Raw genomic sequence first — 144,179 nt, 5'->3', positions numbered from 1 at the left:
ATGGCTCAATCAAATGCCTAGAAATTTGGCACACATATGTACAGACATATGTTAAAAGCACAATAACGTTTTCAACATCGACCTTCACTGATGACGTCATCTAGGCGCCATTTTGTAAAATTTTACGAAAATCAACTCATGATCATATCTTCATAACCAAAAGGTATTTCTCGTTCATATTTATCATGATCAAGGTCAATATCCGTCCGGTCAATAAAAGGTCAAATAACGCGCGCGTGCGCGTACGTCCGCGCGTCAATGCGCGCGCAAAATTTTGAAATGCTCAAAATCGTCTGAACATCATTTTGCATACGTTTTAGGCCATTCTAAGCATTTTATAAAAAATCGCGCGTACGAGCATGCGCGCGCGTTTTCGCGCGTAAAACTTTTGCACAACATTGAATTGCCTTTTTTTTTCTTTCATAATATACCACATATATTTACAAACATATTGATACCATGTTTGTCTCTTTATGACTATTAATAACGGAATGATCGACCGTTTAACATAAATCTCCATGCGCGCGAGCTCTTGTAATACATAGCATATATGGGCAAAAACACGCCTATACAAAATCCATTGTAGCTCTTTAGGATGCAAGGTGACCCCAATTTGTTTTCATATTTTAAAAGAGTATGATTCGGAAATATTGTTTCATGTCTCATTTGACCCTCAATTAACTCATGACGTCATCATAATGGCCTCCGAACTCAAAATTCCAATTTGCATATTATGACGTCAGCATATTTATGGAAAATTGATTGTATCTCTGTAAATATTGATCAATTTTCTTCCAAATTTTAATATGTTCTAGCTGAGACAAATTTCTACAAATGCAGTCAGTACTATTCTTCATTTTGACAAAAGGTATCATGGCGTATTTTTGCGATTAAAGGAGGCATGTCAATTTTTCACATTTTGCGTGTATTCTCTATGGGACATGACTTTTTCTCAAAACTCGATTCTACATTCCCGTCTTTCGCGGGCAACATCTACGTCATTTTAGCTTCATTTACGCTGAACTTCGAGTATGATGTAGCTGAGACAATTAGCTATCTCAAATGTGCCCTTCATTTTGTCTAAAATGTTAGCTGGACCAGCCCACCTATACTTGTACCAAACAAGTATTACAAATCTAGTTTATTCTTTATTATTTATTTTTCTTAATTCTACCCACTTTTTTGTTAACAAGATAACTTGAAAATGGCTCAATTAAATGCCTTGAAATTTGGCACACATATGTATAGGCATATGAACAAAACAAAGTAATGTTTTCAACCTTGACCTTGACTGATGACGTCATCTAGGCGCCATTTTGTGAAATTTTCTGAAAATCAACTCTTGTTCATATCTTCATAACCAAAAGTAATTTCTCATTCATATTTATCATGATCAAGGTCAATATCCGTCCGGTCAATTTCAGGTCAAAAAACGCGCGCGTGCGCGTACGTCCGCGCGTCAGTGCGCGCGCAAAATGTTTAAATGCTCAAAATCGTCTCAAATTTATTTTGCATACGTTTCAGGTCATTTTAAGCATTTTATAAAAAATCGCGCGTACGAGCATGCGCGCGCGTTTTCGCGCGTAACACCATTACAAAACATAGAATCGCCATTTTTCTTTCTTTCATGATATTTCTCATATTTTTTCAAGGAATTTGATACCATGTTTATCTCTTTATGACCATTATGGACAAGATGAGCGTAAATTCAAGATAAATGTCAGTGCGCGCGAGCTCTTTTAATACATAGCATATATGGGCAAAAACATGCCTATACAAAATCCGTTATAGCTCTTTGGAATGCACCGGGATCCTCAATTTTTTTTCATATTTAGATAGAGTATGAGTCGGAAATATGATTTCATGTCTCACTTGGCCATTAAGTGTATCGTGACATCATCACAATGGCCTTGGAACTCAAAATACGAATTTGCATATTATGACGTCAGCATATTTATGTAAAATTGATTGTATCTCTGTAAATATTGATCATTTTTCTTCAAAATTTCGATATGTTGTAGCTAAGACAATTCTCTACAAGCGCAGTAATAATCATTTTTCATTTTGATGACGTCATCATAGTTAAAATTTTGATTAAAGGCCTCATGTCAAAAACTTCATAATTTGCGTGTTATGCCTATAGAAGGTGAACTTAGTTCACGTTATGAATCTACATGATATTGTTTTTTAAGAATTTGTAAGCAGTATGTCGCTTATTTTTGCTCTATTTTGTCTCAAATTTGAGTTGACCAGCCCACCTATACTTGTTCCAAACAAGTATTATATGTCTAGTCAGGTGGGCTGTATCTAATACAGACCACCTTATATTTTTGTTAAAATTGCCTTTATTATTTATTTATTTATTTATTATCAGGTGGGCTGTATAACGTACAGACCACCTTATAATTTCGTTAGAATTGCCTTTATTTATTTATTATTAAATATTTTTCTTATTTCTAACCACTTTTTTGTTAGCAAGATAACTTGAAAATGGCTTGATGAAATGCCTTGAAATTTGGCACACATATGTATAGGCATATGTACAAAGCATAGAATTTTTTTCAACCTTGACCTTGACTGATGACGTCATCTAGGTGCCATTTTGTAAAATTTTACGAAAATCAATTCATGATCATATCTTCATAACCAAAAAGTATTTCTCATTTATATTTATCATGATCAAGGTCAATATCCTTCCGGTCAATTGCAGGTCAAATAACGCGCGCGTGCGCGTACGTCCGCGCGTCAATGCGCGCGTAAAATTTTAAAATGCTCAAAATCGTCTCAAAATCATTTTGTATATGTTTTAGGCCATTCTAAGCATTTTATAAAAAATCGCAAACACACGCACATGCGTGCGCGTTTTCGCGCGTAAAACTATTGCACAACATAGAATCGCCATTTTTTTCTTTCATAATATACCACATATTTTTACAAACAAATTGATAGCATGTTTATCTCTTTATGACTATTAATGACGGAATGATCGACCGTTAAACATAAATTTCCGTGCGCGCGAGCTCTTGTAATACATAGCATATATGGGCAAAAACATGCCTATGCAAAATCCATTGTAGCTCTTTAGGATGCAAGGTGACCCCAAATATTTTTTCATATTTTGATTTAGTATGATCCGGAGATATGATTTCATGTCTCATTTGACCCTCAATTAACTCATGACGTCATCATAATGGCCTCCGAACTCAAAATTTCAATTTGCATATTATGACGTCAGCATATTTTTGGAAAGTTGATTGTATCTTTGTAAAAATTGATCGATTTTCTTCAAAATGTTGATATGTTCTAGCTGAGACAATTTTCTACAAATCCATTTCCCACAATTTTTCATTTTGACAAAGGCATCATGGCGTATTTTTGCGATTAAAGGAGGCATGTCAATTTTTCACATTTTGCGTGTATTCTCTATGGGACATGACTTTTTCTCAAAACTTGATTCTACATTCCCGTCTTTCGCGAGCAATCTCTACGTCGTTTTAGCTTCATTTACGCTGAACTTCGAGTATGTTGTAGCTGAGAAAAAAAGCTATCTCAAATGTACCCTTCATTTTGCCTCAATTTTTTGTTGGATCAGCCCACCTATACTTGTTCCAAACAAGTATTACAAATCTAGTTTATTTTTCTTATTTTGACCCACTTTTTTGTTAGCAAGATAACTTTGAAATGGTTCAATCAAATGCTTTGATATTTGGCACACATATGTATAGGCATATGGACAAGACACGGTAAGGTTTTCAACCTTGACCTTGACTGATGACGCCATCTAAGCGCCATTTTGTGAAATTTTCTTAAAATCATCTCATGATCATATCTTCATAACCAAAAGATATTTCTCATTCATATTAATTATGATCAAGGTCAATATCAGTCCGGTTAATTTCAGGTCAAAAAACGCGCGCGTGCGCGTACGTCCGCGCGTCAGTGCGCACGCAAAATTTTTAAATGCTCAAAATCGTCTAAAAATTATTTTGCATACGTTTCAGGTCATATTAAGCACTTTATAAAAAATCGCGCGTACGAGCATGCGCGCGCGTTTTCGCGCGTAACACCATTAAAAAACATAGAATCGCCATTTTTTTTTCTTTCATGATATTTCTCATATTTTTTCAAGGAATTTGATTCCATGTTTATCTCTTTATGACCATTATTAACAAGATGAGCGTAAATTCAAGATAAATGTCAGTGCGCGCGAGGTCTTTTAATACATAGCATATATAGGCAAAAACATGCCTATACAAAATCCGTTATAGCTCTTTGGAATGCACCGGGATCCTCAATTTTTTTTCATATTAAGATAGAGTATGAGTCGGAAATATGATTCCATGTCTCATTTGGCCATTAAGTGTATCGTGACATCATCACAATGGCCTTGGAACTCAAAATACGAATTTGCATATAATGACGCTAGCATATTTATGGAAAATTGATTGCATCTCTGTAAATATTGATCAATTTTCTTCAAAATTTTGATATGTTGTAGCTAAGACAATTCTCTACAAGCTCAGTAATAATCATTTTTCATTTTGATGACGTCATCATAGTGAAAATCTCGATTAAAGGCCTCATGTCAAAAGGCCTTCATAATTTGCGTGTTATGCCTATAGAAGGTGAATTTCGTTCACGTCATGAAACTACATGATATTGTTTTTCAAGAATTTTTAAGCAGTATCTCGCTTATTTTTGCTCTATTTTGTCTCAAATTTAAGTTGACCAGCCCACCTATACTTGTTCCAAACAAGTATTATGTCTAGTTTCTTTATCAGGTGGGCTGTATATAATACAGACCACCTTATGTTTTCGTTAAAATTGCCTTTATTTCTTTATCAGGTGGGCTGTATAACGTACAGACCACCTTATAATTTCGTTAGAATTGCCTTTATTTATTTATTTATTTATTATTTATTTTTCTTATTTCTAACCACTTTTTTGTTGGCAGGATAACTTGAAAATGGCTCAATCAAAAGCCTTGAAATTTAGCACACATATGTATAGGCATATGTACAAAGCACAATAACGTTTTCAACATTAAACATTACTGATGACGTCATCTAGGCGCCATTTTGTAAAATTTTACGAAAATGAACTTATGATCATATCTTCATAACCAAAAGTTATTTCTCATTCATATTTATCATGATCAAGGTCAATATCCGTCCGGTCAATTTCAGGTCAAAGAACGCGCGCGTGCGCGTACGTCCGCGCGTCAATGCGCGCGCAAAATTTTAAAATGCTCAAAATCGTCTCAAAATCATTTTGCATACGTTTGAGGCCATTTTAAGCATTTTATAAAAAATCGCGCACACGCACATGCGCGCGCGTTTTCGCGCGTAAAACTATTACACAACATAGAATCGCCATTTTTTTTTCTTCATAATATTCTACATATTTTTACAAACAAATAGATGCCATGGTTGTTTCTTTATGACTATTAAAAACGGAATGATCGACCGTTAAACAAAATTTCCGTGCGCGCGAGCTCTTGTAATACATAGCATATATGGGCAAAAACATGCCTATACAAAATACATTGTAGCTCTTTAGAATGCAAGGTGACGCCAATTTTTTTCATATTTTAATAGAGTATGATTCGGAGATATTTGTTCATGTCTCATTTGATCCTCAATTAACTCATGACGTCATCATAATGGCCTCCGAACTCAAAATTCCAATTTGCATATTATGACGTCAGCATATTTATAGAAAATTGATTGTATCTCTGTAAATATTGATCGATTTTCTTCCAAATTTTGATACGTTCTAGCTGAGACAATTTTCTACAGATGCAGTTCTAATTATTCTTTATTTTGACAAAGGCATCATGGCGTATTTTTGCGATTAAAGGAGGCATGTCAATTTTTCACATTTAGCGTGTATTCTCTATGGGACATGACTTTTTTTCAAAACTCGATTCTACATTCCCGTCTTTCGCGAGCAATATCTACGTCGTTTTAGCTTCGTTTACGCTGTACTTCGAGTTTGTTGTAGCTGAGACGATAAGATATCTCAAATGTGCCCTTCATTTTGTCTCAAATTTTAGTTGGACCAGCCCACCTATACTTGTTCCAAACAAGTATTACAAATCTAGTTTTATTTCTAACCACTTTTTTGTTAACAAGATAACTTGAAAATGGTTCTATCAAATGCCTTGAAATTTTGCACACATATGTATAGGCATATGGACAAAACACGGTAAGGTTTTTAATCTTGACCTTGACTGATGACGTCATCTAGGCGCCATTTTGTGAAATTTTCTGAAAATCAACTCATGATAGTATCTTCATAACCAAAAGTTTTTTCTCATTCATATTTATCATGATCAAGGTCAATATCAGTGCGGTCAATTTAAGGTAAAAGAACGCGCGCGTGCGCGTACGTCCGCGCGTCAGTACGCGCGCAAAATTTAAAAATGCTCAAAATCGTTTCAAATTTATTTTGCATACGTTTTAGGCCATTTTAAGCATTTTATAAAAAATCGCGCACACGTGCATGCGCGCGCGTTTTCGCGCGTTACACCATTACTTAACTTTGAATCGCCATTTTTTTTCTTTTATGATAATTCCCATATTTTTTCAAACAATTTGATACCATGTTTATCTCTTTATGACAATTAATAACAAGATGAGAATCCATTTAACATAAATTTCCGTGCGCGCGAGCTTATGTAATACATAGCATATATGGGCAAAAACATGATTATACAAAATCCATTATAGCTCTTTGAGATGCACCTGGACTCCCAATTTTTTTTTCATATTTTGATAGAGTATGAGTTGGAAATATGATTTCATGTCTCATTTGGCCATTAAAAATATTCTGACGTCATCATAATGGCCCTTAAACTCAAAATACAAATTTGCGTATTATGACGTCAGCATTTTTATGGAAAATTGATTGTATCTCTGTAAATATTGATCAATTTTCTTCCAAATTTCGATATGTTGTAGCTAAAACAATTCTCTACAAGCATTTCTCATTTTTCATTTTGATGACGTCATCATAGTGAAAATTTCTATTAAAGGCCTCATCTCCGAAATTTCATAATGTTCTTTTTATGCCTAGAGAAGCTGAATTACGTTCACGTCATGAATCTACATGATATTGTTCTTTTAGCATTTTAAAGCAGTGTCTCGCTTATTTTTGCTCTATTTTGTCTCAAATTTTAGTTGGACCAGCCCACCTATACTTGTTCCAAACAAGCATTAGATGTCTAGTTTTATTTCTAACCACTTTTTTGTTAACAAGATAAGTTGAAAATGGCTCAATAAAATAACTTGAAATTTGACACACATATGTATAGGCATATGGAGAAAACACGGTAAGGTTTTCAACTTTGACCTTGACTGATGACGTCATCTAGGCGCCATTTTGTGAAATTTTCTGAAAATTTACTCATGATCATATTTTCATAACGGTAAGTCATTTCTCATTCATATTTATCATGATTAAGGTCAATATCAGTCCGGTCAATTTCGGGTCAAAAAACGCGCGCGTGCGCGTACGTTCGCGCGTCAGTGCGCGCGCAAAATTTCAAAATGCTCAAAAAAGTCTCAAAACTATTTTGCATACGTTTTAGGCCATTTTAAGCATTTTATAAAAAAATCGCGCCGGGCGCATGCGTGCGCGTTTTCGCGCGTAAAACTATTACACAACATAAAATCGCCATTTTTTTTCTTTCATGATATTCCACATTTTTTTACAAACAGATTGATTCCATGTTTATCTCTTTTTTACTATTAAAAACGGAATGAGCGTCCGTTTAACATAAAGTTCCGTGCGCGCGAGCCTATGTAATACATAGCATATATGGGCAAAAACATGCCTATACATAATCCATTATAGCTCTTTAGGATGCAAGGTGACCCCAATTTTTTTTCATATTTGGATAGAGTATGAGTCGGAAATATGATTTTATGTCTCATTTGACCCTCAATTAACTCATGACGTCATCATAATGGCATCAGAACTCAAAATTTCAATTTGCCTATTATGACGTCAGCATTTTTTTGGAAAATTGATTGTATCTTTCTAAAAATTGATTAATTTTCTTTAAAATTTTGATATGTTCTAGCTGAGACAATTCTCTACAAATCCAGTTGTCACAATTTTTCATTTTGACAAAGGCATCATGGCGTATTTTTGCGATTAAAGGAGGCAAGCTAATTTTTTCACATTTTGCGTGTATTCTCTATGGGACATGACTTTTTCTCAAAACTTGATTCTACATTCCCGTCTTTCGCGAGCAATATCTACGTCGTTTTAGCTTCATTTACGCTGAACTCCGAATATGTTGTAGCTGAGACAAAAAGCTATTTCAAATGTACCCTTTATTTTGTCTCAATTTTTTGTTGGATCAGCCCACCTATACTTGTTCCAAACAAGTATTACAAATCTAGTTTTAACCGTGTTTTTTGTTCACTGGTCGCGTGATATAATTAACAAACTGATCACATGTCTTAACCGACGCTTCATTTCATGTTGCATTTCACAATCTTGACTCTTGTCTCATTCGAACTTAAAGCATCTTTGACTCAGCGCACGTTGCTTTGTGAGGATTAATTCCTGAAATAATACACACCCAGATGGTGGAACAGGAACAACGTTGATAAGGGTCATCAAGAAAAGTGGAATTAAACGATATTTGATGTGCTGAAGAAGCTTGAGAAAGGTCACTTTGATGAGAACAATCTTGAAACACGTCTGCTGATGAAGGATCTAATTTTAAGCAAGTCTACAAATGAACGAAAAGAACACAGGGACAGTCAAGAGCACAGTTGTGGGAACTACTGACTTTTCATATCTGCGGATATCTCTCTGAAGTAGTCCAGGACTTGACCTATCGACCTTTTTGGAAGCCAAAGAAGACCATCCAGTCAAACCTTGTAGCAGCTTGGTAGGCAAAGGTAGAAATGGTACCTTACTCCAACTATAATACATCAAGTTGTGATATATTCTAGGTATGTGATGCAAAAATACTTGTTAGCAGTCAACTAAAACAAACAAACGCATTTTGAGAAGGCGTCAAACACGATTTCTACAGCAGCCTCAAAGACTTCATCGTTCTACCGTTGATATTTCTCTTTACGATAGACCTGGGATTCATCGTAATCATTTTTAGGAACTGATTACTACTTGGATTTTCCTTCAGTTTTTCTCGCATCAATCCAGTATCAGCGACCTGTTGGTTAGAACTCACGATGGCTGTGTATGCTCATGCAATATGCTTCGTAGTACTGTGTGGAATCACTCTGCGATATGGTGTAGTGATGGATCACACCAGCATAACTCTCAATCATACGTGTTCGGAAAACTCGAGTGACCATAGCGCCAATTGCTCATATCGCGGTCTTACATCGGTTCCCCTGAATCTTTCACACGACGTGCGTTCCCTCAGCGTTTATAATAATAACATCTCTATGCTCCTCGACAAATCGTTCGTGAAGTATACACAGCTAGAAACTGTAGACGCTAGTTATAACTCCATCTACCTCATTGAGAATGAAACATTTCATGTTCTCCTGCTACTTAAGGTATTAATGCTCCATCACAACAATATCAGTGTCCTACCTATTTCCCTCCTGGAGAAGAATTGTCATCTATCCTCGTTAATCCTACATCATAATAGACTCAAGGGAATTCCTCGCATCTTTGGAAACAATCTGAAAACTAATCAATTTGCAGAAGATGGGGAGGATGCCTGCGGATGTAAGAATTTGTCACATTTTGATTTGGCTTCTAATAAAGTCAGATTACTAGAGAAGGGAGATTTTGTAGCTTTACGGAATTGCTCCTTTGATAGATTCAACTTGAATTATAACGATATAAGGAATCTATCTCGAGCCGTTTTTACGGATCTATCAGCGGTTCACTTGCTCATCAATTCTATATCATTGGCTGAATTCCACGCCGAGTCCTTTCTGGAGAACAAGGCAATAGTAAAGGCGACCATAACCAGGTCGGGCATAAGATCTCTTGTACCCATGAATACATCGGAAATACCAAGATATCTTTTTCCAGGTTTAACAAAACTTTATCTACGAAGCAACAAATTGATAACTATTCCAAAGTACGCCCTGGATGGTTTCGAAGACCTCCAGGTACTAGGAATTGGATCCAATTGTTTATCTAGTCTTCATAACGAGTCATTTTGTGGATTGAAGTCGCTGGTTAGATTGGAACTTTCTTATAACAAAATTAAGTCGCTTCCACGAGGAACATTTGCTTGCGCCGAAAAGCTTGAGAGCATTGATTTATCACACAACTACCTTTCTGTATTAGATCCTCAATGGTTCGATGGAAGCCACAGTCTCAGCACTTTGACATTCTATCAAAGCAAAATTGAAAAAATCAAAACTATACCATGGAATGTAACAAATCTTCAGACTCTTATCTTAGCCAATAATAACCTTAACTCCGTGAACAACAGTACGTTCGTTGGGTTAAAACATCTAAATTTACTTGATTTCACGTTGAATAAGTTTCTCGATATATCCGTTGATGCCTTTAATGAAACCGGTTCTTTAGAAAAGATCATTATGACAGATTTAGCCGAATTCACCATGACAGGTTCTTTCAGAAACATGCATCAATTAGTATTCCTCGATATGTCCTATCTTGGTAGTCGCTTAGAAATTACTTCCCGTGGCCAATTTAGTCATACGTCTGCGCTGAGAACTTTAAACTTATCCAGCACTAAAATCAACGCCGAAGATCTAGTCCAATTTACAAGCAGTACATCACTGTTTTCAGGATTGGTCTCGTTGCACACCCTTAAACTGCAAAAAAACTTATTCAATGATTTCCACCACGTTCCTAACGCATTTACCACACTTTGGAATCTTTGTGAGCTAGATCTGTTTAACTGTCGCATACAACAAATTGACTCAGGGATATTTAGGAATCTTACGTCACTAAAAGTTCTCTCGCTAGGCTTTAACTCGATTAGAATCATTCCCGAGAAAGCTTTTCAGGATTTACAGAATTTACGTACCCTGAAACTAAATCATAACTTTATTACAGTTATCGAGAAGCGATTGTTTTCCAGAACTCCCAGTCTCCAGGAGTTATTACTCCATGATAATCAAATCTCCACGATAGATCCTTTCACCCTAATACCAACAAGTCTTAATGTGTTAGTCATTGCGAACAATCCCTTCACATGTACCTGCCAACTTGCGTGGTTCAGGGAATGGCTGGACAAGGTGAATACAAAAATCTATCTAAGAAATGCGACTCGTTGCTCTAGTACTTCCTTCAAATCGCTAAGAAATCAAACTATCTGGTCGTTCCATCCTAAAGATTACTGCGGAGTCAATATTTACCTTATTGTAGGTGTATCTTTGGCAATCGTGACCGTTCTGTCGCTAAGTGTCCTCGTGTACCAAAAGCGATGGTGGCTAAACCACAAACTATTTCTCTTAAAGTTGGCCATCCTTGGGTATCAAGAAATCATTGAAAATCAAGGTCCTGAGGATTACGAATATCAGCTTAACCTCATGTTCCGTGAAGATGATGAGTGGTGGATCGACGATTGCATGAAGCCATTCCTGCAGGAGAGCATGCCACATCTGGAGCACATCGTTTTTGGGGATAGTGGCCTTCATCCAGGGTCTTTCTACTTAAACGCCATCTACGACGTCATCGAGAACAGCTACAAGACGGTCTTGTTGCTTAGCAACAAGTCAGTGGAGGATGCCTGGTTCATGACCAAACTCCGTATGGCCGTGGAGCATATGAATGACACCAAGTTGGAGAAGGTCATCGTCATATTCTTAGAGGACATCGATGATGACCACCTACCGTATCTTGTACGGCTGTTGCTGAGTCGGAACAAACCTTACTTGCTGTGGGTGGACGATGATGAAGATGGACAAGAACTCTTCTGGGCAAAGTTTGAGAAGAGCATGAGGGCTAACAGGGAAATGAATAATGTGATTCCAGTTTAGTATTGGTCTTACAAACGTGGCTTCTAATACATTTTAATAATAATAATAATAATACATATGATTTATAAGGCGCCAAATCCACTTGACAGTCAAATGCTCAAGGCGCAGCTTGTGCAAAAGATGAAATACATACATGATACATTTATACAAAGTGCGATAGGAAAGGTACAGACATGAAAGGTAATGGTAATCAATAATAAGCTAAATTAAACAGATATTTCTTAAGATTGCTTTTTAACACTACAGCAGAACTGCTATTCTTAACCCATTGAGGGAGAGTATTCCATAACGAAGGCCCAGCATGAGCGAAGGTTCGCTCCCCCACTTTGTTTTAACCCTAGGAGTAACAAGTAAGCCAGAGCGCGTGTCATGACTGGTACTTGCGTCGAAATTAGTATATATACATGTAGACGAATCCGACGTGCCATGTTTCTTTACAATTATGTTTGTCCCATTCTAATTCATTCTATGTCAAAACTTGAACACATATTGTTCCGGTTGTCTCATTTTAGCCAGCACAAACGTAGCTAGTTCGCGCATATAGCAGACGGCAATCGGCGGATCAGACGACACTTGATAGTGATTTTGTATGTGAGATTGCTTTGCTAAAAATAAAATACAAGAACCTTTTCCATATCTTTAAACTATCATTGATATCTGATAATTAAACAGTTAGTAAAATAAACAAAACAAATTACATAATACAATGAAATACTTGACTGAAAATAGGGGAGTTGATGTGTTGCACAATTGCACCCCTCTGTTAATAATCGAATAGTCCATGGTGTTCATGAATATTCATGTTTTTGCTTACCTCGGCAAAATGCTTGCCTATACTAAATAGAAAAAATTACAGTTATGGCAACTGCTGTTAAAGTAGTAACATTGCGAGACAAACGAATAACTACCGATATTATTTTCGATACTATATCCGACCGCAATGAGTAATATATTTAGCACAATAGGTGTTATTTACAGAAAACTTTACTCTCTTATAGTTTTATAATGATGCACTTGGTACTTTATCGCATAAAAAATGTTGTTATAGCCGTTGTTTTTAATAAAGATCTTCTTACATTGAATAATGCTCAAGTAATTATTTGTGACGCTTGTAAATTTGTAAATATGAACGCCTCGTCTGGGCTTCAAAATTTAATTTAAATCTCAACTCGAATTGCAGATAATAGCAAAAATATATTACTAATATGAAAGATAATTGGTACTACAAAATCGGAGAATAGCGTTGACAAGAGCCATACTAAAGCTTTTCGACTTGCACTTATCAGAGTAAAACGCAAGAATGAAACAAAAAGCCAAAATCAATCAATATAAACGGAAACTAAAAGAAACAAGTTTCCGTTTATATTGATCAATTTCGGCTTTCTGTTTCATTCTTGCGTTTTGCTCTGATGAGTGCAAGTCGAAAAGCTTTAGTATGGTTCCTTTCAATGCTATTCTCCGATTTACTAATATGACAATGCCCGAGTAGAACTATATGTACTGGCATTGCAGATCTATTATTTTTGTCGTTTCATTGCATATTTTTGTAATATAATCAAAAATTGTATTATGTTTTGCATGAGAAATAAAATCATTTGAATCATCGAATCATTATCGTTATTTGAGTTAGTTAAATACTTTAAGAATAGTAACCTAATAATCTCATGTTCGTAAAATCATCAATAAATCTGACAATGCATTGAGATGGGGGTTAAATAATATAGATTGGTCATGTTTGTATATGTATTACAATCCAGAACCAATATATAATGTTTTTAAATCTAGTGTTGAGTAGATTATAAAATAAATATTTACCTCTTGTACCTAATAAATATAAAAGAAGTGGATATTTATTATGGAGTATTAGGAAGAAAAATCAATTGTATGAAATATTTATTCGCAATAGATCTCATAGAAATGAATACAAGTTTAAATCATACCGAAATAAGGTGAATAATTTATTATAGCAAAACAGAGATATTATTGTGCTCAATTTGGGGAAATAGAAAGTAATGTAAAGAGTACATGGAAAATTATGAATATTTCATTGAACAAAAGAATCCCTCAATGCCTTTGTATTTTGTAAATAATGGGTTAATTGATACAGAATGAACAAACTATCGCAAATGAATTTATTTCTTATTCTATTTCTTGCTGTTCTACTTTCCATGTTAATAATGCTCGAATAGTTACGTTGTCCCATACTAATATTTGTGTGATCCTGTATCTAAAACATTATATTTTAATGCTATAACTGAAAGGAATTATTTGAAGTTTGTGAATTATCAAAAAACGCCTATTCGTGTGGATATGATAATATAAGTTGTAAAGTATTTAAACAAATAATTTAATCGATAACTAAACCTTTGTAATATCTTTAAAACAAAATCATCAAGTTCTATTTTTCCTAGTAAATTAAAGATTGCAATAATTATACCTGTCCATAAAAACGATGATTGTCTTTTATTCAAAAATTATCTACCGATATCTTTATTGCCTTGTTTATCAAAACTATTGGAAAAATGTGTTTATAATCGTTCAAATAATTGTCTTTCTGAAAATTATGTACTTTCTGATTGTCAATTTGATTTTAGAAAACAAAATTATACAACCCATGCTTTAATTGATTTACAAGATAAAATAAATTTAGCAATTGAATATAATATTGTTTTTATTAGAATATGTTCATGAATTTATCGAAAGCTTTCAATATTTTTGATCATTCAATTCTTTTGTAAAAATTGTATTCTTACGGAATACGTGGGATCCCATTAGAAATATAAAAAAATGTATTTACACAATCATCTCCAATAAACTATGTTTAAATATTCTATATTCGATTTCCGTTATGAAATGTGGAGTCCTCTAGGGTCTATCCTAGATACCTTGTCGTTCTTAATACATATTAATAATCTGGTTAAATCCTCTGAAAACCTAGAATGTTTTATGTACGCCGATGAAACACCTCTTATTTTGACTCAATTGGACACTAGTAATGTTGAAAGTAATGTTAATGAATAAGTGAATAACGTGGCTAAGTAGCTTAAAGCTAGTACATTAATTCTTATTTTGAACAAAACCAACTATTGTATATTTCATAATAAAAACCATACTACTTCAATTTTTTTAATAATAAGCCTATATCACTTAAAATTAATTATGTATGTATATCTAAGAAAATAGATGTTAATTTTCTTGGTAAATCTGTAGATATTTTGTTGGGATGCACATATTAATATTGTTATAAATAAAGAGACAAAATGTAAAGGTATACTGCATAAATTAAAGAAAAATTATGTAACTCTCTCGATATTAACTACACTATATAATTCAATCACATTGTCTTATTTCACATATTGTATAATTATTTGTGGAAATTCAAGTCAAATGAAAATGAACACTCTTTATAAGTTACAGAAAAATGCCCTTCGCATTGTTACAGAAGGTAGTTTAACATCTCATTCTGGTCCATTATTCTTCAGATTAAAGTGCTTGAATATTTTTTATTTGTTTATATATCACAAGGCATTAGTTGGCTTCATTTTTGTCTTTAATTGATTCTATGTATTAAATAGTTGCATTTTTTTCAATTAATAATGAAATTCAAGCTTATCATACTAGATTTTGTAATTTGTTTCATTTATGGATAGTAAAATCAACTTTTGCCCCAAAATCAGTTAGAAATGTTAAATATATAGTAATGTGAAGGCAGAGAAACTCGGGGAGTCGGAGGGTTAAGAAAAGGGTAGAAAGTGTCGCAAAGTAGAAGTGTTGTGTGGACATTGAAGAGAGAGAGAGAGAGGGGATCACTGAGAGCCCCTGAATATAGTGTTCTCGGACCGAGCCTACAATAAAGGTGCGCTGAATAATAGACTACGCTCACTTAGCGAATGATCGTCTTGATTGGGCATCAGTACATTTATGAGAGAAAAGGGTCTTAATTGTTTATTATTATAAATCAGAATAATGTTCTTGTAAAACTGTTTTACTCCTGGTTTCCTGTGCTTATTCTACCCTCTTATCAAACAAGGATATTAGATGACGCCGGACTGAACTATCTATAGTAAGTTGATAACAGCGATATGTTTTGGCTGATTTTCTAATAACGTGTGTTATAATTAGAGTATAAAGGTGTTTCTGATCTTACAAGTATAGTATAAACTACTATTCACATTGCATACACACAATGCATTCACAATGTTCCCATTCATACCGAAATATTGACACACACAAATCCATTTTTCTGTTCATTTGTTTAGAACACATTTTGTTAATCTAAAGTATTCAGTCACTGGTTTAATTTAATTAATATTTCCAATTTTTTTCTCAGCTTATTTTCACAAGGCAATAAATATTCTGCTTGGCATAAAGGAATTGAAAAGTAATGTTTATTTATGTCACATTTATACTACATCCATGTTATCTGTTCTTGTAATGTATCTGTCACGGGGGGTTGAGTGCAAGTATGAATCCTTTCTGTATTCTTCATTAAAATATTAGGAGATATTTATATTCAACAACCACACACCAACATGGAATGAGTTATTGAGAAAAGGAGAGGAGAGAGAGACAGAGAGGCAAAAATAAGAGGAATGTAAGTGGTGGAATGATGGAGAAAGACAGAGCATATGGGAGAGAGAGAAGGAGAGAGGAAAAACCAAGTCAATAATTATTTGATAATCAGGGGGGGGGGCCAAAGTTCAGATAGGGAAGTGCACTATTTTGTGTATCAGAGGTACAGTCATGTCACTTATTTGCACTTAATCAATCGAATCAGAGCAGTTTGGGTTTTCAAATCATGACCCTGCTTCCAAATGGTAGAACATATTCCTATACAATGTATGAACAAAGCAGTTTAGCTAGGACAGAGTCAAAGGAAGTTTTTAAAAGAAAAGATTAGCAAGTCGTGAGGAAGAATACAATAATCATATATTACGTAGTAATCGTCACAATATTTCTGTTATTAATAAGGAGACAATAGTAAAGCGATACACAGTGAATCAAATTTTCAATTGAACCACATATTTGTTAAATATAAGGAATAAACATTGGCAAGATATCAATTACATGTTTTAAAAAAAAAAAAAAAAATCTTCCATTTGCTAGAAGAAAAAAAGATACAAATGCAACTCAAAGGTTTGTAGGTAAAGTTTTTAGCTAATATTGAATTCGAACCTTCATTGATTCTTTCTTCTTTCTAAGGAACTATTAACTCACATTTTAGCCATTTTATGCCCACACCGAGTCCGACTCAATTTACTCCACTAGGAGTGTTAAGCCGTGTGTCTTCAGATGCAGATGTCTCCTCTAAGCATGGACCTATTACGGATGGACATTCAACGTGATTCCTTTTTTTGATCCAACGAGCCGTCTTCTGATTATGTGCATTTTAATGTGAATATTTAACTGTTTAAACAATAACGACTGCGTAAGCTCTTTCGGTCATTGACAAAAGAGCAGTTGCCCACTCTTGGGATTTGTTTAGATAGTTTGCTCTGTAAGAGTGTGTCTTAAATACAAACATTACCAATGGGGAGCAGCAAAGTGGAAAAGCAGACGATTGTGGTAATATGACATTTATTACTACTGATTCGCACACTTTCGCACGCACCAATGACATTATAAAACAATTATAAAGCCATGATCTTTAAAAGCTCTGTGCGTTGTAACTCTGGAATATTATGAGGAAATTTGGGGAAACGGGATTTAAAATCACAAACAACCCAAATATAAACTCTTTCTGGTAATATCAACAAGTTTTTCAAAATAAAACACATTACATGGAACAACAATTTTCTATTATAAACCAGAACTGCACATCGATTTCCCATGATTTAAAGACCGTCAATACTACTGGGCCAGAAGGGATAAGACCACACAGCGAGGTCACTGACATGTGGTTATCTCATTAACTCAGCTCTCAACTAACATAAGAAAAAGAGGATAATGGGGGACCAACAGGCACCGATTGGGAATTTTTCTATATAGAGGGAGCAAGTAGCTACAAGTAGGAAAGTTGGGCTTTAAAGGTATTACAAAGTTTTGGTATGGGGTCATGAATTTGGTTCAAATTAACACATAGGAAGCATGTGCGTTTTTACATTATTCATTGATCGTTGTCCCGGTTGAAATCGAGTCTAAAGTTATGAAATTATAAATAATAAACTATTTATGTTGTATAGCTCCCTCTCAAGGTCAAGATATCAATTTAGCTATGAAATAATGTTTCTTGACTATAAAAATCGACCGATTAGCTATTCCCGTTTGGAAATTATATATCACAACTACATATTCTGATATTTTCATGGTCGCAGCTACCATTGTACGGCCGTAGGCGCTATTTGAAATTTGTTTTAGTGTTTTAGGGGTTAATTTTTTGAGTGCTTATAATACATCCACAGGGGCATCCAAATATATAAAAATTGTAAAGATTCACTATCCACCCAATTTTCAAAATTTCCCAAAACTTTGTATTACCTTTATACGATTTTTTTTTTTAATAATTTTTTTTTTTAAAGAAAAAAACATGAAAAACAAACTGCTAAAATGATCTATTTCTGATATGAAAACAATTTTAAAAAACGCCGGCGGCCATCTTGAAAAATAGCCCGACTGTCAGGGAAAGTGTACCGGGCGGCCATTTTGAAAAAGGTTGTCAAGAACAACTGGAATGAAAGCGGATTGACAACTGTAAGTTTTAGTCCTTTGAAATTAATGATGTTATTCGTTGGTGATTCATCACATATTATTCTGCCATTTCCATCATAAAATTTTAAAGATGTTTTCTCTAAATATCACACAAAGTCTCTGCACTTGTGACAAATTGATTTTATGTATAAAATTTTGTTCCTTCAGCATTGACATAAAAAAAATCACTCAAGGTCCTCAAAGTCTATATTGAAATACCGCCACCTTGGGCCCGACTCATCCTACAGTCAAACAATGATAACATGGGACTTATTTGAGGTTATCCTGGAAACCTGGTATTTTAATTTAGGACATAAATGAAACAAAGAGTTTTCATGAGGTGAAATGAACGGAACAACTGATGCAAGAATTAATGTTCAACAATGGTCCCGTAGGCAGGGGCGGATCCAGCCGGCGGCAGGGGAGGGGGCCAATTCGTGGGAAAATATTTAGCGGCGAAACAGCCGGCCGATAATTCGCTCAGTGTGGGGGGGGGGGGTGGGTGGGGGGGGGGGGGGGGGGGGGGGGTAGTGAGCATTATTATTATTTTATTTATTTTGTTTTGCTCCCGAAAATTGGATAAATCGCGCTGGTCGATAATTTGTTCAGAAGGGGGGGGGGGGAGGGTTAGTGAGCACTAAAATTAACGTGTTTTTCGCCCTCGAAAATTTGAAAAATCGAACCCCCCCCCCCCTTGAGCGCCAAGGGAGGGGGCCCATCTCCAAAAAAAGGTAAAATTAACGTGTTTTTTGGCCTCGAAAATTTGAATAATTGAACCCCCCCCCCCTTGAGCGCCAGGGGAGGGGCCCATCTCCAAAAAAAGGTAAAAATTAACGTGTTTTTTGGCCTCGAAAATTTGAATAATTGAACCCCCCCCCCCCCCCTTGAGCGCCAGGGGAGGGGCCCATCTCCAAAAAAAGGTAAAAATTAACGTGTGTTTACAGGGTTTTTTTCAACAGGGGTGGGGGCACCCCTGGATCAGCCACTGCCCGTAGGGACCTTTGTGTATTGTTTATTTTGTTGGCTTAAATGCAGTCACAGTGTAAATTGCGGCGAATTCAAAGTCAGGAAAGATCTAGTTTCGTTTTCCTCTTGAAAACTCTGTCCATTCTTAAGAGTGAAACTCTCTTTACAACGCCGCGTAATACAATAGCATCTCAAACTATTGGCTCGCTACAAAGAGGACCTTTCTACTCAATCTGAAGGGTAAAACTTCCTCTAATCCAGAGTGAAATCTTTCATTGAATACATTTTTTAAAGGTCGAAAAGAGTCGTCAAATAAAGATTTCTAAAAGGAAAGAAGAAATCTGTTGTTAAAATGTTGAAATCGTAATATTCTCAATAAAAAATAATTCCCTGGTTTCCCTTACTTATTGCAACATAATATGGAGAAATTGTGAAAAATGTCTTCAAATCAATCTCCAAAAATACGAAATCCGGCAGCATGCAGAATCAATACCCCTTGTGATTCATCAGGAAGTCACAATCGTAAAAGCCTTGGACGGGATACACTTGAAAAGAAAAGAAAACAAAATACCATTAGAAAGATGTTCAAAATATGTTTAATTAATACTCAAGCAAAAAAAAAACTCGGCTATTAAAACATACCATTTTTATATAAAGGCGCTGTTTTGTGGAATTCTTTACCGTATGACACGGAGGTTGCATAGAATTTTGTTAAACGATTGGAAATTTGTAACTACTGTTGTACATGTATATTAATGAGTACTCGAATTCTTATTATTTATTACGGGGGTGTTTCATTCTGTGATGTTTGAGTTATAAATTGTTGTGTTATTGTTTAAAAGAAATCTTCTTCATTAACAATGTTTGATGTTTCCGTTTGGGTATTTTGAATTATTGTATCCTTCTGGTAGTTATTCGTGATGGAAAGCCTTATTCGTATCTGTGCTTTCTGATGTTGACTATGCAATCTCTTATTATATTTCGTTGCTATACAAGTTTTACAGGTTAGTGTATTTTCCCTCTCTTTACATTTGTTTTAATCTTTATACAATATTTCATACTTATTTTGAACTTTTACACTTTTAAACCTTTAAGCTTTTCGATTTGTCGAGGATTAATGTTTTGTATTTTATCGTTTGTTCTAAGATTGTATAATTTTTTTTTTTTTAGCCATCACTTGTTTTAATTTCTTTATTTTAACTACATGTATTAATATATCATTATTTATTATTAATTATTAAATGTTTTTCATTTTATCTACTTCTTTATGTTTGACACGACCCAACCAGAATCCAGTTTTGTCACCTTTTGGGCTTTTACCTTGTATGAATATATAAATTCAATTCAATTCAATTTAACAAACATACAGACGGTCAAAAGATAGCAATACAAAATAGAATTGTTACAAACCTAAGAAAACAAAGCAAAAAGTATTTTAAAAGAAAACAGAACATATCGTATTACACTCGACAAAAAATAGTACAGCAATATCATTCAAGACAGGATATCGGTCGTCGAAAGGCATTGATTATATCAAAACTTGAAATAAAAAATGGATCAAAGCCAAGAATATCAGCCACAAGCTGTAAAGTAACAGTTAAACATCGTTTCTTTAACTAATGAAATACATAAGCATAAAATCTATTTGATTAAATCAATGGGTGGTTTTTCTCCCCGAGATTTTCCTTTAAAGTGTCCTTCCTCTTGAAAACTAAGTATCACAGTTCCTTGTTTGCTCAATATTAAGCACCGTCATTTCCTTATCTATCACAGACCGCCCAATTAAAGTAATTGTATTGTATTTTTTTTTTAATGATCGTGTGATATAATTACCAAACTGATCACATGGCTTAACCAACGCTTCATTTCATGTTGCATCTCACGGTGTTTCACAATCTCGACTCTTGTCTCATTTTGAAATAATACCTGAACTTAAAGCATCTTTGACTCCGCTTTGACAGGATTTATTCCTAAAAAAATACACGCCAAGATGAGGGAAGAGGAAAAATGTTGATCAGGGTCATCAAAAAGAGAAAGGACGATTTGATGGGAACAATCATGAAACAATTCTGCTGATGAAGGATCTAATTTTAGACTAGCTTTAATTCTCTGCCGAGAACCGAGTCACTGGACTGTAATCTTACATAGGTGTATCATGTTCATAGATACTGCACATTTGGCGAAAGGAAATTAGATGCTTGTTTCAAAAGTCAAATAAAAATGACAAAGCTGGAAATGAGTCAATGAAATGGTATTACAGAGATTTGAGACTGAACAGCGCATATCCTATAGGACAAATACACGAAAAGAACACAGAGGGACAGTCAAGAGCACAGTTGTAGGAACTACTGACTTTTCATACCTGCGGATATCTCTCTGATGTAGTCCAGGACTTGGCCTATCGACCTTCTAGGGAAGCAAAAAAAAAGACCATCGAGTCGACTCTTGGATCAGCTTGGTAGGCCAAAGTTAGAAATGGTGCTTAAATCATTCTAATTTTTACATCAAGTTGTGATATTCTGGGTACGTGATACAAAAATACTTTCTTAGCGGTCCACTTAAAAAAACACATTTTGAGAAAGCATGAAACACGATTTATACAGCAATCAAAAAGACTTTATCGTTCTACCGTGGATGTTTTCTTGTAAGATAGGCCTAGGTTTCATTTTAAGAACAAAAAGGCTGACTTATCGTAATCATCTTTAGGGACCGAGTACTCCTTCGATTTTCCTTCTGTTTTTCTCGCATCAATTCAGTATCAGTATCAGCGACCTGTTGGTTGGAACTCATGATGGCTGTGTACGCTCACGCAATAAACTTCGTAGTACTGTGTGGATTCACTTTGCTTTATGGTGTTGTGATGGATCACACCAGCAAAAATCTTAATCATACGTGCTCGGAAAACCCGAGTGACCATAGCGCCAATTGCTCATATCGCGGTCTTACATCGGTTCCCCGGAATCTTTCACACGACGTGCGTTCCCTCAACGTTTCTGATAATAACATCTTTATGCTCCTGGACAAATCTTTCGTGAACTATACACAGCTAGAAACTTTAGACGCTAGTTACAACTCCATGTACCTCATTGAGAATGAAACATTTCATGCTCTCCTGCTACTTAAGGTATTGATGCTCGATCACAACAATATCAGTGTCCTACCCATTTCCCTCCTGGAGAAGAATTGCCATCTATACTTGCTAAGCCTGTATCATAATAAACTCAAGCGAATTCCTCTCATCTTTGGAAACAATCTGCAAACCACTTACTCTGCAAAAAATGGGGAGGACGCATGCGGATGTAAGAATTTGTCACGTTTTTATTTGGCTTTTAATGAAGTCAGATTACTAGAGAAGGGAGATTTTGTAGCTTTACGGAATTGCTCCTTTGATAGATTTGACCTGAATCATAACGATATTAAGAGCCTCCCTCGTGCCGTATTCACGGATCTACCAGCAGTACATTTACTCATCAATTATATATCATTGGTTCAATTCCAGGCCGATTCCTTTCTGGGTAATAAGGCAATAATACAAGTGACCATAACCGCGTCAGGTATAAGATCTATTGTACCCATGAATACATCAGAAATACCAAGAGATCTTTTTCCTGGTATAACAAAACTTTATTTATCACGCAACGAATTGATAACTATTCCAAAGTATGCCCTGGATGGTTTCGAAAAACTCCAGGTACTAGACATTGGAAGAAATCTTTTATCAAGTCTTTATAACGGTTCATTTTGTGGATTGAAGTCGCTGATTAATTTGAATCTATCTGTAAACAAAATTACGTCGCTTCCACGAGGATCTTTTGCTTGCGCCGAAAAGCTTGAGAGCATTAATTTATCACTTAACGACATTGCTGTATTAGATCCTCAATGGTTCGACGGAAGCCACAGTCTCAGCACTTTGAGATTATATGAAAGCAACATTCATGATATCAAAAATATACCATGGAACACAACAAATCTTCAAACTCTTATCTTAGCCTTTAACAACCTTAATTCCGTGAATAACAATACGTTTGTTGGTTTAAAAAATCTGAAATGTCTTGATCTTACCAGGAATCATAATCTTGTCGATATATCCGTTGATGCGTTTGAAGAAACTAGTTCTTTAGAAAAGATCATAATGACAGATTTAGTCAAATTCACCATGACTGGTTCTTTCAGTAACATGCATCAACTAGTATTCCTAGATATGTCCTACCTTTCTAGTCGCTTAGAAATTAATTCCCGTGGCCAATTTAGTCATACGTCAGCGCTGAGGACTCTAAACTTATCCAGTACTTACATCAAAGCCGAAGATCTAGTCCAATTTAAAAGCAATGGATCACTGTTTTCAGGATTGGTCTCATTGCACACTCTTAAACTGCAAAAGAACTTATTCTATGATTTCCACCACGTTCCTAACGCATTTACCCCACTTTGGAATCTTCATGAGCTAGATCTGACTGACTGTCGAATACCACAAATTGACTCGGGGATATTTAGGAATCTCACGTCACTAACAGATCTCTTGTTGGCCAAAAACTTGATAAAAATCATTCCCGCAAAAGCTTTTCAGGATCTACAGAATTTACGTAACCTGAATCTAACATCTAACTATATTACAGTTATCGAGAAGCAATTATTTTCCAGAACATCCAGTCTCCAGTATCTATATCTCCAGAATAATCAAATCTCCACGATAGATTCTTTCACACTATTACCAACAAGTCTAAAGGTGTTAATCATTGCGAACAATCCTTTTACATGTACCTGCCAACTTGCATGGTTCAGGGAATGGCTGGACAAGGTGAATACGACAATTGATAAAAGAAGTGAAATTCGTTGCTCTAGTACTTCCTTCAAATCGCTAAGGAATCAAACTATCTGGTCCTTCCATCCTAAAGATTACTGCGGAGTCAATATCTATCTTATTGTAGGTGTATCTTTGGCAATCGTGACTGTTCTGTCTCTAAGTATCCTCACGTACCAAAAGCGATGGTGGCTGAACCACAAACTATTTCTCTTAAAGTTGGCCATCATTGGGTATCAAGAAATCACTGAAAATCAAGTTCCTGAGGACTACGAATATCAGCTTAACCTTATGTTTCGTGAAGATGATGAGTGGTGGATTAACGATTGCATGAAGCCATTCCTGCAGGGGAGGATGCCACACCTCGAGCACATCGTGTTTGGGGATAGTGGTCTTCATCCAGGGTCTTTCTACTTAAACGCCATCTATGACGTCATCGAGAACAGCTATAAGACGGTATTGTTGCTTAGCAACCAGTCAGTGGAGGATACCTGGTTCATGACCAAACTCCGTATGGCCGTGGAGCATATGAATGACACCAAGTTGGAGAAGGTCATCCTCATATTCTTAGAGGACATCGATGATGACAATCTACCGTATCTTGTAAGGCTGTTGCTGAGTCGGAACAAACCTTACTTGCTGTGGGTGTTTGATGATGAAGATGGACAAGAACTCTTCTGGGCAAAGTTTGAGAAGAACATGAGAGCTAACAGAGAAATGAATAATGTAATTCCAGTTTAGCACAGATCAAACAAACTAGGCTTCTTACAATTGTATGGAAGATCGCGTGTCATGGCGTGTGGCTGTAACTGGACATGCGTTGTATATAAACATGTAGGCTAATCCGATGTGACATTCGTCTTGACAATTATGTTTGTCTCATTTAAATTTAGTTCAATTAAAAACTGTGAGAACGCATGTAAGTTTTTCTACAAGGAGGTATTGCAAAGAGCTTACACCTTAACCCCCTCCCCTCCAAGATGATATTTTATTTGTGGAAATAAAATAGTTTGTTCTTTGTCAAGAATACAAAAGGAACTAGTAGGCTACCACCTCTGAGATGAGAAAAAACTCCCCAGAGAGAGAGAGAGAGAGAAAGATTATTATTATTAAAAAGGAAACAAAGAAAGACTGATGGGATAGAGGGCTGGGTGGCTGCTTCTTTCAAGTGTATTTAGTTGAATATTGAATATTACACAAAACCTTCCAAAGCCTCCCATTTTGTAAAATAAATTGAATTGTATGTGGGGGAGTGGAATTTCGAAACACGTATTGCAATATTGAATTGTACATGGTTTGTGTGTGACCTCAAATTCGCAGTGGGTCAGGTATAATCACTTCATGTTTCTAAAAAGACAATGTATATTGATTCGTAATCGGGATATCAAAGAATTCTCTATTGTTAACAAAGTTTAAAAGAGAAGAAGAAAGATACTGGTTGCGTATTACCATGGACCTATTACGAATGGACATTCATCGTTTTTTTTTAAAGATTTCATTGTGGTTGTCTCCGTCAATGTCGTCTCAATAACATTCCGTACATGTTTCTTCCCTTTGATCTCATGATGGTCACCGCCAATAAGCCGGGACAGAATCAAGATAGCGATTTTAAACATATTAATATACATGCGCAGAAGATAATAAACCGCTTAAATCATGGGAAATCGATGTGCAGTTCTGGTTAATAATTGGAAATTGTTGTTCCGTGTTCTGTGTTCTATTTTTGAAAAACATGTTGATATTACCAGATAGGTTTTGTTTGGATTGTTTGTGATTTAAAATCCCGTTTTCCCCAATTTCCGCATAATATTCCAGAGTTACAACGCAGAGGGCTTTTAAAGATTATGGCCTTCTAATTGTTTGATAAGGTCATGGGGGTGTGCGAAAGTGTGCAAATCAGTAATAATACATTTCATATCATATCACCAAAATCGTCTGCTTTTCAACTTTGCTGCTCCCCTTTGTGGATGTTTTTATTTAAGACACACTCTTAGAGAGCACACCATCCAAACAAAACCCAAGAGAGGGAAACTGCTCCTTTGTCAAAGCCCGAAAATGCTCACGCAGTCGTTATTGTTAAAACAGTTGAATGTTCTCATTAAGATGCACATAATCAGAAGGCGGTAACTATCATAGGATCAAAGAAAGAATCACGTTGAATGTCCATCCCTAATAGGTCCATGGTATTACCAAGCATACACATGTCTACTTACAGTCAGTCCGCAGCCGGTGCGAAAACCCTCTATTATATTTATTCAGCACATATTGAAGAGTTTACATGTCTTTAATGCTACGTAATGAGTAGTGCAGACGGTCTTTCCGATGGGCAGTTTTTGCCTTTATAAATTGTTCATTTCTCATGAAATTGGTCTTATTTTACAGATAAGACGTTGCACTCTCTATATTCTTATATGACAATCATGTTAAATATATTTGGGAACAGATATTTCGCCTAGAAAATGGGGCCGATAAATCCATCTAAAGAGTAGGGCTGATTTTCACATTGGAATCATTCTTGCGTCACGAAGATGTTATAATCAGCATAAAGCATAAATATCTTTCTTTACAATGATATCAAATTATTATATTTTACCAAGAAAAATCACGCGAATGTTCATGAATAATTGATAGAAGTAGTCAACTTTGCCGATGTGACAATAGAGCGTTATGATTAGCAGTCAGGTAAAAACAAACCATCAAACCAACCACCTTTATGCGTTATTCGTATACTTTCATGTTGAAGATGACGATAAAGGCGTATTCAACATTATGAACTATGATAAAAGTGCAGTTCTTGATATATGTCTTGATATATTTCCGTTATGTTGATGTTAATAAACAAAATTTATGACCTATCGAAAGCTTTCGATGCCTTTCAACTCAAGTAAACATCTGATATTAATGTTGTCTTTGAATTATTATAATTTTTCATTTATGATAAATATGGTCGTTTATGCTATGGTCAGATTACCCAAAAGTTGCCTGCTCGGCGGCCGAGCGGCGAGTTTTTAACCAATTCTGCCCGGCGGCTGCCCGGGCACCGCTCGTTTTTAGGGCATCGCTCGGTCGCCGCTGAAGTTTTAGCGCGGAGTTAAAATTTGGGCGGCGCCTGCTCACTTTTCACTCGCCGCCCAAAATACGCTCGGTGCCTGGGCGGTCGCTGCCCGGGCACCGACCTAATCGCTGGGCGATGCCAGCAGCGACCGAGCAGGCTACTGATCGGTCGGTCGCTGCTCTGATTTGTGACCATAGCTTTAATACTGTAATCGAAAGTCATGCAAAATGCGCTCTCGTGGAACTTTCTTAATCTTTCGAAACCATCCTTTATTGTCACTGACTATGCTGATGGATGTTTATCTCATGAATTGTTTCGGAGCTATTCACATCGACTTGTAAATAATTCACATAAATTTCTTTATGAACCCAAACCCATACGTGGGGTGTGGGGGAAGGGCAGGGGCAAAGGTTTTACTCGTAATCGATGGATGAAGTGCAAGAGATCAAGGCCATCAAATGACCGAGTTTTTTAATGTTGCTATCTATCTCTCGCTCTCTCTCTCTCTCTCTTTCTCTCTATCTATCTCTCACTCTCTATTTCGCTCGTTCGACCCTACCTTCTCTCTCTCTCTCTCTCTCTCTCTCTCTCTCTCTGCTCACCACCACCCCTCGCCCCTCTCTCTCTATCATTCACCTTCCTCTTTCTGTCTCTCGCTCTCTATTACCCCATTATGATTTGTGATGGGAGGGGGCGGTGGCGTCCCATCGCAGCAACTCCACTGAAATCATATCAAAAGTTGTAGTATAGTTTATTTCAGGGAACTTGATCTGAGTGAAGCAAGTGCATCTTGCATAAACAATTCATTTGTATCATATGATATTAAGGAACAGATCAAATTGATCGACTTCACGGAGAAAGATTCTTGTCAAATGAAATTTCTTGCAATGTAGACACCCAAATGAAATTTCAGATTTATTCAGTTTATTTCGATGACAATATTTTGTTGTATACAAAATTATGTACTTTTCAATCTCTATCTTTTACAATAAGAAATTAAATCATGAATTTAACATTTTAACATAAAATGTCATCTGTACTTGTATTGCACTAATATTCGTCTTGTTGTATAAAATTCTATTCCGTGTTTGTTTGACAGCAGTACAATATGTTGAATATCTATTTGTTAATTGTTATTACTATTTTCCGGTAAAACGAACATAAAAAAATGTCATTACGAATGCTAACAGAGGATGTTTTTGGTAATATATAATTTGAACAAATGCATTGCATTACACTTTATACAAAGAGAAAGAGAGATTATATAGCAATGTGAAATGTTGACAGACTGGGAGAGTCGGAGGGAAAGAAGAAAGATAAAAAGCGACGCAAAGAGAAAGTGCTGTGTGGACATGAGATATATATATATATATATATATAGAGAGAGAGAGAGAGAGAGAGAGAGAGAGAGAGAGAGAGAGAGAAATAGAGAGAGAGAGAGAGAGAGAGAGAGAGGGGGGGGGGAGGGGATCACTGAGAGCCCCTGAATATACTGTACTTGGACCGAGACTACAATAAAGGTGCGTTAAATAATCGACTACAATCACTAGGCAAATGAGTGTCTTATGTGGGTATCAGTATGAAAGGGAACATTTACGAGAGAAAAGGGTGCTATTTTTTTCATAATTATAAATCAGAGTAATTCTCTTGTAAAATTGTTTTCTGTGGTTATTCTTCTAGAAGGATATTAGACGACGACTAAACTGTCTATATTAAGTTGATAACAGCGATGTGTTCTGGCCTCTTTTTTTAATAACGTGTTATTATTATTGAATAAAAATGCTTCTGAGCCTACAATTATAATATTAAATACTATTTACATTGTAAACACACAATGCATTCACAATGTTCCCATTCATACCGAAACATTGCCTGCACACACACACATAAAAACACGTTTCATGTAGTATAGCACCCCCAAAACTGTTAGGATATTATTTTATATGCATTTCCTTTTAAAATGTGCCATGCAAATACACGTATGTTTATAAGTTTGTGTCTAGATGATGTAGGTATACCCTCTAACGTGTCAAACTTGATCATCACCTATTGCTAAAATTTGAACACACAACCAAATTATATAGTTCCCATTTTAGAAATGCAATTGGGTAGTGTTTGGGCATGAATACCGATCCATCTGAAAGATAATAACGATGATGTATTGATCTAATCGTTAAGATCGATTTTGGAAAACTCCTCGCCCATCTCCTGAAAGTCTGGATCTACGTCACTGGGTTCCAGTAGCTCCAGCCAATAGGAGAGCTTTTTAGGTTTGGTCCAGCTTTCATTGTCGAACTTTGCCGCATCTGCAAAAGACATTAAAAAAAGAGAAGCATATTAGCATGTTAAAACAATGGAAGGAGAGATACATTCTAAAATACATTAGTTTGACTTCGGCAGGGAGATGGGTGTTCGGTTAATTTTTAAATCATATTTCACATTTATCGTTACACAGTGTTATTTTTGTTCACGAAGAATCTGATAAAATTAATTATCCGGTAGGCCTACGTTACTCAATACCAGTTTTTAACAACATTGTCAGGAGAAGTTGTTGATGTTTAGACCGCCATCCGTCAACAAGTTTTATGCAATTGCATGTATTTGGTTCCTTTCAAATGGTTAACGTGTTTATCTCTCAATTACTTATCCTTAAGGACGAAAAAAGTTAACAATTATTAGTGTGCATATACTGCTTTATATGACTTTATATCTGGTGAAATAGTTTTTGGGCACTAGAAAAACTATTCAAGGGCATTGAAATTCTGTTTAACAAATTTGTTTTTCCAAACTTACATGTTCCAGGTTCAGTAATCATGATTTCACCGTTCTCAGGTACCATGTGACTGTTGTATTTCTCCAGTTTCAAAATGGCCGTCTTCTTACCCTTCGTGTCCACGCGATCGAAGCCGAATTTGATTTCACTGGATTCTGTCCGGAATTCGTACCTTCGATTGCAAACAAAAAGCGAGACTTCAACTTAATGTCCAGATTATTGTGCATTAACAGACTCTTTCTTTAAATGCAGATTACAACAGTACTATAGAAGATGGCTAATTAAGTATTCCTATTGGCTGATCATCTTTTCTTGAATTCGTCAGTCTTCTGTTTTCCTCGTTTTCTACAATTACTGTTTAAATCATTATCACTAATTTCGATATTTTCCCGCTTCTCCTTCCCGTGTTTTTCATTATTTTTCGCATTTCTTTTTTTCCCTTTTATCATGACTCTGATGTTATCTCAGGTATGTTCATCATCCTGCCTTTCAACCAGAGTTAGGGCTACATTCTGATTGTATAGGCTGTCACAAGTTGCAGTTCCACGGCCGGCCCCTGTTTTTAATCATCATATTAATATCATTTCTTTGAACTTGACATCTACTATCAAATAATAAATACATAACAGAAGTATAAAGAGTATTTGTATGCGATAACATAACAGCATAAAAGGAACCAGATAATAGCTTGCAAGCTAATCGATATTCGTACCTTTGAACTATAATTATGAAAACATCGACTGGTTAAACAGAATGAATAGAATTTTATCTTCCTGGAGGTGCTTATCCCACCATATTTCATAAAATGAGATCTGCTGATTGAATAATTTTTCTGAAGTAAAACGATCGAAGGATAAAATAACATTCAAATGAATACAGACCTGAATACACTGTCTGGTTTGGTGACGACGTACTCGAATTCCAGATTGCCTCCTCTTGATACCTCACGATCTGTGTGGGTATGGGGCGGCTTACGGTCCTTGAGGTAGAATAATTCGGGTACCTTACCTCCTGGCTTGATCTGGGCACAGATAGATGGGAAATTCCACGCATTAAAGCCCATCTGCACTACTTATATCTACTTGCGCCCTCTATATAGAAAACAATGCCTAATCGGTGCATGTTGGTTCCCCATGATCCCCTTTTTCTTATGTTAATTGAGAGCTGATTTGATGAGATAACCACCAGTGAAAATGAAATTGCAGGGTGGTCTAATCTCCCCTGACCAAATTAGTAATATACAGACGGGATTTAAGTTTTAACCTGTGATCGAATATCACCGAATCCATTGCTGTTTTTGTTTTAATTAATGATAGCGTATGACAGGAATAATCGTACGCCCTTCATATGCCATCCCACACCCACAAGCAAGAAAGAAAACGGGACCCTCCCTGAATAAGTTCTCCCACGAAGGAACGTATTGAACAAGAATTACATTCTGAGGCTAACAGCTTAACGCTCAACTGAAATGTGACCCGATAATGTTTCATTTGTTCACGAAGATGATGCTCTGTTCGTCTCACCTATTCCCCTTAACCTCCTCCATTTTTTCAAGCCCACAAACTCATCTTCCATCTCCCCAAGAAACCTTCGTGAGCACTTATTATTCATTTTCTTGTCATACCGTTTCTTCTCGCTCTTAACATAGCATTACGCTAAAACAGATTAGTTGATATAGGCTCTACATTATAACTTTAAATTCCTATTTTTAGTGATCCCAAAAGCAAAAGTAACCTACCAGCGTTTCACACTTAGTATCACCATCGGGATCTGTCTTAGTTCCTCCCCAGTGTGCCGGCAGCTGATCAAGATCTATCTGCTTCGTCAATACCTCCTTCCAGTTATCTGCAGAGAAAAAACAATCAAAGTAAGAAAAGGAGAGACAGGCTCATATCCAAGCGCGTAGCCAGGATTTCATTTTAGGGGGGGCGGTAATGAGCACGCGAAGCGTGCGAATCACTTACAGAGCGCGCGAAGCGCGCTCCCTAGGGGGGTGGGTGCAGGGAGGGGGGACTTTCCCCCCTCCCGCGCGAAGCGCGGAAGCTTTGAAAGAAGACGATTCGTTGTACCTTTCTCGACTCATAATCCTTGTCTGAATTCAGTCCCTCCCCCCTCTCACGCGAAGCTTTGACGTTTCATTAAACTATTAGAGAAAAGAGACGATTCGTTGTACCTAATTTCCCGACTCATAATCCTTATCTGTATTCAGTCCCCCTCCCGCGCGAAAGCTTTGAAAGAAGACGATTCGTTGTTCTTTTCTCGACTCATAATCCTTGTCTGAATTTAGTCCCTCCCCCCTCTCACGTGAAGCTTTGACGTTTTATCAAATTATTAGAGAAAGAAGACCATTCGTTGTACCTTTCTCGACTCTTAATCTTTGTCTGAATTCTGTCTCCCCCCCCCCCCTCTCGTGCGAAGTTTTGACGTTTCATTAAATTATAAGAGAAAGAAGACGATTCTTAATCCTAAATTCCTCAGTTCCCTCCTTCCCGCGCGAAGCGCGGAAGCTTTGATGATTCGTTGTACCGTTCTCGACTCCTTTTCCCTTTTTCTTCCTACGTCCTCTTTTTTTTCTTCTCCTCTTTCTCTCTCTTTTTTTTTGGCCGGCGTTTTGGGGGGGGGGGCGACCGCCCCCACCGCCCCCCCCCCCCCTGGCTACGCGCCTGCTCATATCTGATATTATTGATGCGTCAAAAGTTAAAGAGGCGACAGTATACAATCTTTTCGCGAGAAAGTTTTATTATGGCATTAGCTTTATGCAAACGGATAACTTAAAGCGTACTGCAGGCAACTTATTTAGCCTTATTGTTCGTACGTCATCAATTTACTCCCTACTAAAGTTCCCCTTACCTTTTCTACTTCTTTCTCTCACTTTACCTTCTTCTATATTTTTGTTTAATATAATCGGTACACGCTTATCCATCATGATAAGAAAAACAAATACATTTGATAATTTAGTTAGACATGCTGCTATAAGTCAGATATAATTAGAGCTCTAATTATGGTTTGATGTTCCGTTTTGCAGTTGACCTGACGCGGAAATTATGTCAAACATGATTATATTTGTCAACACATAGAGCACATTCGAAGAGCCTCGATGAGGAAATAAACGCATTTGCTCATACTTCATTTCAGTTTGTATGAAATACAAAAATATTGTGCCATGAGACGTTCTGGTGGAGAGGTTTAAACAAACGATGATAAAATCAAATACAGCAAGTTGGTGTGAGTTCTATATAATCATTCTAACGACTGATGCTATTATTGCAAAATGGAGACGTGCGTCACGTGACATACTCCCTAGAACTTGAATTTTCTTCCTCGTGTCCTCTCTCAAGAAGGGCTTGATGAGGGAGAAAGCGATGGGGAAGATCTTGGGTGCTTGCACCACGTACAGCCGGTAGATGGCTTCTGGGTAGTGCTGCTCCATAATCACAGATACCTGGTAATGACAAAAAAGCCCGCCAAGAAAAACAAAGCCACACGTCAACTTGGTTTTCATGATCTGGGGTTCTTTCACAAAGATCCTAAGTCGAACTTAAATATAAGTTGTGCTTAAAAACTATGGAGAGCCGTTTGTAATCTTAAAATAAAATATATTCAAAAGCAAAAATCCAAGTATTTTAGACTTTTCATAAATTCCACATCAAGAACATGAGATCTCCTTGATAATAGAAAATATGATTGATTTGAATCAACATTTTATGCCTTTTAAATTAACTATCAAATATTTTCAAAGATACTAATGGCTTTCCATAATTATTAAGTCCAACTTAGAGATCAGTTCGACTTTAGATCTTTGTGAAACACCCCACTGGAATATATAACTCAAAATTATCATCCGTATTGATTACCAGGAAAATAGACACCTATATACTCTCATAATGCAGATAAGTGGCAGTGCACATTTTAAGGAGCTAGGCCTAAATTAGCGATCACTTCCTTTGGTGCTAAATCCACTCTAAATTATAATAGAAATCCTTTCCAAAGTAGTAGTAGAAATCCTTTCTATATTATAATGGAAATCCTTTCCAAAGTAGTGATTGAATTACTCTTTTCTAGTGTGGGTTTCACTCCAAACGAATTGATGATCCCAAGTATGACTCCCCAAAAGTCAAGTGCATTCCTGTACGTTTCAAGAGGAGTGTCTAAAATGTCCACCCCAACGATTCAAACACAGTGGCCCGTCTGTCTGAACGTTGGTCTGAAACGCATCGAAACGCGTCATGACGCACATAAACATAGGTTTGTCGACAAACCTCCTTTGTGAATTCGGGCAAAAGTGTTCACATTTTAATCGTGATGAAAGTTTCTCAAATCCTGTGTCTAAATTGTGACCGCAGTGCGTCACAAAAACTAATATATAGCACTAAATTCTACACATGAAATGCTGTATATTATAAAGCTACATCAATATCGGCAGTTATTCCAAGTGAAATCAATACGGTAAGGTTGCTAAGTGGCCTGGATTGCATCTGCAATTAGATAATTGCATGTGATGTGTGGAAGTGCCCGGACTCCAACCATCTCAAAAGAACCCAAAGACATATTACCTTCTGAAGGACGTCCATACCTGGCTTCCACAGATGATGTATACTGAGCTTCTCCAGATCAATCACTGCTACGACGCCCTCTATCGAATGTCCATATTTCTGTCAAAATATAATTAAACATAATCGTTAAAACTTTCGAGAAATCAACTCAAATACCTTCTTGTATGACCCACAGAAATCATGTTCAGATGATCAAATAGTCATTGTAATGTTTGCACATTTCAAAAGGCGACTGAAGTTGCTTTTATAGGTGATCCTTTGTTTGATGTCTTTGTAATCCAGAGAAGAATCACCAAGTCAACAAACCCACGCATTAGTTGTTGCTAGGTAGGACAAACATTACGGCTTGCCCTACCTAACAACAATTAAATTCAACCCCCGTCCCCTAACACACACACACACACGCACACACACCCACACACACACACGAACACACACCCGGTCACCCTCGTGTTCAAGGACTCTTTATTTCATTATCTTCACTCTTCGTATCGACTGATCTACTTTGATCACGTGACTTACCTCCGTCGACATATCTTTCTGTTGTTTCATGAGCTCTTCCATGTAATAGAGGTTGGTCTTCAGGATGTCGCTTACCTTCGCCGAATACATGAGTCCTGTGTACGACCAAAGTCATCGAATTATTAGAAAAACAGGCGTTGTTGTGTTTATTTCGCTACACTGAGAGATGTTTTACTAAGACGCCAATAGGGATGTCTACGGAAGGAGGGGGTGGGTGTGTGGATGTGGACGTGTGTACTTGTTTGGGGGATCTCTATCGTACTGCGAGTGACTATTGAGTTCTATACGATCCAAAGCTATGTCGTAGCTTCATGGTTAGAGCATATGGGCTACGAAGAAGGATACTGTTTTATGGTTCGGGTAGCTAGATGTCATCGGATCAACGGTAAAAAGAAACAGAGTAAACAATTTAACTGGGTTGCTAATTCACAACGTTCCGAGTCATATGTATTGCGTTAACATAAAATAATCACAGCATATACAGAGATAACATTATTCTCTGTGTTGCTTAAATAAATTTTGCAAAATATTTATCACTTACTCTAACCAAAGGAGATTCAGTCAAGATGTTTCCATTATTTCACCATCATAAAAACAGTAGCTTCATTCAAATACATTTTAGAGCACACATTTAAACAAATTGATGTTTTACCCATTGTTTGCTCGCACCAGCATGTATCAGATAAAAGCGTTGATTTATTTTCTAATCTGATATAATGTGTGCGTATTCTACACACATTTTGTCTGTATTCATACCCTTTGGATCTAGGTTCCCAAAATCAGCAAAGTACACCGCGTGACCCTCCTTGTCCAATCCGCTGACGCCACCGGCCCAGTACTTTTTGAAAACCTGAACATAGAGGTAATAGGGTTTAGTTAAATTTAATTAGCAATAGGAATGACAATTAGTGTACATATTTGTTAATGCTTAAATATTAGAGGTTATATTTAAATGTTCGTTTCATCTTGAAATGCCGAAATGTTTTGAACTTCTGCAGTAATGCGGATTTCTTCTCCTGTTTAAGTTTGTTTTCCATATCGATTGCTCGTCTTTCCTTCTGCTTTCTGTCATAATTTTTATTCAAAATCAATCATTATGACAACTTTGACCTTTTTGAATAACCGGATGACAATTTAAGACTTTCGAAAAATCAAACTCTGAGCAATAACAAAAGCTTTGTCCATTAAATATAATTATTTAAATGTGCCAACATTAGGATGACGTATTATGCAATCCGAACATGATTTATAAGGAATACACAATGCAGTATTGAATTTACCCTTTAATTCTTCTTCTTCTTCTTCTTCTGGTAGACCTCAAAGGGCTATGCAGTTTGTCACCCCCAAAAAAATCGTGAAAGCCTTTGCGATCGCGTCGTTTTACAAATAATCATGACAATCAGAAATTATGTTTCCTTATCACTCACCTCTGGTACTTTGAACCAGTCCATCATTGTGTCGACTTTGTTTTCTTCTCTCCATTTTAGATCCTTTGAAAAAGTCAAGTATTTGAATAGAAATCATACAGACAGGAAGAATCAAAGATAAAGGAAACGATGGTTAGCCGCTCTAGATAAACAATGTCCTTGTCTGCTATCTATTGCACTGACGACATAATTAATGATAAAGGTCTATATGAAAATAGCTCACGTAGCAGTAACTCAAGATGGTATTAAGAACAATCATTAATATGAAGTGGCCTCTCTCTCTCTCTCTCTCTCTCTCTCTCTCTCTCTCTATATATATATATATATATATATATAACCCTACATGGTACATTGAGTGGACATCATAAAAATCCTAACCCTAACCCTAACCTTAACCCTAACCCTAACCCTAAAACCTAACCCTAAACCTAACCCTAAACCTAGCCCTTACCCTAATGTCTACTTAATGACTCATTTTTTCACTCCAAATGTCCCTCCAATGACGCCTTTAGTAAAATTACATAAATAGAGAGAGATATATATAACAAAATTGGGCCTTCTATAAGAAATTTAACGTAAGAAACGTTAAGAGGACACCGAATTGTCCTCCTAATGACAATGTCTACTTAATGATTTTTTTTTTCATTCCAAATGTCCCTCTAATGACGCCTTTAGTAAAATATATCTCTTTCTCCCTATATATATATATATATATATATAAACCACACATCCCTCTCGCTACCCTCTTCTCTCTGTAAGGTACATACATATTTTTTTAAAATTAAAATAGAGTTTTGAAATACTAACGTTTCTAAGATCATGGATATAGCCATTATATACTACTGTGCAAACAAATACTAATTTTCATTTATTTTCATTAAATAAAATCCCTAATTTCTTATCGTGCAAAATTCAGCTGATCAATCATTTGTTTTTGCTTTTGGTCGATTGAGATGGCCTGATTTTAGTTGGCAGGAGAGACTTTGATCAGATGGCATATAGGAAAGTGTTTGGACGATGCATGATTGTATTTAGCCCGCTAATTTGCTCAGCTGAGGAATGTGTCACGATTAATAAAGAAACCCGTTTCTGCCTGTAGATGGTACAACTCTCATTTTAAATTCCACTGTCACAGTGAAAGTAATGTGAGATACGCTGGTATATCTTAGAGGTGTTGTGGTCCAGCAAACAAGCCTCCGAACGGTTAACCACATGGTACGGGGTTCGAATCCCTACTACTATACTAACGTTCTTTGGCAATACGCTAATCTAAATTTGCCACACTCCACCCAAACGGTGGGGTAAATTGAGTACCTAACTGACACATCCCTGCTGGTAGGATTATTCGTTGAAATACACTGTGCGCTGATAGCAGCCGCTGGAGCTGAAGCTAGGTAGGTTATAATTATTTCCAAAGCTCTTTGAAAGCGTATAGGAATGTTAGATCGTAATGTGTAATGCGATATATGAGAACGGATTAGTATCGTTATTAAAATTGGTCTTATTACTGTAATCATGTTATACGTGACGATGGCGACGATTACAATAAGGCCTTACAAAAAACAAGATGTTGTATTGCCCTTTGCGACCGACCCATAAATCTTGAAACCAACGGGCGGCTTTTTAAAAAAGTTATTATTTTTTTACCAATTTTTAAGAAAAAAAGTGTATTAAAGCATATGATTAAAGCATTCAAAACTGAGAAATATCAGCCCAAAGAGGGAGAAAAAAGAAGAAAAAAAGTTTTTAAAAAATAATTTCCGACCGACCGACCTATGTTTTGGCACCAAAAGGGCCATACAACATCCTTTTTTTTTAGGCCTAATAATGATGTCCGATATTAAACAAACAAACTAACTAACACTGTCATATTACCTTCCTGAACATGTCCTCAGATTTCTTCAAGTCAAACCTCCTTGCTGCAAACAAATTCAATGAAAAAATTAATGCCGTGTGAATTTACATCAATATGATGAAAACAAATATGTTTTGTAACCGAAAACTTACAAAGGATACACTGAGGTATAGAGGTTTAATTTTAACTCGTATCTGTCTCAAAAGAAGCACCATCAAGATGCAAATTTTACGTGTTTTTTCTTCTACACATTTTGCAGAAAGACTGATGCCTAGGTCCATTTTTTTTTAAAGACTTTCCTCTAAAATGTTTCACAAAAATAATATCGACACCCTTTAAAGATATATATTTTTGCTCCACCCTTTGTTCTCTCCTTTATTTCTTCTTTTATATTGGGTCTGTTTGACTCATTTTATATAATCCAGTTGTAAAAGTTGTAACGAAAACAGACATACTAAAGCCTTTCGTCTTGCTCTAATTGAAAAAAATCACGTACAAAATATAATATCTATAAATTGATGGCCCGAGCAAACATTTACAGGCTTAGTCGGACTTTTGTCCAATTTCTATTCTGTTATCATATTTAGTACAAATGATTGAAATCTATAGCTGAAGAATTCGCGTACCGCATATTTGTTATTGTTGTGAGTTGTATAGTGTAGATGAAATAACATAAATTGAAAAGAGTTTAACTAAACTTTAAAATTCGAACGTCTACATTCAAATGTTTTCATAATCCTGTAAAAGTTTCTGTCGCGTTTGTTAATCGTTGTCTTTTCACAAATTTGACCCACCTTTGAGAAATTTAAGAAGGATGACGTCATCGTGTTTGGGCAGGAGGACATCTTTCAAGTTGTCTTTGAACTATAATGGAGGAAGATGAAAACACGTTTTTTTTTGCTCTCATGAGAATCACACCGGACACGTACTACGATATCATGTCAATTACTCTGAAAATTCTTCCTAAAAACTACTTTCTACAATAACGTATACCTCTGTGAGTCTGTGACAAACAACACTCCTAGCCTAGGAGACTGTTTCACAAAGACTTAAATCAACTTTAAGTTGGACTTGTCTGTTCATGCCACCATTTGCTCTCCCTGTTTACTGACATTGGTTTTTTAAGGGACGTACAAATCATGATCACAAATCTATAGAATTTACATTTTTTGATAATTATTATTGAAGGAAAATATATTATCTAAAGATTATAATGGTGAGAGGAAACAGTGGCATGAACGGCCTGCCATAGTTAAGTCCAACTTAAAGTTAGTCTTTGTGAAACACTCCCCTAGACATTTTATGCCTCTAAAAACCCCATGAAAGGATTCTAAATGAAGTGGTCTGGGGGTAATTATCCTAGAGTGTATAGTTGTCCTAAGGGGAAGTTGCATGGGTTATATTTGTTGGGGGACACTGTCTGGGGTAGTTGTCCTGAGGTGGTATAAAATAAAGGGGTCGATCTATCACAAAGACGGGATTCATTGCTAGACTGTTCCCTCAATAATTAGGGAATCCACTACCTCAGGCACCCCCCCCCCCCCCCCCCCTCAGCAAGGGTGGATCTCAGTCTGCAGTTTCCCCTTGTAATTTAGTAATATACAATAAATCGTTGGTTGGTTGGTTGGTTATATTTACGATCATAAAAAAATGAAATACAAAAATAATAACATATAAAGAAACAAAACACTAACATAGTTTACATGGAATATTCTAGACAAAAAAATAACATGAGGATCGAGGAATCCCGCGCTTTAGATCAGCCTACAAAGTTGATCCGTTCTTCCTCGTGGTACCCAAATAACTACAATATTGATTAATTAATAATACACAAAATACAAGTGCTTTAAGATTACGTTGAAGTATGTGTTAATAAGTTAATCCGCTTCCGGCTTTTAGCAGACGGTGAAATATCAGTGAATCTCATATTTTTTTTCTATCTTGCTGAACGCTGTCCGAATTTTCGATCGGCGGCTAGTTAATGATACTAAATGATTCGTTTGATACGAATAAGTGAGGATTTTGTTATTTTGATTTCATGATCAAGTCAAAACAAAATAGTTACTAGTAGCTTAATATATCTGAACTTACCTTAGAAAGCTTCTCTTTTTGTTTGTCGGTCAGCTGGCCCGGCTGCCCACTCATCTTGATAAATTGATTAAATGCAAATCAAACATGTATGTTTACACGTGTCTATCCAGAAGATACTGCGGGTCTAATTCACCGTCTGACAGAACGTATTGCCACTGTATGCTAGTCAACACACAGCGGTGATCAATTTGAGCTAAGCTGCACAGATTTTAATTATTGAATAAGCAAAGAGTGCAAGGGGTAAATATATTATTGTGAAGTGTCAAGCGCGGAAGCTCAAAGTCCAGTTTGTGCATGTAATAATAATAATAATGATAATAGTGCAAACTTATAGAGCGCACACACCGTCCAGGGACGCTCATGGTGCAAGGTCTTAATGAGATAACGACTTGATAACCTTGCGTCTTGATTAGGGTACGGGTAAAATAGAGAGAGAGAGAGAGAGAGAGAGAGAGAGAGAGAGATTGTAAAAACTACAATAGTCTACAAAGATCAATCAAGATTGTCATTGATGTCAGTCATTATTTAAACATTGAAATAAATGTAAGTTGATTCTTCTATATTTTGTTTCTATACTCGACTCTTGTTCAAAACCACATGCCATACATTATGTCTATGATTGACAGTCAAACACAGACAAAAATCCTCAAAGAAATGTACCTTTACGTATGTTATTTCAAGCAATATAGGGTGTGTGTGTGTTTGTGTGAAAGGGAGAGAGAGAGAGAGAGAGAGAGAGAGGGAGAGGGAGGAGGGCAGAGACATAGAAGAGATATAGAAATATGAAAATGCCCGCTGAAATGTATCTAGGAACGAGCCCCGCCCCCCCCCCCCCCCCCCCCCCCCCTCCCAGTCAATCACTCCATCACCACCAACCCCAGTTACCATTTCTCATATTCAACTTATATCACACTGAAAATTGCCGGGAAAGTCCACTAATGATATTTCATCAAATTATCTTTCAAAGAAATTTATGAAATAAGTAAACCTGGGCCCCGTCTTACAAAGAGTTGCGATTGATCCAAATCAATCGTCAGTCCTCCAATCAATCGCAAGTTGCAGTCTCCTATCTCTTATGTACATGGTTGCGAATCGATTGATATCAACTCTTTGTAAGACGGGACCTTGGGCGTTAATGATGCCATTATTAATTCATGACTGGATTTCAAGGATTTTTTTTGACTGGTTTGTAATTTAATCTGTGAGGCACGATGGTATTGTTGTGTTCTGAATCAAATACCTGTCCCCATTAATTTTTCTCCTCTTTTCGATATAAATGTTATATAATCATTTACTAATCTCTCATATTCAATCATTTATTTATCTCTCATATTCATCCATTCCATGCTCACATCACCATGCACATCCAAACCATGGAGAAATGTTAAAAACATCACTCATTCAAATAAAGACACAAACAAATGCTCAGGATTCATTTCAGATTTATATTCATTAAATAAATCATTTGTTGATTTGTTGAAAAAAGCCATGATACAAGAGACAAAGAAGTACACACACATGTACATGTACTTTATAAAAAAAGGAACATATTCTGTCCAGCCAACAGATATAATCATATCCAGCACATGATTGATATTTCATAAAGATATTCAATCCACACTTTTCCTATTTCTATAGAAAAAAATCACTAATGTTTTACTTTTATTCTGTAATGTGTTACCCTTCCGTGGATCAGTTCATGAAATAGCACACAAAACAAGCAAATTTATTTCTGATTTTCGATGACATGTATCCAGTCCAACATAGTAACTGAAGCATTTCACTTGCAGAGATTGTTGTAGTTGATACACATTCTACCCCCCCCCCCAACCGAAAAGTTATTAAAAATGACCGAGAAAGAATGAAAGATAAGACAAATGAAAAGCAAAAAAAAAAAAAAAAGGAACAAAACAAATATTATAAAGTACCACAGCAAAGAGAAAACTTAATATACAAGTAGCACAAAACAAATCACTACAAAAAAAATTCAAACATTGGATTGGATACTGTATACATTCTCTATAGCACCTGTAAAATATAAATGACAAATAAGTTGTGAATAATGAAATGTGCAAGTTCCATTGTAGACAATTCATCAACAGCTTTCAATGCAAAATATCATGTTTGATTATGACCGAGACCAGGACCCTGTTTCACAAAACTTGTCATCAGTGAAATCCTTGCTTCTGATTGGTTATCAGCAGTTTTGTCACTGAATTTTGTCATTTGTCATTGAAAAAAGGCTTTGTGAAACGGGTCCCAGACCCTGTTTCATACAAGTTTATGATCAATGACAAGTTACAATAGCTGTTACAAGCTACTAAAACCCTTGCCTTTGATCAGCTGTGAGCAAAACTGTCACATAATGTCTGTACTTGATAACAACTTTCATGAAACAGGGCCCTGATGAGTGATAGTTTAACAACGGAATGATCATATGAGGAAGGATGGGATGAACGAAACGTGAAGAACAAACAAATAATGCCATTAGTTGCAGAAATATTGAAAGCACTGAATTTGTTATCTAAAATCCATATCGTATTGGTCCTTATACTAAAATTGCTGGAAAAGTGGAATAAGATTGTATTCAAGTGGATTAAATTATATCAAAACCAATGCTATCGTCTTAAATACTATTGAAAATACCCACATTACTGGTTTAATAGCTCATTAGAACAAATAAGTTTTGTTTTTCTTTGAATATAAAGTGTTCTCTTATGGAGGTTCTCAAGCAATCTCTATTCTAATATTTCAAATAATCACCATTAATCTTACATGTCCAAATCAAAGGCAAACTTGGACAGCAGACCTACATGAAATTGATGGGGAAAAATGGTTCATGGTTTGTTAATGAGGAAATCACCATCTTCCCCTTCCCATATTTTTGTGCAAATTGTAAAGGAAGATGTCTCTTAATATACTACCGGTAAGTATTGTTCCGCACACATTTGGTATCCAATCAACATTATGAAAATTTTCATAATAACCTTGCCATTTTGAGATGTGCCAAATTTTCTCTTTCACTACAATGTGATCCTAAAACAATAGCACAAGTTGCAAAAAGAACAGAAAGATAAAAATGAAATAAACAAGGTTTTTGTGAGCCGTAACGTTTATAAATATGTAAAATAAAACTGAACTCTTCCACATCATATGTTTGTACAACAAGGCATTTGAAGATGAAAGTAGAAACGGAAAATAAGAAGAACGTAAAAATTGTAGTCTCTATATTACAATGCAATATATACACATCTAGTTAATTTATCATTTACATATGTACATATATTTATACACTTCTTCGCATACACTTTGCATGGCATAAATATATGAAAACTACATCTCATTTTTTATCACTTGGAAAGGCTGGTGATACACACATATAAACTTCTAATAGGAAGACAAACTTATCAGGATAAAATAATAATCGTGGCATTCAAAATAACAATCTGGATAATGCTTCTACATCTACATGTACCTCAAATCGCAGCTTTTATTTCATTGATTACTAGTACATTCACTTTAGTTTGCAGATTACACACTTTCAATGCCTCCTTTACAAGCCCCAGTAATTTTCCTCTAATTTTCTTCCACTTTAGACCCTGGCAAGCAGATTTTCAAACCACTGAATATGGTTTATCATGACACACATTTTCCATTGACCCTAGCATGAGGTGTTTTAGGCACCTTCGTCAAAAGGGTAATTCCCTAATCCGTTTGCATGCTCTTAACAAAATACCTTGACTTTCACAATCACTATGACTGTTTTCAAAACGTCATTTTTTCTTTCACTTTAAGTCAGTATCCACTGCTGTCCAAGTATCATTAATCCAAGAGGAGCTACAAAGCTAGAGATGAATTAAATAAAAACATTTTAACATTCTATTAAACATTCTATTAAATATTCTATCTATGGTTAATGATGATTACTACAACTACATGTATTAAACTCATTACTTTGCCTACTAAGAGCTAAAAAGGGCATTCACTCATACACCTTACACAGAGCTCTCAACAGTTTACGATACCCTCCTTCATAATTATCCTCATGATATCCATGAAGCGATTGGCATAATTATCATTCATGGCAGTACGTTACATTGGAATGCTTGTTAATTAGTACAGTACACACAAAGTATCACAGGAATGTATTAATGTTTCTCCTCCGTCCAGATTCCGGCAAATAATACATGGATTAGACCAACATGATAGGCAATACATCAAAGTGGTGATCCGTTTGGAAGTTAAAATGGCAAGAATTAATGACGTCTCCATGATTGTTGGTACAATTTCACTTTATTTCAAACCAAGAAACAATATGCACTTTGCAGATCATCTACATGCACCTGCTTTAATTCAATCTGTCATTGTCTAAAAAATAATTAAACCCTTTGCAACTATTTCTAACCTTTGTATTAAATTAAGCTTCACTTAATTTTAACAACAGACAATTCATGGTCGTATCTTAGTAATGACTCCAACCCATTAATTACACACAGAAAATATATATATATATATATTGCTCTCTAAAACTCCACCAAAGAGAGAGAGAGAGAGAGAGAGAGAGAGAGAGAGAGAGAGAGAGAGAGTATCTACACATAATTCTGCTAACATGATTTTGTTCCTAAATACATGTATAAATCTACTGTATCTTTGAATTACATGTATGCAAGTACATATTGAACATAATCTATGGCGGGATGCTACGTACTGTAAATGTGGAACACTTTTTAACTTGATACGCCTCCACATAAAGGAAACCTGCATAGAAAGGCCAGCATTTTCATAGCAAAACTCATATCATATCTGACTGGAAAACTACAGACAAAGAAATTTGAATAGCAGTGCGAAATGCTGATCATCTTTCTAAATTTAATTGTGCATGCTTTCGATCAACAGCTTTTGGAACAACTGAGATACACTGCATCGCTACATGAAAAATAACGCTTTTGAGTTGATTATTTGTTTCTTTGAATTTTTGTAATACAAGATTTTTCTACGATATAAAGTACATAGTTTCATTGACTACAAAACATACCTTTCAATTTCTTACACATCATGATAATTACATGGAGAAAAACTTCTTATACCTTAAGAAATAATGCCAAGCACCTTTTGATTTGTATGTTCAAATGATCCGAGATAGAGATAGAGTGAGAGAGAGAGAGAGAGAGAGAGAGAGAGAGAGAAGAGAGAGAGAGAGTTAGATAGTTAGAGAGAGAGAGAGAGTGAGAGAGAGAGAGAGAGAGAAAGAAAATGAGAGACAGAGAAAGACAGACATACAGAGAGAGAGAGAGAGAGAGAGAGAGAGAGACAGAGACAGATAGATATAATGAATATTTAGATAGAAAGAGAAACAGACAAAAGTAAGATCTTGATGTAGAATGATTGTTTTAAGTCTTATATTCTTTACCTATTATAATCCCACGTCTCCCTCTCTCTCTCTCTCTCTCTCTCTCTCTCTCTCTTTCTCCCTCTCTCCCTCATGCTATCCCCCTCTCCCTCTCTCTACATCTTTCTAGTTACAACCATATCACAGCTGCTAGCATTTCAAAAGTACATATATGTATGTGTATCTGTCTCAGGATTGCCCTAATATCTAAAGATTGTTTGGTACAAAAGTTTCAAAAACTTCTATGATGAGCTTTTCTCTTAAATTTTGGCACATTTTCATCACCTGCTTATCAAGCAGACAACCCTGTGAGAATGTCCAAGAATAATTTCATCTTAGAGAGCCAGAAATTCTTCAGAATTGAAAATGGCCTCTCTTGCAACAACTCTAGTACTTTTCCTAGTTTTAGCAGTCTCTCTTTCCTGTATATTAAAGAGTACTTCATACCAGATAAGTAGTCTTTCCTTCAACATCTGGACAATGGCATCATTTTCTCTCCATACCGAGTCATTTGACAACTGCTTTGAATGAGATCTGGAACCCTTCTGTCCGAACACCTTAATCCTGGGTACCCCCACGTTCTTCAGGAGTGTTAGCCATCAAGGCAAGCACACCTTATTTCCTGTGGTGTTTGGACTTGGAAATCATCAGCATCTGTCATTGGAGGATGTCAACTGAAGACCTGAAAGGGTTCAACTTGAAGGCTAGATCCTACACCCTGCAAGACGGTCATCACTGTTGTGTACGGACATGGAAACCAGGGGTATCCCCTCCGGTTGTTCATGGCCTCCGACCTTCAGATCGCTCCACATGTTGCCTGAGCTATCACCAAGACGGCAATTCCTTCATCATTGACACTTCCTCGGATCATTTATGTTTTTGCTTGTTATCAGAGCTTCCCAGTTTCTTGAAGAGTGCCTTGCCCTTTGAGAGCAGCCCTTTCTTCTTCTTGGAGTGTTCAGGCGTGGACGTTATGGACGTCTGTTCCGCCGTGTCGGAGATGACGGGCGTCACCTCACTCCCGTGGTACTGCGCTTCGCCGTTCTCCTGCTGCTGGGCTGGGACTGCGTACTGCATCAACAGGAAGAAAAATGGATTGGGATGAATAGAATGGGGGTCCTTTGAGAGTCCTACATCTAATCGGTCCTAGAGTTAATAGTCCATTGTGTTGAGAATTGTAAAGTTTGTTTCAGGGCCCAAAATTAAAGTTTTAACATTTATTTAACCTTAATCATCTATTAAGCCAACAGTACAACTAAATCCCCAAGGTGAACTGTACTGAATAGGAAGAAGAGGAAGGAATGAGAGAATTTGGTACCATAGCCTTTTATTTTTTGTAGATTAACGTAGGATACTATTAATTTATGGACTATTTGTATTTTGGTTGTAAGTGATTTGTAATTATGTACATTTGCAAAGTTTTAATGGTAACTGAATTGATGTAATTTGTAATGCAATTTCTGTTTCCTTTACTTACTGGTATCAGCTATTTTCTTCTAATCCGCTTAGAGGCAAATTTGCAATTTGCGGTATACAAATATCTTATTATTATTATCATTATAGTCAATAAGATAAGGCTTTATGAATACCCATTTCCCAATCAAAAGCCTAAAAATGTACAAACAAATTTTTTCTCAGTACACTTCTTACTGTTAGTGGTTTTTGTTTTATCAATCCCTCACACAAAACACATCAGTTCATCCATTCAATTCTATTTGCCATCCCCCAACAACTAAAATTAGCAAGCCTTGATACATTAATGATTCAGGTATGAGTTTTTCATAAATTTACTTTTTGATTATTTCCTAATATTTTGATACCTCAAATATAACATAAAGAATGCTAAAGGGGTCATTTTAGCTACTGAATAACAAAAACAAAACAAATCATGTAAGATTAGCAAACTGCTTCAAATTAGAGAAACATTATGTGTGTTATTTTGTGCACAGCGATATTATCAGAACTCTATAGTGGTGGTTCTAAATTTTTGTTTTGTTAGGGGCGGGGGACAATTTTGCAAAAAATATTGACAAACGTACAAACAAACAATAAAGGGGAAAGGGCACATTTTTCTTCTATAAACTTGTATGCCAGGATGGATTTTACAGGGGCAATGGGTTGTGCCCCCTTCCCCTTCCCCCTTCCATTTACTCCACCAGTGATATGACAAACGGGGGTTAGGATACCAATCATGCAATTGCTTTTCACATCAGGAAAAACACTTTCTTTTCACCATCTACAATACTGAAATTGTAATAATATTTAAGAAGAAAAAAAACCTTTGGCAGCCTCATGTGAAATACCCAAATACCTTTGAAACTGCTCACAACAATTTCTTTCAGACCCAAGTATCTTACTAATTTAATGTACCCGGTAGATATATGTGCCAAAGCTGAAAGTGGTAAAAAAAACTTACATTTCTAAATTTTGATTTCATAAAAACACATCAACAGGGAAACCAAAGGGTGGAAAAATTGCAGTTATTTCAACCTCACAGTTATCAAAATAAATCTGCAAAATTAGATAACTTTTGGAAGAATTATCAATTTGAGAATTCACTTAATTCTCATTATATTTAATGCTGTCTGTTGTTAAGTTTAAAAAGGAAATTGAAATATTTAATTATCAATAAATTGCTTAATTTGGTTTTAGATAATATACAATATCATACATATTTTTTCCAATGAAATGTAAGTACAACACATCTCTTAAGCTTACATGGATTAAAGGGCAGAGAGAAAAATCAACTCAGAGCAAAAGACACAACAAGCACATCAAACTAAACCACACACATGCCTTACCAATGCTTTGAAGAATGCTACATGTAAACATGCAGGATTGCCATGGATGCAAGAAAAACATGAAGTAGCAAGTAAGGGATAAAATGTTCATGCAAGGAATAGTCTTTCTTTTCAGGATGTGTTGGCCAGTTCAAGCTTAAACTAAACTGAACAATACCTCATGGGAAATAAGTCTGTATACTCTACAAATGGTTTGTAACTGAAAAGTCAAGATTTAAGGCATGGACAACAGACACTATCTGGAAAAGTCACCCAATAACAAAAAAAATGTACTTTTCTAGTCATCCTCCATGCATGCAAGGGATACAGATATAATGAGCTGACTAAAGTTGGTAGAGCTTTTGAAATATGACAACTAAGTTTGGTAAGATAAAAGAATTGAGTTATTAATGTAAATGTATTGAAATTATGGAAATAAAAACCTCGCTTGAGGATAAGAGAAAAAAAAGTAATACAAATGAAACGGAATAATAAAGCAATCGAAATGTGATCACTAAAAATGGTTATACAAAAATGAGAGATAATACTAAAGATGTAATGCAAATGAATATGACAACTTAAGGAAGAAAAGTACTCCCACCCCCCCCCCCCCCAACAAAAAACAAAAACAAAATTGAAGTCAATAATGATGACTGAAATTAATTTTACAAATGCCCCTACAAGTACATACACAGGCAAAAAAAAAAAATAATGATACTGGTGCAAAGTGGATTTCATTATGAAAGCAAGTAAAATATCAAACTTGGGAAATACTAGATTTGATCCAAGGAAGCAACAAAAATCGAAGCTGCAAGATGGAACATGGGAAAAAATAGAATTAACACAAACAGGAAGGAGTTCATGGGACTATAAATAACTGTAACGTGAATGAATGAACATCTACATCGAACAGAGCTTGGCCAATACAAGCAACACTGAATAATAATGGTAGTAAGTGGTACAGCAGATTTTCTGCTAGATATAAAGTGCTTTGAGATGTCATCCTTTATTTTTTTTATTTTTTTTTTCCATTTCTTTTTTGCATTCGAGATAAGCAGCATGTTTGCAATTTTTTGGGTCTAGCTTTGCTTACTCAAGACAATAGAGCACCTCAGTGATGACGTCACATACCCAGGCTGAATGGTGATGGATAAGCCCCCAAGTAGAAAGTGGAAAGTGACAAAAAGGACACACATTAAAGGGGACAGAATTGGAGCCAGCCATAGATGTGACGTCTCACTTAGGTACTCAACTAAAAGTATACGTTATCTACCGGTATGTATCTATAATCTGTTTGAAGCCACAAGGCGGTGAGATTCTTATAGACGCAGAGTAAATGTCCTTTTGCTTCTAAACCCATGATATAGACAACTAATGTAGGGGTAGTTCAGGGACACTGTACCTCGCCAAACTGTGATGTCTTTCAATTTGCATAATTTCTCATTTTTTTCATAAACCACAACTAACACATCAAATTTTCAAATAAAGGAAAAATCTTTGCATGGTCATATTCTGTAAAACAGTAAACAAAGTACCTAGCACAATACATCAATTGTGCACATAGTGCTTTTGGCCCTTCTGGCTCTAGACATACAATAAAGGATATCATGTCCCAACCTGTAGATGCTTCATAGGGGAAGAATCAACACATGAAATCTGTCTGTAAAGCTCCATATAGGTGCTCTATGTGCAGGTACAAGCATATTCACACAAAACCTTTGACTTAACATCCTATTCAAGGGGCAAGACCATACATACCTTGTCTTTGGTAGATTGTTGCGATTGGTGTTTGTTTTCTTTGTTTCTATTGAAGGCAGGACTGTAGGACCGTGACGTCGTGCTCGAGTCGATGTCTGACACTTCTTCCAGGAAGTTGGAAGGCACAAGACCCCTCTTGCCTCGGAGCTCCCCCTGGAATGAAAAAAGAAAGAATTATGTGAAATGTTATCAAAGTGAAATTGAATGAATGTGAGGAAGGGGAAATTCCGAATTACATTTACTAGTACATGAAAAATGGCCACCTCTCAAACAGTACGGTAGCACTGCTTTGGGGGGGGGGGGGGTGGCCATTTCACAGTCGCAGTGCATGCTCATTCAAACCATGATGGAGTTCAAACTCAAAACAGACACATCGGCCCAAATTCACAAAGGAGGTTTGTCGACAAACCTTGGTTTTCATGCATCATATGACGCATTTCGACACGTTTTTACAAACCAGGTTTGTAAAAAAACGCGTCAAAACGTGTCATATGACGTACATAAATCTTGGTTTGTCGACAAACCTTCTTTGTGAATTTGGGCCATCGTGTTTCTCTGGAAGATGAATAAGCACACTGTTGCCGATTTCAGGATGCAGCACTGATCCTTGCACATCACTCACCACAAAGAAGCCATCGTCGTCCATCTCTCCATAGACCATCAGGTTGTCTCCCTGACGAAAGCTCAGCTCCACGTCAAGGTCGGGGTTCGGTGACAGCTCCTGCGGGTTGTAGTCAAACAGCGCCCTCATACGGTGGGGTGTTGCCAATGCCTCCTTGGGAAGCACCAGCTGCCCGTTGGAAGGGAGGCTGTCGTACATGTTGACTGGAGGGAGGGTAGTAAGGGAGTGAGGAACATAGTAAAAATGAGGGGTTTGTATTGGAAGGGGAAAAATTGCTGTTCAATCTTCTAGTTCGTTCGTTCCTGTCTCCTTAGAACAAGATTAATGTATCTTGATCTTCGGAGTAGTTGCTACAACCAGCCGTGTTAGACACGTTGCCCCGGGGTGCGAGATAGGACTCTTGTAGCGTGCCCCCACTTAACACAATTATACAATAAAAATTTACATTACATTTAATTAAAAGAATGAAGCGATTAATTTTAATATCATGTTACGGGAAAAAATGTAATATATATGTATTATGAATCAATCTTCTAGTATTATAACATCTCAAAGCACATACATTTTTATGAACATTGCACATGCACAAATGTAGAATGTGGATCTCATATGTTGCTAATATGAACACATTTTCCATGTGTATGAATGTACTAGATCAAAGGCTTTTGTCTGATTTTGAGATAGAGGCTAAATATCCAGAATACATTCCTCGAGGTTTATTACAAATTAAGGTTTAAACCAGACTGTCATTAATAGCTCACCCTAACTACTATCCATTGCATGGACACCGTGTTAAAACAACATTGTGTTAAGACTTTTAAATCTTAGCTTGACTGCTACCAGTTGTGTTCAGACTGTCATTAATCTCACCCTGAGGACGTCCCACTGTGTTCATACAAGAATCAAACCCACATTGTGTTCAGACACTAAGTACATCTCACCTTGACTGCTACCAGTTGTGTTCAGACTGTCATTGAATCTCGACCTCTCGTGGCCCTGTGAGGTATCTCCTCTCTTGGCGAGGGGCGTCTGCTCCGGACCCTCAATCTCCTCCACCATGTTGCATGGCACGTAACCACGGCGACCGTTCATCTCACCAACGAAGAACCCATCAGCGTCTTTATCTCCGATGATCTACAGATTGAAGAACATGACCATAAGTAAGGAACAAAGTGGGAATATATATGTACAATTTTTAACCCATGTGTATTGATGTAAGATATATGATTGAGCAAACTCCTGTTTTTTCTTTTATCATAAAACTTACAACATATATTGGGGAATTTGCCTACTATCCTCAAAAATTTATAAATGAAACTGAAAATTAGAAATCATATTCCTACGACTGGTTGGTCATAAAGAAAGAAAGAAATTACAATCGTCAATAAAAATAAGTCACCTTGAGGAGGTCCCCTTCCTTCAAGAATAATTCCTCCTCAGCACCGTCAATATTAGGCGACATGATAGCAGGGTTGTAATCAAATATGGCAATGAAATATCGTATTGTCCCATCATCAAACAACTCTTCAGGTTCGCTTCCCGAGAATCCCTCCTCCTCCTCGTCATCAAATGTTTCCTCCGACCGCGACCCTCTCGATGACCTCTGCAGGCTGAGGCTGCTCTCTGGTGTCCGTAGACTGTCGCTGTGACGACTGTCGCTATGTCGACTGTGGCGGTTCCTGTCGCTGCTATCGCTTCGTCGATGACTGCTTGAATCACTCTGCGGCCTCCCATCTGCTTGATGGTGATGCCTATCGTTATTTGACTTAGCGTCATAGTTTTTATCGTAGCTTCCCACCTCACTATTACTACTCGCCTCCGAGGATGCGTTCCATTGCGCGTTTGACCTTTGACCCTGTGTCCTTGGTTGAACCCGTGGGTCCGACCTCGGTGCGGCCATTGGCAATGAGTTTGAGGCAGACGAGACCGGGCTCGTTCGTATCACTTCCGTCCTTTTCTCAGGATTGTACAAGTCTGTTTTACGAGAAGCTGCTTTTAAGTGTTCATTATTGGCATCTTTGGTTATTTCTGCGAGAGATGAGATGATACAAGCATGATTTAATAATACAATACAATCAATGAAATCATTACATAACCTTTTTAATGTTGTAATGTATAATATACTGGTTTGAGTTTGAAATTCTTGGAATGTAGAAAACATGGTACATGTTCCATATGCTCTCGCGACAATTACTTTTCAGTCAATATTCTACAGTAACCAAATTTCAAACTTCAACCCTGGACCAAACACTATAATACTTAACCCTTACCCCAACCCTAACCCTAACCTAAAATACAATTTCAGCATTCATTCTAACCCAATATCTTTAATGAAATAGTTTACAGAGCAATTGTTGCAAAATATTTGGTCACCACATGTTCTATTTGCACCAACAATACTTCAAAATAAGATCCCTGTCAAGTGATTACAACCTTCACTCTTTTATAAAAAATTACCAGAATATAAGGGCCAAAATAGGTCTAGAAAAAGGTTTCGGAATTCTGATACAAGTCATTTGTTGAACAAGTCATGAATGAAATATCAAGTTAAATAATCTGCATATTTACACAATTTATATTTTACATTATTAGTTTTTATATTGTAAGACATTGTTGAGTAAACTTGTTTTTATAAAGTATCAAATGAAATAGTAAATTCATTATTTTTTGTTTTGTTACGTTTTCTAAACTGATTTGTACCAAAATACTTTGTTTAGCTGTTTAAGGGGTTAGGCTCGACTAGCACATGTGCTATTATCTGGCCCCTTTTAACAACCAATAGTTTCTATTCTTGTATATGTCAAATTATTGTATGAAATGTATTGCTGTTGGTAAATAAATTGATCAAATAAAAATCATGTTGAAGGGTAACCTTTGACCTACCAATTTGCGGTACTTTTTTGGCTGGTTTCCATGGCACGGGTTCTACCACTGGGTTGTGGGGGGATTGTTCCGTCTCTCTCTCATAGTCCCTCTGAGATCGTATGATGGGTATAGGAACCACTTTGTCCGGTTTGTTCAACGACTCCACCTCTGGGTCTGTGTCAAAGTCTAGCTGTGGCTTGGTGTTGTACTGTTCATATAATAATGGAGGATTATTATCAGTCATGGCACACAATACTGTATCTCCAACAACATATCAACTGGTAAGAACAATTTTGGGGTGGCTGCGGTGGAACTCTTAGTAAACTGATAGCTGCAGCTTAGAATTTATAAATTTCATTAAAAAATTACCCAATCAGTGCGATCATCAAACGAAGTGTTGAATTTTTTTAGAAACATTGAAACATCACATGAAACTTTCTTGAAATTGTTTGATGAAAATATATTGAGCTTGGTTCAGAACTAGAGGTTTTTATGCACCTTGAATAGATCTCCATCTCATACTTATAAGACCACAAGCACAGATAATCATCAATCATGAAATAAAATAGTCCTAGTGCATCAGCTATGGACACTATGCAACCCAACAAGAGGGCTTAACAGCATATATCACCCAAAAATATTATATAAGATGGTAATAACGTTGTACTCAAGTTAATTTCCTGATAGTGTCTAGGATCATGTTAAGCCCCTCTGCACTAGTTTGGCCAGGAGGAATTACACCTCCCACCATGGCCACCGACAGGTGGTTATCTCATTAAATCAGCTCTCAATTAAGAAAAAGGGGATCATGGGGGACCAATGGTCACCGATTAGGCATTGTTTGCTATATACATGTAGAGGGCACAAGAAGCTATAAGTAGTGCAGTGGGGCTTTAAATGAATGCGCAAGGACACCAGTAGCTTTTACCACATTAGCCAGCATACAATTGGTAGAAGGCTGAAAGACAGCTAACTTACAGGGTGTGAGATCAGGCGAAAGACTGAAAAATTGGGATTCCTGCAGAAGGTTACAAGATATAAGTGAAAGGAACTTGCCTGCAGTACTTGAAGTGTCTCCTGGACCTTTTTCTTCTCGTCGTCTCCTCTCATCCTCCTCCTCCCTGATGATCGCAACCCTTCGCTGCTATCGCTAAGACCGGGAAGGCTTGCACTACCAAACTCTGAGACCTCCTCCTCGACTTCCTCCAGGATGTCAGAGAGCTCTGAACGGTCGCTGTCCGACATATAGTCCGATTCTCTGAAGGTACCTGACTTTTCTGTCTTCATGATGGGCTGTTGGCAGGCAAAAAAGATGTGTTTGTTCATTAAAAAGTGTCTTTAATAATCATGATCCTCATAGCCATTTGTTACCATCCTTACTGGCAAAGCAATCTCCATCAGCAGCATATTTCCTATAAATCAAATTACCATAACTTAATCATCGCTGACACCTCATCACTAATAATAAAATCATCACCACCATTCATTATCATCAATAGTGATCTGTCAGTTTATGACAGGTTCAGTGACCCATTCAAAATTCTATATCAAGTGTCTCTCCAAGTTTCTCTCCAAGTTTCTCTTCAATTCTCTTCGGTCTTGAGCCAACCGTTTCATCGTTTCATACCCTGTTGCTCCACATTGTGTGATTACATCGTCTAGAAAGCCTTTACGAGGTCTTCCCCTCTTCTTCTTTCCATGAATACGACCTTCTAAGACTCTGAGCATCAAGCCCTCATCATGCCACATTATGTGTCCAAGCCATTTCTTCTGTCTCTCTCTAATCGTTTGAATCAGCACCCGCCTTTCTTGAGCTCGATGCACCACCTCTTCATTCGAAACTCTGTCCCTCCAAGACACACCTAGTAATTTGCGCCAGCACCACATTTCGACCGCCTCCAATCGCTGCATGTCCTTTTTAGTGAGTGTCCACGTCTCAGCCCCATACAACAGTACACTCCATACTAGAGACTTCACTAGACGCTTTCTCAAACTAAGGTCAATGTTGTGGCTCATCAAGATATCTTGTCTTTGAAAGAAGGCAGCTCTTGCCAGAGCTGAGCGCAAGTTGACCCAAGTTCACCACCATTACTGTCAGCATAATTATCATTAAGTCCACCAACGTCACCACCACACCACTACCGCCAAAAATAAGTACTGTCAGTTTACTGTATGTCACCTGTACGTCATCATCAGCAGCATTTACATCATTATCATCATCATCATTGTCATCATCATCAGCATCATCATCATTGATAGCTACCTTAAGAGGGAGAGCATCCTCTCTTGGAGAACCCTCGGCTTTCAAAGCACCCTTTGGGCTGCCTTTCTGCATGCTTTCTTCATCTGGCAACCTCCGACCTCCTCCGAGACTTCTGCTTGTACTACCAGTAGAGCTATCCTCGTCATCAGCATTAGCATACATAGCTGCTTTTGCCTATAAGAATAAGATCAAGGAGAATAAGTACTGTCAGTTTACTGCATGTCACCTGTACGTTGAAACTGTTAATTCACACCACACAAAGTTAAAATGCGCATAATTCAAATCACTTGTGTTAATAATTGTACGAAGGTGATTTCCTCTATTGAGAGCCAGAAGGGCTTTAACTCTGTGTTAATTAGATGGTATGAGTTAACACCCCATCTGGCTCCAAGCAGATAATCTAGTATCAATCAGTAGGGATATTAAAGAATGAGATGAACTGGATACATCATTAAATAATTCAAAGGCATATTTCTTTCACAATCATATGGACATGCCAAAAAAATCTCTGAAGGTTGGTAAATGATGCATTATCTCCAATATACATGAGAATTTGGACAGTGTTCCACGACATCTATCTCAGTTTCAGAAAAAGATGCAAGGTACACAAACTAAAATGATTTGCTCACAAATTGTACAAGTACATATACTTTTGATACTAAGCTTTAGAACTATCAGGTTAAAAACAGGTTGACTTTACAATTATTTAAAACTGTTAGAAAATAACATTAATTTGGCGGGATAGGTTACATATCTAAGTAACAAAAAGTGCATCAAGTTATAAATGGTAACATAAAAAGTAAAACCGATATCCAAAAAATTGTTGACATTAAATTTTGGGTCGCACTGTAGTTTGGTAAGGTCTCACAGGCAATTCAATGTGTGGGAAGTAACAAGATATGTTAATATACTGTATCTATATGTTATTCATGTCATAAAACAGTTTACATCAACGTTTATTTACAAAATAGTGAAACACCAGAACTTCTTACAACATCAAGATGAATGTGTATCCACATCTGGTCAATACGGTTGGGGATCTCACATTTTCTTGGGAATTTAATACAATACTTCTAATGCTAAATTCAGTCAGTTAGTGCTATAAACATGTATATCAGTTGGTTTTAATAATAGAAACTCTTCTAAACTATCGTTAATGGATGTTAGAAATATTAGAAGTTCACATCATCTCATTAGGACTGACTGAACTGGATGCTTACAAGAGGGTCATCAAAGGTGACTTTCTTTGGACGCTGATTATGCAAAGCATCATGGCATGCAAAGTATAGGGAGATGAGGAAATGTCAAAGTTCTGATTAATATAAATAAATTGTTGATGTATCATTGTGTACCACCTGGCCCTCAGTTTCAAAGCAAAACATACGAGAAGTACACTTTCATATCACCTTTACATACCATTTAAACCAATGCTTCTTTTCTTGATTAAAACATGCAGGTACAGTACCTCATGAATAATTTTCACAAATGTGCACATGCATTTTGAGAAGACAGGTAGTAATATATACAAATCATTTTTTTGTTTAACTCTACATTTTTCCTCTTTGAAGAGTACAGTATTAAGAGGTACCAACACAGCAGAATCTACATGTGTATTCCCCATAATGCATAGGTGCACAGTTGTACTGATACAAGGGCTATTTCAGAAACCTTTCATTATCATGCATTGCCTTTTTACACATTTTGTCTTGTAGTAACATCCAGAACACTAAGGAAGTCTCAGGTTCAACAATGCTGATAACAAGATTAGAGACTATTAATTTTTAACTATATTCTATCTCAGAGCACTCAACTGGCACAAACATTTAAATTTCAATCCATCCCTGTTTGTGTATGGTGGTTGGCAAAATTCAATTTACAGTACATATGAAAAAAGAGAACAATATCCATAGACATAGAATCAGTTTGATTTATCACTACTGAGGAACTTATAATTAAGTTTGTTTCCATTATAAATGGGCAAGTCAAGGAATATTAACCCAAATATTACCAAACATATCTAAGATTTAATATATCTGATGATCGTATCAAGCTGTTAGCTCTGCTAGAGCTCGATTCGGACAAAACATCAAATAAATTATATTTGTATGTCAATTTATGTTCACAATGTCATAGTACAACTCAATGATATACCTGGGATCCATTTCACAAAGCCTTTTTTCAATGGCAAATGACAAATTCAGTGACAAATCCACTGATAACCAATCAGAAGCAAGGATTTCACTAGCTTATAACAAAAACTGTCATTTGTTAATACTGATGACAAGTTTTGTGAAATGGGGCCCTGGTCACATGTAGGACAAACCTTGGACCTGCCCTAATGCAAGCTTCACAGTGTAATTTTCTCACCTTGCCTCCCGGTGCGACCTTTCCCGTTATCTTGTCTTTCCTCAACTCTTCCAGGAGCTCCGATGAGACCTTGGCCGGCAGGGAGTCGCTGGAGCATCCGTTGGGAGACAACGTCCTCACGACCAGCTCCTGGGCTGATAGCATGCGTAGCTTGGACTTGGGAATGTTCACACGGTCAGCTGCAATCCAATGAATGAACACAAGATGCAAATCATTAAGGATTCATGATGAAAGACATCCACCAAGAGGGAGAGAGGGAGGGAGGGAGGGAGGGAGGGAGGGAGGGAGGGAGGGAGGGAGGGAGGGAGGGAGGGAGGGAGGGAGGGAGGGAGGGAGGGAGGGAGGGAGAGAGAGAGAGGGGGGTGTCAAATTGGCAACATCGAATAAAGATTATATTTAAGAATATTAAAATGGTAAGCTGGAATGGAATAAAACCATCATGGATTAAAGGGAAAGAATATAATATATTTCCCAATCATGGACAAGGTCTTTTTTTTTTCTTCCCGGAATTGGCAATACTAACTGTATCTTGAATTGGGAATGCACACATGGTGAGCTGTAATGGCATAGACACATGACGCAATGCAGGGAAGAATGAAAGATATCGACCAACCAAGGATTTGTTTCATTTCAAATTCTCAACAATGAATGCAGCTTGAACTTGGGAATGTTCAGATGATTTGCAGCATGTAAATATTTAACATTGAAGACAATGGATGTCTGAGAATGAGTGTCATTAATCTATCAATATAGGGGATCTATGAAAAGATAAGTTTATTAAATTTTGCTCCTCAAATCTGGCAAATTGATACTTTCCCATTATTGCTTCTCTAATCGCGACAAAATGCTTTGTATCCGATATGAAAACTGATGACTGGAAATTGTTTCAATTTTTTTCTTCAAAATACAATGGATAGACTAATATTTTATGTAGCCTACCATTTTTGTGAGGAAAAATCCAGCCTGAGATATCTTGGGTTTAATATTCCACAGGTGAAAATTGTTAATTTTAAAGAAAAACAATCAAATTGAAGTTACTGATGTGCTGCCAACTTTAAGACTTCATATTGTTTATTTCCTTTTCAAATTCCAGGGGTCCAAACATATCCGGTAATACAAAGAAAATGGGAATAACATAATGTGAAAATAATGTGAAAATGTCTGTTTGCTCTGATCAAGATGGCATAGCTCCACGTACCTGTAGGGGACATTGTGTCTGCCACCTTGTTGTTGTTGACAAAGACAGCATAGCCCATGATGACGGCACCGTTTGAAAGACTCGACGTTGTTATGGTAACCGGCAACCATTCCACAGACACCATGGAGTCATTGTTTGCCTGTCTAACCTGGACGTCTAATGGTGCATCCGGTAATCCTTGAGGGGGAAATGAAAATTAAAGGGTTGATTGTCTCTTCAGTTCAAATAACAATTCTTAGTGACTGGATGAGGATTTACAATGCACATTCATTGGGATTTCTACTCGTATCAAGTTGAACTGCTGTATAAACTGCTCTTTCTGCAGGATTTTACTCTTGGGGACCCATATCTGGGGTCGCAAAATTAACAAAAAGCAAAACAAAAGGTATAAATATGTCGTATATGCTCTGGCAGCAATTGTCCCAGGCTTTATTTTTTTCACAGAGATAGGGCTTGTGATAGATATAGGGTTAAGGTTGGGGTTAGATGTAGCTCTTGGTCCAGGGCTGAAGTTAAAAAATCGTTTAACATAGGGAACTGACCACAGAGTATATTTCTTTTGGTGACAGTATTTTCCAAAATAGTTTCTGCTTTGCATTTCGTATACTATAGAAACACTGAAAGTTTACGCACAATTGTCACCACAAGGGTAATCAGAAATAATGGGGAGGATTGAACTTGAAAACATTGATACAAGGGGTCAAAGAAATAAAAGAAATGAAATGTTTCTTTAAAATCATAATTAACAGTAGCTGCTTCAAAACAGAAGTTTTAAATGTACATGGTCGGCATTATTTCTGAACAATTTGCTTTCTTTAATTTTTAAGATGGAATGACAAATGACTAAATATTTATTGCAGTATTTAATTGTAGGCAGACAGATAAATCGCAGAAATCGAGCTTAGCACTGAAAACAAATGGGAAAATAAAGTATATAATGGTAGATTACTGAAAGGAAAAATGTCACAGATTACAAGGGTACTGTCATATTTACTTTACAGAAACATATAAGAATTATACAGCTAGACTACATAAAATATAAAACATATATTAAAAACCAAATTGATTTCCTAAGAATATGTGTAATTCCTTTCATATTACAACAAAAACAAAACAAAACAATGAGTTTTAGTTATAATATGGGTTTTCTGTGCTTTTACTTTATTCAAAATATGAATTCTCTACTTTATGTAGTCTAGTATTACCCTCCCCCCCCCCCCCAAGAAAAAAAAAGTTTCACATTTTCTTCATGAAAAATACTTGTATAATTTGAATGTTATAAATCAATGATTTGTTTGCAGTTAAGCATTACACACTATCTTTCTTGAAATATTTCCTGGCTTTCTATTTATCAACTACGTCAAAATAATACTGTTCAGCTGCTACATAATAGCGAAGAGAAATAATATGACGGGGCAGGGGTCGGAGTATCTAACTATCACGACACAGTTCTTCCTAGGGGCATGAATGACAATACTCTACACATATAACAAGAACAACATTTGACAGATTAACAGCACCATGGCACCATACAAACCTTTAGAAGGGTCTGAATGAGTGTGTTTGTAATGAATAATAGTGCCAACGTGAGCAAGAAGAAGAGAGGAGGACAGAGAAGACAAACAGATAGAACAAAACATTGGACAGTTAGAATGTCTTTGGATCATCAATCAGATACCACATTTATATAGTAGAAGTGACAGACCCTAGATAACCTTTGTAACAAATATATGTCCCCAAAAAAGTAAAATTTGCAAGAAAATTAATTGAACTCAAATGGAAAACAAATGCAAGGTACCTGAGAATCTATTATACAGAATAACCATATCAATATCATCCTGTTTTCAATTGCATCATATAATCAAATATGAGAATATTATCAAACTCATTTTTATGAGGATAAACACAGATCTACTGAGCATGTTTAAATAGTGTATCATATAGTGCAAATAAAGATATATGCAGGAATTAAAACATAGCTGAGAGATTATTAGATTAGCTTAGCTATTATATATGAAAATTTGAGAAGAAATGGAAAGAAACAAAGGAAATGCAGCATTCTCCAAAAAGATATTGGATTTAAAAACAGTATGCCATTCATAAAGTTTGCTAAACAATCATTTCGAAAAATCATATTGCAATTTAAGTATAGTCGTTATGGTTTTTCAATGTGTGCAATGTAACAAAACTTGATTTGATAAGGGTTTGGCATTGTTACCCATTCAACTGGGGCGTGGGTGCCTGGTGGGGTAACATGGGGGCATGGCTTACCTCCTGGTAGGGTTTTGAACTCAATCTCTACAGAGTTCTTGCTTGCTTGAGGGATGTCTGCCACTGCAGTTTGGCGGCGGCTCTTGGCCCTCACGTTGATCCGGTAGACAGAGAGGGGCTGGAGACCTGCGAGAGTATCAGGAAAGAAACGTGAAGAGTTTATCATTAGTAGTCACTATGAACTGTTCATAGTGACTACTAATGAACATGACAGACAAAGAAAGAGTACAAAATATGCAGTTCCTCATTCTACCCTCAACAATTGCTGTGGTAGACAAAGGAACTTCCCTTCACTGCTATTGTGTAAAAATGTGTAGAACAAGTGTCACATGCATATTCATCTGTTCTACTTATTTTACATAATAGCAGTGAAGGGATGTTCCTTTGTTTACCACAGCAATTGTTGAGGGTAGAATGAGGAACTGTATATTTTGTCCTCTTTCTTTGTCCGTCATGTTCATAGTGAGTTGATACAAGCAAGGAAAGAGAAGGATACATATAGGTAGAATGTGAGAGATAAAGGGAAATGATAGAAAATAAACATGGGAAGAAGAAGAGAGATGTTAATAGTATAAGAGACAGAGAAGACCACAAATAAAAGAATGAAAATAAATAGATAGAGAAATGGAGACAGAGCATCAACAGAGAGAAAAGGGGAGATATACAGATAGCACACAAAAGAAGAGAGCAAGACAAAACCATATGAAGACAGAAATTAGAAAGAAGGAAGGAAAGACAAGTATGAGAAGAACAATGAGAGACAGAGAGAGACAGAGAGAGAGAGAGACAGAGAGAGAGACAGAAAGAAAAGGAGAGAGAGAGACAGAAAGACAGACAGAGAGAGGGAGACAGACAGAAAGAGATGGAGAGAGATAGAGAGAAAGAGAGAAAGACAGAGAGACAGAGAGAAAGAGAGAGAGAGAGAGAGAGAGAGAGAGAGAGAGAGAGAGGGAAGGAAGGAAAGGAGGTGGGGAGGGAGCAAAGGAGAGAGCAAACTTACTTGAAAGTGAATACTTGAAGATGCCCGGTTTGAGGATGCGTACTTCTTCTCCATTGACGGAGATGACGTGTGGAAGATTGGTGTTTCCTGGAAGCCAGGTGATGTTGGCTGAGCTAGGACCAACGCTGGAAGCCTTCAGATTGGTAGGAGCTACTGAGGCATCTACGTCACACAAAGAGAGGAGAGAGGGAAATTAAATAATAATACTACAGCATTTGCAATGTGCCATCTAGTAAACTATTCTTAGGCGCAGAGGGAGATAATTACCCTCGCTTTAGCACGGCTGCCATTACGGCACTCTAGCATTTCAAGGAATTAATTTCTGCCAGGTACCCATTTACATCACCTGGGTTGAGTGTGACAAATGTAGATCAATGTCTTGTAGATCAATGTCTTGTAGATTATCATGGCTTACAAATTTTATATAATATTGTAAAAGATTACCTACAGTCTAAAGGAGCATTTGCTAAGGTTTTGGTATGCATACTTCCAAGGTACATGCACCAGGAGTATTTTCTTAAATTCCTAGAACATACGTAATAGTTCCATGACTTCTGCACATCCTACTTCAAATTTGAAAAATTAAACAAGCAAACAGTCATGGATAAGCCACTGAGAGACCTACTGTCCTACACAAGGGACTTTGACTCACCCCTGCCTATGATAAGCATGCAGGCTGCCTCCTCTGACATGCCCTTAACCGTGACAGTGCGGACCGAGATCCTGTACGTCACCGCCGGTTCCACGTTCTCCACCAGCGCCCTGGTCTTGGCTCCCTGCTTGGTGGCAGTGCGGTACTGGCCATCCACATAGACCCGGAACTCTAGGATCTCCTGCAGAGTGACTGTGTCAGGTGCCACCCACGACATGATGACACTGTGCTTCAACTGACGATCCAGGGACAGCTTCCTAGGACAAGGAACTGGATAAGAGCAAAGGAAAGAAGATTAGTGAACATATCTGCAGTATGATACTGTAACTGGTCATCCACATAGACTCGGAACTCTAGGATCACCTGCAGGGTAACTGTGTCAGGTGCCACCCACAACATGATTATACTGTGCTTCAACTGACGATCTCAAGACAGCTTCCTGGGACAATGAGAGTATCAGTGTTTTCATACTGTTAATATACTGTTAAAGGTATTATAAAGTTTTGGTATGGGGTCATGAATTTGGTTCAAATTAACATATTGGAAGCATATGCGTTCCTTCAATATTCATTGATCGTTGTCCCGGTTGAAATCGAGTCTAAAGTTATGAAATTATAAATAATAAACTCTTTATGTTGTATAGCTCCCTCTCAAGGTCAAGATATTAATTTAGCTATGAAACAATGGTTCTTGACTAAAATCGACCGATTAGCTATTCCCATTTGGAAATTATATATCACAGCTACATATTCTGAGATTTTCATGGTCGCAAGCTACCATTGTACGGCTGTAGGGGCTATTTGAAATTTATCAATATTTACCGGGAGCACCGGTAAATTTTTATATTCAATTTTTCTCGAAAACAGAAGTGTTTTAGGGGTTAATTTTTTAAGTGATTATAATACATCCACAGGGGCATCCAAATATATCTAAATTGTAAAGATTCACTATCCACCCAATTTTCAAAATTTCCCAAAACTTTGTATTACCTTTAATATGGAACTGAGGGAAACTACTTATTTTAGAGCAATAAAGATCACATCACATACAGTACCTTATTATTTTGTTTCATTTTCACCCCAAATCATTGAACTGAAATAAACTCAAACAAAATTCAAATTTTACTTTCTAGTAACCTCCTGTTGATGCCTACAGGTAGCAAAAAAATAATCATTTTGAAAACTATAGAAAACTTCTGTGAAAAAAAAAGGAAGCTACAATTGTCAGAAACCTGAGATTGCACAAAACAAAAGCAGAATCAACCTACCAACATAAGACACATCGCTGCCAAAATCACTGAATGACGCAAGGCTACCATCATCACCACGGCGACCAGCTGCATTAGAATGATGGTTGTCATCATCTTCGTCTACCTCCGGGATATCTTCAAGGTCACTTGGATGATCACTCTGAGCTCTTGCAAAAGCTAGATCACCTGAAGATAAAAAAATCAAGGTTATTTTTGAGTATGAAATTGTTTATGAATATTAAAAGTCTAAAGAATTGCATATTTTACATGTAGAATCTACAGAAACATTTAAATCTCTCAGTCGTTCTGATCTTTTTTTTGTACAGTTTAAGTTTTTTTAATGAAAAAAAAAACACCTATGCTGAGAAAGCATGTGTATGCTTGTAGGTAAGTAACCAGGGGACCAATGGCTTAATGTCTTCTCCAAGGGTCTTGGTAATGAGGATTAATGCCTTACCAAAGGGCACTAGCACATGGACTTGGTTTTGAACCCAGAGACAACTGCTCAGTAATTGCTACATGCATGTACTTCAAAATGGACCACTTAATCATAAACATCAATATTTCAATCCTCTATCATTTACTTTTATTCGCATAGATTTGGGGGAAATTTGATTTGGGGAATATGCCCAAACTCGCAAAAATAACTGACACTTGCACATTTGAGATAATGGACTATGAGATTAAGCAGAGGGGTAGCATGGATCTGGCAATGGCATTATGAGGAGGGGGGAGATGAGGAAAAGGGGCACTGATGTTGCTTAATAGATGAAATGCTAATTAACAAGATCACTGATTAGAGGGCGGGGGGGGGGGGAGATATGAGAGGGGGTCTCATCATTTGTTTGCTTCCCTCTTGCCCTTTTATTCCTTTTTCTTGTTTCCCCTCATTTGCCATTTGATTAGGGGAGCATGTGCCTCCCTCGTAACCATGCTACTGACAACTACCCACACATGTGTCATCTTTTAACCAACCTGAAAAATGGTTCATATTTGAATGCCTTGCATCTGCATCCTCACTGTTGAAGTCTAGGTCACTTAGTGGATCTTCTTCTATAAAGACACAAAAACATGTAAATAATGAAAACCATGAACATCTGTGTGAAACAGGACTAAACATTGTGACTGATTATTTCAAGGTTGTGACAATAAGTTAGTAAAAAGTATATTGTTACAAAGTGACACATGAAATAAATCAACGTTTTCTTTGGATACAAACATAAAAAGTGGTTAAGAGGAAACATAAAAATAAAAATCCTTGGTTGTTAATGAAAACGATTAATTTGTAACTGGAAAAAAAATGAATGAAGAAAAGCAACCAGAACTGTGATTTCTTTAGTATTAAATAGATGAGATCAAGATAACAACTAAAAGACCCTAAACTCACCTCTCCCTAATATCCTATAACCATAGATTCACAAATAATAATGACATGCATCATCCATTATGTCTTTGATTTGCCAGGTAATTAATAATTTTCATATGCATCTTTTCATCCTTGACATTACACAAGCATTGTGCAAAGTATCTCTTTTCACCAGAATCAGAGTATATTACGGTCGACAAAATTCATAAAATCGCATTTAAAAGAGGACAAACCAGGTTACTGAGACACCTGGTAAGGTCTTATTATAATGTTTTTTTTAAAAAACAGGCAATTATTTGAAACATAGCATTCATGCAATTTATAAAAAAGAACCTAAAGTTGCATAATACAGTCCCAAATATTGAGTTTCATGTCATTTTTTCAAATGGATGCGTGAATCAAGTATGGTCCTATACATTGAATGTCATCTCAGTAAATTGCAGGATGTGCAAATAAGGCATGAACAAAATTATGCATCTTTAACTGAATGTGAAAAAGTAAACAAATTTAAAAAAGGTGGTTTGCACATGGCACCTTCTTCATTCATTGCAGATGCTTTGGGCGTGTCTTCGCTGGTTGCTATGGCAGTGGTTTTGATGGGCGGGACCTTGGCAACCAAGGGCGTGGCCTTTGGGGCAATCTTTCGACTGCTGCTGTCCGTGTCTGTGAGGGGCAGGGTGGGGCCCAGGGTACACAGGGGGGGGGGGGTGAGCAGGTTGGTGAAAACATTTTTTTTTTTAAAGCAATGGACAAGGGAATAAATAAGGTAGAGCAGGTTTTATTTTGTTGACAAAAGCAATGGGCACATGTGAGGGAAATGTGCACATTGTGTTGATGTGTAGAATAGGGGAAATATGATGCGCATGAATAGCAAATTATTCATTAGTTAATTGAATATAATAATCAATCAAATGTAATTATATTGATTTGAAAGTTTAAAATGGCATTGAAGTAATTAACAATTATTTGTATTGACAATTTTGTGATAATTTTGGGATTCAATACAAATTTTTCGGATGGAATATAAGAAATTAATTGAGTTGTACCAAAAAACAAGGGCAAAATGCACATGGTTAAAAGAAACAATGAATGATTTGTTAGAAGTTAGGTATAGCAAACAAATTTTATGGATAATTGAGGGTTAATCGGTTATCAATAGAGGTTGTTATTAAGTGCAGGTAGGATATGCGATGTGGATAAGATGCATTAAAAAAAAAGGATAAGCGGTTTTTAGGATGGGTGATGGATTAGGAGAGGAGTGATATAAAAGAAAAAAAATGATGATAATCCGTGTGAGTATTATCATCAATGTTAGATAAGTGATGCATGAAAACATCTCTCCATTAGCAAATGCAATTCAAAATGCAACATATATTCAGTTTGACATAAATATCCCATAATTCAAGACACCACATATGTGGACAGAAAAACAAAGTTGGAAATTGGCTTTCAACATAACTAACATTATCTATGAATTTGTAGTTTTGGTGTTGTTGAAAATTGAAGTTCATTTTATTATTATTATTATCTTTTAAAAAAATACAAACTGAATTGTATAATGAATACAAAAATAATGTCATAATGATTCATCTAGGTTGTTTCTCATATAATGACACTCTAGATTTAACGAGTATTATTCCAAGGAACAAAATGATGTTTTGTATTTGTATTTTTCCTTCTTTCTAGTACTCAAGTAATGACACAAGTATATGTACCATTTAAAAATAAAAGCATTTTAGAAAATGTTAATTGAAAGATTTTAGAAATGTATCTAATTAATATGAATAGTGTACACTCACCATCTCCTTGCGATCCATTGTATTGCATAAAATCAGGAAGGTTCTCCTCTGTTGAAAAAAAAAGATAAATGTTTTGAAAAAAATAATCAGATCAGTGTAGCGATGAATTCAACATGTCAAGCCGAGTCAAGAATATCTGAATGCTTGATGAAAGTTTATTGAAAATCAATGGCCCACTTGACTCATGAGAGTATAACAATGAACTCTTTCAATGTATGTGTAAATTCTCATATATATATATATATATATATATATAGTACAGGTGTTAAAAGAGAAAGAAAGTAAATGCTTAAATGGGTCAAGTTGGATGTCTTTTTTTTTTAATCCAAAGAAAGAACAATTCAAACAGACCGAAAGGATACAGGAAAGTAAAAAGTAGATAGATAGAGAGATAGAGAGACAGACAGACAGACAGAGAGACAGAGAGAGAGAGAGAGAGAGAGACAGAGAGACAGACAGACAGACAGAGACAGAGACAGAGAGAGAGACAGAGAGAGAGAAAGACAGAGAGAGAGAGATAGAGACAGAGACAGACAGGTAAAATAGATGTGTATGAAAACTAGTTCATGGCATCAGAACTTTTAACTGTATTTCTACAAAATCTCATTTCCATACCCAAGAAGTTTTTAAAGTAGAAAAAAAAAGAAAATAAAAAAGACATGCCAATGATGTTCTACCTCTATGCAACCAGCAAAAACCAGTGGATTTGCGTGCGATATGATAACAAAAGCTAACATGATGTGCCTGATGAGGTACTATTTATCTGTACCAGGATAATGTAAATCTCATGTATGTTGGGTTTCAAAGGAAGAGAGAGATGAAGAGTGATGAAAGACTTCTAGATTCTCATAAGGAGCTAGAATGATCGATGACATGGATGATACATTTTAAGTATAAAGAGAGAAGGGAAGTAAATGATTTTCTTGTTTTCTGGAAAGAATCTGAAAGGAGGCTAAATTAGAGCAGATTGGTGTACACTGTAATCCCAGGACACATGGAGAAATGGAGCAGAATTATGGAGATGTACAAGAAGTAGATTACAGACAAATCTATACCCCTTTCAAATTACGTAGAAGATCTAAAGAAGAAATAGAACAAGAATTAAGGAGACAAAACAAAAGGGAGAGAATCAGGACAATTAAAAATCCCTTTACAATGAAAAACCCACTTACAGTGTTATGATTCATTAGCAAGTATAAAAAGATTACAAGAATAGGGGAAAATGATAAAACATCAGGAGTAAAAGAAGTAGACAGAGGATGAGAAGATCAAGCAGAAAACAAGGGAGAATCAGTGATGAAAAGAGAAGTTTAAAAAAATGGAGTAAATGAAAGGGAGAAAAAAAGGAAAGCAAATAATTCACTTGAGAAACAAAAACAGCTGCTTGTAAAGCAAAGAAAGGAAAAATGATGAATTTGACCTGATGAATCAGGTATGATTTAGCAACAGAAAAGGATGGGAAGTAAGCTTAATGGACATGGAACTTAATCCTACTGAAACCAATAATAAATGAAAATGGAGCCATAATAACATAAATAAAACAATTGGGGAGGAGGGGGGGGGGGGGGTGTACAATCTGTGCGCCTGATTATTTATCAAACCCATTGTATGATCTGATAGAGTGTTTTGGTGAGAATGCCACATATGATCACATGAATCTGATGGTGCACATATCTCAAAGCATTCATGAACATGAGATACAGCAAAGTTCTCGTTTCTGTGGCTTTGGCAAAAATGAATTAATTTTTACCTCCATCTCCTAAAAGATCATTTGCATCTTGGGCAATAGATGCAAAGTACAGAACATAAAGAAGAGTTGATAAGCATTATTTTCTTTGAAACTTTCAAGATTGGGATGCAAGGGCTATCTGTAATGTAGGAGAAGGTGAGGGGTGGGGTGTATAGAACCTTTGTCTACTTTCCAAAGCTACAAATTGAATCATCATGTCATTGTTTCATTTCTAATAATAATTTGTGTTCAAATTTCATCCTACACATCAAATAAAGTAAAATAACAATGTCATTCTGCTAAGAAATTTCACCACATCTTTTAAAGCTCCAGAGAATCATGCATTTTAAATCTGCAGTTGATGTACATGTACCAGCTTCTGTAAAAAATCTTGGGTCGTTTTCATTTACATCAGTACAACTGTAATAGAAAATATCAGCTCTGTGCCAAATCCAGTAAGACCTCTAGAACCAATGCACTCATTTGTTTTATTGACATTGAGAATGAAGGCAGTGAAAAACAGAATAAATTTGGACAAAATCAATATTTTTTTTTTTTTTTTTTTTAAATGCCCATTTTGAAATCAAGATTTACATAAAACTGTGAAGATAAAGAAAAATAGAGTTAAAGTAGAGTTACTTACCTGCTATTCTTTCAATGAAGTTACAAGGGACTAGACCTCTCCTTCCATCCATCAGTTCACCCTCAAAGAAACCATCCTACAAAGAGAGAAGAGATATAAGAGATTGGACAGGTAACTTCTCTGAAATGTTGTTTCTATTTAATCAAAATGATTGTTATTGATATTTTTTCCATTATAATCATTAACTTATTCACAATTAGTATCATGATCTTTTTTCTAATGTAATGCTTCCTGGGAGAAATTTCAATTATTTGTATCATAGTCTGTGCATTATACTCATCATCCCCATCACCATCACCTTCACCATCATCATCATAGTCATTATCATCATCTTCAAAATCTTCATAATCATCGTCATCACAATCACCATCAACATCGCCATCAACATCAGCACCAAAACCGCCACCAGCACCGCCACCAGCACCGCCACCAGCATCCCTGCAAGCCTTACCTCATCAGGGTCACCATAAACATATATATAGTCGCCAGCCGTTAGTGGAAGCTCGGAATCAAAGTTGTCGTTCGGGGAGTCTGCGGAGGGTTCGTAGTTGTAGCGGGCGATGAAGACAGCCAGCTTGCTGATTGGTCCGGAGGAGACGGAGGCGTGGTGAAGTTTGTTGAGCAAGACCTGGTCTATCTTGTCGCTGAGCTCGTCTAAGAGATCCCCTGGCTCACTGATAGAATCCGTCTGAAAATCAATGGTGAGGTAGTTCATGTTGGGGAAAGTTGTAATGAATTTGTATTAAAAAAAAATCTTCAAAAACAGATCTGAAGGAATACAATACAGAAAGAATTAAACAAAAATAGAGAAAGTGTGTGTGAAAGAGAGAGAGAGAGAGAGAGAGAGAGAGAGAGAGAGAGTGTGAGAGAAGGAAGCAAGAAAGGGGAGATTGAAAGAAACAGATCATTAAAAAAAACTGAGATAGAAAACAAATGGAATACAAAGATCGGTTTGCTTACCTGACCATTTCTGGCAGCTGATCTTTGAGAGCTCTCAGACCCTTGTGATAAATCAGCTGCATCTACAAAACAAACAACACAAATGAATAAATGTATCATTAAATATGAAAACATCATATAGCCACATTTCATGAACTAATGCTGACCTGGGGTAAGATTTCAATCACAATCAACAAATGGGTTTGCACCAAATTATAACAAGTAGTTTTCCGAGTCCTTGAAATAAAGATGAAGAATTCAGAAGAAGAAAAATGTAAAGATGATGAAGAAAATGATAAAAGTTGATGAATGAAAATGTTGAGGAAAATTATAAGGAAAAAAAGGACGACGAAAACTCGAAATGAAGAAAACGTGATGTTTTTGACCAGTGTGAATGTGCTTAGAGAGGCCAACTCTGGAAATAAATCTGTCTGAGTTGATGTCTAGTGGGGAGTCCCCTGAGAGGGAAGGATAGACATGGCTATCTGGGGATCTGCTGAAATTGAATAGACGTTAATATATTAAGTAGCTTGGGTGCAGGGTTTAAGCAGACAGGGAACAGCAGACGCAGAGAGTAATAATGATAGTAGTCGTGATAGTGATGACGATTGAGATGATGATGATGATGATGATGATGATGATGATGATGATGATGGTGATGGTGATGGTGATGATGATGATGATGATGATGATGATGGTGATGGTGATGGTGATGATGATGATAACGATGGGGGTGATAGCAGTAGTAAAGATGAAGATGATGATTATGATGGGGACGGTAAGGGTGATGTTGATGGTGTTAGTGATGATAAAGGATGATGATGGCGATGATGGTGATGATGATGATGAAGATGAAGATTGTGGTGATGATGATGATGACGAAGACGATTGTGATGATAATGATTATAGCGGTGATAAGATGATGCTGATGACGATAAACATGATAGTGATGATGACAAACTAAAGCTGGGGAGGCAAAAAAAAAATCAAATATATGTGAAGTAGAAGAGGATACATTTCATTAAAAAGAATGGAGAATGAGCCTTCATATTTCATTTTTTTCAAAATAAGATGTAGCAATAGCAAATCAGATAGTGAGGGGAGGTGGGAGGGGGGACAGAAAGACGGAAAGAGAGATAGAGAGAGAGAGAGAGAGAGTTCTCTACTGCTCTCTTGGGATGCATGTACATCCATAAATGATAATGGTTGTCAGAGTGATTTACACCAGTGAAGCAGAATGACCAGTATAGACAAATCAGAAGAAGAATTTGAAGAATATGCGGTATTACGCTTCAATACAAAAGCGTAATACAGCATATTCTTGTATGATAGCCTCCAGAACATGTACATTATATGGTCATAAAGAGAGAGAAAGAGAAGGAGAAAAAGAGAAGGGGAAAAATAGGTTTGATACAACTAACTATTAGACAAGTTAAAGAAGAGAGAGAGAGAGAGAGAGAGAGAGGGGGGGGGGGGGGTGAGAAAAGAGGGAGAGATAAACAACTCAAGTACATGTATGAAGAATGTTAATGAAGCGAGAAACAGAGAGAGAGAGAGGGGGGGAACAATTGCACATAAAATGGAGAGATAATGTACATGAAGAATGAGAGCAACAGATTACACAGAGTGATACTAAAGCAATGATTAATAAAGATTAAGCATGCACTGAAGAAATATGTAAAGAGCAAGAGCAGATGACAGAGACAAGGAGAGAGAGAGAGAGAGAGAGAGAGAGAGAGAGAAAGATAGTGTAAGTGCGGTCAGGGGAATCACTTGTCTGATGAAGCCTGGTCTGCATGCATGCACCGCCAGCCAGCCATCGCTGTCCGGGCTCTCCAGGGAAGTGTGAATGAGCTCAGGCTGTCAGAGTCTGTTACTCTGAGGAGCTCAGCCACCGAGAGAAAGGGAAAATAACCTGTGGCTCTTCTCAAAGCCTTGTTCATACACGACATGGTAAGCCGGGCCTATATATGCACCGCCAGCCAGCCAACGCTGTCCCGGCTCTCCAGGGAAGTTTGAATGAGCTCAGGCCGTCAGAGTCTGTTACTCTGAGGAGCTCAACCACCGAGAGAAAGGAAAAATAACCTGTGGCTCTTCCCACAGCCTTGTTCATACACAACATGGGAAGAGGTATCAAAAGGCTGTCAGAGTCTGTTACTCTGAGGAGCTCAACAAAAGAGAGAAAGGAAAAATAACCTGTGGCTCTTCCCTAAGCCTTGTTCATACACGACGTGGTAAGCCGTCTCAAAAACAAGCCACAGCGAAATAACATGGGGCATATGCAACATGCACTCATACTTTTTTCTTGGTATATTGTTCTTCACAAATATGTGAGTACGCTAGTAAGTCGTTATTGTGTATGCATCTACATTTTTTCACCTCTGCATGCTACTCATTTATACATAAAAAAAGGTTTTATACTACGGTTGATTTTCTTTTTTTCTTTTTAGGGGCGATTACCTCTTCGTATCTGAATGAGGTTTGAGACATACTCTACGCATCCAGATAATCTTACAAAGCTTGACAGGAGAGACAAGGCTAGTGTGTTAAGGGAATGGGACAATACAAAATGTACCCTCCGTATGGATCATATATACAAAGGGTAAATGCAAACTGGGGGACCCTTTTGCTTCGATACTATTGCGATATCTTCAAAACGAAGTTGGATGCACTATGTTCAAGGGATAAGAGAGGGATGTCATGGATTTTGGGGGTAGGATATTCATGGTGACAGAACTTGTTTATGAGGATGAGGATATAGATGAAGATGAAGATGAGGATGAAGGTGAGGTTGGAGAAGTAGACCATCCCAATAACAATGCTAACTGAATAAAATGGATGTTACAAAAGAACAAAACTTTCAAAGATCCTACCCAATCTCAACATAGCCTTGCAAAATAACAACTTCACAAAGTACTGAAAATGAGTACCGTAATAAACATGTTATCTGGCCAAAACGATGGCGATTACAAAGAATGATTCCATGCGTCGCTTACCTTGTGACTTTGGTTTTGGACCGGAAGCTTCTGCCGTCACCTGAGAGGGAGCCCTTGTCACTATGGCCTCTTCCCCTATCCTCTTCCAATCTTCCTTCTCCATTTCTTTGCTTCTGACTGTGGCTGGACCTGGGTTCTGTCCTGTTGTTGATCTATGAGGGAACAATGACATAACATCAGAAAAATGAATGTATGGGACTACACAAGAAGTATTTACATCAGATTGTTTTGCGTATGGAGCTAGGCAATGCATTTATTTTATATTCCTTTATCTTGTATGGTATATGTTTGTTTTAATGGTGAAATAAATATGAAATGAAATGAATGACATACTTCATAAATTTAAAGGCTGTATAAACCAAGTTCATAGTAATTCATGGTGTATTCCAAAGGCAGGCAAGGCCATTTAATAACTATCATAAACATGTAATATGCCAACTATTAAAGTTCCCTCACACGTTCATTTCAATATTTTGTTGCTTCAAGGGAAATAATTTCTAAACAGGACTAAAAATTGTTCCTGAGGTAACCTTACTTTAAAAAAAAAAACTTCCACAAGCTGAGAACAAAATCATTTATACAAGTTCCACTCCTTTGGCTTCCCCTATACAAATTTAAGTTCGTCGCGAACTCGTATTATGCTCGTGGTAAGCTTAATAAGATCGTTTTTTAAGGCTTTAAGCTCGTAACACGCTCCCAGGACGCTTGTAACGATCTTACAAAATCTTGGCGGGCTCGTGCACGAGTTCGCCACGAGCTCGTGGCAAACTCGCGGGTAAACTGGGGAGCTCGTGGCGAGCTCGTGGATAAAAGAGGGAGCTCGTGGCGAGCTCGTTGGTAAAAGGGGGAGCTCGTGGCGAGCTCGTGGGTAAAAGGGGGAGCTCGTGGCGAGCTCGAGCGTAAACTGGGGAGCTCGTGGGCGAGCTCGGGGGTAAACTGGGGAGCTCGTGGCGAGCTCGTGGGTAAAAGGGGGAGTTCGTGGCGAGCTCGGGGGTAAACTCGGGAGCTCGTGGGGAGCTCGTGGGTAAAAGGGGGAGCTCGTGGCGAGCTCGTGGGTAAAAGGGGGAGTTCGTGGCGAGCTCGGGGTTACACTGAGGAGCTCGTGGCGAGCTCCCCAGAGCTCGCCACGATCTCGCTGGTAAACAGGTGATCCAGCTCCCAGGAAAACAGTTAGGTATACAGTGTGAGTCCCAAAAAAATTTACACCTAGAAAATTGCTAATTATTTTAAAAATTATCTGTGAACAGTAAATTATTATACATTCTATGAAAGAGTGTTTTATCTTGAATCATTTAGTATCATTTTTGTGTGGTATGTTTGGATGAACAGGAGGCATTGTATGCGAGAGTGCAAAAATCGACTTGCGCCAAAGTTGCTAATGTGATGTTTGAATAAAACAATTGCGATGTGGGAATTATTTCAGTCATTACAGATCAACATAACATCCCAAACAAAATTAATCATGCCACACATATCAAAAATTGAATATAAAATATCAACGAACATTGTTAGTGTGTTTGCTTGTGACTTTGCTTCTGCAAAAAACATATGCAATGCATTTCATTTGTAAAGTATTTTAAAGTTCCCTTCAGGATGCCAATTTCTTTAATTTATTCTATTAATATATGTACATGTATTTTTAAAATGTCTTGGGCCAAGGAAAATGAGTTCCTACTTCCTAGTTTCTTGTCTCCACCAGCATCCTTTTTATGTAATTTTTTTTTAAATAAAAAAAATATTGATCTGAAGATATATCTCACCTGAAATAATTAAGGTAAACAAATGCATACTTTATTATTTTGATACATTTTTGAGCCTCTTTGTCAGAACATAAATTGTATATGCAATTACATTGAAAGTTCAGAAAATTTGTGTTGAAATTGAAACAATAGCTTTTTGATGCTGAAGTAACCTGTCAAATTACTTGTAAATTTAATTAAATTCTTTTGAAACTTTGAAACATTTATTTGCAGCATACCAGATTGGGGAGGGGGGGGGGTTGCCATTTATTCTGACTGTATCATATATTTAACACCTTGAAATGTCACTATCAGGTATTACATAAGAGCACACACCCAGACCTTGATTCGAGGTCAACTCCCTGTTTCTAACTTGCTCTCTCCTTAATAGTACATAGGATTCCCCAGTGCTAAGACACAAATCTCTATTCCTCTCTTCTCCCCACTCTCACTTTCTTGTTTACTCTCTCTTGTGGAATTACCACTGGTAGCATTCCTGATAAGAATGAATTGATGTGTTAGTTATAGGCCACTTTGGGCAAGTCTTTCTCCATCTTGCTTTTGTAGAGAGCAGACATGGGTTTTGAATGGTATTGCAGCTCCTTTGTTTTAGGTAAGAGAAAAACTAATTCCTCACACCTTATAACTAAATGTTCTACTTGTGTATTTATAGGCCAACAGTTAGGCCTACCTCTCTTATACATTTATGAAAGAGAAGTGTAGAGTAATGATTAATGAGATAAAGTATTTATTCTCTTTCTAGTGAGATATCTTTTCACATATTGGGAAGTTTGTTTCTCTATCTATATAGCACATAGTATATACACTTCATTAAAGTAACATTAGATATAATCTATGTGATAAGGTTATACTCATGTAAATATTCCTGTATCTTGACTGACAAACCCTATCATTTAGGCAACATGAGAGCACATTAATGCATTTTGTCTGAATACTGAAAACTAGTTTGCTAGCGGATATAAAGAAGGGATTGTTCTAGAGATCCTATAGTATATGTACATGTATCAATATCATTACTTGGTACCCTGGGTTGGTGAATACACTGACAAGAAGGGGGATGCTATATAGTTATTGTATGAATACCGCTTTATTAGTTTGGATCTTTGTAATATTATGAGTGATTAGAATGATGGAATAATTACCAAAATGGATAATAATATTTCTTCAAAGGCAGAGTATTATACAGTGTATTACTCACATATTTAATTTCATTATACAGTGTAATTATATAATTTGGAAATCATTTATTCATTCATATCGTTGTGTGAAGTTGTGAACCCTGCATACAGGTAACATGTATTTTACAGGGTTTGTATTGACTCTAATAAAAAGATACTTGTTGTAAGTTATATTTTATGTTATATCTTTTCTTTCTGTATACTTTGATATATTAGTGTTTTCATTGATTGATATCCCAGAAGTAATGAGCTTTTAACTTTCCCTTATTCTAAAGAGGATCACTGTATTCTTCACCAGCTTGCCAACTGAATTGTCCCTGCACAGCCAGCCTGCAGATGTTAACAGGATATTGGAAGGTTGATAAGTTAGATAAATATATATGCATGCCAATAGCTCAACAGGATCATCAAGTTCACCTCTATATGTAGACACAAATTAGTTCTCAATAGGGACTTTTAGATTTGCACGAAGACAATGTGGATTGCTACGGTCGACGTCCTTTTTATGCACTGCCTTCAATGGACGTCACAGGTTTCAGTCCACGCAAATCTAAAAGTCCCTAATGCCAACATGCTGTTGAGCACGCCATTAAGCTCGCAGCCATTTTTTTTCCACAAGATTGTCGACGAACTCGTTGACGAGCTTGTCGACGAACTCGTACGAACTCGTACGAACTCGCCAACGAGCACGCCAACGAGCTCGCCAACGAGCTTATCGGCCAGTGACGAGCTGCATATTTGGAGCACGCCAACAAGCTCGCCAACGAGCTCGTCAACGAGCTCGCGTGCATGCTCGTAGCTAATTTGCATATTTGGAACGAAACGAGTTCGTCTGCGAGTTCGTCTGCGAGTTCGTCGACGAACTCGTGGGCGAGCACGCTGACGAGCTCGCGTGTTAGCGTACTGAAATTTGTATAGGGGTTGAACCCGCAACTTTCATACAGCGAGTCCTAAAGCCTGACAACTAAACCACCCTAGCATCACTACCTATACACACATACCTCGACCCGGAAGACACAAGCGTCTGCAGCTGTGAGTGTGTCTGCTGGCGGAGCCCACTCAGCTCGGCAGCGTTCCTACCAGAGTTCTGACGGGTCTCAGTCCACTGCTTCTCCAGGTTCTGGACCTTGTGTTCTAGTCTGGACACGACATCTCGGTTCTGAGTCATGACCTCATCCTGGGCCTGGTAAAGACAGAAAAGAAAGAAAGATGATTAGGGGATGAAAATAGAAAATAGGATGTCACAACTGAGGGTGTTTCACAAAATTTGACATCATGTGACAAATGACAGTTTTTGTTATAAGCTAGTGAAATCCTTGCTTCTGATTGGTTATCAGCAGATTCGTCACTGATATTTGTAATTTGTCATTGAAAAAAGGCTTTGTGAATCGGGTCCCTGGTATGTAGTTCATTTGTTGACCAGCCTGCATTTTGCAGATTTTGTTTCCTACAGACACGCATGTTCATAATATGTATTTATACATTGTTCATTCTCTCAATCCAAATTATTTTTACACAAATGTTTTGCTTAAGACGTCAAAGTATGGCTTCAATAGATCTGCATTAAAAAAAGAACAGGAAGAAAAAAAATTACAAAAGGCCCTTCGATGTTGCATAGTCAATTTTATGAAACATCTGTTATCAGTGCCTTTTTGTTGCAAAGATTTGCATTTTATTTTCTCATTGTTCTAGAGATTGCCATTTTTTTCTATGATCCATCATACCATGGGCGTAAATCCTTACGTAATACCTATTGTTCAGGGGGGGATGAATGAATAGATCATCCCCCCCCCCTGAACAATAGGTATCAATTGCAGATTTATGCCCATGCATCATACTATTTAAAAAAGAAAAGAGTATAGGAATAATGACAAAAGAATGATGTTCAAATTAAAGACCTTGAGTGACAACAATTATAAAAATTCATTCATATGTATTCTACTCATGTTGTTCATATCACAGATTATCACTGAGCAACATGAATACAAAATGGCTGACAAAATAGTCCAGCTTATTAACTTTTCACTCTCTAAAAAACTGATGGAGCTCTTCCTAGAGCCATGTCAGCTGCTGAGAGCCAGAAGGGCATTAACTCTGTGTATATAGCGATATGATCCAATGTCCTTCTTCCTCTCAGCAGCGGAGGATATATAGATGCTTGGAATAGAAGGTCCTTTCCCAAGACCCTAGAGTGTCAAGTAATAAATAGCTTCAATTACTGCTAGAAGGGAAGAGGTTTCGGGGGCCAACTGATGGGAGCGGCCACTCGTGTCCTTACACCCCTCTGGGCTCTTCACCTGTAAAGCTGTAGACTGGAAAAAGCTATTTGGGTGCTCATTAAATGAAATGCCGAGAGCACTTCCCATCATGCAACAGTTTTAATCTAAGCACCCCACGCGATCTGTTTCATGTGCTTCCTCGCCTTTCATCATGTATCTTCCTTTTTTCTTCATATCCTCTTCTCTTACTGCTCAGCGGATGATGGCATGTTGTTCTTTCTTTACCGCCTCTCCCTTTTCTTTACAAAAACAGTGGGTTCTCATGAAGCGAAATGCCACAAGCACTTCCCACAATGCAACAGTTTTAATCTAAGCAATCCACACAACCTGTTACTTTCTCCAGGAATGTGAAATGGACTAACCATATGCCATTTCATTTGGCCAGGGCAGTTTTTACCAAGCTACGTGTGAACAGGGCTCAATACAGGAATGATTAACCCTAACACCCGACTCACCGATGGGAGTTCTTGGGTTAGGGGAGCACTTGAACTCAATAGGCATCTCTTCACAGGCCTACCACCTGAAATGTGCTTCAGTCAAATGAAGTAATAATGAAACTGGGGGCTATGATACCTTTAAAGCGGTTCAGTTTACCATGCCATATGTAAGCGAGGCTTTAAATAAGAGTTACAACCCTGGCCTAGGCATACTGCTCATAAAGGAGGCTGCTTGGGTTAGGGTAGCACTTGAACTGAATAGGCACCCACACCAGGCCCGACACCTGAAATGTGCTCAGGGAAAATGAAGTAATAATGATGAAACTGGGTGACATGATACTTTTAAGAAGGTCTGGTATACGGCACTTTACGTAAGCGAGGCTTTCAACAAGAACTATTAACCCTGGTCATAGCAACCTGCACACTGTGCACACCACTTGGACAAGGGGGCCACTTGAACTCACCAACACTCCCTCCACAGGCCGGGCACCTGAAATGTGCTCCCGTAAAATGAAATGAAGATGATTAAAATAGGGGATATGTTACTTTGAAGAAGGTTTTGGTCGGTCTACGACACTTTATGTAAGCGAGGGTTTCAACAAGAACTATTAAGTCTAGTCATAGCAACCTGTATACCTACATGTAGGTGAATGCTTGGGTATAGGGGGTCACTTGAACTCAACGACCCTCCCACCTCAGGCAGGACACTAGAAATGTGCTCCAGGAAAATGAAGTAATAATGATGAAACTGGTGTATATGATACCTTTAAGAAGGTTACGCTAACAAATAGCAAAAAGAGCTTTCTTTTCACATCAACAAGTGAAAGCTTTTAAAGGCAGATGTAGATTTGGGAAGATAGTCAAGGATGGGGATCGTCATTTGAGTCTTACAGATAGATTTTACTTTAGGGTGTAACCTGCTAAAAAAACAAGTTCGTTTTTTCTTTTAAAAGGAAATATTGAAGAACAAACATTTTTTTTTTTACTTGCTCACAAGATAAATATATTCTTCAATATAAAATTGTATTTTGACATTAACAACATATTGCTCATAGTCCTACATAAAATCTTCTACAAAAGACAAATCTTTAATAGAGATAGTAATGTTATAGGTAACTTTCCAAAGGCAGTTAGGAGGAATAACTAGAATTGACAATTATCTTTTGAAACAAGAAATTCTGACAAATAATCTTTTGGGTAAGATTGTTACTTAGAATGGGCTTACAATTTTGCCAGAAGGATCATGATTTCATTTTGTTTCATGCGTTAGATTATCAAGTGAGATCAAGGACCATTATAAAAGAAGCAAATTCAACTTATAACCTATGATTTGCTTCATAACATGGATTGCTGCTTTTCAACTTTTGTCTCATCATCGAACCTTATAGAGTACTCGAGGAAATAACAGTTTCAGATTCATTTCTAGAGGCAAATTTATAATTTTCCAATTATAAGAATGAATTGATATCATTTGCGTGCCCCACAGGGATCTGTAGCCAATCACTGATTTGCCTTGGACTTTTGTGCGGAGGAATGGAGGTCTGTAATGAAGGGTTAAGAAGCGAATTTTCTGCAAGACAGAAGGAGAGAAGAAAGGAGAATAGAGAGAAATGTATGGAGGATGACCCAGAAAAGGAGAGAGAGAAGGAGGGAGGGAGAGGAGAGAGAGGGGAAGGAGAGAAGGAGAGAGAGAAAAAGAGAGAGAGAAAGAGAGAGAGAAAGAGAGAGAGAAAGAGAGAGAGAAAGAGAGAGAGAAAAAAGAGAGAGAGAGAAAGGGAGAGGAGAGCGAGAGGAGAGAGAGAGGAGAGAGAGGAGAGAGAAGGAGAGAGGAGAGAGAAGGAGAAAGGAGAGAGAGAGAGAGAGAGAGAGGGAAAGAGAAGGAGAGAGAGAGGAGAGAGGGAGAGAGAGAGAAAGAGACACACAGAGAGACATAGATAGAAAGAGAGAGAGAGAGAGAGGGGGGGGGGGGGGAATAAAAATAGTTGAGAGATGACACACAGAGAGAGTGTTTGAAAGAAATAGAGAGATGGTAGTAGGAATAGCGAGAAAAGAAAGGCAAACAAAAAGAATGAAATCGAAGAGGAAGAAAGAGATCATACAAATAACATGACAAAGCAGAAGAAAGGATAACAAAAACGAAGAACATAATTGCCAGCATTTACAAAACTTCAAGAGAAAATGATATTACAATGAAAGGAATAAAAACAAATGAGAAATATGGACATCAACAAAAAATCATCGCCGTCACCTTCCACGAAAGAGCACGGCTGTGTCCCTTTGAGCACTTGAGGGAAAAACTGAAATTACTTTGATTACATCTGAAGGCTTGCTCTTTATGACAACCAGAAAGAAGTGTGGTTGCTCTTACCGCCCTCTAGCACTGACACCTGAAAGGTGTAGACGAAAGGCTGATATCCAAGTCCCAGTAAATCACAGAGAAGATTGAAAGTGGACGACAAAGCTAAGAGGCAGTGAGTGATGATGGTTATATGCCTCGTCTTTATAGAGCCATTTAGTCAACAAGTATGTTTTTTCTTGAAGAAAATGGGAAGAGTCCAGCCATGCGACTTTATAGGATCATCTCATACAACACCCAAAGAATAATGCAAATGCAGTATGTCAGAATAAATATGCAAACGACTTTGTATTAACAACTCCCCAAAGAAACAAAGCAACTTTTTAAGTGCAAGGTACATATTTTATTTTTTTTTAGAACAGTTCACAGTATTGAGCCCAAATAAGGAGAAATGGGAGAATGAAAATTATTTTCCAGTGAAATTCTGAAATTGATTAATTAGATGGTTTAGTTTACTGGTTTGTTTTTCCCTAAGAAAACATGTGTATGCTTGCAAGTAAGCAATCATAGACAGATGGCTCTAAGTCCTCTCTGGGGGACGTGGTAACAAGGATTGATGTTTTTGACACCATAGGGTACTTGCGCAATGAGGTGGTTTCAAACCTGACATCTCCTGGTTACGAGACCACTGCTCTACCAATGAGCCACTGAAGTTAATGACCTTCTAGCTCTTGCAGACAACATAAGATTCAGTACTCTAAACAGGCTTTTAAATGGCCTCTTCTTTCTTCCTTTGAATACACTTTAAGAATGTACCCCTCTCTATTGCGATGTAGGTCTTCATGAATCCTCACGAAACTCAGAGGGTGAAAGAGAGGAATGTGTTTATTTTCTTACTCGGAAGCATGGATATCTGATCCTTGTTCATCTCTTGAATAATGATGGATACCGATATCAGATAACAATCTCTATGTATCAGTGAGTGTTTTAGCTTGATGATACTGGTTTTATCATCTACATCTCTTCTCAAGAAATCACTCAATAGAGCGTGGTCTGCACTTTCTCTGTCCTCTGCAAGGTTACTTGCCTTTGTCTCTCCTTTAACTTGTACTTCTTATCTGTATCAATATCCCTTGCTAGTTGGGAGCCAGAGAGAGAAAGGGGGGGGGGTCGTCAAATTTAGTACCTTTTTCATTAGACAAACATAAAAGGTAGTCATAGATTCAGAAATCCAGTTTCAAAGAAACAGCTTCTCATCTAACCAAGATACACATTGACTAGAACAAGTTCGGGTCCACAGCAGACAATGTTTCTCATCTCATCTCAAACACTATAGAAATTTTTTAAAATCTGTTTTTCCGCTTCTGCTTTTTAATCTTCGCTAATGCATCATGTATTTTTATTGAGACAACTTTTAACTTCTTAAAACATAAAATTTAACTGACACAACTTTGTAATGCCTGCACTCCTTCTCTCGCACTATCTGCCCATTTGGATATCTCTCTTTCCCCTTCTCATTCTCTCTCTATTTTTTCTTTTTTCCTATCTCAAACCTTAGTTCCCTTCCCCACATTCAATCTAAAATTGTATTTCTTCCTATTGATATTAATAATTTTCTTCTATCCCTCCTGATTGTCTTTATAGTCCTCTTTTCCTTCTCTCCCTCTCCATCTCTCTCCATCTCTCTCCATCTCTCTCCATCTCTCTCTCTCTCTCTATCATCTGATCTCCATCCCTCTCCTTTTCTCTCTCCCCCTCTCTCTCTCTCTCTCTCTCTCTCTCTCTCTCTCTCACTCTGTCCCTCTCTCCACCTCTCTTCCGTTCTCCTTACCATTTGCATCATTCTGATCTCACTCTGCCTTTCCTGCAGGTCTCTAAGCGCCTCCTCATAATCTCTCTCAAGCTGCTTTCGCTTTTCCTCAGATGCCTGCATCAGCTGAAAAAATAAGGAAAAAAGACAAATAAAGAGCACATTCATGAATTTGCCGCTTAGAAATATGTAAATTAATGCAGTGAATTTCATTTACCCACAAGTGTATAATTCACCTGCATTATGCAGCCAGAGATACTAGTTTGTAGAGCTACTTTATAGGAGCTTGTGGTTTATGAAAATTCATATGATAAATAGAAATTGGAGGGCAACATGCTGGGCAGAGCAAAAATAAAATAGTGAAAGAGAGAGAGAGAGAGAGAGAGAGAGAGGGAGCCAGGAGGGAGAGAGGAAAAAGAGAGTCATTTATTTGAAGGAAAACATGAAGAATCCAAAAGAGAGAAAGAATTTAGAATGGAGAAGAAAAATTGAGAAAAAAGAGAAAAAGAGGTAAATAAATGAAATAAAATAAATTTGATGTTACATACTCCGATATATTGAGTTAGACTGAGTTAGACTATGGCAGCCGTGCTAAAGCCAGGGTAATAATCGGGAGCGCCAGGAGGTTCAAATCTGACTGACATGAGCGCTATACAAGAACCCACTATTATTATTATTATTATAAATAATACAGACATAACAATAATGAGAACTAAAAGGAGATGATCATCGATTTCAGTATCATTTTCATTAGACAAACATAAACAATAGTCAGATTCAGAAATCCAGTTTCAAATAAAGAACTTCACATCTAACTAAGATACACATTGACTAGAATAAGTGCCACAAATCAGTGAGATACTGTTGCCAAGTTAGTGAGTACTGAGTAGGCAAATTTGCTCCTTATTGTCAAGACCTTGTCAATAGAAGCATATTTGCCTACTTGTAATCAACTAATTGCAAATCACTTTGGCCAATTTGATTTTTTTTTTTCCTTCCTTTTTTCATTCTAACTACGGAGACATGTTTAACAAATTCAAAACTAACCTACAATGTTGGAAAGAAGTGGAAAGGTTAATCATTAGAAAATGTTGCACAGCATGGGAATGTAGTTGCCAATTTACACAATTTATCTTCCATTTCAAGAGCAAGGATCCAAGAGAATTTCGACAAGGCCCAACAAATGTCTGTTTGGAGCCGGAAGGACATTAACTCATAACATGTTACACAGAGTTAATCATTAGCAGAAGATAGCACATCATGAGAATAGTTGCCAATTTGCAAACTGGCTTTCATTTGAAGTGCATGAGGACCCAGGGAGGGTATTTTCAAAATTCTCCTAGGAATGGCCTCACAGAGATAATGAAACAAATTGCACTGATTGTCTGAGCGGCGCCTAAAACACTTGTCTTTGCCTAGTTCAGACATCGGCAATGATTGAAGATACAACTCTTCCATATACATCTTACAGTACAATAAATGTGCCGCTGCATGCAAAAACACGAAGACATGTATGTCTCGTTTTGAATCTATTTGTTCTTCTCTCAAAGCAAAGCCACAGCTTAGCCATCTCAATAAAGACAGATTACGATGATGTACACTGGAATACATTTCCTCAATTTGTTCACTGAAAAGGGAATAGTCTGGTGGGATTCCAAACAGTTTCATCAAGGGGGGATGCGGCCGTGTGCTCTGTAAGGCGAGCACTGGAAATTGAGCAAGGCCAGATACTTCTTCTACCTGTTGACTCTTCTATCAGAACTTGTTTACATGGCCCACGTGAAGCAAAATGCGGGGAAATTACAGACGCAAGGCGTGCATGACGAATGGGCCGGCGGTTTCATCGCACGTTATGAGGAGCCACGTTTGCGTTGGCACGTCAGCATGTCGGAGAGTCTGTCACCGACTAAGACAGGTGCAACCGCAGTCAATATAGAAATTGATTACTAGTGTGTAAAAATAGAAATATCTGTACTGTCAATTTAATAACATAGCTGGAATGTAGCAGTGTCATTGTGCATTTAAGGGTGTTGTGTTATGAACCGTCATTCAAATTACTTACGTCATGAAGGTGCATTTGAATTATTTTACTTTGTTCAAGTTCTAAAGCCTTTGTTGAATTTTAGCAAATTTGAAACCCTAGAACGCCATCTCTAAACAGATGTCTACATTTGTCTTGCAAAGTCTGTTTATCGATTTCGCGCAACTTATTCTTGAATGACTTTGGTCCAATCAATAAGAATATTAAGATATTGTGTTAAAAAATTGTACCAATGAAAAACATAGAGGGGCATGTCATCTATGGATAAAGTTGCCATATTTTATATCAAATGAATTGAATAAAGATGAAATAGGCAGAGAAGGTTTTGCATTAAGATGCTCACTGATTTTAAACAAAAATCAAACATCTGTTATCACATGAAACAAGACAAAATAAGAAGAGGGAATTTGGGAGGAGATTGCGTATGGACTATGGATATTTGGTTGAGCACATCAACCAGAATTCAAGAGGTTTGGTTTGAAGCATGTGACTGTGAATATTTTGGGAAGAAGAGACCCTGATAGTGAGCCTGCAGAGATACCTGTTGACATTCTTAAAGGCCCACTGCACTACTTGTAGCTACTTGCGCCCTCTATATAACAAACAATGCCTAATCGGTGACCATTGGTCCCCCATGATCCTCTTTTTATTATGTTAACTGAGAGCCGAGTTGATGAGATAACTACCTGTCCAGTGACCTTGCAGGGCAGTCTAATCTCTCCTGTAAACTACGGCAGATAAGCTTTAAAGGCTCTACTACAAGATCCAGTAGTAAGCCTGTTTTTGCATAGAGGAATATCATTTATGTCGACATCTAGAGAACATAAAGTCCAAATGGAAAGGGGTTGTTCAAAACAATGGCTCCACGGTCAATAACCCACACTAAACTTAAAAACTAAACACTATTCTTAACTAATACCTTGTATCAAACACTATAACTAACCCTAATGCTACATTTCTGATGAAATAAGGCCTGTATAGCACCAACAGAACAAAAAAGGGGTTGAATGTAAATGTATGGTTTCTTGCAATCACTTAGATATATGCACTTTAAAGTAAAAAATGTATTCCTTTTTCATCCAAATGAGATGGTCACTTTCAATCGTAACAAAAACATTGGACAATTTTTAAAGCTGAACAGGTAAGGCCATGCGATTTCCTCTTACGTTTGGCAAATTCCCATGAAAATTTACAATATAACACAGGAAAGTGGTGGAATTTATAATAGCTGAAATTTGACTTGTGCTTTGGCATTTCAAGATGTTTTCAGAATTCACGGGACCACTTGATGAATATCCTTGTATTGCACTCAAGTTCCGGGTTTTATAAAATTTTAGTGGTTTGGGGGGGCACCTCTTTAGTTACATTGGCAGTATGAAAATGTCTGCAACATCTTCCCTTTCAAAAACCCTTAATGATTCAAAATTGTGCTCAAAACATTCATGTTTATTCAACCATTCTAGGCGGAAAGATTCTAGTGTAATTTAATCGTGATGGAAGCATATTTGCTCACTAAGCAAATGTGAAGCAATATCTGTGGGTAACTTAATCATCCATGTCTCCGTCACAAGGGAGTTGATAATGTTCATTCCCCGACTAGTCAATGACTTTGCTTTCAGAAAGCAGCGGTTTGGAGAACTTCCTGGGGATTGTTTGTCGAAGTTTCCAGAACCCACTTGTAAGAACATTGCCCTCTTCTCCATGGGCCGCTGGTCGGTTAGAGGGGAGCAAGACGGATGTTTCCAAGGTTTTGTCTGAAAGCTAAAGATGTTTGGTTAGAAGTAATCAAATAGGAGGTTCTCAATCAAATGACTATCAACTATGTCTCAAGAGCTTGAAGATAAATGCAGGGACAAGAAAATGAGCAGATAAATGCTGCATGCTGGAAGGATTGGCCGTGCTTCTATTTACAAACATACTTCAATACCTCTTAATCAAGATCATTTCATTTGCAGATCACCCCCCCCCCCCCCCCCATTCCTTTTCTTTTCAAAATTACAGACTGGGCTGCACACTTTCTGTTTTTCTTATTTGACAATAATATCCATGCAATATCTCCAAAGGCAATCAATGTTTACAGCCCAAGATAAATGCTTACACTGCTACAACATGTATGAGAAATGGAAGATCATGCAATTAGAAAAATTAAGAGGGAAAAGCCCCCAAAACAAGGAAAAACAGAACAAGTATTTTCAATATTTTTAAATAGCTTTTTCTGTGTTATACATGAAAGGTCCATATTTGTCATTAGCTTTCTCTTCTTCCGTTATGCCTATTTCGACTTCCCACCCAACTATGAAGTACCGAAAACTTCCTGGTTGTCAAAATATTAGAACTTGCATCCTTCTGCCTTCAACAACCTGTATTATTTTCTCTGCTTTTCATCAATACAAGCTAGTCAAGACAAATTCCTTATTTTTTTTCTATTTTTTGTTTGCCTAAGGTGTCTTGTGGTCATAACTACAGACATTTTCTGCTAGGCAGTGGCAGATTAGCATTAACGATTGTTTCCTGACAATAGATGGATGCATATCTGGAGCAATCTGACAGAGATGTTCTGCGACAATATGACCCTGCGTTACTTGGTGGCTCTGCAATCAATTTCCTACACTAGCTGGATTCCGTGGTGAACCCTGGGCCAAAAAGTATAACCCTAGCCCTAACCCTAGCCCTAACCTAAACCTATTGTGAAGCCCAATATCAACCATTCAATAACTCTGTATCTCGAACAAAATACAGCCCAGGGGAAATGATGAATGAATGAGGCAGTGAGACAGAAATAGTTGTGATTGGGTATGGGATAGGTTTAGGGTTAGGGCGAGTGGAGGTGTCTTGGTATAGTGGTTCGCTCACTTGACTCTCAATCCCAGGATTGAGGGTTCGAATCCCAGCCTAGCACTAACATCCTTTGGCAAGACGTTAATCCATGTTTGCTACCCTGCACCCAGGTGTATAAATGGGTACTTGGCAATCGCTCTCAGGAAGAACAACGTTGAAGCTGATGAAGCTTACCCAGGTAAACTTAACTATTATTATTATGGGCAGGATCCATACATGCATTTCATGATCTTTTTGGTTGGATATCGATCTGGTAAGTTTAAATTCAACCTGTCTAGATGCCGTATAAACCATTATCAAACTTCTAATCCACTATAAACACTAAACATGGTGTTTGTAGTCATATTGGCAGAGGAGTGGGGGGGGGGGGGAGTGGTCACAAAGATATCACTTAAAATAGAAAAATGTCATGAGAAATTATAGGCTGCATGTTTTTTTTGTTTTTTTTAAAGGAGCATTAAAATGAAATGATTTGAAGATCACTGATTGAAAGCTTCAGGATATAACAAAATACTATAATTTATGTTGAAGAGGAAGAATATTTAACACACATTTGACGCATTATTCTGTTCCACACAGGAACACACTACAGCCCAGAAAGTATCTACATTGAAGTGACAAATGAAGTGCAAATGTGAAAATGAATTTGAAGCCTATTTAACATAATTTACTCTGACAGAGGGCTAACAATGCCAAACATTTTGATCTTTAACAAAATAAATGATGGTATTAGTTTCACTATTCCACTATTCACTATTCTACTGTACTACTGATAATTCTTTCTGTTTAAATATCTAATGCAATAACAGAGTCTCTGAAAATCGGATTGCTTAAAATGGTTTTATTAGAATCAGTGAATGGAATGCATTCGGATCGTAGGGAGTGAGGTAGGCTTAATTCGTCTTTGCCTACAATGGTTTTATTGCAATCAGAGAACATATGCAAGTCTCCTCAGGCTGCAGTCTGTGGTTGACAATGCCTCAAGGTCCTAGCCACAAATGCTCAAAATATATCTCTCATTTTGGGGACCGAATTAGCATAATTGATTGGCTTGAAAATAAGGCAGAAACCCAGCCAACTCAAAGATTACACAAATTCTGATTCACAGCACGCAGCCTTTCAGCATATTCTGTAGAGCGTGTCTCGTTTGGGTGGAGATTCATAGTCAAGGAACTTGGGGATTAGAGGGAGATAATAATTGTCCAGGGCAGTTACGCTAGAATCACCATACACTGTGATATATACATGATATATAGACCATGCAGCAGGTGTCCAAAGAACATGTCTTGTATGACCATGGGGGTGTTTCACAAAGATCCTAAGTCAAACTTAACTCTAAGTTGGACTTAAAGATTACGGAGAGCCATTTGTAGCCCTAAAATAAAATATATTCAAAAGCAAAAATTGAAGTATGTTAGACTTTTCATATATTCCACATCAAGAACATGAAATCTCTTTGATAATAGAAAATATGAATGATTTGAATCAACATTTTATGCCTTTTGAAATAACTTTTACAAAATATTTTCAAAGATGGTAATGGCTTTCATAATTTTTAAGTCCAACTTAAAGATAAGTTCAGCTAAGGATCTTTGTGAAACATCCCCCAGTAATGGTAAGGTAAAGTTATGTTATATCCATTGAAATACAAAAAGAAAAAAGGAATATATACAGCGGCTTAATTAAACTTAACCACCAAGTAACATCGAATGAGGGTGTGTGGTATTACTCTCAGAAAAGTTAGCAGGCGGTAAGGTAAAGCAACCCTCCCGTTTTATTTGAGCATGATCGAGGCAGCATTAATTCCCAAAGATCTAACCAGACAGATAGAAGTGGATGGGGAAGGTCTCAATGAAAAGGAGGAGGAAGGAAAAGGAAAAAAATGAAAGTACAATATCCGATCTTCAAACTGTGTTTGAAGCGAGATCGCCATGGCGATACGAATAAGGTAAATGCCTTGCAGGGGTATAGATCGACGGCGCGATGGTAGACGCTGCACGTTACAAGATTACGCATGATTGCCGGGAGATGGAATGAGGGACGATCGGTTGAATGCTTTAACTTCTTGGATGCTATGATATCTGAGATAAGATATCAACTAAAACAGCAGTGTACTAACCATGGTCTCGCATTCACCGGGTACTATCTTACGCTGAGAGGCGAATTAAGAGTGCTGATTCATATCCTGAGAGAGTTAAAGCCCTTCTGGCTCTCAACAGATGATGTTGGTTTGGAGCCAAAAAGACATTAACTCCTATCTTTTTTCTGGTTCCAAACAGACATGCACTGCATAAAGCAAGTTAGACGTAACCTTGAATTATGAAAATAATTGGAATTTTTTCCCTTCACAGAAACAAAAGAACTTATAAAGAATATTCGAGACAAAAAAAACAAACAATGTACCAATCATGTTGCCATATAAACTTGGTAGAGATAAATAATTGCTGAGCAAGAAGCAAACAATGTCTAAACTGTGCCACCCTATAACACATGGTCTCCTGTGTGCAAATGTCAGACTTGCCTTTTTGTACATGAGATTTCAGGTCAGTATTAGCAATTAGATTAATCAATGCAGGGGTCCAAATGATCCATCTACTGAATTAAATACAATTCAGAAAAACTCTGATCCAGTTTTTTCTCCCACTGCGATTCCATAACCAGAACTCCAAGATTAGCTGTCAGCTCTATATAAGGGATGCATGGGAAATGAGAGAGGCTTAGTGAGATATGGTTTTTAAATTGTGCTGACAACGATCTTGAACAAAGTGCCTCTTACTTAGCCTAATCGCTCAAAATCTGCCAAATGTCACTTAAGACGAGTACAATAACGGAGGGAACTTTGGAAGATGCCTCTGGGAAGTATCTGACATTAATGTACCAGCCGTCATGACGGCCGTATCATTGCCATTAGGGAAATAGAGCAGATATTCTATTGAGTGACAAATAGAAATAAGGATAATTCAGACATGTATCTTATATATACTGTTTTGTCTGTTCTGAGCCAGAAGAGTGTTATTTCACACAAGGTTAATGTCCATCTAGCTTTCAACAGATGATCAGTAGAATATTGCAGTTATCAGGAGAAATTGCTACCAGCTGAAGTTTGATTCGAGAATTTGAAGCTTTCTTCTTCTACCTTTTTTAATTGTCACCATACTCTCTTGGTTTTGCATGTACTTTTCTCCCTCTTTATCACTTTCTCCTTTTACCCCTATCTCTCCCTTTCTCCCTCCCTCTCTTTCTATGCCCCCCTCCCCCCCCCCCCCCCCCCCCTCTCTCTCTCTCTCTCTCTCTCTCTCTCTCTCTCTCTCTCTCTCTCTCTCTCAGTATATCTATCTCTCCTGTTACGTTTCTTCTCATCCCTGATTCATCCCCTTCCACATATTTTTCATCCTTTAGTCAGTTTGGAGCCAGAATGACGTTTACTCATATCCTTTAACACAGATTTAACGCCCTTCTGGCTGTGAACTGACACTTTATTCTCTTCTCCCTCCCACTCCCTCCTCTTCCCCTGACATCAAGGCTTAAAAGCGGGAAGTCTGGAAATAAACTATTGATTTTCCACTTAGTCGGGCAGGAAATGGAAGGACCTTTCCAATCAGGAAACAGTTTAGGAATGCTAACAGATTCAACCTTGGAACATTTGTGCTTGATTGAATACGTAATGGTGTTGATTTTTGTTTTCACACGAACAGGAAGGGGTACACGTAGTGGGCAAGATGACAGAGAACAACCCTCAAGACCTAAAAGATGCGAATGAGAGTTGAAGGTCTGAGACAAAAACAACGATGAGGATGATGGCGAAGAAAAAACAAGATGATAATGGTAAAGGGAAAGAGGATGATAGAGGAAGAGAAGAAGGGGTAGAATACCCTCACATAATGAGGATGGTGATGATCAAAAGAGCTTCAATCTTGAGGTGGTCTGAGAAACCCTAGGGTGTTAACTCAAAGTAGAATGACAAGGATTAATCCCTTATGACTCTCAGAAGATGCTACACTTCATGGAACTAAACTATAGATATGCTGTCTCTGAATCAACATCTTACCAAGGTATTGAATAACTACTGTCTTCCTCTCCTTCCATCAAAAAAAGTTGATAAGTTCAAAGAAATTTCTCTTAACCTTGAGCTTCATGAAAGCCTTCACACGTACACTCCAAAAATCAAATTGTGGACTATTCAGAAAGACTGAGAATAATTGTAATAAAATTGGGAAATTCAAGCCCTGCTTCCTGCGACAAAGCATTTGATCTGCGACAGTCTGCCGCGCTAAATTTGGGGCTTCCTTTGTCGCGCTTCGGGATAGCGCAACACCTTTTCTTTCAATTTGGCTCAAGTGTGCTCGACCGCAATCCATATTTTTCGTCTAACCCAGTTTTCTACGATTTCAGGAGGCAGCAAAAGCGGGTCAAAACGAACCCTGGAGAGGGTTACAAGGAGGCACTGTATTAGCTTACGCTCTATCAAACTTTGCCCAAATCAGCACAAATCTTCATGGGCTCAGAAACATGAATTAAACATTCACTTGGGTGGGGGAATGCATTACATAGCATGAAAAATGGTGTTTGCCACTGTTACTAAAAAGGCTACTAAAAACCATGTTAATAGTATTTCTTCTCTAATCTCTTTTTATTGTTCCTTGTCCTTTCATCCGCTGTGTGAGACATTATTATCTTAATATCCTAAGCTCTTTGTTTCAAGATGATAGCTTGTAAATAAATTAAACATCTTCAAAGGTATTTCTTCTACGTACCGGAATTTACCTTTAAGCTGATAAGTCATGTAAATTACACAAAAATAACGATAATCCCTCCCTCCCCTCCCCTCTCTTTCTCCACACCCTTCCTCCCTGCGCTCTCTCTCTCTCTCTCTCTCTCTCTCTCTCTCTCTCTCTCTTTGTTCTCTTCTCTCTCTTCTCTTTCTGTATTGCTCTCCCATCTCTCTTTCCCCTCTCTAGCAACAGTGTTTCAGTCTCTTACTGAAATCATTGATGAATCAATGAGGCAATACTTTTCTAACTCTTTAACTTGCTTGTTAAATACAATTTGATGTTGGTAATACACATGATATTCAACAGGTGAAAGTAACTATGGGGAGTTGTGAAAGATATCTATCCTTATCTTTGTTTTATCAGACCTGACATTCAACACATTAAAACCTGAGCATAAACCTTGAAGAGACCCCCTTCCTTTCCCTCCACTCCCGGCCAAAAGAAGATGCTTTATTAGCTTAAGCTTTACAGACAGGACAAGGCATCATGCATTAAACATCAGAAACATTTGCCAAAGTTCACCTACTTTTAAAACTGCTCTAAGCCTAAACGGATAAACATTGGGCTTGGCAGACTCTTGTCTTATCCAGGGTGGTGACGATTCAGATAGACATCTACAGATCTTCAAGAGCCTCAAAGATCAAAGGTCGCTCGTGGGACTTGACATCAAGGCATACATGAGTACAAAAGAAGGGCCTCAACATTCAGCGCAGAATTCAAGGACTTTGCATTTGACCTTATAGGAATTTTTCAGAGACTTTGGAGATTTAACGTTGGGATATTTTGCATGTAAGATAATAATACAAGTGTATATGAAGAATAATGTCACCTGTGAACCAGAAGGGTACTAACTCATACATTTTCACGAATTATTGTCCTTCTGGCTCTTAACAGAAAATATACAGTACATTAAGGGTTGTACAAAACCCTTACTCGGTGTCGTTTACATTTGTGCAAACTAGGTATATCCGTGATACTATTGGCAATCGACCTGAGAAGTTCCCAAATGGAGAGTATGCAAATGAACGAGGACATGCAAGAAAGAGAAGAAGATTAACAAAAGGATGAGTATGTTGTGATAGAGCAGGAGGTAGACAATGGAGATTCAAGCAACAAAGTATTGAAGTATACTTTGTCCACATCTACCTTAGATCTTGATGGCTGTCACGTGAGATGAGAGGGAGGGAGAAGGAGGGGGGGGGGAGGCAGAGAGCAAAAACGGGGAAAATTAAAATTAAAAGGGAAATGAGGGTACTGTGATAATGATGAAAAAAATAGTTTAAAAAAAGTTAACAAAGTCGTGACATGTAATTTGTCCACATCTACCTTAGATCTTGACGGCTATCACGTGAGATGAGAGGGAGAGAGATAGAGAAGGGGGAGGGGCAGAGAGCAAAAACAGGAAAAATTAAAAATATAAATTAAAAGAGGATACTGGGATATGATGAAAGATGGTACAGTCTTGACATGTAATTTGTTTACATCTACTGCAGATCGCAAAAGAAAGCAGAGCAGGTTAAAGGGGGCAAAAAAGGGGAAGAGGGAGAGGGGGAAGAGGAAAGAGAGTGGTAGGGGAGTACGGGAGGGGGAGTAGAAGCAGATGACAAAGTCTTAACATATATAGTATGTTTACATCTACTATAGATCAAAAGAGAAAGCAATGCAGGTTAAAGGGAGCAAGTGAGGGGGAGGGGAGAGAGAGGGAAGAGGGGGTAGGGGAAGGATGGGGAGAGGGGTAGGGAGAGGGTGGGGGAAGGGGAGAGGGTGGGGGAAGGGGAGAGGGTGGGGGAAGGGGAGAGGAGGGGGAAGGTGAGAGGAGGGGTAATAAAACAGTAAAATATAAATTGTACATTATTTCCAAATCTACAATGTGCATGACATCCTCAATGGCCAGGAGAGGAGATAAAAGCGGAATAGAGAAGGAATGAAAAAGCAAGAAGAAAACAAAAATTGAACTGGTTTTTACAAAATTTCAAGCACTACATAGTTCCCTTAGGACACAAATTTTCCACTCTGCTTGCAAATCCTGAATTTCTTACGTTATGCTTGCATGGGATTTATTGGCAATTACCAAACCTTTTTACATTCAAATAGGATTTTTTCCTTTTGATTACAAAAAAGCTAGCATAACCACCTCCAGGCAGTATCATCTATTTCACCATCACAAGATAAGGGCTGAATATGAAGCTGATTACGACTTTTTCCAGACGATATTCCAGAGAAAGTATAATCCGAGAGATCAAATTAATTACATGTCCATTCCTGGAATATATGGTTTGACTTATGAATAGTGACAATTTTCTATTCTACTTGAGCAGGGCTATCCATCAATTTAGCAAGGGAGTAGTTTCTATTCTTTAATTATTCAGGCTTTTCTCACAGCATCAGAAATGGAATGGCGCCCATACATTCATAATGTACATTTCAACGTGAAGTCAGGATAAGCTTTATCATGTTTGAAATAGGGCAACGATGGTATCTGTTCTTCCAGGAAAGATATAATCTCTCGGATTATTGATACTGTAAAGGTTATTATATGCATATCTATTGGGCAGATAATTAATTGAGATGAGCTTAATTGGGTTAAATAAATCAAGATTATACTTGTTGCTTATATATTGTTTCAAGTTTATTCAATTCTATTCAAGTTATTTGATAATGCATATCTATTGGGCAGATAATTAATTGAGATAAGCTTAATTGGGTTAAATAAATCAAGATTATACTTGTTGCTTATATATTGTTTCAAGTTTATTCAATTCTATTCAAGTTATTTGATAATGCATATCTATTGGGCAGATAATTAATTTAGATGAGCTTAATTGGGTTAAATAAATCAAGATTATACTTGTTGCTTATATAATATTTCAGGTTTATTCAATTCTATTTAATTTATTTAATAATGCTTAAACATAAACTTGAGTTCTGGTAATGCGATTGCATTGTAAAAGAAAAGGTGTGGAATGGATCAGAAAAGTTGATCATAGCATGTAAGTAATATGCAAGGTTCTGGAGTCTTCAAAATTGTCATAAATGTGGCAGAGTCTTGGTAAAGTAACAATCACTTACACAGAAAGATGTATATGGGATAACACACATGGTGTCGGGGCTAGTACTACCCTGATTTCCTTATCTTTCTATGCTCATTACTCAGCCAGTATACATTTTCTTCAAAAATTGTTTGGCACATGACATTTATTTGTAATCTTGAACATTCAGTGTAAGTTTCGTTAGATTCTGTGAGAATTCATTTTCTTTTTTTACCAGAACTCAAGCTTATCTTTAACATATGCAATCAGCAGATAGTTCAATGGGATAGTCATTATCATGTTTGAAAATAAAGTAATGGTCATTGTTGCTTTGATGAAAGATAGAATATCTCTTGCGGATGCCATAAATATTAGCTTTAGATCCACTCTGGTGACTTGAAAACAATGAAAGTGTCACGCTGTATTTTGAATAAAGACGCAACAACATAGACAGGAATAGGAATCTTATGATTAATACAAAACCTTTTTTTTCATACTTATTTCAATGCAGGCTAATTATTTCCAAAAAGATTTATTACCATACAGAATTTCTGACGTAAATCTTCAATTATAAAGTGGAACATCATACCAAGCTTAAGAGACAAACATGATATTCCTCTTTAAATCCTTGGTGTATTGGTTTAATACATATTTCACTGCAGGCTATGATTGCCCAAATGATATTGGACGCTCAAGTATAATATCAGTTGGCCTTAACCTTGAAACTGTATACTGCACTGGGTGAACTGACAAGAGTTCCTCAAGTATTTGCTTCTGGCTTTACTTTTTCTTGGTCAAAGATATATTGTATAGTGACATATCATACCAGGCTTAGAGAGAGAGATACGAGTTGGGTCGTGACAGATATGGACTTAGAGATTTCGGACAACATGTACGGTGGAGAGGGAGGCAGGGATGGGGAGAGAGAGAGAAAGGGAGAGAGAGAGAAAGGGAGAGAGAGAGAGAGAGAGGAGAGAGAGAGAGGGAGAGAGAGAGAAAGGGAGATAGAGAGAGAGAGAGGGAGACAGAGAGAGGGAGACAGAGAGGAGACAGAGAAAGAGAGAGATATGAGTTGGGTCGTGACAGATATGGACTTAGAGATTTCAGACATGTACATGGGAGAGGGAGAAAGAGATAGAGAGAAATAGAGAGGGGAAGGTAGAGATAGTGTGGTGGTGAGAGTTAAGGAAAAAAACAAAAAAAGTGAAAGGGAGACAGAGAGGAGAGAAAGCCAAATAGGGAGAGGGGAAGAATTTGTTAAGAGTGATAGCGAGGGGGAGGGTGTGAAAAAAGTGATACACACAAAAGGGAATTTAAATAAAAACAGTTAGAAAATGCAGAGTGGAGAGAAATAGCATGAGAGAAACAAACAGAAGAAGAGAGAGAGAGAGAGAAAGAGAGAGAGAAAGAGAAAGAGAGAAAGACACACAGAGAGTGCGAGATTTTAAAAAAAAGGCTAGTGGGATCTTCATGGATACCAGGTCACGTTTGTTTGAAACATTGCGAGTATTGTTTTCAGTCACAGTAAATCCCCTAGTCCTCCGAGAGAGATTGAGAGCTGTAGACAGAGTTGTATGCTGCAAACCGACCTCATAGAGTAAAAGAAGTGTTTACACCACACTTTGAAGCATCGCTTGGAACACAAAATAAGTGGCGTTTACACAACAGATTGATGCCTTAAATGCAAAATGATGGCTCATGGCTCCTCTCTAGGCGAACATCGCATATTAGGATAGGGAGAAGAGACCAAACCATTGTTAAAAGATTTATCTATACCTGGGACACCTTAAAGTATCACTTTTGACCTATGGTAATTCGATGATAGTTGCATCTCACCAGGTACATATGCTAAAATTGGAGCTCCGGCCACAGTTCTACTAAATAGAGCAAGAAGTGCATTTAATCTGTGTCACAGGATGCATCTTTCATATAGGAAGCCAACATTTTAAGAAAGAAAAAAAATCGGACAGCATCCAAGGTGTATTGCCTAAGGAGACTATGACAGCATCATGGAGTACAAAGTCTTTATACACACATTATGGTTATAGATTTACATCGGTCTATTACAATAATCCCAAGAGAAACAAATACAGGTGCTACTGCACACACAGATCCTTTCTAGCCAAGTTCTACACCATTAGTTCTTGCTTAAGTAGGACATTCAAGATGATCAATATATACAGACGACGATTGTAAGGAGGTGGGCCAACTAAAACAGGGTTGGACTGCATCTAATTAACGGAATGGGCCGTCACCATGCCAACATTCGCAGGCTCTTGAATTCGGCAATGTTCCGGTACTTTCTCCTCCGTCTACACAGTCTAAGCACTTCTTACATGGCCTGACAGAATTAGAACAAGACGTTGCGAGGCAGAAGAAGACATTGTAAAGCAGGAGGCGTTGTAAGGCAGAAGGCGCTTGGAACAACAACAACTCTTGAAAACTCATTGGAGTAAAAGCACTTGTCTTGCTTTTTTAGGCTGTTGTGTTTTTACTGAGTTCTAATTTTTCTTTCGCAGCCTACTTCTGGGCTCGTTGCGACACAAGATATCGATGTTTGTCCGATGCTGATATGATTAAGTATCCTATGACGGAAGATGTCTAGATTGGGCTTAAGTACATGCTGCGTAAACATAGAGAGAGACATAGTAGGTGGAAGTGATGAAAGAATAATGAGAGGGTGAGAGAAGGTGAGAGAAGAGAGGGGAGAGGAGGGGAGATTGGGAGTGGCAAGAGAGAGTGAAAAAACATGGAGAAGACAAGTTCAGGGTGATTATTGGAGAGAAAGAAAGGTGAAGAAAAAAGGGAATGAGAGATAGTGAGAGAAAGAGGGAAATAGAGAGAGGGGAGAGAGAATACGGTGAGAATGATAAAAGAGAGTAATACGGAAGGGCAACAAGAGAAATAGAGGAAGCAAGAGAGAAAGAGAAAGAGAGAGAAAGAACAGAGAGAGATAGAGAGAGAGAGAGATGCAGAGAAGGAAAATGAAAGAGAATTAAACAGTCAGGCGAGAAAGACAACCAACCAAACCCACCGCATTTCAGTTGACAATACAACTACATTAACATATGCTGCAAGGAAGGAAAATGTGCTAATGTGATCCCCTAAAGTCAAGGTTCAGACCAACAATGACAGAAGAAAGCAGCTGTGAAAATACCATTTAAACGATTATACATACATACTCTATAACTGAATGTTTATCTTATACCATTACAGAATAACTTGGAATAATAGAGGCAGGGTTTCTCGTACAAGACCTCCATACCTCTAAATTTTGCCATTTCCCTCTACACCCAGCGCCGAGTCCCGTTAATTAAAATCACTTGAGGGGGAATGTACACCCACCTTAAACAGGTTTCATTAAAATACACCGTAAAAGGTGATGATAAATTAGATGGATACTATCTTTTTCCTCTGGTAAATGTTCGCCGAGGAGGCATTGTGGAGACGTTGGGCTTTGTGAGATAAGTCCCGTGTTTAACCCCCTTGCGGACTGTGATGACATTTCCTTTCACAGCCCGTCCACGTGTTGCAATTTTGGTGACTTTTGTTCCGTTCATTCCTGATTATCTGCTCCAATTCTCCCCATTTTCGCAGGGCACATGTTGATGTGGTGGGCGCAGCGCCGCTCGTCTTCTTCTTGGCGGAGGCGCTCTTTGGGGGCTCTGATAACAAGCTGGCTGTCAAGCCAAACAACCTTAGCATAATTGGAGATAAGGAGGGTAACAAAGAGACTAAAGAAGATGGGCCAAGAGACATGATGGAGAAGATAGAATGAAGAAGATAGGCAGAGATTGATTGAGGAAGATAGCCAAAGAGTCAGTCTGACAAAAATATAAGAGATATGCCTAGGCTGATAAAGATTGACTGAAAGATACATGTAGATTGGTGTGATGGCATATCTGATAGGGAGAGTGCAATATTAAAGAGAGAGAGAGAGAAGAGATAGGTACAGAAGACCAAGAGACAGTGAAAAAAAAGAGACAGAAAAAAAGGAGTGTGGAGAAACTGGTAGGAGAGACAAATGAACAGAATAGAGAGAGGAGTGAATGGTATCGTAGCAAATATGGACAAAGAAAAAAAGAAAAAGGAGGCCCAGAAAGAAATAAAGATAGAGGGGAAAATAGAATAAGAGGTAAGTAGAAAATGTGAAAGAGAGTGGGGGTGGGGAGAGCTATAGAGAGATAGAGAGATAGAGAAAGGGGGAGGGGGAGAAAGAAAAAGAGAGAGAGAGAGAGAGAGTGCGCTGTTTGTCTAGTAGTAAAGAGAGGGCATCATTAAACCAGATGCTGACAAAACAGGTTTTTCCTGAAAACGCTTCTACCCTATGAAAAACAACAAAGAATGAGGCAAACATGAGTGAAGCTCCCGTAAAAGGTTTTGACTGAAACACTAAAGCTTCAAATTTGCATAGAAGATGGACGGGACAGAGGCTCTCCACATTACCACTGTTAGAGCAAACAAGTTACATTAGGCAATGTGACAATGGCAACGGAAGTGAAGCAAGGAAGAGAACACATTAAGGGCAAAATTTGCAGTATGGGAGAGATAATGGCGGAGCTTTAGAAAGTTTTCTCAGACTTGATCCCCCCCCCCCCCCCCTTGCGATCTCTGACTGGGTTGAATGAGAATCAAATAATTGGACATGGCTGATATGAACTGAATTATCACTTATGTTGAGAGCTAAAAGGCCTCTTTAGCATAATGTTAGACTTAATGCTCATCTAGACTATCAGTATAAACCCTGCAACTGTATAAGAGAACCATTTGTTTGCAAGGATGAGGAATTGAAATATGAGAGAGAAAGAGAAAGAGAAAGAGAGAGAGACAGAGAGAGAGAGAGAGAGAAAGAGAGAGAGAGAGAGAGAGAGAGAGGGAGGGGGTAGGGGGAGAAAGAAAGAGATAATAAAGTAGTTGGGGAATAGTTGATGTGGGTAGTTTGGGGATCGAATAGCAAACAGGAATAATAGAAAAGGCCGGTTTACAGAAAAAGAAACTTGTGAATAAAGAAAGGGGGGGGGGGAAGAAGCAGGCCGGTATCTAAGAAGGGAAAGGGAAGAGATGGCAAAATAAGGGCATTAAGGAAAGCAGAGGAGATGAGGAGAAAGAAAGAGTGAGAGAGAGAGAAAAAAAGAGTGTGTGTGTGTGTGTGTGTGAGAGAGAGAGAGAGAGAGAGGGACAGAGAGAGAGAAAGAGAGAGAGAAAGAGAGGGGCAAACAAATATATAAGAGTAGAAGAGAGAGGGAGAGAGAGAGAGAGACAGACAGACAGACAGAGAGAGAGAAGACAAGAGAAAACACACAGATAAAAGAATAGAGATATATGAGGAGAGGAACATGACAAGAAACATAAGAATCTAAATCAAGTCAAGGCAGACTAATAACCTAAATCAAATCACTCCAAGATTTGTTGAGCAATAATGTCATGGTTGTTTTACTCCCAAAACACCAACTATAACACTACTGCAGAAGAGAAAACAAATTATCATCCTCTGAAAGTGCACATCACCCAGCACAACTTCTTGATAAAATACAGAGGAAGAGGGGAAAATGCCTGCCACTTGTGAAAATATTTCCTCTTTTCTTCCGAATCCAGTGTTATTTTGTCGCTTAGCAGATGTTCGGCCAGAAGAATCTATAAACACCGAGGGTGGATTTCTGAGGTGAAAATCTGTACTTTTGAGGAGCCAACTTCCTACATGACGTGACCAAAAGACGGACAGAAATATGCGTGTACATCATATGCATGTTCCAAGAGTGGCAAAGAACAGGTAGTTCCTATTTACAGCATACGTGTTTTTCAAGCACTTATCGTAGAATGTGTTGTTCTGCAATCAATATTGACCATAGCCTGTTGCCTTGGTCATTTATATATCACATGTTACATGTGCCAAATAGACACCTAAGAAACAGTAATTATTTTAGCGCATTTATTAGAAGTGTTTGCCATCTGCAGAGTGCCAGAAGGGCATTGACTCCTATCTTTGTATCACTGCATGGCTCTTAGCAGAGACATTGGAATATACAGACACCAGAATATAAAGCCACATAAGGCTCTATGAAATATATGCGCGAGGAAATGTATAGTGGTGTTAGAGGGTTGTTAGGATATGCTAATCATGATGATAATGATGATGATAAGAGGAAGATAAAGAAGAAAAAAAGAAGAAGAAGAAGAAGAAGTAGAGGTAGAAGAAGAAGAAGAAGAAGAAGAAGAAGAAGAAGAAGAAGAAGAAGAAGAAGAAGAAGAAGGAGAAGTAGAAGTAGAAGAAGAAGAAGAAGAAGAAGAAGAAGGAGAATGAGAAAAAGTAGAAGAAGAAGAAGAAGAAAAAGAAAAAGGAGAAGAAGAAGGAGAAGAAGAAAAAGGAGAAGAAGAAGAAGAAGAAGAAAAAGGAGAAGAAGAAGGAGAAGAAGAAGAAGGAGAATGAGAAAAAGTAGAAGAAGAAAAGGAGAAGAAGAAGAAGAAAAAGGAGAAGGAGAAGAAGAAGAAGAAGAAGAAGAAGAAGAAGAAGAAAAAGAAGAAGGAGAAGAAAAAGAAAAAGAAGAACAAAAAGAAGAACAAGAGAAAAAAGAAGAACAAGAAGAAAAAGAACAACAACAGTAGCATTATGCATTTCTAGTAGCCTGATAAGCTGCTCCGACATCCAAGGAATTTCTTCCTATACCAGATATATATTTACATCACCGGGTGGAGAACGGCAAACGTAAATTAATGAAACATATAAAGACCATAGGATTGTTGGATCAGGGGGATTAAACCAGAGGAAATGAAGAGAAAGACTTACTGCTATATCACTGTTTAACTTGATGACAGAGTCTCTGAGCCAATCTCTCTCGGCGATCGTTGAGTGAAGGATTTGGCGCTGGTCCGTGAAGTCTTCCCTCAACTGACGGCATTCTTCTAGTACCTAGAGACAAGAGAGGTGACAATGGGGGGAAAAGGAAAAAAGAAGTAGTTTTATATACAGTAGCCATTCCCGCCACCCATCGTCTCCAACAAGCTAAGAAAGATAACCAACATTCTTTTTCAAGACTACACCAACAGTCCTTTTCAGGACTACACACCCTTAAGAAAGATTACCGAGAGTCCTTTTCAGGACTCCTCAATCCTCTCTCTCTCTCTCACATGGTGCAACCACAAGCCTACTGTATATATCTACATCACCATGCAAGCAGATACATACAAGCAGCATCTAAGAAGTAATTTGTGTGATATTTATGTTCAGGCTGTTATCAGGGTTTTTTTATCCAGGAAAACAAAATATGAGAGCTAGCGAGCAAGATACCCATACAACTTTACATATTGAGAGCAACACAATCACTATCAAAGCTACAGCATCACCACCAGTACCACAACCATCACCAACACTACCATCAACATTACCACCATCATCACTAATCACCAACACTACTGCTAACACCGTCACCACCAACACCAATATCAATACTACCACTACCACCGTCACCACTGTTACCACCAACACCACCAACATCATGGCAACCATTACCACCATCACCACCACCAGGTCCACCAGCACAATAGTAACTACCATCATCGCACTAGATCATCCTACCTGATCAAGAAGAGAAAGTTTTCGGTGTAGATCTCCCAACTGTTTGGTTAGAAATGCATTCTGGTTCACCGCCTGTTGTAAATCAAGGGCCTGCAGAAAAGGGGAAAATGGGATAACAAAATTACAAGAAATGAAAAGCATTAATTTGACAAGACTTTCAATAAATCAACTGAAGAGCACTTTAGATACCCTATTGTAAATCCCTTGGAATCAAGATTAGATTATGTAATACATCACTGTCATATTTACATATTTAACTGAGGCTAATGACATCACCTGAGGTTGATTCCGAGAGTCTCGTAATCGTGTTCCGAACAGTTGTCGTCTTATAATACATCATTTATCGACAATAAAATCTGCAAAAACTTGCAACAAATAAAAAAAGAATGTAATAAGTATGTAACCTGAGAGCATATTTTCCAACATTGACTTATTAGTTTAAGGTTTTTTTTAAAAGACAATGTAGAATTTCAAACATACTCAAAGTAATATTAACCGGTATATCTTAGTACCAGGGCCGTGTTGCATAAAACTGATTTCTGATGGTAACTTTGCCATCAATATTCATGAAAGTTAGCATTTATGGCAAAGTTACCATCCATGTTAAGTTTAAGCAACAGGGTCCAGGTAATAAAATATAAACATAATTTTGAATGTAATTTCAACAACAAAAATGATAGGATTTTTTTCTTCATTCATTTATCATTGCTTTTACTGCCTCAAGTACAGTAGCCAGTAATGTTTCTAATGATAAATTCCACAATAACGAACTGAAAAATAATTGCAAAATGACAATTTTCATTCCTTTAAGCAGAGCTGAACAGTACAAAATCATGAAGCCAATTCGTGCAGAATGTAGAGCAAGGTGAAATCAATAACGCACGGGCCATTTTCCACTCAAGTTCTTCAAATTAATCACTCATCTTACTCCATAGGACAAATTCTTGTTCAGAGCTCTATTATATTCTTCCTCCTCCTACTTCAATTGGAAATCAAATTGTGTGCCAATTATCTCCTTCTTTGTCCATTACTTGAGCTATTCTCAAATCTGGTTCTTTCATCTGCCTATCTTCCTCCATGTCTCTCTCTCTCTCTCTCTCTCTCTCTCTCTCTCTCTCTCTCTCTCTCTTAATCTACCCTTTCCCTTTCTCAATCTATCTTTCTCTATCTTTGCCTCTCTCATTCTACCCCTATTTTCTTTCTCTCTTGCCTTGTGTTTTTTGTTATCTTTATCTCTCTCACTTGCCCGTTTGATCTAAAGAAAGAGCAGAAAAGAAGGAAGGGGATAATGGGGTGGGGGCTATTTAGAAGAAGGGGTAGGAGAGAGAAAGAGAGAAAGAGAGAGAAGAGAGAGAGAGAGAGAGAGAGAGAGAGAGAGAGAGAGAGAGAGAGAGAGAGAGAAAGAGGGGATGGATAGAAAAGGGACAGCAACTAATTATGCTTGTACAGGTAGCCTGAAATGTAGGAGAAAGAGTATAAGGACAAACAAAACCTATATGAGCAGGATGCAGCAAAAGAAAGAGAGAGAAAGCAGATCAGTAAAAAGTGAGAAAATAGACAGATAATGGTACAGAAGATAGAGAAAGAGAGAGAGCAAAATGTGAATTAGATCATGTAGAAGAGAGAAATGCATTACCACACCACCCTTCTGGGTGTGGGTCAGTGATTTTCCCAATTCCTGCTTTCTTTGATGCGCTTGTCTGGTCACATCGTGCCCAAGTGGCATATGCTGTATTGGCAGGATGTTCACAAAATTCAGTTACCTGACGTGACTTTGTTTATTTTTTCTTTCATTCAAAAAGCCCTGACAAGACCTTCTCTCTGTTTTCATGAACATCTCAAGCATAAAGTGAGTAGTTTTCCCTTTTTAGAAAGTCCAACTAGATGATAAACAGTGAGTACTGATAGTACGATACAGTCTTACAATGCAAGGGTCACGACATGAGATGTATGGATATCGCTACAACATTCTCGTCTCATTCAGTATTCAGAGCTGACATGATGCTGACGGCAAGATTGTCTGTTTGCTGCTAAAATAACTCTTCCTATGCTTCAGTTCGTAGGGAGATAATTAACGAACTGAATAAGCATGTTGCAATCTCTCTGACAAACTGACTTTCTCTAACACCTACTCTACTTTTCTTCTTTCTCTATTCGCTTCTTTCGAATGGCTGAAGGCATTGCATCGATCTTTAATCAAAGAATCTATTTATAACATTTTTCCTTTCACCTTCTTCTTCCTACTCCTTTTTTCCTTTCCTCCTTTCCTAAGAAACTGTATCTGCTGAGAGCAAGTAGGTTGTTGATTCATAAAACTTTGCATAAAGTTAAAGCCCTTCTGGCATTCAGCAGACAAGTGTATCTGTGTTGTTGAGACATAGTGAAAAATCTCACCATCCAGAGGGAAAATCACTCATTGAACTATCTTCACATTTCTTTTTCTCTTCTTCTTCTTCTTCATTTGGTATTATAATGGCTATTAGTCAAATTTGACTATTGTTGCCAATTTCATCGCATCTCTTTCTCTTAATGTCTTGGTAAATTTTTCTCTTGTAGATAAGGCAGTTTCCAAACAACATGCTTAATGCTAACCTGTTGGAAGTTTTAAAAAAAAATTAAAAATCCAATTACATCATGTGCTGAATAGGGAGACAGGCATTCACTCATCGCACTTTGCAGTGCTACTACTCTTCTGGCTCTTAACAGATGATTCCTCATATTTTATTGGTTCTATACCAAGGAGTGCTAGTAACTCCTTGGTTCTTCTACATGTAACTCATCTGTTTGGAGCCAGAAGGACATTCACTCCTATCATTTTACACAAAGTTAACACCCTTCTGGCTCCAAACAGGCAATGTGCTCAACGCACTTTAAGACATAAAATGGCCACCAAATATGTGAGCTACAGAATTTCAAGTTTTGCCTCAATATTTAGTGAGATATTTGTACATACAGATCCAGTACCTCACAGCAAGCAAGGGCTTGAAGCATATTTGTACGGTCATTCGCTGGGGTGTCCGCAACAGCCCGGTAATGCATTTAAACCGGTATCATGTTGTGATAAATGGTCTCCCAATCCAATACTTGTCTGGCCGCAGCAAGCTGAAACAACACCGTCACATCAATCTGCCATCACGTGACCATGACATTATACTTCTTCAAATCATCTGCACTTCAATCTAAACCATCCTTCTCTTAATATCATAGGGAGTCTGTTGAGAGCCAGAAGGGCATTAATATTTCTGTGGAAAAGGATGAGTTTACATCCTTCTCGCTCTCAGAGGAGACAACTGATACCAATGTCAAATGGGAAGATCACTGGGAATCTAAAATTGCACCGTTCAGAACTAAGAAAACATTTGATATTTAACTAAAATTTAGACTTTTTTAGAGTTTAACTTGTCGTAATGGAACTTTGCAATGTTCAGCTGATACCTTATGAGGTCTTCTTCTTTTTTAATACCGTCTTATTCAAATAACCTTAAAGAGGAATCACTTGTCTTTAAAAATTGTGTACAGCTATTATCAATTAAAAGTTTATCTGGCATTTTATGGGTTAGGGTTAGGTTACTTAAAGAGTATGTAGAAAATAAAGTAAAACATGAAAAGCCAACTCAAATAACGCTTACATTTAATGTTGGAAGCTCAACTCAGAGCTTCTATCTATGGTACTGTAGTTTATGGATCGGCGGTTAACCATGGAATAATATTACTTTTCAAGGGCAGACTATTCCATTCCCCAAAGCACTCTAGCATCGGCCTGAAATAACACATTCATGTTGGTATCTATTTTCCTAATGTGTGTTCTGTTTGTTTAACCATTACACATGACCACTTCATAATATATACAGTACATTTGGAGCCAAACAGATAATACATAGCTACACTAAGAGACTTATCACAACATGGATTTTGAATCTATCCCATCTCAATAATCATAGATACTGTTAAACTTTTGAAAATACAAACTGGACACACGTATGTGTCTGACAGATGATGGAAAACAAGCTTATATGAGTTGAGACTATGGAGATTAATGCTCTAATTAGAATAGTCATCCGCCGCACTAATGTCCTTTGGCAAGACATTGATCTACATTTGCCACACTCCACCCAGGTGAAGTGAATGGGTACCTGGTAGGAATTTATTCCTTGAAACGCAGCGCGCGTAACAGCTGCACTGCTAAAGCCAGGGTAATTATGCTGCATTATTGTAGAGTGCTTAGAGACTTCTGATAAAGTTAGTCGCTACATATATAAGCAAATATAATTATTATTATTATCATTTTTTCTTAAAGTTTCAGAGATGCTTTTCTAAAAACTTTCAGGGGTGCTTTTCTTCTCTGTGACAAATTGGGAAACAACGTGAATAAATCGTCACTACAAAGAAGGCTACTAAATAGAATCTTTTAAGATAATGTTGGTTGTTGAATGGTAATCAGCTACAGGGTTGTCTATATAAATATTTCATTCTGCACAGTGTCTTCATACTGTACTTTCCACTGAAAAAACTTAACACTTACGTTGTTTATTTTAAATACAGACATGCATAGATGTAAAGTAATCACTTTAGCTAGCAGACACACTTGCGCTGAAAGCTCAACCATGGGAATATACCTAATCAATACATTCAATGTCATCGCAGTATATAGAACTCTGCAACACTTGTACAACAAGTGCATTCCCCTTTTTTGCCACTTCAGAGAATCAATTCAATTACTTGGGAATGCACTTTTCTAATATAAACTCTAGCAAAATCCACAATCAAATTATAACATTATTTAGGTATATCCTTGTAAAGGGTATAAATAAATATGAGCAAAAAGAAAAGAACAAAAACAACCTTGGTACTAAAATAATTTGAGTGACACAATGCAATGAGATGAACGAGAGAAATAGGATTGATAAAAAGAAATATTTTTTAAATCAGTATGATTTTCAGTTGAAAATCAAGTTCATATCAATATTTTGAATTCAAAATGTAGTATGAAGACACTGTGCAGATTGAAATTTCGAAATTGATAAATAAGTCATATGTAATTATAAAATCAATGTAATTTCTTCTCTTTTCTTCTTGTTGATTTAGCACTTGCTATGAAAACAGACATTAGAAGTAGCAGTTTCTGACAAAAGCTGTGCAATTATTTTTTCTAGAAAAGAAAATCATTCAAGTTAAAAACACATCCAAAAACAGACTGAAAACAGACGACACAAACATCCTCACATATTCATTTTGAGGGAAAGATTCTGAGGCCCAAACGGAAGGTCGAATCAATATCTATTTTTCCAATATAATATTCCCCTCTAACGGCTGACTTCTTCCCGGCAAAAAATGGGGGAAAATGAAAACACCGAAGATGAATTTGGTCCATATTAAACCACGCCACATGAGCGCATCAAGAATACACATACATTTTGTTTCTTATTATCATTCTGTATTTTCAGCCTCAATAACTGGAAGCCCTGTGAAGCCAATTCAATAAATCTCTTCAAATTTCAATTTTGGCAAGGAGATGCGACTCTTTCTGACCTTTTCCAGTCTCTGCAATTGCGTTGAGATACATCAATCACAATCGGAATAAAATTTGAAGCGGTTATTGGCGGGTCCAATAAACTAAATCTGACAGGGTACATGTACCGGGGCAATCTTCAAACACTATAATTTGTATGTGCAGGGAATTTTCGTCTTTTTTTATTTTTACTCCCCCTCTCTCGATCCATCTATACTTCTGACTGCCTCCCCATGCCCATCTTGAGTAGCTGAGAGTACATTTGGTTTTTTTTTTCCAACATGAAGTTGAGATGGATGTCTGTGGATATTTGTATTTCATCTCATATACATTCATGATAATTTGATTGGATATGCCAGCTAAAATATTATGGTTCTTTCCTCTTTCTGCCCCCTCCCCCTCCCCCAACCCCGAACAACAAATCTTAAAATAGAAGCAGTCTGTGAATGTTTGTTTTCCATCTCAAATCCTTGAGAGAATCATGACATTAAGACATGCCTGCTCATTTATTGTGGTTCTCTTCCCTTTGATACATGCAATCCCCTAAAAAAAAAAGAGAGTTCTCTTTATTTCTGTGATGTGCATTTGCACTTGATAAACATAAAAGAATACAATGCTCTCTGCATTATCAATGTGATTTGTCTTGCAACAAAATGAATCCTTGCAAGAAAGTTGGTAAATTTACATTTTGAGCAGGATTATTCAATCTAATCAAGAGTACCTCATTCATCATTGAATCCCACAGCTTTGAATACACAATGAGGATATGCTTTTTTCCTTCCCTTTCAGTCTTCTTACATTCAAGAGATTATTTGTCTTACTCAAGATAATCACACATTCACATGAAACAAGTATGTCACATGAATATACTGTTGTTATTTTCTTACTTGTTTCCTTCCCCCCCCCCCCCCCCCCCTTTCCCTCATTGTTTTCTCTTTCTCACTCTCGTCCTTTCATCTATTTTCCTCACTATTTCCATCCCGTTTTCCTTTTCCTCTCATTTTCATGCTTTTCCTAATCCCACCCCCCATCTCTCTCTCTTTCTCTCTCTCTCTCTCTCTCTCTCTCTCTCTCTCTCTCTCTAACGTGAAGATAATGGTGAGAAAGAGAATTAAAGATATAAGAGAAAAAGTTGGGTCATCTAGAAAGGAGAACGAATAAGGCACAAGGTGAAAAATTTGTGATAAGAGGCAGAAAGAGAGTGTGTGAGATGGAGAGAAAGAGGAAAAGATAGATAGAGTGAGAGAGAGAGAGAAAGAGAGAGAGAGAGAAAGAGAGAGAGAGAGAAAGAGAGAGAGAGAGAGACTCGACAAAGAAAAACAAACCTCGAGAGCAACTTTAAACCCATATCAATATATCTTACTTTCACGCTATTGATTTCCCTGTCTGGAAATAAAAGCTTTCTCATTTATACATACTCTAAAAACATGAAAACAAGGGGGGAAAGAGGGAAAACAAGGGAGAAAGAGGGAAAACAAGGGGGAAAGAGGGAAAAAAAGGGGGAGAAAGAGGGAAAACAAGGGGGAAAAGAGGAAAAACAACTTTTTGATTGCACAATCCAGCCCCTCTGAGCTCCCCATATACAGGTAAAAGGATCAATACTGATTTCATCAGATCGATTTCGAGCAAATTTTCTTCTTGATTGAACATGTTGTAAAGTTACTATTTTTTTCCAAGGAGGGCTTTTTGTTGATTTTCTTCAGAAAACCTGAGATTTCCTTGGGGGCATTTTCTCTCTCCAAAGCCTTATCATCCACTTTCCTAAATCTTTTTTCATGTATTTTTGTTTCCAATGGTTATTTTTGTTTCCTTTAAATATTTTAAGAATTTACTCATCCCTGAAATATTGTAACATATCTGATTGTGATCAATCTGTAATTAGCCACCCAAAACAGATCTCTTCTTACGGTACTCAGTTTGATACATGATTGATGTCTTAAAAATGCTATTCCTGCAACAGAAATTGATTTGTTTCACCACTTTCTGTCATCCATTTAATGGAAGTCCTCTTATGATCAGCTCCTATTACTTACAAAGAAAATGTGAAGCAGATTCTTTCTTGTTCTATAATCTTAAAACAACTTTCCAAACTATCTTTGCGAAACCTGAAGCTAACTGAATAGTAATCTTCTGTCATTCATTTTGTACATGCGACACTACACTTTAAACCCGAGACATTACAAATATATTAATCAAGATGCCTGCTAAAAAAGAGAAAGCTAAAGAAATTCATCTAAGGTTTTGTGATTTTTTTTTTGGTACAAAATATTGTGCCAGAAGGATATAAATATCAACTTATGAAAGATTCTTCCCCTAAGACAATTTCCTTTAAAGGTGAAATTCAAAGAAGATCACAAATATGTCAACTTATGTATCATTAGAAACTGGTAAGCTAACAGAGTGCCATTGGACAAGTTTTAGGTCAATTACATATCTGGTGATTTATAAAAATCCAAATACAACCACCTCCATAGCAGCTGGGGGTACGAGAGATTAATTCGCCGGAAAAATAACGATGTTTTAATGACGTCACTATATGGATCAACACTGCCCAAGCAGACAACATCCCATAGAGAATGAACATAATTGCAAAGCTATTATTTCACAAATTATAATGAGTTTAGTGTATATAAATGTAATGACATGTCAAACCATTCAAAAGGGGATATGACCCGATTCTGATATTAAACTAAAATCTTTTGCTTGTAAATACACAGGATAGGGGTCAATTAACAATCAAAGAAACCAGACTTTCAACTTGAAAAACCCCCTGAATGATGTTAAGGACGGCATTTGTTCCATCTTGAAACGCCTAACATAACCCGGTGTGTGCAGCTGAATATACAATGGCGTCATATCTTGTTTAAAAGCGACAGATTCCTTTATTTTTGTATTGCTGCATTTGTCATCAAAATAAAAACATGCGCGGGGTTTAGAGTGAGGCAATAGATTATACATTTAGCCTGACGGTATAAGTAAGAGAAAGAACTCAAGAGAAGATGAAAACACAGGCACTGAAAATGTGTGAGATGTCATGGGACATCGTCTGCTTGTGCAAGTCATGTCCATACTGTGATCTCACACATCTCAGCAGCATTCGGAGAGCTCTTCAGGTGCTATGCCGGGGCTGTATTTAAGCATTTTGAAATTTATGATAATCAGTACTTCAAATGTTTCCAAGCATTAAATTTTGATAACCTTGTCGAATCAAAGTTTCAACTTTGCAATAATGAAACTAAAGTTAGTTTTTAAAATCAATGAATATCTACTTTAAACAATTTTTCAAAGTTTCATATCACCAAACTTTCTTTTCTGGGGCAAGTCCCAGGTCCTTGTCCCATACATTACTGACCACATCTATGATTTTTGTGATAATTTTATAGCAATCTTGTGACCTGATATATAACATTATACCAAGTGAACCAACACATCTGATGAGTTATGAGCAGAATTCTGTAGCATATCGGACAACAAATAACCACATACCTTACATTAATTTGCCCTATTAGTAATTGAATATCTCTCACACATAGAAAGATAGGTCACTTGTACTTGAATTCTATACATGATACCTTTCAAATTAAGCCACAGGAAAGCAGACAAACAGAAATATGTGGCAGTCAAAGGTCACGGAAATCAAATATAATTAATCAACTCAAGGAATCCTGAAGACGGCCACGCTGAGAAGACGGGTTGACAAGGCACATGAAAAACACAGTCCCAAATATCAGCAGGCTATTCTGCGAATTTATGGAATTACTACGGTATTAGCAGCTAGACTCGTTTAGTGGCAAGGACTGCCTGACTGATTACCGAAATTGAATCTCAACGTTCTGTCTGGCAACTTTCAATGTCAGTGCAACTTTAGATGTGCCACGGTGATTGTTGTTGCTGTTGTTGTTTGTTGCGGTGTTGTCCCTGTTCGACGACTGTTTGCAAGAGCGTTGTGCTTGACACAGAGAGTGGTGATATGATGGGACATAAGGAAGCAAGGGAGCTACTGATCACGCTACTTTCTTAGTTTGTTTATTGTTTGTCAGAGATGATCTTGAATTTGACTATTCATTTGAAACCTTTTGATTATTCTTTTGTAAATATTAGTAAAGTACTAGATAATCATAAAATCTGTATTCGACTCTCATTTTTTAATTATATATTGATTATTTGTATATTTTGAGGAATTTTATTTGTATATTTAGAAATGTATATTTGACGCTTTTTCAGTGATTACTTTGTAAACTATTTCAATGTATATAAATATATTTGTTTTTTGTATGTGTATTGTATTTAATTAATACTGTGGATTCCATTTCAATAAAAAAAAAAATTTGAATTTGAATATGCATCATGACATGGTAGTACCATGCATCCACCCCCCCCCCCCCCTTTGCCCCTCCCCCATGCCCTTCCCCTCTGGAGGTGAGAGCACCCAAAGTGACTCCCATAGACTCTACCATGAGATGGGAGCAATACCCCCATCATGCACAATCCATAGACCAACCCTGATTGGTATTCACTGTGAACAATAGCCCCAAGTATAGTCTGACCCACGGGTCGGGTTATTGGATTAAGTTTAGTGTGATTGACAGGATAACTTCAGGGCATCTCTCTTCGTGACATGGTGCGTCGGCAGCTTTACTGCATCAAGTGTCAACACTCGAATCATTTCTTATTTTGAAAATAAAATTGTTCTTCACAAAAACTTTTTTTTTTCAAACAAGAAAAAAAGTGCTTCTGATTCGTATATTATACTGGAGATGTGGTGTTTGGAGGATTGATAGGTTAACAGAATCAAAGAGCTATACAATGTAAACAGAATCACTTGTCAGCAATATTAATCCAAATTTCTTTTTTTTTTTCTTTGGAGTCACACAGGCATTGACTTATACACTGAAACACAACCGTATGACTCCTAACAGGCAATAAACATATTGTTTTTCTTCAACTTTCATTATAATTCATCCAATCAGGATGACAGGAATCAGATATGAATACACAATCTGTTTCACTTTTTGTTCCTGAATAGATACAAAAGTGATATAATCTAATAAATATAAATTGAAATAAAACTATTGTGGTGACAAAAATCAGCATTACACATAGAAAAGTTGAACATTGAAACAAGTTTAATAATACAAGTTAAACAAAGAAGTATTTAGTTTTTTACAAATAGCATAAAGAAATGATACAGAGGAGTAATTTTAAAATAATGCTAATAACAATGTCAACAATGTACAGTCTTTAAAAAATATGTTGGGTAGATGTCGACAAAGAAATGTTTAAAATAACAAACAAACTTTAAAAAGCATATTCTCTGAAATGTAAATTTGTAGACTATTCATCTGTTGAGGGTTCTAAAAAACAAATTTTCAACTGAAAGTTTACCGAGAATTCAGGAGAATTGCAAACATTATCCAGGGATGAAACATGTACGGATAACAACTAAAATTATTCATACCGTTATCAAGTTTTGTAATGTTTTTAAGTGTGTGAAAACAATTGATTTACCCCAATAAACATTTCTTTATTGAAACTTACATCCAGAAGTGTTCAACAAAGGTCCCAATTTAACTGGTCGATCCACCTTTCATTCTTGAGTTACATAAAACACACAAAAAACACATCAAGTTTTCAAGGGGTATGAATAATGTAGATCTGAACTGTATCTCTTGATTTAATTGATGGAAAAGGACACTTTCTTTCGAAGGGAGATTGTTTCAACTATTACCATTTCTCACGACATATACCCCACGTGAGAAATTGAATACAGAGAATAAATATGAAGTAATCAAATATCTTAATGAATTTTACAGTCTTGATGTCACAATTTATCACAAAATTTGCTTTTAAAGTGATACCCCGATACCTGGAAAAAAGGGACAGATCCATCGATCAAATTAGGTTTGAAGATTTGATGTCAGGGAATGTATTATATTCCTTTTTCTCAGGACACTATATGTGACAATTTTTATTTCTCCTAAAGAAGAATCTAATATTGTTGTTGTTCTCCTCCACAGTATTTTCTTGTTATCTTTTCCTTCCCTTTTTTATAACTTTGTTTTATTCATTATGTTGTCATTTAATATCATAATTTCATCATTATGCTTTTGTCACACAGTTTTAAAACCATATTAAATTCATTATGTTTATCAAGATAAATAAAAAAATAATACCCCCTTTTTTTTCTTTCTTTTTGAACTGATTCTTTAGTATTCCATCACCTATTGTACAAAAGTATTTATTTATGCATAATCGCAAAGCAGAACAGAAGGATTCTTTTTTACCCCATTCTCTTTCAATTAGGTTGAATATGTGCTTTTTTAAACAAGGATTATCTTAAATCATTTGATTTCAAAGGAAGCAAATCATTTGATTTCAAAGGAAGCAAACCATTAAAAGTGAACATAGCTCAGCAGTAGAGCACGGGAGAAGATCAAACAGAACGATAATACACACTCCTCCACAAAATGTTTTGAAAGTTGTTAACAAAATTAAATAAAACCTGACACCCCCCAAATGTCAGAGACTAACCAACAAGTCAGTAACCCTTAGTAGTCCAACTTTAATACTCCGGAAATGTTTAGAATAACTTGTCCAGGGCAATTATTCATGAAAGCATTATATATCTAACCCCGTTTTCCACCGGGAGGCAACAGTAACTAGATGCCATCGCTCTGTTATGTTACACATAAGATGAAATTTCAGCTTAATTGTTCCTCATCAAAATTACATCTCAAATCTATCATGCCATTACCATCGTTGTGATTTGGTGCTGGGTTTGGGGGTTCTTTTATTTTTGGTTGCGAGAGCCAGGAGCAGGCTCGCGGGGAGTCGGCTCTCCTACGACAGGAGAGAGGTGGAAACGTAATCGCAAACGGTACACCTCCGAGCTCTTAGTCGTAATCAATGCAAGCCTCTCTGGAAGTAAATGAAAACGGAATGATCAGAATCTGGGGGGAGACGTTCCGCGCGCTAGGGGTCTTAACCTCAAATGGCTTACGTTTCATCGCTTAGGAATTCCTTACCGAAGCTACGGTCTAAGTGAGAAAACTAGAAGCAGGAGCAGACGTGGGAGGAAGAAAAAAAATATGGAGAAGCGTAAACGGGAACAAAGACACCTGGTGCACGACATGGTAATAAACCGCTGTCACCTTCAGATTGCAAGCCGAGACGTGAAGTGCCAATATTTGGTTGGGCGCTGGGCATTTCGCGTTTGCGGAGTCGGATTTCAAGTTGAACAGGATATAAACTGATTATGGAGGAATTGTGGGTTCGCAAGAGGTTTGCGATGGAGGACGGCGAGATGGAATGGGTCTTGATGAGAAGGAGGATGACGAGGAAATTGGACTACTGAGGGGAAGGATGAAAGGAACTTGAGCATCGCAAGATGAAGGCCTAATTCACGGTAATGACTGTTTGAGAACTTGATAGAACTTTCCTTGATGATGCAGAGCTTTGTTGAATTCAAGGCAAACATGAGAACTAAGTCTCCATCTGAACTCCATCAGATTCAGTGAGTCAAGTGTCAGAAAAACATGAAATAGAGAAAAGGATTACCCTAGGTAAAAGCTGAAACATTTAGTGAGCGTACATGCATATTCATAAGTCTCAAGGATAGTAAGAGAGGGACTTCCTTCAACTTCTATAAGAAGCAGTTTCATAGACAAATCGATTTTCACAGTATTTGCAGTTGCAAGCATGGGTGATTATGAAATTGTGATCTGATTTTAAGATCAATTTCAAACATGATAACAATGATAAATCAATTAAATTGAATTTAGCCCATTGACTTTTGACTTCACATAATCCCATAGATTTAAAGAGGAAATACCCAGTTCAAATAGGTAATGTTTTTTTTAAATGTGCATGAAAGAATTTCAGTGTAATTGTCTTCTTTCTCATCCTCAAATTTCCAGGAATTTCCTTTATTTGCTTGTTAACACCACCTCTTCTTTTATCTGTTTATCTTGCTTTTCTTCACTCTGTTTCTCTCTCTTCCTCTCTGTATCTTCCTCCAAGTATTCCCTAACTGTCTCCTTCTCTCTCTATCCCCTTCCCCTCTCTTTCTTTCTCATTGTCTCCCTCTTAAACTATCTCTTTCTCACTCTATAATACAATCAACAGGTTATTCACTGTATGCATTAAACAAGCAAACAACCATGAAACTTAAGAAAATAAATGGAACATAAGTGGCAAAAGAAAAAATCTGCTAGAAAGCGAACAAGACAGAAAGAACAGAAGCTGTCGGAATGTTAGTCAAATGTACCGCACACCGGCCAATCTGAGTCTAGCATTGCCCTCCCCGGGGACGAACGAGGGCTCACATTTCCAACGACCGACCGGGGTACAGGTGTAACGGTAAAGCCGCGGAGCTCAGGGCAGCTGAGGTTTCGGCTTCACACGCAAGCCTGCCGGTCGCGCGATGCAAATAGACCAAACGGGGAAGCAATGAGTATCGCTTACCCTAGACACGTCTGGGTAAATACAGAGACTTAGGTTAGGGATGTAAGGGGGAAGAGAGAAAGAAAACACAGGAGAAAGTGATAATGATTATATCTTGACACGACGAGTCTTAAACCTTGGGTGATTGAACACAATTGGCATGAAAAGAGAGAGACATGTACCCTTCACCCTACTTTTAGTATTACACCTTCTTCTTTTTCTCTTCCAATTTACATTGCATTTTCCTTCTATTCTAGAGACCAATTCTCTTTTTAATCCTGAGATTGCAAAGTGTCTAAACCTAAATAATAAATGGAATCAAATTTGAAAGGAAAAAAAAAAGCAACTATGGTTTACACCATGGATAACCTCTCAAAGGATTCGGATCACACTGTATAATTATTGTGAAACTCCCCTTTACTATACATGGATTAAAATTCACTAAATTTTTGTGAAAGTAGGTATTATGTAGACATACCATAAACCTACATTATAGCCAAACAAATGTTGCATGTTTGTTTGACAGGAGGGAGGGAAAATAAATTGTGTGCCACAGATTATGTTATTAAATTTCACCCTGCCAAGGTTTTTGCTTGTTCCTAGATTTGACCCAAAACACAAACATTGCTTACTTTTCAAATAGCTGCACTTCTTAAAACACATCTTAAATTTGAAAATGGTGTTATTCAAAGTTTTCAAAAAATGTATCACTCTTTCCAATGACTCCAAACACTTCTAGGTTACTCATTTTCATACATGAAGATCTTTGTGAAATGAAAGTGAGTTTCCTTTGAGTCTGTAACATTTCTGCTTCCCATTTGTTTAGCATTGATTAATTATGAGGTGAGAACAGATTGTGTAGACAGATTGAACTAAACAACTTTCCCAAAATGTCTATGGTAGCATATAACAATTCACAGATATTAAGAAAACTCGATTCATTGCACAGCAAGAGTTATGTAATTTGTCTAAATGTAAAAAATGAAATAAGATATTTCAATAAGCAAGGCATCATGGATTGAAGATGGATACAAGTGTGCCCCTAGCCAACCATAAAGTCTCATATAATTCACTTGGTCGTTTCCTTCTCTTTGTTTAAGCAAACCTTCCAGATGTTGTAACTCCCCATTTCTTTGATATAGCTGCACTGTACTATGACTTCATGAAACACCAAAGTCTTTCAAGGTTATACCTGGCTTCAAATCAATACTTCCCACAATCTCATATTCCATTCACGTCTCTCATGACAAATATGTGTCTTCAAAATACTTCTGGTAGTGCCAATAATATGAAGGACCCCCCCCCCCCCCCTCCTCTAACATTCGGGGTAAAAGAAAGACCCCCAACAAAATATCTACAAATGAAATCAAGAGATATATAAATCAACAGCAATCAGATTTGTTTCTTTACAAGTCAAAGACAAGATAGATGATGTTTGAAGGTTTGCATGGTGGTATGAATAATCACGGAAGAGGTTTACGGTACACCATGTGTAAAGTCCTCGAGGGACTGAGGAAAGTGGATAGAAAATAGAAGTGAGATGGAAAGGCGAGAAAGTGGAGGTTGGAAGGAAGAGTATCTTTCGGAAGTGAGTATAGTCCTGAAAAGGACTGTAAACCAGAAAGTTGTAGGAGGGATGAGAGGTTTGAGTAGAAGACTGGATTGAGTTGGAGAGTTGAGTAGGCGAGTAGAGTTGCAGAGCAGGAGCAGGAGAGTAGACTCGACGTTTCGGACAGGTTGACTGTCCGTCTTCAGGAGTGAGTGTTCGCTGGGCGTGCGGCGGTTCTTATGGCGTAGATGCGGACTTGGGGGAAAGCACTGGGCCGGCGGGCTCGGCAGGTTGGCAGGCAGCTGTCGGTGGTGGCGCGCGGTTGTGTGAATTGGCGGGAAACGAGTGGGCGGCGGCTATGCGGACGTCGTGTGGTAGGTGTCGGCGGGGTAGCGGGGGGGTTGTGTCGGTCGTTGAGTGGGTGTATCGATCGGCGGTGAGGATGGCTATTAGTGGTGTCGGTCTGTGTGTGTTGGTCGGCGGTTTCGGCGTTGGCGTAGGTTGTAGCGAGGTGTGGGCGTGGGCGGTGCTTGTGTGGGTGAAGTGGCTAGTTGAGATCCTCCGCTCAGCCAACATCCTCGTCAGACACCAATCCAACCACAAGCTTTACTCCACTCTTCACTCTCACAAGGACAAGTACCCATCCAACAAACAACCAGGCGTCTACAAGATTCCCTGCGATTGCGGCAAAGTCTACATTGGAGAAACCGGCCGCGATTTCGACACCCGACTAAAAGAACACAAGACCCACCACCGACGCAGCGACTGGGACAAGTCAGCCATCGTCAAGCACGCACAACAAGAGCTCCACCACATTCACTGGGATAAAAGTCACCTCATCACCCCCATCCGACATTGGCACACCCGAAGAGTCCGAGAAGCCATCGAGATCCACCAACACAACACCGTACCCCAAGATCCAGGCCTTCACATCAACAGTATCTGGCACCCAATCCTCCCTCACCATCCTACTTCCGACCAATCTTCAACCAACTCCACAACCAACACGCCAACCACCAACACTTCACCAATCCATCCATCCGTTAGCCCGGACACCACCTACAACCACCCAACCACACCCACTCAATCAAGCACTACACGTTCTCAACTAGCCACTTCACCCACACAAGCACCGCCCACGCCCACACCTCGCTACAACCTACGCCAACGCCGAAACCGCCGACCAACACACACAGACCGACACCACTAATAGCCATCCTCACCGCCGATCGATACACCCACTCAACGACCGACACAACCCCCCCGCTACCCCGCCGACACCTACCACACGACGTCCGCATAGCCGCCGCCCACTCGTTTCCCGCCAATTCACACAACCGCGCGCCACCACCGACAGCTGCCTGCCAACCTGCCGAGCCCGCCGGCCCAGTGCTTTCCCCCAAGTCCGCATCTACGCCATAAGAACCGCCGCACGCCCAGCGAACACTCACTCCTGAAGACGGACAGTCAACCTGTCCGAAACGTCGAGTCTACTCTCCTGCTCCTGCTCTGCAACTCTACTCGCCTACTCAACTCTCCAACTCAATCCAGTCTTCTACTCAAACCTCTCATCCCTCCTACAACTTTCTGGTTTACAGTCCTTTTCAGGACTATACTCACTTCCGAAAGATACTCTTCCTTCCAACCTCCACTTTCTCGCCTTTCCATCTCACTTCTATTTTCTATCCACTTTCCTCAGTCCCTCGAGGACTTTACACATGGTGTACCGTAAACCTCTTCCGTGAAAGACAAGATACTCGTCGAAAATCTTCTCCACTTTGCAAAAACTTTCAAGCCTTCACAAATAATCCCCTAAAAAAAATGAATTTGCAAATGCAATGTGAACAAATTGCACGCAAACAAGCCGCTATTGTATTTCAACAATTTAGCAACTTGATAGTATAAAAGCTTTCAAGAAATTTACTCAAGAAGTGCAAGAATTTATTGTATTTGCAGAAGAAAAAGGTAACATCCCTGTCTGATTTAATACAGCTGAGATGACGTTGTAAGGAACCTACATGAAAGAGTAAGAGGGATGTACGTCTGGCTTTCGATGAGTAATGTTGGAGGAGTAAAAGCCTCCGGTCCTAGCTCTTCCCCATCTAACCTCTATTCTCTCTAATACTGACAAATAACCGCTACCACTTAGCTGATCTATCGTACAAATCAAAGGGACAGGTAGATCTCCAACTTCCTAAGCTAAACAATTGTTCTTTAGTTTTGATTTGATAGAAATTGAGTCAATGTAGAGAGACGAGTCGGGGGAATGTGAGGTCTAAATTAAAAGAGGAAATTCGATCAGACGGGAGATTTAAACCGTGAAAGGATGGAGGTTTTGTTTGATGGAGAGCGGGACCTTTACGGATGCTGGTAAAGGGTGAAGGAGAACGAGACTGGTGGGTAGGGACTGGATGTGGAAATTCTATTACTCTAATGCATGGCTAATGTTCTGCTCGTGTAATTACATGTCAAAGCGCGCCCAACAGTGAGAGCGACTCCTCTTATTTTAACCCACTGAGAATCATGCAATGCACAATGCTAAACAAACGTATCATAGTGAAACCTAGCTACTCTTCAACATGTTGATAAACCCACAAAGTATATAGCACCATGCTTTCTGTGGCTGGCTCGTGGAGATGCAGAAACTGGCTCCGCATCACATGACCAAGCTAAATGAGCGCATCTCCCTCTATATTACCCCTCAAGAGCGTATCGGTTTTGATGTGCGCCCCGTAATAAAAATGCCATTTTAAGGCAGGAAACATGTCTGCGTTTGGCACGCATTGTCTGTTCCTTCTTGCCCTAATTCATCACAGCTGACAGTTCCTATTGGTAAAGGAGAAGGTTGCAGAAAGGCAATGGGAAGATCGATGAGGGGTGGGTGGGTACAACATGCCACTTAACCCCTTCCTTCACAGCCCTACTTTACCTTTTATTTTTTTTCTGTTGGATAAACTGAAGCCATGCTAGCTGTGTATTACCTGTTGTATCACTGATATCTACATAATTTAGTTGAAAGTTTGATTATTTGTTTACTCAGATATCCATGAATTATTATAAAGCTGAAAATTTAAGAGATATACAGATTTTATGTAATTTGTCATACTTTAAAAAAAAATGTTCATTCGATATTTAACCTGTAGTAATAATTATCTGACAAATTCAAGTTTTTACCTACGGATTATAGAAAGCATTTCAGTTTTTGTTCTTCCACAAGAAATTACTCTAACTTTTGTCATGCTCCATTTATTTATTTTTCTCTTTAAGGGATTCTGAAACTTTCATTATTTCAAGATGTATGAACATGAATAAAATCTCATCTGTGAGTCATGATTTCTGAAGCATTTTATTTGTTATATATTCATACATGAGTGAACAAGATGGAAAACACTTATTTGTTACTGACAAAAACCTCAAAAGATATATCTTCAAAAACATGATTACTATCAAATATCTAGTTGTTACAGATGGGGGGGGGGGGTTCCTCCCTAAACATTATAAAATAGAAGAGAACCAATTATATTTACTCCATCAACTTTTACCAACAATGTGGATTACATTTACATCTCCCAAAGTACATGAGTCATTTATCAAATGTGACGAGTCGCAAATTAAGATTAGACGAAGGATTTGATATATGAATACCAAGATTTGTCAGGACAGAAAAGGGTTACCACATTACTTATGGGATTTAAAAGATTCTGTAGAGAATCCCTTGGAATGAAAAACTTTAAGAAAACAAAAAGAATAAAACGTGTGTGGGAGGGAGAGTAATCCAGTGAATATACAAAACAGATTATAATATTATTTTCTTTATTGAGATGTGATTTTCCTGCTAACCAAACATTCTTCTCTGTGTATGTCTTGCTCTTATTCATTTCATATTTCATTCCATCTTTATCCTTTATTTATGGCTCCTTCCACTCCAACTACCCACCTCCCCATTTCCTAACTCAGTTCCTCTATTCCCATCTCCCATTATCCCCTGATATCTCTCTCTCTCTCTCTCTCTCTCTCTCTCTCTCTGTTTGTCTTCCTTTATCTCAAAGGATACCAGTTGGTTTCATTGTATAAAAAATAAAACAAACAAAAAGCTACTTTCTCTCCTTGGCTCTCCCTTTCTTCTTCCCACCCTCTTCTTTCATCTTTCAAACCCTCCCCCCCCCCCCTCTCTCTCTCTCGCTCTCTCTCTCTCTCTCTCACACATACACACACACACACACATGTTATCATTCTCTACCTCTTTCTCTATGTATCTTTATCAAGGACAACACTCAAATAACTACCAAACCCCCAGCTTAACTCCCAAAAGCCCATCTTTTGTCATCGGCTTTTGCTCCAAGCATTCCAACTCCCCCAGCGCGGCCGAGATCTATACACTCACTGCACGACCGACATGCAAGACACAAGACAGCATAAACAATGGCATCAAAGTCATCCACCGACATCACTCATGATGGAGAAACGGAGAAGATGAGAGAGCGGAAACAGACTGCTGACGACGACGAGAGCATGCAGACTACGGCCCATCAACAGCTCTTTATGTGGTGTTTTGGGACCAGTGTGTTTAGAAGCTCCTTCATGCTTCACTTGAATATATACAGCGATGAAAAGGGACATAAATCTCCAGGGAGATGCTGTTGATGGCGCAGGATAAAAACGAACCCTTTGAAATGAATATATTGGAGGAAGTTATTGGTGGTTATATTCATCTTTTTTATTCAGCCTGTGGGTAACCTATCTTACTTTTAATGACCCCCATCTCTCTTTCTGTCCCTCTCATCTTATAAGCTATCTTTTACACTTTCCTTCTTATTTCCTTCATTTGCTATATATATATATATATATCTCTCTCTCTCTCTCTCTCTTAAAGTTTCCCTATCACACATACCTCTCTGAATCTATTATTTTGGCACACAAAAAAGCTGATTTGCTGGAAAGCATCCATTTTATTTTGGTTTTCCTTGAACATGGTTCCCCATTGAAACATGTGCTAGAAAAATATGTACATAAAGACAATCTGCCTATAATGGTTGATTTTGTTGTCTCCACTGAGCGACCTCTGTATACAGGTTTGACTGTAATTTTTTTGTTGGATGAAGATGAAAGAACCGAGTAGTTTTACTCACCAATTGATTTGATTTCTGCCTCTCCTCACTGAGGTCCCTCTCTAAAGCTTCAAAGGACTTCCTCTGTTGACTGACCTCAACTTCCTGTAGGTCAAAAACAAAATGAGATAATTAGTCTGCTGAATACTGGATAATGAAAATTTCTTCTTGAACTATGAATATTACTATGGCCACTTTGATAGTACTCAGCATATCAAAACCAACTGGCAAGAAGGCAATTATGTGCTTAAATACTTAGTCGTTATTATACAGCTTAACTACTGATGTATAAAACAGGATGGCCAGTGGGTTTTACCCAACTGGCCAGAAAAAGACCTAAGAATGGAGTGGGGGGGGGGGGGGGGGGGGGGTGAAGGGTGAAAAACAAGGCGCATCAAACGGTGCATAATAAGTCTGTACATCAGTGAACATTCTGCTCTTTCGCGGAAAAAAATGGGTTCTGTTTTTAGTAAGAAGGTAACTGCTTTATCTTTTATCATTTTAGTTGGCTATATGCCGAGTTGTTTGCAAGAATGTGTGGAATACTTAAATTATTTATTAATTTAAAAACAATTATACCTGTATATAAATACCACTCAAGGGGAATCATAGAAGGTGGTCTTTATAGACGGGTGGTATTTCTATACAGGTGGTCACTAAAGCAGGTTTGACTGTACAATGAAACCTATAGATAAAGACCACTCAAGGAAAATAACAAATGTAGTCTTTATAGACAGGTGGTAGTTCTATACAGGTGGTTGCTAAAGCAGGTTTGACTGTATAATATCTACAGTAGATATGAACCTGTTAGCAAGGGGTCATGTCTTGGGGTCATGTCAAATGTCAAATGACTGGGAGAACAGGTTTTTAAAAGAGATACCACACAATATAACATACTAGAAAGACTGATACAGAGTGTACTAGAATACTCAGTGTGATAGACTAAGAGATGAATGAGCAAGAGGAGCAAAAATTAATAAAAAGAGGGAAAAGAAGGAAAAGGAGACAAACAGACAGGGAGAGAAAATATTGGTGAAAAGGGGGAAAAGATGATGAAGATGATAAAAGAGATATCACTTTGGGAATTGATGTTTTTAGAAATATACAAAGAATAAATGGATGCAAAAGAAATGTAACAAATCAACAAGTCTTCCTTACTACAAATGCATATCTCCTATTAAAAAATTAGTGAAAGAATGAAGGGAGGTTGAGAATACTGAAATAGGGATATGTTGATGGAGATAGGAATGCTGTTTTCTACTTCCTGCATAATGCTTGTACAGGAAGTAGACAACAGTGTCTCACATGTTATCACAAGGAGGTATTGTGTGCTGAGAGCCAGAAGGGCATAAACTCATATATCTTAGCTTGGAGTTAGTACCCTTCTGGCTCTATACAGACCCATCTATCTGGAAAGTATAGGATGACAATGACCCATTATCTCCACACGTACATTGTGTTAATGCCTTCCGGCTCTTTCTCTCTCACCAACAGTATACCCCATTACAAATGATAGTTACCATGTTTCTATCTCCTGCCCTGCACACCACAATCTTCAGGAGAGACATTGAGACAACTCCAGAGACTATCTTCAAGATCTAGACAACACTCCACACCCCAAAAGTGCATTCCCAAAACATACCGCAACTTCCACAAGTTCAGAGGTGACCCAAAGCGACACTTTTGACTACACCGATACCTCCATCCTACAGAACCAGTCAGACAGCACACGAGTTCAATCAAAGTCTTGAAACATGAAAAGATCGGGTCACGACAAGAATTGTCGGCAAGATGGATTTTAAACGACTCCTGGATGTGATGCTGTACTTTCCTTGTCACCCTAAATGATACCTATTCCATGGCCTCCTCTCCAATTTCCAGCACCCCAATATATCCTTATTCTGTACTTTGATCAACACAACTGGTCAGGCAGCGCTGGAGTCGGCATGTAACATGATGACGCGTGGCCTCCGATTTGCGACATCCATATTGCCAATCAAGAACATAAAGATTTCGAGAAGATATGGAACATGATTTTCATAAATCCCAGCTAGCCGAGGTATTGCCTTCTGCGAAGAGGGTTCACAAGAGTCTCCAACATCGTGCCTTCCCCATGTTTTATCATGCTCACATGCTCATTTCTTTTCTATTTTCAACACATTCTTGCATCTCCACTCCACCAAGAGCGTGTCAAGTTCAAATATCCATGGTGTAATTGGATCACAACCTTAGCCACCAACGCCTTCATGGCTTACCAAGTGAGATCACTTTAAAAGACAACCATCATAAACAGAACTCCAGGAATAAATATAAGCTTTTGAAATATAAAATGGAATGTCCAGTTTTACTGCGTCCTCTTAAACCATCTCTCTTTCTAGCATAATATTTTTCGCTGGACAGCATCTAATTTCCTCTCCAGACTCCAGATTTGATCTGGCTGACTTCGCTTTTGTCAGGTTCAAAGACCCATGTTGTAATGGGATAACACAGACCAAGCTTCAGGAGACGGAGCTAAATTGCCTGAATGCAATTAAAGGTAGGTAACCCATCTCCCTCCCATCAAGAACACCATAGTCATAACTCTCAAGATTATTATGCCTTTCAATGCCACAGCCAATATATATATCAGTACTCCAGCAAACATTTTATGTCAAGCGGGACATTCTGAAGATTAAGAGGCCTTGCAATATATCTGGAATGATTGTTAACATTTGGAGGTCATTTTGCCCTTGGTCTCCTCAGAGCAATGAGACCAGTATGTATCAATTCAAAGGAATTTGAGGTTTGTGGTATTACAGGGTCCATAGATTTATTTTCTGTTCTGAAGGATCAGCCATTGAAGAGGCACTCATGTCATGGAGGGGGCACCATGCTTACCAATTGATATGAAACACAAGATAACAGGGCCATTTGGTTAGAATACCTTCCCTCTCTCCTTTTCTCTCTTTTTTCTTCTCCCCCCCCCCCTTCCTGTTTTCCTTCTTCAATTTGCAATTTGAGGTGGAGCAAAAGCTCCCTTCCTCCCACATTTCTCTACACTATGTGCTGCATGGATTGATAGCACTTCTTTAAAACTCATCCGTCTTTATATTTCACAAGTGTGATTTATAGAAGCAGTCTGGAAATAAAATGCATGCTCTGAATCTGAATGTAACAGATTGTTTTTGTCTTACTTGGGGGCGGGGTATGTGTTTATTTTCAAGTAAGAGAACATGAAAACACATTTGGGCTTGGCAGCATTTCTTTCCAATTCCCTACACAATCACTCACTGGTAAGAGACTAATTCTTGAGTCAACTTCAATGCTCTGCCTCTTCTCTTTCATCAGGAAGCTTCAGACTGGTTTATTATCATGTCTATTGATTGTGAGTCATGCACTCTTCAATGTTGGGATGGTGAAAACATGCCAGAGAAATGGGAACCATTACTCATTCCCCCCAAATTGGCACAACCCAAGTCGCAATTAATCTAGTGGGAAGAGTTGCGGTTGATATCATTAGTCCAATATTACGCAAGCCTTTCTTTGTGTAAACAGGTAATATTCCATGTAGGAAGATTTAGATGATAAGATAACTGTATGTATGTTTGCTTGTTTTGGGGTTTTTTTTAGGGGGCGGAGGTCAAATCATTTTTTTTCAAAAACACTGCCCTTGAACTTGATCATTTATAACCCAAGATGGTCATTGAATTCATTAATATTAAAGCAAACAATATTGTATTTTCCAAATTTGGATAAAAATTGGAATCAAAATCTTAAATTCCCATCAATTGCATGCAATCAACCTGCAAACTTTTCCTCTACAAAATTTCATCAGAGGTAGAGTAGGGGCTTGGGCTGCAATGAAGTTTAATGCAATGTTTGGATTAGGTTTTGGTGTAGTTTGGGGTCACACAGTTGAAGTTAAGACTTCAGACTGGTGTGTGAAAAAAGAGAAGTGAAGGGATTGGGAGAAGTGGAGAGATGGGGAGATGGAGATTAATAAGAAAAAAGACGGTTGAAATGATAAATGTGTGAAGAAGAGCAAGCCAAAGAATGGAACACCAGCAAAAGCAACAGAGACACATTTATAGCATTTTCATTAAAATCAGGACGATAAAATCCTCATCATCAGTTAGGCAGCATTATTTGAAGTTCTAGCACTTATATGCCCTAAAACATTTGTCTATGTTTTAGAGCAAAAGAGAGAGAGTTAGACCTGTAATATAAGATCTCCCCAAAATCAGCTTTTCGTCTAGGGCCTTTCAGTGTTTGTACAGAAGCGCAGGTGTGTCCCTCCCCCTCCAACAAATCTAGGTTTAATGACCAGTATCAATGGCTACAGAATTGAAGCCCCAGGAAAAGAGCTGAGAATTACGACCAGGGGTTGTATGTTTGGGAAACGATTTGCACTTTGGTGAAAATGTCAGCGCTGAGTTCACTTACAGATCTTCCGTTACACAGAAGGGTTGTGTTAATGTTGCTAGGGTTTGAGTTATTGAATGAGACAGACAGAGGGAGCAAGAGAGAAATAGAGAGAGAGAGAGAGAAAGAGAGAGAGAGAGAGAGAGAAAGAGAGGGAAAGGAAGAGGTGAGCAACTATTGAAGGGGAAGGGGAATACATTTTGAAAAAAAGACATTTTAATTCTCACCCATAGTTACAATCTTCATAGAAATACAGATACAAGGACACAAATAGGAGAAACTAAATATAGAGAAATGCAATGGTCGAAAATATGGTAAAAAATCTACCCATTCCCTGTATCATCTAAAACCATTTTTAATCCCTCTGTCATCTAGCTATCACAAGCTACCAACATCCTTTATCTCTGCTAATATTCATCTTGAACTGCATCTCCGTAATATTTTTATCAATCAAAAATATTCTTGGGTTAGTAGGTCAAAGCAACATGAATTCCTCCTCATACCGAGCAGCTCCCTCGACCAATATTCACCTGCCACCGTAAAAATGGCCCGCGGGCAGCCACACGCGCTCATCTAATTACAGCCCACCACCGAAATAACGCCGCCGACACATTACACGTTCTATTAGCCACTTGCATTTACCGAGCCTCCATTTGCTCTCGGGCGCATTGTGTGCTAGCATCGCAAAAACGTTCATTATGAGAGGCGCTTTGCTCTATTTGCTTTTAGCGTAATTGCGACGCGTACACGTGCTGGGTAAACATTAAACCGAGACGGTAGCGTGTTGGATGTAACAACCATAAAAATCAATTAGATTTCATGTGGATGTGCTATTGAAAGAGAATGAACAGAAGTCTGAAAATAGTTTCCTTTTGTTGCAGAGTTGACTGAGCTTTTTCATTTTTGTTATCCTGAAATTCTTTTGTGCACTTTAAATAGAATGAAATTTTAACTTCCATCAGTTTAATTAATATCTCGATGATGTGCTATTCAAAAGAATTACTTGATACATGAACACTTTCCCTTTGTTGCTTGGATGATTGCGCTTAAGCTAATTTGCTATCCTTTTCTTCTATGTACTTAAATAGGAATGGAGTAGGCATAATCCACATTGTATTTGATGGATCTAGGCATGTCCGGAAATTTCCTTGAGAAACATAAGTGGGATTGCATCAGCCGAGTAACATACTATGATATTGACTGAAAACAGCTGAAGGATAAAAATTGCTTCTGCTACTACTGGTACTACACATTATGACTATTCTTTTCCTAATCTATTACTACGATTGTTAATACATTACTATTTGCTACCTTAGTATGTTTTTAGGATAGAATGAAATTTTAACTTTCATAAATTCATTAAAAAATCCTGATGATATTGATTGAAAACAACTGAAGGATGAAAATTGCTTCTGCTTATACTGGTACACACATTATGACCATTCCTCTCATACTCTTTTGCTTCAATCTCAAATACATTACTATCTGCTACCTTGATATGTATTTTCTTTCTCCGTTCATTACAAAACTAAGATATTGAACATCTCCTTAAAATTTGTGCTTGCGCTCTTCTGCTGGGCACATGACACACTATTTCTGACATTTATCTCTTTCCTTTTCGTCGGGTCATGTGTATACATACCAATGAGCTTTCATTTGATCCAAGCATGAAACGCTTGTCAGAAAGGGGCACACATGATGGTGTTTGATGGCAAGGGGTAAGAGAGGAGAAGGGGTAAGAGAAAAGAAGGGGAGGAGGGAGGGGGGGGGGGGGTAATTTGATGTTTTAATGCGAATCATGTGTATAACCCATGAGCTTCGGTTTTTCTAGCCAGGGTGGGTGTAAGAAGAGGATTCAACCCTAAAAAGGAGATGGCTCCTAGCATTTGACTCTTAGTGTCATGTGTACACACATATTCCAAGAGTATTTTGGTTTTCAACCATGCACAGAGCTCGTCATAGGGGGGGGGGAAGGGGGATATCAACAGCTGGTAAATTATCTTGTTTGAAACATAGGGGTTTGGGCAGGATAGATATCAACACATAAGACAACTCATCAATGTGAGTCAGGAGGCATTTACTTGTGAGAGTCAACATCATTCTGAATTAAGCAGATAAATTTATTACTCACATTTGGCTCTCTTACTTTTTTTTTTGGGGGGGTGGGTCATCATCATATATAAAATGACGTAGGTGGGGGAGAGAAGGAATCGATCTGCCCCTGAAGGCAAATATTCAAGACATTCTGCTCTTTCCTGTGGATCATGTCATGTGTACATATCAACAAGTCTTGGTTTAATCGAGCATGAAACACTTGTAAGGTTGTGGCGTGTAGAGCTTGGTTTAATACCAAAGGGTAAGGCAGAGAGAGCAATATCTGCCCCAGCATTAACAACTCGTAACAATTTGTGCTTTCGGCCGAGTATAACATGAAGTAAAATAAATAACGATGGGTTTAACCAACCATTGAACACTTGAAGGAATGTGGCATCTATACAGCTAGGTTAAATACCAAAGGGTGAATTGAAAGGGTGGAGTCAAAGGGAAATCCCCCTAAAGGCAATCACTCCTTTCATTTGGCTCCTTCCTGTTCCTCAGCTCTATGTACAAACACAGTTACATTTAAACCAGCATGGAATACTCATCGGAGTGGGGGCATCTACTGCTGGGTTTGACACTGAGGGGGTGCAGTAGGGGTATCAAAATAGTGGAGAAGGGAGCTGTCCCTACATGCAACAGATAATAGCATTATGGCTATATTAGTACCTAAATTTCATTTCATTTCATTTCAAAGACTTTATTTTCTGCAATCAAACAAATCAGTTATACAACAAATATGGATAATTATATAAAACATAAGGTATGTAAACAATATACAAAATATAGAAACAAATGTATAATACATGAGTAAGAGTAAACTTATACAGTAAATGCATACAGTTAACAACTAAATTATTCATACCCTTGCCAAGTTTGGTAATATTTTAAGAATGTGGAAAATTTAATTGTCCTGATTTACGTTTCTTAAGAATGTGTCCTATCAAAGTTTATATCTAAAGGTGTTCCACAAAGGCCCTAATGCAACCAGTCAACCTTTCATCCTTGAGTTATGGAGAAAAAAAGCATCAAATTTACAAAGGGGAATGAATAATTGAGTTGAGGAGGAGGGGGCTCGCGAGATTCCCTGTGCCCCCTTCTCCATCACCTTCAACAGAACCAAATAAATGAGCCTTATTGGTTGGAGATAAAGATTCATCTTCTTTAATGACAGACGGTAAAAGTTAAACAGGCAGTCTCCCTTTCTAAGGGAAACGCAAACACTCCCGAACAAATTTTGGGCTTAGATATAAGTGGTTTGTTCAGGTCGCAACAAACAGTGGCTAGCTTCTCCAGTGTGTATCTAGCCATTCCCTCATCCCTACCTCCGTCTTCACCTCTCATTCTCAGCTCTCTCCCAACATCTATGCTTGGAGCTTTCTCTTCTTCTCTCTCAACGATTTCCTCCCTCTCTATCTCATCTCCCAATCCAAGATTCCTTTGATCTCACTCCTTCCCCCTCCCTCTCTTGCTCTCTCTCTCTCTCTCTCTCTCTCTCTCTCTTTATATCTCTAAGATGTCCATAATAACTTTGTCACATCTCCCTTTCTCTCTCCCTTTCTGATTCAATCAATTTATTTATATCTTACTCTTTCTTTCTTCTTTTTTCCTTAAACACTCCCAGCGTATATTGAGTCTAACCCTCTATTTTCTAATCCTTCTCCCTCCCTTCTCACCCCCCCCCCTCCTCCCTCTCTCTCTCTCTCTCTCTCTCTCTCTCTCTGTCTCTCTTTCCTTTTTGCATTCCCTCATATTATCTTTGTCTCCTATTCAGAATCCACCTGTATCGTGTGTAACTTATATTGCATTCCCCCTTAGGCATACCTTTCTATGTAAATAACTGTTGCTTAACTTCAACTTAGTGCATCACAAAACAGATCGGATAGGTCGATAAACCAATAAATCCCAACACCACATATTGGAGGTTGACTCTCAGCTCGCACCTACAGATCATTGGCAGATATAAAGCATACACATTTTACAAGCTCTTAAAGATATAGACCGGTAGTGGTAACATTGCGATTCAAGGGTTTTGGGTGCAAAATATCCATTCAATATTGTTTAGATTTTGACTTCAGAGGTTTAGATGGCAATACCTAAATTTGCCCCCAAAAAGAAATATATGCACAACTGTTCAATGTTGAAGTGCATTCACGATTTCTATCCAGGCCTGATCGATATGATAATTTACCAAATATATCAATTAGTAGGCGGTTTCCCATCAAAATTTCTATCATCACGTATTGGTCAAAACATATTCTTTCACATGATCGGTAATGAGAGCTTCCATTTCATTTGTTGAGAGGGGGGGGGCAGTTTCAAAACTGGTCTATACCTTTAATCTACAACATGTCATTTACATTCTCTAATATTAATGAATTCAAATCAGAGAAAGATATTGATATAGCACAGGAACTAAAGAATGGAGAATCACCCCTTTGTTGGCTAACCAGGAAAAGGCAGTAGCAGCTATGTTTTGTTGATGGCAATAACTGCTTTATTATGGGCAGCTGATGACTGTACTATATTACCTTCTTTAAGACATATAATTTTATTTCTGTGTGGCATTTCTGAGTATGATCTTACACAATGTCTTGAGCATCAAAAGAAGACTTTCCAAGCAGATGCAAGACTCTTTATAAGACTTCATTTGAGTTCAGAAGTGCAGATAAGACTAGGCATCCCCTCAATATAGATGACACTGGTGGCAAAACAAATCTATTAGGTCTGTCTGAATGTATCCATCATTTCACGTTAAGTTAATGCACTAGGCAAAAGAGTCGGTTCGGACGAAAATCAGTGATTTGAAGAACACAAATTAGTCCCCTCAAGAACCTATTACAAGTTCCTACTTAAATTCCCAAAAGGGTTTTTATAAATCATAATTTCATCTTCCTGTTTATTCTAAATCTCATCACATATTTTCATTATTTTAAGATTAAACTTGTCACTATTCATATAAGGCTAGGCATAATGTAACATTTAATGGAAGTGAGTCGTCAGCTTTCATCTTGCACTAAAAGAAAAAATCTGTGGTTAAAAAAGATGTACTAGAGGATAGAAAGGGTTACCTTTTCCCCTCCAGTTTCAGCAATGGAAGATTTTTCTTTTTGAGATATACTCTTCTTCGAAAATAGTATGCAATGAATGTGAGAGTTTGAGAAATGTGTTTTGAAATACTGCCAAAGGTGTGGCCAACTTGTGTAAAAACGAAAAGATTCAGTACTGCAAACTTGAAACACTATGAGAATAATATCTGTCTCTCTCTCTTGGTAAAGAATGAGTCTTCTAACCCTAGGTCTGTCTATCAATATAGATTTCATTGATATTTACGACAGGCGGCAATTTTCAAGAGTAAAATTTATGATTTTTCAATTTGAGAAATGCACATTGATATTAGCTCAAAACTTGAAGGCAATCTAATAATGTGTGCAAATCAATAACAAGAGTTCTGCTATTACTTGCAACTCTACATTATACAATAATTGTTAAATGTCACAATTTCCATGGCCTAAATTAAAAAATAGCAGCTGCTGAGAGCCAGAGAGTTATTAACTCATATTAATTCAGATAGGGATACGGCCTTCTGGCTCTGAAACAGATTATCTACATATATTACAACACACCATAGAATCCACCTGTCTATAGTGGTCATCTACATATCAGAGATTAAATGCATGTTTAAAATCTGTATAGAAGGACAATCTGTGTAGAACTGCAACCTGACTAGAGTGGCCATTTCTACTGCTTATGGTGGATGGTCTTTACATACAGGTTTGATTGCATTATAGACATACCTTGGACAAAGCAAAATCACCAGACTATTCTTAAAAGAGCTATTTCTTTAAAGCAGAACCTGTCTAGAAAGGCCACCTGACTACAACTGTTTACATTCCACGGCCTTTATAGACAGGTTTGTCTGTATTACAACCACCATTCAATTAATGGAATGATAAAACAAAATCACCAGCTTTGGCATAATTGGGCTATATCTTCAAAGCAAACTGAATAAAATTTTTGATGTATCTCATAATCTACATTCAACATGTCCACATCTACCCAAGATGTATACCTAAGATAAATCTAAATGAAACCTAGTGATGTCACAATGAAAACCTAGTGATGTCACAATGAAAACCCAGTGATGTCACAATGAAAACCTAGTGATGTCACAATGAAAACCCGTAATAGACACTACATGTAGGTAAAGGTCATGCTAATACAGTACAACACATGAGTATTCTAAAGATGATTACAAAACTCGTTAACGGGATGTTATATCAATTGTTTATTTCTAAAAACAGACCTACAGGTAGTCCCTCATTCATATAACTTGTTATCAATAACAAGTTACAATAACTGTATTAAAGCAACTGAAAAATACTTCTTTTGATTGGCTGAGAGCAAGTTTGTTATTGATAACAAGTTGTATGACCCAGAGCAAACAACAAGAAATTAAATCTGGAACTACATGTGAATTTCAAGAACATTAGGCTCTTTAGAAGACCTTTCAGAAGCTACAAAACCTTGACAATATTTATGATCACGCATTTACTTTTTTTCAAGTGCTGTTCATGCTCACCTCTTGTCAACTCATTCAAATATATGTCTTCCAATGAAATATATATAGTCACTAGATTCCTCATTTTCTATTGCTCCCCCTCTATTAATACTCAAAATGAATTCAATGTTTTTACTAAAGGGCTTTATTAACTCAAAAGGGTATAATGAACTACAAATCAATCAATAATTGTGCATTAAGTCTCCTAAAACTATTCAAGACCATTTAATACAGTCAAAACTTCACATTCATCACTAAAATAGTTCTTCCGATATCAACATTCTAAAGTAATCAATGATATTGGAAATGGCCAGGGCAACGTCCTATTAAATGAAAGCACATTTAAAATAAAAAAAGCACACAAGTAAATTGGAAGCCTTCTGAGAAATTAAATTCCTCTCCCCGTTTTATATAAATAAATGTTTTGTAAATACATCCGGATGCATTAGCTTTGGCATACAAGTGCATGCTACATTTCATTTCATTTTGTCTTCATGTCCTCAGAGAGCGGATTGGAAATGCAGACATAATTCATTTGCTCCATCCTAATGGACTATTTTAGCACCATGACTATTTGCACGTCATGTTATTAGCAGCCTCCTGATGAATTTCATTAGCAGCAAAATCAAATCCTTTTCCTCTCGGTAATCCCCTCCTTTCATCCATTTTTGTAAATTTTTACAAGCCTATCCTCCCCCATCCTTTAATAATCAAAGGCTCTTAAAATTTGTTGGTGCATTTAGATATTTATTTAGGAGTAAGCTATTCCTCATATTTCAAATAAATTTGTAAATGAAAGCAGATTTGATTAGTTTGGAAATATATAAATATCTAATGGGGGTTGACAGCCTTTTCATTTCAGAGTGGACTGGTAGTGGATGGAAAATTAAAATGCATTCATTTGGATGGAAATTGCTTTGTTTTTTTCAATGAAAGAAGAGTGAATCCTGTTTTTTATTTTGACAAACATTTTCAATTAAATTTCAGTAATGTAGTAAATAGCACCCAGTATAACAACTGCACTTGTATTTGCTGTTCTACTAAAAGTGATTATCTTAATGAAAATCATGACTCCATATGTCATACAAATCTATGTTATTTATCAACATTTAAGTCAAGTGCTGTCAATAGATTTAAAGAAAGATTTTGTCATTTTTTACAACATTTTGATGATCCAAATATTCAAAACTAAATAATCAAACATTCATAATAACAGTGTCTTCAACATTGGTATTGCCTGACCTTTACTCAACATCACCTTAAATCCGGTAGGTTCTGACATCAGAGCCTTGTTGCTCCAAACAGAATTTATACACCGTCTAGCGGACAATACCAAGAGATTTCACCATGCTCAGTACATGATCCTTTCCAATCATTGAATGAACTATATCCCTATCCCCCAAAATACACCAGTGACCACAGTCTGCAGCCATTGCTAAAGGTCGTCGCGAACACTTGCTGCTCGTCTATTGCCAAGGGAATGGGGTAGAGTATATGTGTCTTGGGTTACAGTAAAACTCAAGCACTTCTCCCCCCCCCCCCCCCTTCCACCCACACCGACCCTCTAAGGGGACGGTGAGTAGACGCCAACGCAGGGAGTGCAGGGCTACGACTGGCTGCCCCAACCCCTTGGGGACCGTTGCCGAAAAGGTTAGAGGGGGGAAGAGCTGCACGGCGTGGCACAGCGTGTCAACGTAAGCAGAAATAATCAAAAACAAATCCAATTCTCTACTTTTGTTCTTTTTTTCACATGGACGCTGTTACGTGATACTGCTTGAAGTGATGTGGATCTAAGTTCATTATGAGGAAAGCGCCATGAATAATGCCAGTTGAAAGTGTATAGCAGCAATGGATCAACAGAAACAAGCATGATGGTTTCTGCATCCTCACTAAGCCTATGCTAAGAAAAGGATAACTTTCATAGCATTTTCTATTTACTTTTTGTTTGCTTTTACTACGGATGGGGGATATATGATGATGAAATTTCTTAAATATAATCCTTGGAGAATGTCATGTCTATGATGATTTGGAAACTATGTAAGAAGTAAAGAAGAACCAAAAACTCAAACTTATATTTTGAAGAAATCAGGAGGATACAATCAAGTCAACTCAAGTTTTCTATTTAAATCCTTTATAAGATAGGTTCAAGTGAAAATGACTCGAAAATTTTACCTTACACTTACATTTTCAATAACAAATTCCTTTCCATTTGCTAATTTTAGTGAAACTATCATTTTAGCTATGTCACCATCTATACAAAACGGGTAAAAATAATTTACACTAAAAAAAATCAATGATTTTATTTTGTGTGATATTTAAATTAAAACTTGATTTTTTTTTTCAAAAAGGAATGCCAACAAAAAGTCTGATGCTTTGAACTTAAACTTAAACATTATTTTGTCTGATAAGAGCCGGAAGAGTATTGACTCATATGACATAGAGTTAATGCCCTTCTGGCTCACAATAGACACATTTAACCTGTTGAGTACTGAACTCTCCCATTTTTATACAGGATCCAACATGTTCCCGTATTCAATGGGTTAAGTTTACAATAAAATGCATGGATAAGAGAACTTACGACAGAGATACAGCATTCACAGTCTCCAAAGTGTGTCTGCGCAATCAGCTCATTGTTCCTCTGGTGTGCATTGAGCAGATGATCTTGGGCATGTACAGCAGCCATGATCCCTGGCACGCAACTGGCCTCAACATGGCCGCCAAACGCCTGCTACAAGTACAAGCGCCATCTCATCAAATTCAAAATGCGTTCAGACCGCTTCTACTGAGTAAGTTAACACCTCGTAGATACTCCAAAAGCTGAGAACCCTGTAGACAGGGATCTCAGGAAATATATTCAAAGCTTCGCCTCCAAGAATGTTCACAAGAGTAGGTTCCGAGAAAGAGTATGTTCCCTGTTCGCCCAAGTTGAAGTGTGAAGCACAATACGACAAACGAAGGTTTAAATGTGCAATTCAACCTCTAATACAGCAGAGAACTTTACTGTGGTCTTTTCCCCACAATGCTGACAAAATCACTCTCCAATTTCAGTATAAAAAAGCATCTTTGACAGGCAAATACCGTAGATGTCTTCTTTTTCTTCTTCTTCAGTCCGCAAATAAACGACTGAATTTACTCACAACGACCACAAAGTTATCACCAATCCACTACATTTTCGATTTGCTCTTCTCAGCTTTCTTGGGCTGTGCAGAACTCCTTGTTAACTGATGCCTCACTTTGGAGGAATGTGCGTGACAGTCGTTTATTTAAGTTTGGTAAAGCTCGTATTGATCGCTCTCTTCTAATGAGCGAGGTGGATTTCTTCCCCGCTAGTATTAACAGTCTCGATTTCGGATTGCACCATTCCCTTTCCTATTCGGTCTCTCCTTTTCTCTCCCTGTCTCTCTGTTTTGTCCACCCTTATCCTGCCCATGTGCCGCTTGGCTCGGAGTGTATCAAGTTCTCTAGTGCATGGCCCATGTCGGACATGCACTCGCATAAGGACTCTGGCACGAACTTTGTAATTTACACCCTACCCAGGCTGATCAACTTCTTCATGTTTTCAACCTCCGTCGAGAGGAAAAAAAAGATGGGAAACTTTCCTTACAGGTGCCTTAGCAAGACAGCCCTCTGAAGAGAAGCAATGCTGTAAAAGATCAAATCTAGTTTCAGACTTTTCTACCTGTGTCCAACTGATGAATACACCTCCAATTTACAGGTGGAACGGGGGAGAGAATTGAGTCACAGGTTTTTCTCACTTTCGTATTTTTGGGAGAGGTTCTTGCTCCAGATATTCAAGAAGTTTTTCTCATCTGTTATTCAGAGACACGAGATGGAAAATTGGGTCTGGCAATCTAGGTTATACAGACCCACCCACCATCTAACTCGTCAATATTCCAGAGCAGTAACCGGTAAGCACCCATTTCGAATAGAATGCGCTATGAGCTTTTTCACTGTCTGCGATCTTTTCATTACAATTCAGCAAATCGTCCACTAAAAGGAATGGGCTTCCTGCCTTCATCCATAGATGCCTAGCTCTCAAAAACAAAAAGGCAAGAGTTGGCAGAGAACGTTCACTCGCAAATGAATGACGTGAACTTAGTGTCACTCAAGGTAGTGTTCTCTTAATGGAAGAACAAAGCCAACTTTAATGACTTGACTTCAGAACCCCATCAGTCTCTCTGCACATAACATTTCTTTGCTTTTATATGCAACTGCTTTTACGTCTCAGCATTAATTCACTATACCATGCATTTCACATCGCAGTTTACAGGGACATAGTTCATTACTTCATATCTTGTAAAAGAATCCTTTGTTGATTCCACGATAGCATCGCAAGATCCTGTCCTCCTGCAATGTTCATTAAGTTCCTTACATTCCATGTAACACCCAATGACAGACAGCAAAACTAATGTTCTGGCTGATCGAAGGAGAGAAAATATACTCTCCAAATTACGATAAATTCCAAGATTCTTGGCCCTAGTTTTGTCAGCAAATCAATGGCCGGCTGTTAACTGACTGAGCAACGTTGAGGGTGGGCGAGTCTCAGAGAGAGCAGGCTCCACGATGTCTGAGGGTCGTTTCACAATGTCGAGGGGGACTTACCCTCACGCATCATCGCAGCAATCCACTTCCCGAAGATTCAGCCACACATTAACGCAAATATTTTTCATGCCTCTCTTCGTGTGCACATTCTTGCACTGATTACGATGAAGAGGCAATAAACAGAACAAGTGGTTGCAGGCGGCTGAATTCCACTCAAAATGTGATCCTGTTTCTCTAATTTTGCTTAAAATTCAGCTTTGCAAAAGTACCCTTCAATATATGATACTTCTCCTTACAAAATCCTGCATCATGGCAAGGGAATATAATATATCCATCGGCTTTGCACCATTCAAACAAATATTCATAAATTCTGTAGTTAGAGACGTGAAGACGATTAAACTGCCAAGATCGTCAAAAGGTTTCATGTTCTGTTACATGGATAGAATTATTCATACACGTGTTATTTCCTTGACAAAGCTGGGGTATTTCTTGATGTACAAGTAACAAGGTTAAACTTTTAAGTAGCAGCTTCACAATCTTATTTTATTTCATTCATAAGCTCTGAAATATTCTTCCAAGATGATTTGCTTATGAAACATTTTTGCCTTTCACTGGTATTTTTCATCTCATTGCTAGCGAGAAATAATGTTTTTTTAACAGAATCAAAAGCAAAAGGCCATGACCGTGGTCTAATAAACTTCCAGTCATTAAGTCTAATTCCCTTTGCTTTGCATATTCTGTTGTAATCCTCTTGTTTTACGACAGACGAGTTGGCGACATTCCCTTAACGTGCACTTCCGATTACTTCAGAGCTCCTGCAGGGTAAAACTCATTCCAAGGTGGATGGCCGACTTTGAGAGAAGTGAAGCAGAAGAAGTTCAGAATTAGTAATTGATGGCAGCATCTAACGTCTCTAACTCAATGCTTGAAATATCCTTGTTGGATCTCTGTAAATAGTGATTTTCTTTCTTTTCTTCAAAACCCTTTGCAATTATTCATCCTTGGGCTGCCTTCAATTCCTAATCAGTAAAATTTTGCCTTACTCCTGATTACCTTTTTTTTTCTGAACTTGGTCACTAAAATTCACTTCTGGTTTTACCTCGTTAGAGGAAAAAGGAAGAGTTATTCAGGAAATTATATCTTTAAATTACTTACTTCCTTTAACAAAGGGAGTGATTATTTGAGTCCTCTCATTTGTGTGAAAACAGGAAAATGTGTGTCACAAGTGAATACTGGAGACGCGATTGTTTTGCTCGTAAGAAAATGTAATTAAGTATAGTCATTCCATTTATTGTCTCAGGGAAAATCCAAATAAAGTGTTCCCATCAGTGCTCCCTTAGAAGTACCCCACAGACAATTACAAGGAATTCTCATGAAATGCTGGAGATATTTGAGACGTAAGATGCTAATGGAAGCCCCAATTCAAACCGCATCAGAAGCATATGTCTCCATGAAAGCTCTCTCCTTACATTAACTGAAACACTATGAACAATTACATTTGCATGATCCCTTCTATGTCATTCAATGCATTATTATTATTTCAAACAACATCATCTCATAAATTTATCTTCAGGCGTTGGCGCAACACTTCTTGTCGCTCTCAAATTTCAGGATTTTCGACTGGTGAACTAAGCAACCAGGGGTAGATATTCATGAGTTTGCTCACTCTGTCTATGATATATGAGTACATGTATAACCATTTATAGCAGATGGGGGAAAAGACTTCGCTAGGAAGGCGAAGAAAATCTATGAATTGAGCCTGCGCCACAGTAGCGGTAGGGAATCGCTGCTCATTTATTAACGACGGATTTTCGGTGAGTGTGTTGATTATCTGCACCACTTTATTAGCGAGAGAACTAACACCTCAATTATGATGGCAGCGTGACACAATGGTAAGGTTGTAGGAACGCTAATGGAAGAAGAATGCTCTCTGTGGCTTGCGAATGATGGATTTTTGTTTCAGAAATAGATGGGACTATGAATGGTCCACATTAGCGGCATATGCTTGTTTCCAAATGAACTGTATTCACACTTTCACATGAACACGTTGCCTCATTTTAATGTGATTCCTCCAATTCTGACACTTTTAGCAGTTCCAATTTGAGAGCTGCTGGTTTTCCAAGTTAAATGTGTTCACACTTTGACATTGATGGTAACAGATTGTGAAGATGAAAAAAATTATGTTGTCTAGAAAGGCATTAAATGTGAAGATGTAGATAATGCAGTTTAAAAGGATTGTTGCTCGATGAGAAGTTTGCTATCACTTGTAGAATATTTGCTAGAGAAGGGCATATATGAACAGAACTTATTATCCAGTCAAACAGTCAAAGGTAGGTACTCGGTGGCCATTATTTCAATCATAAATCAAGAGCGAGTATAATAGATGTCAACGAAGCGTGGGACAATTCTTGTTTAAAAAACACATACGAATAAAGATGATGAAACCGCTAAGTTTACTGAGAAAACAGATGTTTTCTTTGTTCCTGCTGCGATGGCATTGGAATTCATTTCATACAGAGAAAAGTCAGGTGTGCTACGTCCTTGCCTCTGTTCTGTCAATGCTCAGGTCCATGGGAATTGTGGTTATGAGTGAAAAATGGAGGGACTTTAAATACCCCTCCTCTGTGACATCACAATCATGAACTTGAAGCTTTAATGCGTTTTGAAAAGTGCTGTAACCCCGTGTTCTCGCTGGTATCACGCAAGAAGCTCAATAAATGAAGGATGATAAGAAGAAAAAAACGTCCCAAGGTAAGGATCTCTTCAAACTAAGTGAAATTCTGATCACATTACATCTTAAGGATTAACACCCAGTGCACACCGTGTCCCGAGTATGTATTGTGTAGTCCCACATGCAGACTCTTGTGTTTGTGAAGCTTGTGCGGTAGCGGGGAAATCTGAAGTACAATTATCCTCTGCTCATGTTGATTGCGTCTGTTTATCTATCACTCGATGGCGATGCGGGTGGGGGGTATAAACCATCACCACCTGTAAGAGACCGAATCTATTCCCAGACTGCCCCCTGATGAATTTGTGGCTAGAAAATCACTCCGCAGCCAGACATCACCACTTTGTCCAAATCAATTCCCAATTCGTAGTATTTCTGCATTTGAGGGAGAGAGAGGGAGCGAGTGAGCTGATTTATGAGTATCTATCCCTGTGGTCTATGCTGTATCCCACTGCCAGCGTTACAGCGGCGTGCGACCTGTATTGCACTGTGAGCAATCTCAATACTACTGAGGAATGTCGCGCTGATTCCAAATCGATGTTGACAAGATGACGAGCAGAAGCGATGACGACGCGGACCTTCTCGTTACCGATGACCTCCGTGACCTTGTCTATCGGGCATGATAGGCCAAGGGGAAGAGCAACCACCGATCA

General features: G+C 37.7%; 3 protein-coding genes across 9 annotated transcripts; 1 reads left to right on the top strand and 2 right to left on the bottom strand.

Annotated features, from left to right (window-relative positions):
• The first annotated feature begins 21,855 nt into the window (after positions 1-21,855).
• Positions 21,856-25,871, top strand: LOC105444096 (protein slit-like). The gene has a single exon (XM_030991637.1). It carries the CDS (start codon positions 22,402-22,404, stop codon positions 25,153-25,155), a length of 2,754 nt encoding a protein of 917 aa, XP_030847497.1. The 5' UTR covers positions 21,856-22,401; the 3' UTR covers positions 25,156-25,871.
• A 3,499-nt stretch (positions 25,872-29,370) lies between these two features.
• On the bottom strand, positions 29,371-41,113 carry LOC578707 (SEC14-like protein 2). Its single transcript, XM_030991636.1, has 12 exons — positions 40,691-41,113; positions 39,394-39,463; positions 38,620-38,663; positions 36,745-36,807; positions 36,074-36,167; positions 35,318-35,412; positions 34,796-34,894; positions 33,540-33,684; positions 31,981-32,087; positions 31,124-31,263; positions 30,263-30,414; positions 29,371-29,775 (listed from the first exon to the last, which is right to left on the bottom strand). The coding sequence occupies exons 1-12, from the start codon at positions 40,742-40,744 to the stop codon at positions 29,636-29,638; spliced, it is 1,203 nt and encodes a 400-aa protein (XP_030847496.1). The 5' UTR covers positions 40,745-41,113; the 3' UTR covers positions 29,371-29,635.
• A 4,865-nt stretch (positions 41,114-45,978) lies between these two features.
• Positions 45,979-142,486, bottom strand: LOC578834 (RIMS-binding protein 2). Of its 7 annotated transcripts, XM_030991633.1 has the most exons (30): positions 138,835-142,486; positions 125,219-125,302; positions 104,590-104,679; positions 103,801-103,923; positions 84,358-84,462; positions 78,516-78,697; positions 74,577-74,728; positions 71,602-71,663; positions 71,093-71,329; positions 70,642-70,717; positions 68,270-68,317; positions 67,005-67,133; positions 66,080-66,157; positions 65,123-65,290; positions 63,856-64,125; positions 63,204-63,365; positions 62,204-62,329; positions 61,470-61,481; positions 59,933-60,109; positions 58,735-58,913; positions 57,588-57,620; positions 56,368-56,541; positions 55,161-55,397; positions 54,123-54,312; positions 52,639-53,267; positions 52,181-52,373; positions 51,240-51,442; positions 50,618-50,770; positions 48,881-48,897; positions 46,976-47,150 (listed from the first exon to the last, which is right to left on the bottom strand). In XM_030991633.1, the coding sequence occupies exons 1-30, from the start codon at positions 138,937-138,939 to the stop codon at positions 47,090-47,092; spliced, it is 4,455 nt and encodes a 1,484-aa protein (XP_030847493.1). In that variant the 5' UTR covers positions 138,940-142,486; the 3' UTR covers positions 46,976-47,089. The 7 variants fall into 7 exon arrangements, with proteins under 7 accessions (XP_030847489.1, XP_030847490.1, XP_030847492.1 ...); XM_030991629.1 differs by lacking the exon at positions 48,881-48,897 and having other exon boundaries at positions 45,979-47,150; XM_030991630.1 differs by lacking the exon at positions 48,881-48,897 and having other exon boundaries at positions 45,979-47,150; positions 66,080-66,154.
• Positions 142,487-144,179: the final 1,693 nt, after the last annotated feature.

The sequence above is a fragment of the Strongylocentrotus purpuratus genome, unplaced genomic scaffold, assembly GCF_000002235.5.
Source record: "Strongylocentrotus purpuratus isolate Spur 01 unplaced genomic scaffold, Spur_5.0 spur5_scaffold_2, whole genome shotgun sequence".
In the NCBI taxonomy this organism is placed as follows: domain Eukaryota; kingdom Metazoa; phylum Echinodermata; class Echinoidea; order Camarodonta; family Strongylocentrotidae; genus Strongylocentrotus; species Strongylocentrotus purpuratus.
The sequence above is the reverse complement of the archived record's forward strand: the minus strand, read 5'-3'. Positions and strand labels throughout refer to the sequence as shown.

What these genes read in the sequence shown, in the direction of transcription:
- LOC105444096 (XM_030991637.1), top strand. Translation starts at nt 22,402, where the DNA reads ATGATGGCTGTGTACGCTCACGCAATAAACTTCGTAGTACTGTGTGGA.
- LOC578834 (XM_030991629.1), bottom strand. Translation starts at nt 138,939, where the DNA reads ATGGCTGCTGTACATGCCCAAGATCATCTGCTCAATGCACACCAGAGG. An exon ending in AAATATGAACCATTTTTCAG is followed by an intron (nt 65,291 to 66,079) that starts GTTGGTTAAAAG and finishes TTTTATCTTCAG; the next exon opens with GTGATCTAGCTTTTGCAAGA. An exon ending in CAGCGATGTGTCTTATGTTG is followed by an intron (nt 64,126 to 65,122) that starts GTAGGTTGATTC and finishes GCTCTTATCCAG; the next exon opens with TTCCTTGTCCTAGGAAGCTG.
- LOC578707 (XM_030991636.1), bottom strand. Translation starts at nt 40,744, where the DNA reads ATGAGTGGGCAGCCGGGCCAGCTGACCGACAAACAAAAAGAGAAGCTT. An exon ending in AAAAAGAGAAGCTTTCTAAG is followed by an intron (nt 39,464 to 40,690) that starts GTAAGTTCAGAT and finishes CCTCCATTATAG; the next exon opens with TTCAAAGACAACTTGAAAGA. An exon ending in AGAAAGATATGTCGACGGAG is followed by an intron (nt 34,895 to 35,317) that starts GTAAGTCACGTG and finishes ATATTTTGACAG; the next exon opens with AAATATGGACATTCGATAGA.